The sequence below is a fragment of the Sciurus vulgaris genome (assembly GCF_902686455.1).
Source record: "Sciurus vulgaris genome assembly, chromosome: 3".
Lineage (NCBI taxonomy): Eukaryota > Metazoa > Chordata > Mammalia > Rodentia > Sciuridae > Sciurus > Sciurus vulgaris.
Window position 1 is genome coordinate 11,171,019 of NC_136463.1, and position 121,381 is coordinate 11,292,399.

The 121,381-nt window shown below is 37.5% G+C and overlaps 1 protein-coding gene across 2 annotated transcripts; it reads left to right on the forward strand.

Moving 5' to 3' along the window:
• The first annotated feature begins 7,854 nt into the window (after window positions 1–7,854).
• On the forward strand, window positions 7,855–68,708 carry ABCA9 (ATP binding cassette subfamily A member 9). 2 transcript variants are annotated; one of them, XM_079130245.1, is made up of 39 exons: window positions 7,855–8,183; window positions 10,224–10,325; window positions 12,244–12,457; window positions 16,471–16,635; window positions 17,197–17,300; window positions 18,028–18,254; window positions 20,636–20,777; window positions 21,590–21,775; window positions 22,614–22,761; window positions 25,962–26,130; window positions 28,654–28,712; window positions 29,444–29,554; window positions 29,968–30,143; window positions 30,739–30,858; window positions 31,065–31,203; window positions 31,698–31,788; window positions 34,020–34,159; window positions 36,140–36,259; window positions 37,918–38,107; window positions 40,763–40,929; window positions 41,652–41,785; window positions 42,992–43,129; window positions 44,357–44,464; window positions 47,959–48,132; window positions 48,307–48,420; window positions 53,441–53,560; window positions 55,708–55,776; window positions 56,179–56,270; window positions 56,958–57,078; window positions 57,863–57,980; window positions 58,882–58,973; window positions 61,868–62,028; window positions 62,802–62,877; window positions 62,949–63,043; window positions 63,795–63,914; window positions 64,103–64,243; window positions 65,154–65,233; window positions 67,227–67,282; window positions 67,412–68,708. In XM_079130245.1, the coding sequence occupies exons 2-39, from the start codon at window positions 10,230–10,232 to the stop codon at window positions 67,508–67,510; spliced, it is 4,872 nt and encodes a 1,623-aa protein (XP_078986371.1). In that variant the 5' UTR covers window positions 7,855–8,183; window positions 10,224–10,229; the 3' UTR covers window positions 67,511–68,708. The 2 variants fall into 2 exon arrangements, with proteins under 2 accessions (XP_078986371.1, XP_078986372.1); XM_079130246.1 differs by lacking the exon at window positions 10,224–10,325 and having other exon boundaries at window positions 7,856–8,183.
• Window positions 68,709–121,381: the final 52,673 nt, after the last annotated feature.

Sequence of the window (121,381 nt, forward strand, 5' to 3'; positions counted from 1 at the left end):
ACTGGGGATTGAACCCAGGGGTGCTCTTCCACTGAGTTACATCCTAACCCTTTTATTTTATTTTGAGACAGGGTTTCCCTCAGTTGCCCAGGTTGGCCTTGAGCTTGCGAACCTCCTGCCTCAGCCACCTGAGTAGCTGGGAATACATGTGTGCACCGTCACACTCAGTTAACTGTGTTTTCTTGTTTTGTTTCTGGCATCTGCTCTATTTACTTTTTCCTTGAATTCAATTTCTGTTTTCATTATATCTTATCCATTTTATTCATATCTTTATGTTGATGTGAATGCTTTCTTCATAATCTGACAATTCATAGAAATTTTTTCTATTCTAAAATCTACATGCAAATAACAGATTTAAGGTAACTGGCACTATATCTTCTTCAACTTTCTAAGTTTTATACCAAGAACACTAGTAAACTTGCAAAAGGTGCTCATCAGTTGGGTTCACAAGATTAATGATTGTGTATTGTAAACAATTCATTTATTTTTATTTATTTTTTTATGGAGTGAGTTTTTTTAAATTTGTTCTAATTAGTTATACATGACAGTAGAATGCATTTTGACACATCATTCATAAATGGAGTACAGCTTCTCATTTGCCTGGTTGTACATGTTGTAGAGTTACAAAGGTCATGAAATCATATGTGCACATAGGGTAATAATGTCTGATTCATTCTACTATCATTCCTACCCTTATGCCCCTGCCCTTCCCTTTATTCCCCCCTGTCAAGTCCAAAATACCTCTATTATTACCCCCCCTCTTACTGTGAATTAGCATCTGCAGATCAGAGAAAACATTCAGCCTTTGGTTCTTTGGAATTGGCTTATCTTGCTTAGCATGATATTCTCTAGTTCCATCCATTTACCAGTAAATGCCATAATTTCATTCTTTTTTAAGGCTTAAGAATTTCATTCTTTTAAAAATATTCCACTGTGTATATATACCACAGTTTCTTTATCTATTCATCTGTTGAAGAGCACCTAGGTTGGTTCCATAATTTAGCTATTGTGAATTGAGCTGCTATAAACATTGATGTGACTGTGTCACTGTAGTATGCTGATTTTAAGTTCTTTAGGTATAATCTAGGAGTGGGATCACTGAGTCAAAAGGTGGTTCCATTCCAAGTTTTCTAAGGAATCTCCATACTGCTTTCCAGAGTGTTTGCACCAATTTGCAGTCCTACCAGCAATGTATGAGTGAACCTTTTCCCCCACATCCTCACCAATTTTATTGTTACTTATATTCTTGATGATTTGCCCCTCTGGAGTGAGATGGAATCTCAGTGTAAACAATTCTTTTAGGTGACTAAATACATTTTAGTTTGCAGTTCCCATTGAATGTTTAAAAAATGATTGAGCACCTGAGCTGCTTATGTTAATAATCAGTAAATGATTTCTCTGAAGGATAAGAAAAATCACAATATTTAACATACATTAACTCGAACATCTGAAAAAAATATGTAATAGAAAGGATTAAAGATTGGAAGTATTGCAGAGCAAGGCTTGGATTTCCTGGTCTCGAAGAGGGAAGAGCTGAGATTTCCCAGGGTTTCCATTTAGGCTTTCTGCTCAGGGAATAGCATCACTATCACATATCAACTCCAGCAAAAGATGAGAAGAAATTCAATGGCAGGAAAATTGAGTTCTTTTAAACACAATGAGCCATGTGTGGCTTTGAGAACCCTCACCTATATCCTGTGATGACATGTAATTATGATTGATGGTGATGTTCAGGGAGCTAGGCTTATATAAGGCCAAAGTAAGAGATTATCATATGCCTACATAATGGCTTTTATAAATTCAAACTTTGTGAATATTAATAATAATAAATCATATTTGTGCACTGAGCAGATTACCATTAGTAGAAAGAATGAAATAAATATCAAAGATATGAAATTTAACAATGGGTGTGTCAGTTTATATGCTATTTTGCATTACCATTTGTGGGTGGGTTGAATTTAAGTAACTCAGCTTGTTTGATAACTATGTTTTCTTTCCTTACTCATTTCAAGCCTTTTTTGGTTAAGTCTTTACATCTCATTATTTATCAGTTTCATTGCCGTTAATACCTTTATTGATTCATCAATGATTTCAATTAATGATTGAAATTTTTTGAAATGTAGTTTTGAGTTATCAATTCAGAGACAAATTTCACGAATATTCCTAGTTTTACGTAGCACTACCTACATCAGCAGGACTTTGAGCAGGCCCCACACACAGTTCCTAACATGACTAAGGTGATCTTCCATTCTCTTTGATACCTATTTCTAGAATCCAAACGCTATCTTCAAATTGCTCAGCACACCTGTTGGTCTATTCTTAACATTTGCTCCCTTCTTCACAGAAAAATATTTTGACTCTCAAGGTTGAAATCTTTGCTTCATATCGTCGTATTTAAACATTCTCTCAGCTTTCCCTACTTCCTTGTGACTGATAACAAAGTAGCCCTTCTCCTTTTTCAATGTTATGCTCTCATCTTGCTTCTGACCCAATCCCTTCTTATCCACACCCTGTTCAAAAAAGAAGTTCTCCATCTGTTACTTGATTTCGCCTTTGTTTTCAGTATTTCCCTTTCACTTCCCCTTCTAAATTTCATTTAAAAAAGAACAAAAACCTTCCCTTGACCAAAGCAACTAATTTTGGCTACCATCCAAACTTTCTTTCATAATCAAGATTCTAGAGGAAAATAAATGACATATATATATATATATATATATATATATATACACATTTTTTTTTTTCTTCCTTATTTCACATCCAATATTGCACATCTTAAACTCAGGACCTACGTATTGAGCAACTTTCACGTTCCAGCTCTGTGAGGAGTAGAGCAGAGGGGATTCTTCATTATTCATTATTTGCAGTATGCAGTGGGAGAGAGAGAATATCGTTAGTTTAAAACAAAGTGAGGTGCATTCTATAAAAGCGCAGCCATAGAATGCGTGGAAGCACCGGGCGCCAGTGTGTGACCCATGTGGAATGAAGACAGGCAAGGAGATTTCCGAGCTAAAGTGTGAAGCACGCGTAGGAACTAGGCAGAGGGATGTCTTCATCAGGGAAAGGACAGTGGGGAGTGGGGGCTTGTTCTAGGAGAGCAAAGAGATGTAAGAACTTGGTTCCTTCACTGAAAGTAATCATGTTGGATCTGGAGAAGGGGACTTGACCAGGAGGGCGGAGAGAGGAGCAAGGACAAGCTGCTAAAAAGTTCTGGTATTTTCAAGATAAGCAGGACACTGTCAAGGCAGCAATGAAAGTGATTTAGTAGAAATTTACGTCAGGGTGACTATATCTTGGTGTGAAAAAGGATCGCTTTCTCGTTTCAAATGACAGATAGGCCAACGGTGGAGATTTGGCATATTTCAAATATATAGTGCACTTCCAGGAACAAAAGAAAGTAGAAGGGAGCAATCTTTGACAAAAGTATTGACGGAAAATCCCAAAACTTTAAAAAGACCCAAATTCTTGATTGTAAATGATTATAATGTACGATGCAAGACACACACACACCAAAAAAAGAAGAAACACACACACACAAAATCTAAGCACACTATTGTGAAATTTCATACACTTGTGGTGAATATTCTGGTGAGAAAAATAAAATGTCTTGGATTAATGAATGCCAAAGTTATATAAGCATTGCTATCTGTAGAAGTCGGTGTGAGACAAGGCAATAACATTATTTTTAAAGTGAATACTACAAGTCAGGATCAAACATTTAAAAAATAAAACAATGCTGGAATACTGAATAGCAAAATATATATATAGGTGGAGAAAAAGGACAGATGTATTCCAGGCAAAGAGTGAAATGAACATTATTACCTAGTGTACATTTATGACTGCGTGACTGATGTGATCCTACAATATGTATAAACAGAAAAATGAGAAATTACATTTCATTTATGTATGATCTATTGAAATGTATAAATGCATTCAACTGCTGTCATGTACAACTCATTAGAACAAATACAAAAATTAATAAAATTAAAAAAAAAAAAACATGTTGGTGGAAAGCTGGGTGCAAACCTGTTGTCCAGCTACTTGAGAGGCTGAGTCCAGAGATCACTTTAGTTCAAGAATTCAGGGCCAGCCTAGGCAGCATGGTGAAACCCCATCTCAAGTATATACACATTCATACTTGAGATTGGGTTTCACCATGCTGCCCACATATATATTCTCCATATATATGTGTATATATATATATATATGGAGAAAATAAATTTATTACAGTCCAAAAATTTACAAATGATAAAAAATTATATTAAAATATGCTTGATATAACAAGAAATCTAAAAATGTATGTTGTCAAGATGATATATTTTTAACAATCACATTATTGAAATTTAAAAATACCTACAATGTCCAGCTAGCATTTGTTGCATAAGCCCTCACAGCTAGGTACTGTACCTTTTTTATTGCTGTTATTCCCCCATCCCTCAAATCCTAAATTTTTAGATTCTAAAATGACTGTTGTTTGGATACCAGACACTTGTTGGATGCCATCGTATGCTCTGGGTCTCACAGATGAGGAAACTAAGGGTCCCAGGGTAGCCCCTTGCCCGGCATCGCACAGTTATCAAGCTAAGGTTTCAAGTTCAGTTCTGCTAAACACTTATCTCTGGGGGACTGAAAGGCTGAAGAGAAAGTTTCCTGGTTCAGACTGATTTCCTACATTGATAGAGTAATATAGATTCAAATATGCTTGTTAACAGTTAAGGGTGATCACTAATAGACTAAAATACAGGTCCCGAACTTTCTAGACAAGAGGTGGGATAAAGAGGAACCTGAAATAAGGAACAGAGAAAACATGCTCAGTGGAGAAATGGAGAAATGGAAAACCACAGAAAAGTTTAAAGAGCTTATAAGATGTCAGGAGGAAATGAATTAATCATCTTAAGGACTTACCTTCCCGCTGTGGAAAGTAAAACAATTGCAGACTGAATCAAAAGAAAAATACAGTACAGTGTTTTGAAACACATCTTGTCGGCATCTAACAGAGATTGGTCAAAAGGTACCTGGGAAATGCAAACATAGAAGTGAAGGATCAGAATAAAAAATGTTTCAAGGCATAAATGCATAAAACAGGACCAAATAGAATTTATTTATTTATATATTATTATGAAAAAAGAGAAATTTTGGGAGGGTACCTGACTAAACTCATGGGCAGGGAGTATAGCCAGGTCTGAGAAAGAATGAAAAAAAAAAAAGAAAAAAGAATATAAAAGCCCCTGGGAAACAAACAGATGTTCTCAGCATCTATGAGGCAGCTGGACCGCTTCACTCTTCTTTCTTGGCAAATGTGTTTCAGCTCTCGTAGGACAGTGTCAAGAAGAGCAGCGCACAGATCCCAGGGAGACGAGTACTCTGCATCTACAGTGAGTGTGTATACAGCTGGGATCCTCAAGGGAAGGCAGTCCTACCTGGAGTGCATGCTTATTTAAGGATCCCGAAAGAAGAGTTTCAGCACGCTACCAAGAACATCACATGAAATTTATGACATCTGGCATGGGAAAATATTTCTGCAAAGTGCCATGAAAACTATAAAGTGTGTGCACCTAAGTGAGGATAAGCCAGTGAACAGAGACCTATGCAAATGAGACAGGAAGCATAGCATTCATGACAAGCTCATAGATTCTGGAAATGGTCTGGCTTTCAACGCAGGTTCTGACACTCATTAAGCATGTGAATTGCCGTGTTGTTTGAACTCTAAGGCCTCACTCTTTTCATTTACAAAGCAGGGTACATTATAATAGTGCCTACCTCATGGGACTACCATTGGATCAAATGTGTTAATATTTAAGTGCGAGGGTGGGGGTTTAACTCACTGGTAGAACATGTGCGTAGCATGTGTGGGGCTCTGGGTTTGCTCCACAGCACTGAAAAAAATTGTGTGTGTGTGTGTGTGTGTGTGTGTGTGTGTAGTATATACATATGTATAGTGCACATATATTTAAGTTTTTCTTATACATAATGGATGTTAGAAATAATTGTGAAATAAATACATTATGTGATTAAAATCAGTGGTGTCCAATTTTTGAAATCCTGTGAGTTTATTGTTTGGTTTTGGTACTCCGGTTTGAATCCAGGAGCACTTCATTGAGCCACATTCCCCTTTTAGTCCTTTTTATTTAGAAATAGGACCTCCCTACATTGATTAGGTCCTTTCTAAGTTGCTAAGGCTGATCTTGAACTTGTGATCCTCTTGCCTCAGATGCCCATCACTGAGTCACGGGGATTACAGACCCACGGCCAACTTGCCTTTCTCTTCTTCTTCGTCCTCCTCCTTCTCCTCCTCCTCCTCCTCCTCCTCCTCTTCTCCTTCACTCTTTCCCACTCACCCCCTCTTCCTCCTCTTCCTCCCTTGCACAGTGCTGGCAGTGGAATCCAGAACTTTGCACATGCTAAGCAAGTGCTATGCCACTAAAGCTGTATCTCCAGCCCTAAGATTTGTTTTAATTAGTTAGTCAATTCTAAAGCTCAGGAATTACATGTGATTGAAACAAGCAAATGTTGAAAAGAAGATTATCAAAGGTGAGTTCCATGAAGATCACACAATAAGGTGCTTATGAAGAAAGAAGCCAACACATTGAAGAAACAGAAAAGAACTCAGAACAGAAAATAGACAAGGACCAGAACTTATAACCTTTAACTTAGACACAAAGTTCTTCTAGGAAACATAAAATTGCCTAAATTACATTCTCTGTGCACAAAATGTTAGCAATGTTAATGTATGTGATAGTTTTGTACCTCTACAGATGACAGTTGACATACTGAAACAATCAAAGGTTGTTTATTAGTGTATCATGAATTGATGAGTTCAGTATGCTTCTACAGATTTGATTGCTGAGAAATTTCTCATAATTAACAGAAGAGTAAATATAATTGAACAAACATTGAAAGAATGGCGAATAGGTAATGGGGCACAGATGAGGGTCTGTTTTAAGAATTGTGTGCATTTACTGTCCCCCTTCAGTTGTGTGCTTAGGAAGTACACAAGAATTTAACAGACACTGGCTGTAGGCAAAAAGATAACGGACCCTTTTCATCTTTCTTTTCAGCCAGACAAACTCCATGAATTTCAAGAAATTTCAGGATAATCTTGTCTTCTGCTCTCATGAGAAGCTCAAAAAAGATTGACAGCCATCAACTGTTTAAATGTTTTCCTAACCAGACTGGAAATAGGACATACTAAAAACCATTAGTGAGACAGGGACTTGTTTCCTGAGAACTATCACAGAAGTAACAGGTCTGTAGCTTTGGGATGCAGGAATTTTTTTCATATGACATTGCTCCCAAAGATGCTCCAATTTTTTACCCCAAGGAAGATACAATGAGACTGAGATAGGATGAAAATTCGGAGTTTACTTTGCTGCCTGAAAAAAATAGTTTCATTGCCATGCTCCTAGATTCATTTTTCAAGAATCTGTGGGAGGTTTTGAGGTATTTCTGACCCAATTTGTGTATTTATACTTGTCATTAAAAATAATTCCTTTCCAGTTTGCTATGCTCTTGCCTTCTCTGAACTTTTTATTTATCATTGTTCTAAAGATTGTGTTGGAGGTTAACTCTCCCATTAGGACCCAATATGAAGAGAGAGAGAGAGAGGAAGGTGGGGGGGAGGGGGGGAGAGAGAGAAAGAGAGGGAGAGAGAGGGAAAGAGGGAGAGAGAGAGAGAGGGAGAGAGAGAGAAAGAGGGAGAGAGAGAGAAAGAGAGAGAGGGAGAGAAAGAGGGAGAGAGAGAGAGAGAGGGAGAGAGAGAGAGAGAGAGAGGAGAGAGGGAGAGAGAGAGAGAGAGAGAGGGAGAGAGAGAGAGAGAGGGGGAGAGAGAGAGAGAAGGGGGGGGGGGGAGAGGGAGAGAAAGGCTGGATTCTCCTTTGCTGATAGTTTCTAATGTTTGGAAATGCAGCCAACCATCTGCAACTGTGAACTCCCTGCAGAGGAACTGGCAGGAGACAAAGAAATGAAAAACAGCACAGGAGTCACTATGTGAGCATAGAGTTTTTGGCAGTCTGGTTGCATTGAGACCATAATCCTCTTCGGAACTCAGTCTAAAACGGAACAATTTACAATTAAACATGAAATTAAAACCACGATGTAGTAGTGACCCAAAGGAATGTGAATTCTCCAGGACACAGAGACCCGGGGATGAACTGTGTTTCTAGATTTTTGCTTCGGCTTTCCTAAGAGTAAGTTAATGCTAAATTGTGCTTATTTTGCATTTAGAAATAGAAAGTAAGACTAGAAAGAGAGATGCCAAGCATTTGGGAGGGAATCATTAAAAGCAGTAAATTATTTTTCAAATCATCTGAGTATTTTATACTGTGTGGCTAAATAATCAGTTATTTAAACTAAGATTTTCCATTTTGCCCTATGATGAAAACACATTTGGACAAGCAGCACATATAATAGAATCTTCTGTTGGCTAAATTGAAAGAAATATTACTTTATGTTGCCTCTTTGCAAGTCTGAGCTATTTCCAAAGGTATTTGAATTACTCTCTTTTTGTTGATTTTCAGTTTCACTGCCAGAGGAACGTTAAATGCTGGAGGATAGGAGATTTTCTGAGTTTTGCACTGTTTTTAACTAACTCGAGAATATTTTCATCAAGAAAACTTAGGGAAATACTTTTGTTGACCTTGTTTATCAGGCTACATGTAAAAGAATTTTTATGACTTTTGCTGTGCAAATGTGAATAACAAGAATTCTGACTGGGAGATTACTGGCTTGTTAGAACCAATTTATTATTTGTGTATTATGCAATTTCCTATTCAGAGCAATTTAGGTTAACTTGATGTTCTGTGCATGATGGTGAGTGGTATTTTTATTTCTGATATTCCCATCAAGATGTGCAGTGGAAAAAATAAATCTTAATCAGAAACAACCACACTTGCAACAATTAGATGATGCAATTGTTATTCATAAATATTTCCTTGCACATGTATTAACTTGTAGGAAGAAAGAAGAGCAGTCGCTTGGGCAATATGTTTAATACTGTCAGACACCAAGGCTTGCCAAAGGATCACTTTCTTAACTGGAAATGCTGCAGTTTGGTACTAGTGGAGGTTTCCAGCTATTGCAGTGTCTGGATGGCATCATTAGTGGGAGCTCATCTACCTACCTGGCAAATCCAGTTCTCATTCTCTAAAACTTCCACCACATTTTCTATCAACTTGCCTTTGATTTTGATGCTGTTGGACTTGTGTTTTCCTGGTGGTTGTCTTGGGACTTCTTCGGATTTTAATTATCAAGGGTCAAGGAAAGCTTGAGTTCATCTTGCTCTTGAGGACGGTGATACACAAAGAGCTTGTCTTGTCTGGGTGATTTATTTCCTTTCAGTTCTATCTCATATCTGAGCTCCATTCTTACTTCCCACCACCCAAAGAAACCTACCTATTATATTCTATGATGATCCATAAGTTCCTGGATATTTTTGGAAAATGTGTATTGCATATAGTATGAATTCATACAAACAATATTGTGATGTAACAATCATTTCTTTTCTCTTATTTTTGGGTTGGCACCATGTTTTAAAGATTTCTTGGGCTGGGGAGATAGCTCAGTCAATAGAGTGCTTGCCTTGCAAGCACAAGGCCCTGGGTTCGATCCCCAGCACTGCAAAAAAAGAAAAAAAAAAAAAAAGATTTCTTCATGTTGACGGGTAGATACCAATTCGTTATTCCCCATTTCTACATAGGAATTTTTGGATAGTATCCATCAGCCTTTGTTTTATATTACTATGCCACAATAATCTACTTTATGATGAGAATCTATGTACAGGTCTCCTCACAAACCCATAAGAGAATTTCCTTGAGATAAATGCATAGGAGCAGAATTTGTTAGTGGTAGGATACAGCTAAGTAGTAATGAATTTGTAATGAATCACCTAACTGACCAGTTAAATCTACCCCATTAGCAGTACATAAAGTTCCTTTATCCCCATTAAACAGTTTATCAGATAAGTATTGTGGGGACAACAGCACTTGACACTATCAGCTCTGTGATTTCTGATTTCTACTGAAGAGTAAATGTTATCTCATAATTGTTTCCATTTTTATTCTTCTAATATGGAGTTTGAGCATCTCTTTAAAAAAAATCTTGGAACACTTCTTTAGGCATGCAATTGGAAACAGCTGTTATACTCTTTCTTTTTTTGTTTGATTGCACAATGTTTTCTATTTCAGACCTTCACATTTACTTCCTTTACTTCCTCTTTTTAAAATAAACAGGTCAAAATGAGCAAGAGACGTATAAGTGTGGGTCAGCAGATTTGGGCTCTTCTCTGCAAAAACTGTCTTAAAAAGTGGAGGATGAAAAGAGAGACCTCACTGGTATGATTCAGTCTACGTGTTCTCATATTTAAAAGAGGAAAAATATTTTCTCAAGCAACACACACACACATCTTCATTATTTAATATTCTATTTATATTCTAGCAGTCTAGAATTATTTTCCAAATACTGGACTTTGCTATTTTTTTTCAAATAAAATTTAAAATACAGTTATTATATGTCTTACTACAGGTATTTTTAAAAGAACTCAAACTTCACGAAAAATGAAGCCATATCTTTATAACCCAAAGATAATTCTTAACATCTGAATTCATTTGAATCTCATTAAGGCATCGGCACAGAAGTTCAGGGTCAAACTCAGAGAGAAATAATTTAATCCAGAATTAACCCAAAGTTTAAAAAACAGTAAAAAGAATGGATTTACCATAAAGAAAAGATAGAAGTGTAACAGACATGCTAATTATCCTGAGTTGATCACTGCCCAATATATACAAAAATGAAAACATCATGTTAGCTCATAAATATGTGCAAATATTACGTGTTAATCAAATAAAAGAAAAAGGTAAACTGTAGTTCTTCTAAACTGTTGCACTATGGATGCAATGTCAATTTGAAATAATAGGACTATAGAAAAATGGCAAAAGAAAATGACATGTTTATCTTTTACTTCTATTAAAATAATACTTTTTATTATAATTAGATATGTGTTGAAAATTTTATAAATTCAGAAAAACATAAAGAATAAGATAAAATCACTTATAAAATATCCATATTCAAGACAGTATATTAACGATCTTATGGACATTGTGTGTGTGTGTGTGTGTGTGTGTGTGTGTGTTTATTCAGAAAATAGGTATTGAATGCCTGGATTCTCAGTGAAGAAAACATAAAAAAATTTCTACATAGGACAGGCATGGTGGCACACTCCTATAATCCCAGTGACTTGGTGGCACACTCCTGTAATCCCAGTGACTAGGGAGGCTGAGGCAAGAAGATTGCAAGTTTGAGACCAGCCTTAGCAACTTAGGAAGACCCTGTCTCACTAATAAAAATTAATTAATAAAATAAAAAATAAAAAGGCCTGGAGATATAGTCAGCAGTGAGTGTCCCTAGATTTAATCCCTGGAACTGAAAAAAAAATCCACATGGAGCAAAAACTATATCGATATGAATATACAATTTGGGCTCTCACTCTAAACAGATGTTTTATTCCAATTTTTTTTTTTTTTTTTTTTTTTTTGGCGGTGATGGGGATTGAACATAAGGCCTTGTGCTTGACAGGCAAGCACTCTACCAACTGAGCTATATCCCCAGCCCCTTAACTGTTTTTACAATAAGCATTATATCTCTCTTTTCATTTATGTAGATAGATAATAGACATAGACATAGATCACACATAGCTAATATAAGGTGTGATGAATGTGGCATATACCTCTTTGACAAGGCCTTGTGTTTAGAATTATAACTAAAAGCATAAAGTGAGTTCTTATTACTGGGTTTTGAATGCATTCCCTTACAATTCCAATTTCAGAAAATGATCAGAATGATGAAAGAATTTTAAAATTCTTTTTAGGAGTAATATTTCCACCTTGTTCCAAGTGCAGGCAGCAGAAGGTCAAAATAGTATCTTCCTCCTGTTGAAGGAAATTGCATATCCATTCCAAGCCACCTGCCTTTTTCAACATGACTAAGCCACTGGGCTTTCATGAAGCAATCCAACCTTACATTGGGGAATGATAAACTGAGATTCTCAATCATAACTGGAATCTCTGTCTTGGTGAACAATGTGCATATTTCAAAATGTGTAGCTTAAACAAAGGAAATCAAGACATTTAAAATGTCAGAGACAGGGACAGAGAACAAATGCAATGCAAACTGCAAAACAGAAATAAGGGTTTTCTGTGGTTTGTGGTAGGACACCTATTGATTTGCCTCTTTTTTTCTCCCCTTGTTACATAGGAATGGTTTTTCTCATTTCTTCTACTACTGTTTGCATACCTCCTTTCTTCCAATTTACACCAAATTAATGACTCTCCCCAAAAGTCTGCAGTGGATCTGGATCTGGGACGTGTAGATAATTTTAATGACTCTAATTATGTTATTGCATTTGCACCAGAATCCAAAACTACCCAAGAGATAATGAACAAGGTGGCTTCAGCTCCATTCATGAAAGGTATGTTCTTTTGCAATTCATGATAATTTTCTTATTTGCAAAGTACACAAATTTGTTTTGTTGTTTTCTCGATAGACTGTTCAATGTTGAAATTTTTGGTGTTAATTAAAAACATTAATGTATATTCCTTTCCAATAACAAGGAGGTTTACTTACTCTGTTAACTGGTGTCCTATTTAGGAAATTCTATGTTAAAAGGCTTATTACCCTTTACAGTACATATCAAAATGAGATAGTCCAGGGTTATTTAAATGTATGTTTTTTTTTTTTTTTAAGAAGATTCTGGAAAGATTGGATGAGAGTGGCAACATGACTTTTTGATCTATTCAAATACATAAAAATTGAGAAACTGTATCATAATGCCAAAACCGCATGGGCAATATTTAGGACAAAACTAGGTAACTAAGTATTTCCTTGTTCCTCAAAATATAAGTGACAGAGGAAAAAGTTCTGACAGCTACAAGTTTGGCATGGTATCTCTCTCTGGGAGTAGCTGGAGAGCAAGGGAAGCCATGGAAGAGGAGGCCCCCTTAAGAGTTACCAGGATATACTTGGAGAGAAGAGAAGGCCAATTTGAGAACAGCAACTAAAACTACCTGGGTATTTAGCACTGTTAGTGCAGTGTTGGAATGCTATTCTGAGGCTAATTTACATGCAAAGTGGGACAGACTAACTAGGCAGTTATGGAATAGTTTAACTCACCTTGAGTCCTTGAAACCCAGGATATCAGTATGGGAGAAAAGGGATACAGAGTTCTGGGACAGAAAATTTCCAGTGTAAGGAATCTTGTTATTCCAGATAGCTAGGAAGTCCCTCAAAACTAGCAGGTTACATCAAAAAGACTCAGTGGCCAACTCAGGGCAAGTTGTATTTCAAAAAGTGCAATGATTCAAAACTCATCAAATAGTTAAATTCATGCTTTCAGAATGATATGAAAAGAAAATCCACCTGCTTAACATTATAGGATGATAATGAATGAGTTCTTGTGAAGATTTATAAATAAAAAGAAATACCATATTGTATTCTGGGTGAATAATACTATTATACAAACCAAATAGATAAAGAAAAGGTACTCATTTAAAAATGTTTTCTAATATTTGAATAAAAGAAGTGGTAGATAGAAAACATCACCAATCTGAAACCCTCATTGAATTAATGTATCTAGACAGCTGCCAATATCTCAAAAGGGAGACAATCAGAAATTATGAGCTTCTGATAAGATGACATGCCACCCCCAAGGTGTAGTAAACAGGGTGAGATCTGAGTTTGATTAGGCCTCTGGATCCAGCTGCTGGATTGTAGGAAATACAGAGAAAGGAAGCATGTTAAATTTTTTTAAGAGTATACATCTCACAAAATTATGTGGGTTAAATGACTTGGGTTTCCAACATCATTTTAGGTAGAGAAAAATTGAAAGTATTCCCTCTAAAAACTGGAACAAAAGAGGGATGCCCTCTTTTACCCCTTCTATTCAACATAGTCCTTGAAACTCTAGCCAGAGCAATTAGACAGAAGAAATTAAACAGGATACAAACAGGAAAAGAACTCATATTATTCCTATTTGCTCATGACATGATTCTGTATTTAGAAGACCCAAAAAACTCCACCAGAAAATTTCTAGAACTCATAATTGAATTCAGCAAAGTAGCAGGATATAAAATTAACATCCTTAAATCAATTGCATTTCTATACATCAATGATGAATCAACTGGAAGAGAATTAGGGAAATTATCCCATTCATAGTAGCCTCAAAGAAAATAAAATATTTGGGAATCAATCTAATAAAAGAGGTGAAAGACCTCTACAATGAAAACTACAGAACACTAAAGAAATAAATTGAAAAGACCTTAGGAGATGGAAAGATCACCCATGTTCTTGGATAGGCAGAATTAATATTGTCAAAATGGCCATACTACCAAAAATGCTATACAGATTCAATGCAATTTCCATTGAAATTCCAATGACATCCTTCACAGAAATAGAAAAAGCAGTCTTGAAATGCATTTGGAAGAATAAGAGACCAAGAATAGCCAATGTAATCCTCAGCAAGAAAAGTGAAGCAGAAGGCATGACAATAGCAGACCTTAAATTATACTTTAGAGCTATAATAACAAAACAGCATGGTATTGGCACCAAAACAGGCATGAAGACCAATGGAACAGAAGACAGACAAACCCACATAAATACAGTTACCTCATACTAGACAAAGGCACCAGAAACATACATTGTAGAAAAGATAGCCTCTTCAACAAATGGTGCTGGGAAAACTGGAAATTCTTGTGTAACAAAATGAAATTAGACCACTATCTCTACCCTGCACAAAACTCAAAGTGGATCAAGGACGTAGGACTTAGATCAGAGACTCCATGCCTACTAGAAGAAAATGTTGGCCCCAATCTGCATCATGTTGGCTTAGGACACAAATTCCTCTACAAGACTCCTAAAGTGCAAGAAGTAAAATCAAGAATCAATAAATGGGACAGCATCAAACTAAGAAGCTTCTTCACAGAATAGGAAACAATCAAGAATGTGAAGAGAGAGCCTATAGAATGGGAGAAAATTTTGCCACCTGCACCTCAGATAGAGCATTAATCTCTGGGATATATAAAGAGCTCAAAAAACATAACACAAAAGAAAACACAAATAATCCAATTAATAAATGAGCAAAGGAACTGAATGGGTACTTCACAGAAGAAGAAATATGAATGCTCAACAAATATATGAAAAAATGTTCAACATCACTAGCAATTAGAGAAATGCAAATTAAAACTACCCTGAGATTTCATCTCACTCTAGTCAGAATGGCAATTATCAAGAATATAAATAACAATAAATGTTGATGAGGATGTGGGGAAAAAGGTTCACTCATACATTGCTGGCAGAACTGAAAATTGGTGCAACCATTATGGAAAACAGTATGGAGAATCCTCAGAATACTTGGAATGGAACCACCATTTGACCTAGTTATCCCACTTCTTGGCATATCCCCAAAGGCCTTAAAATCAGAATATACTACAGTGATGCAGCCACATCAATGTTCACAGCAGCTCAATTCACAATAGCTAAACTATGGAACCAACACAAGTGCCCTTCAATAGATGAATGGATAAAGAAAATGTGGTACATATACACAGTGGAATATTACTCAGCCACAAAAAAGAATGAAATTGTGGCATTTGCCAGTAAATGAATGGAACTGGAGTCTGTCATGCTAAGTGAAATAAGCCAATCCCAAAAAACCAAAGGCTGAATGTTTTCTCTGATATGCAGATGCATATACTGACTCACAAGAGGCTGGGGTTAGGGAGGAGTGGAGGTTCACTAGATCGGGAAAACGGGAAATGGTGGGGAATGCAGGGGGGAATGGAAATGGAAAAGACAATGGAATGAATTGGATATAACTCTCCTATGTTCATATATGAATACATGACCAGTTCACATACAACCACAAGAAGGGGAGTTATACTCCATGCATGAATGATATGTCAAAATTCTACTGTCATGTATAACTAAAAAGAACAAATTAAAAAAGATATTAGGAAAAAAATAAAAAATAAATGGCCTGAATTTGATTAGTAATAGCCTTTTACCTTATGTATTTTAGAATTAACAGTCTAGAGAAACACTGTTAAATTTTAACAACTTCATGCTGTCTTTGGAAATTTGGCCCCAATGACACCACTGTGAAATGGAAATAGTATATACTTTGCTGTTAGGTCTGGCAGGCATAAATTTAAATGGAAGCTTTGGTATGCTATTATTTAAATACATTATGCATTAAATTATTGACTAGTTTGTTTGGAAAGGCAAATATATTTGCCATATGATTCTTCTGATTTTATCTAAGGCATTAGGGGCCCCCCACTTTCCCTTGAAGTGTGTCTCTTACTGAGGCTGAGCACTGTCTTTAAAGAAGGAACAGCTCTAACATAACTTAAATACAATCGAAACAGGCACGTTGTTTTGGGGCCACGTAGAAATCTTACTTCATTATTCCCTTTTGTCGCACGACAGGAAGAACCATCACTGGATGGCCTGATGAAAACAGCATGAACGAACTGGATTTAAATTATTCAGTCGATGCAGTAAGAGTCATCTTTAATGATATGTTCTCCTACCATTTGAAATTTTCTTGGGGACTTAGAATCCCTAAGATGAGAGAACACAAAGACCATACAGGTAACCTTTCCGGTAGAAAAAAACATTTTTGCTCTTATGTCACTGGCCACAAGGGGGCGTGAGTGATAGCAGAAGTGAAATGAACTACCCAAACCCACAGCTTGAATCTTGATTCTGTCAACCTAGAAGAGATTCGCTAATGAAATCAAGCCTATATTCTTAATGACATTATTTCATTAAGAATTTATATTTTCTATTACTTCAGTGTTACTTCTAGATAAAACCTCAAGAAAAGGCTCTTGTTCAATAAGTCCCATTTTTAAAAAAGCTAGTGGTTGTTCGTTTGCTTTTTGGCCACAAACAAGAGAAGAGCAATGTTGAACAAAAACAGTCTGAAATATTGAATGAGAAGTCACTGAGAGCTGGTCTTCAAAGCCATAATAAGGCAGCTCTGGCGTGTCCTCCTGGAGCGTGCTCCATCACCCTCAGCTGAGAGGTCTTTCCACACCGTGTGTGATTGTGGTTTCTGAATGCATTTTTGGAATATTGGAAATTTTGATTTTTCCTATAACCAAGACTGTCCTATCCCATAATAACAAGTGTGTTCTGCTTTTCTTAAAGCTCACTGTCAAGGATTGGACAAAAAACTCACCTGTGAAAGTTCAATGTTCTGGGAGAAAGGCTTTGTGGCTTTCCAGGCTGCCATTAATGCTGCGATCATAGAAGTGAGTTCTAAGTCAAAGCAAACTGGATGCTTTATGAACTAAATTCTGACGAGTGGAGATATAGCTTGTCTTATCATTTATTCAATTTGTTAATTAAGCATAATATAGCAAACAGCTTCTATATTCAAGCCTTTGTGCAGCTACTAGGGATTGGAAAAGATATTATAGGGCACTTCTTCCAGAGATCCTGGTAACGAGGGACATGGAAATATGGATGCATAGGCATAATAAAGGTTTACATTTTATTATGGCATTTTTTTTTATCTTGTAATTTCTTTTTTAACTTTTCCCCTCAGTTTTTTATTGGTACATTAGAGTTGTATGTAATAGTGGGATTCATTATTACATATACAGATATGCTCATAATACTATTTGTGCAGTACCATTCACCAGTATTTCCTCTATCATGAGATTTTAAATATTGTGTTAGGCAAACAATGAAGTAGGAGCTGCTCTTAGAAACCATCAGGGAAGATTTTCTATGGAAGCATCCTTTTAGCTAGTATTAAAACATAAGTAGAATTTCATCCAGTGAGAATGGTAAATAGAGATGTCCTAAGGAATCAAGATGAAACCCACATACTCCAGGAGCTACAAGGGACCAATTATGAAGGGCATCTATAGTCTAAATATTTAAACGTGAAATGTCCGTGATTCCTTGTGATCCAGAGCGTGAGGCTCTAGTTAGATTAATGGTAATGGTTTGTCCATTGATACCTTGCTTTAGGTTGCAGTGAATCATTCAGTGATGGACGAGCTGATGTCAGTTACTGGATTAAACATGGAGATACTACCTTTTATTGCTCAAGGAGGAGTTGCAACCGATTTTTTCATTTTCTTCTGCATCATTTCTTTTTCTCCATTTATATATTACATCTCAGTCAACGTTGCCCAGGAGAGACAAAACATAAAGTCACTGATGACAATGATGGGACTTCGAGAGCCGGCATTCTGGTAAAGTGCATAACCACAGTCCACCATGCAGCATAGGTAGAAGAGCCCAGCTGGCTGGACTCTCTAGACGCTTAGGTCGGACGTTTTCATGAAGTAGCATGTGATTACACTTGAATGGGCGTGAATGAAGGAGATGGACCTATTGGCTTGGTAGCCGAAACTTCTTTTTGATTTAAGGAAAGCCTGGTCCTGTAGATAATCTGCTGAGACTCAGGGCACTGACCATATAGAGGATGACCCTCTGTCTCTAGTTACCACATCTGGATGAACTAGAAGTTGAGGTTTCCGAGGCACAGTGAATTCTGCTTTCCAGAAACTTTGTCGGTAGTGGTGAGCCCTTCTCATCCCACAATGAGTACCTGTCACTGAGAAAAGAGAGCCAATTTGCTTTTTGGACACTGTGCGTTCCTTAGTGGAGGCAGTAGGGCAGAGTGGGAAGAACACAGGCCTGGTAGGTGAAATCATGGGTCATCTCCATCTCATCATCTGGTAGCTGCAGCTTGGACTAGCTACTTAAACTCTTTAAAACTCTGTTTTCTGTAGAACACTGATGATAATATCTACTCCCACGACTCCTGACGATTAAAGAAAGAACTGTATTTTTAGTGCTTAAGAAGACAGACACTGAGTTAGATAGCACCTGGTAGAATTCTGGGAAAGAGCATGTCCTGACCGTAGCTGCAAGTCAGGGCATTAAGCTCTGAATAGGGAGTCGGCAGTGAGACTTTTTAATGAGTTTAGAAAGCTGATGTATTAGACAGTAGGGGACATAGCGGGTCAGGGGAATCAGAAAGAATGGTGGGAGTCTTCAATTTCCCCTTTCCACGTTCTGGTATGATTCTCAATGTCAAACAAAACATACAATTCATGACTAGTTCAACCCAATCTTTAGAGGAGAGACACTATTGAGTAGGAATACTGCACATTTTTAATATTGCTGATATTTACCAAGTTTATTTTTTTCCTAATGAAGTGTTCAGTATACTAAACTTAGAAGTAGAAAAGATGGATTGTTGGTTTGATCTACAATGGGAGTTTTTCTTGTTTTTTGTGTGTGTGTGTGTGTGTGTGTGTTAAAATGATATATCATGATATCAGAGGAGATTTGGTCACTGTATTTTAAAAGATGATGAAAATCTACCCAGAGAAAAGTAACCTATGAGATTGAAAAAAAAAAAAAAAATCAAATGAAGAAGGATTAAAAAGTCAAGTCTTTTTTTCCTCTCATGAAAAAAAGTGTGACATTTTATTCATACCACATTTGGGTGAAATTGAAGAGAGGTTTAGAGAATGCAGGTACATGAAAATTTCAGAAGAATAGAATGTAAGATGAAAAGGGAATTGTTAAAATTGGGCATTAGAAACCAGACTTCCCAAAATATGACAGCATTTTCCACTTTGAAAGGACAACTGTTGGCCCAGTAATCACATTAAATCCATAAAACACCTGATTTTATTTAATTCTCTTACTGTTTTCCAGTAGAGGAAGCTTAAATTTAAAGAGATTAAAGAACTATTTCTCAGGATTATCTAGTTACAGTACAGCAGAGAAAATTTGAATCCAGGTCTGTGTGATTAGCACACTTATTCTTTCCCACTCTACAGAATTTTCTTCCTGTTTCTCTGGCATTGATAATAAGGAACAACACATCTCCATGTCCATCTGTTTATTGTACCTATCTACATTTTCTGTCTACGTGTATATCTGCATCTGTATCTAATCATCTATACCAGGCTTGGTCAATGATGGCCTGTTTCTGTATCACCTGCAACTAGAAATGGCTTTTCCATTTTAAATGCTGAGAAAAAAATTTAAAACATAATAACCGTGTGATACATGAAAATTTATAGGAAATTCAAATTTCACTTTCTGCAGGTTCATTTTTCCTGGAACAAAGCCACACATCTCCCACATATTTTTCTAGGATTACTTTTGTGCTACCAAGGCAGGATTGAGCAGTTGCCACATAGACTCATTTGGCCTACGAAGCCTTAAATATGTATTATCTGGTTCTTTGGAGGAAACGTTTGCTCACCCCTGCTTCACTGTCCGTTTTTTTGTCCGTGTTGTTTGTGAGTGACTTCAAGAAGGTGCCCAGAACTGACAGATCATCGCAGTTGCCTTCCCTGAAAGCTTTTCCCGTCTTGTTACCCACTTTCTGTCTGAATTTGCAACTGGCCATCTATTTTGCCCGTTTGCTTGCTTATTGCCTATGTTTCCCTGTAGAATATGAACTTCCCAGCAAGGAAGTTTTCTGATGTGTCAGCTATCGTCTCTTTTTTATCCTTGATCAACGGTGAGCTTCACAAACCATTTGCTGAATAAATGAATGAATGGCGAGGTGACAGCACGCTGAATCCATGCTGTGTTTCTCTGGCAGGCTTTCCTGGGGCTTGATGTATGCCGGCTACATCCTTATCGTGGCCACTTTGATGGCTCTTATCATAAAATCTGCCCAAGTTGTCATCCTAACTGATTTCCTGGTAGTCTTTACTCTGTTTCTCTTCTACGGCCTATCCTTGGTAAGTTGGTGAATTCTCATTCTCTCTCTCTCTCTCATGCCAATCATGTGTCACGTACTGTTTTCACCTCTTCTGTTCTGCTTGCTGTCTTTGCATGAGACAGTTTCTGGATGCTAATAAAAAAAAAATTGGTGAAATTTTGTAATTTTTTATTAGCTTTCCATCACTCTAACAAATGTCTGAGATAATCAAAAGAAGGAAAGGTTTATTTTGACATTTTTGTTGTTGTTGTTGCTGTTGTTGTTTTGTTTTGTTGTACAGGGGAGTAAAGCCAGAGGTGTTTAATCACTAAGGCACATCCCCAGCCTATTTTATATTTTATTTAGAGACAGAGTTCTATTAAGATGCTTAGAGCCTTGCAAAGTTGCTGAGGCTGGTTTGAACTCATGATCCTCCTGCCTCAGCCTCCCAATCACTGGGATTACAGGTGTGCACCACAATGGCTGGCATGGCTCACAGTGACCATGGGTCAGTTGACCCTGTTGCTCTGGGGCCTGTGGTTGGAGAGCACATCATGGCAGTAGTGCCTGGTGGATCAAAGCTGCTCACCTCATGGTGAGCAAAAAAGATGCAAAAAAGAGAGGAAGAGGAAGGAGTTAGGGCTCCTCCATCCTCTTCCAGGGCACACCTGCAGTGACCAGAAGATTTCCCACTAGAATCTACTTCTTAAAGGTTCTGTCACCTAGCAATGGCACCATGGGCCTGGGACCAAGCCTTTAACACAAGGGCCTTGGGGTCCCCCATCCAAATCGTAGCAAACATGAAGTTCTTTTTACTCAGCATGATCCCACCTGAAGTTTTTCTTTTCTCAGATAACTCTGGCTTTCCTGATCAGTGTGTTGATAAAGAGACCTTTCCTGACTGGCTTGGTGATCTTTCTCCTTATCGTCTTTTGGGGGAGCCTAGGATTCACAGCATTGTACAGACATCTTCCTGTATTTTTAGAATGGACCTTCTGTCTTCTAAGTCCCTTTGCCTTCACTGCTGGAATGGCCCAGGTAAGAGTTAAGGTCACTCTTCTACTTCTTAGAGAACATTCTAAACAGATTCGAGCCACATGTACCAAACATTGAAAGTTACATTCAGCTTTGTCAGGATAAACACTTCAGGGACAGGAGTTTTTATTTTCATCTCTCAGCGTAATTGTTTATTTCCTAAGTCACTAAATATAGGATTGTGCTCTGTGGTTGCTGTGGTTCAGCATCTGCTTGTAACCAATTGTCCCAGTGAACATTTGTCTGGTTTAAATTCAGGAAACATGACCCTCAATGCTATTGAAGTATCTGAAAACCAAAAATTTGGAATAAATCTCTTTTTATTTTTAACTGGTCATTTCATTATGGAACTGAACTTCTTCAGAAAAGTTAATTCTGGTTATAACATTATAACTATAAAATGCTAACTGGAAGGTTACATCCTATGTTAATTGAGTGCACCTCACTATGGTACAATTGCTCTCCTGTTCAAACCTAGTATGCACCATTCCCCCATGCTTTTGCTCTGGATTGGAGACTCCTCTCCAGCACACCCTCCTTATCTCCATCCTAAGCCTAATGAAGTCCTGCATTGGGTCCTGCTGGAACATCACTTTCCTTGAGTGTGCAACTTCTAGGAGACCTCTGTGCTATCACCTGTGGTTTGCAGATAGATAGGTAGATTGCTTTGCATGCCAGTAGGTCTGAGCTCTGTAAAGATTCAGATTGTGTTTGATTCCTCTTTGCAATCCCAGTGTCTGACAGAAAAGAGAAAATAATAACTTTAATGATATATTAATCATGTTTTTAAAAAATGTAATGCTATGCTAATCATTTTAAAATTCTACCTATCTTTTCCCAGCTTATACATTTGGACTATGATGTGAATTCTAATGTCCATTTGGATTCTTCAAACTACTCAAACCTAATAATAGCTACTCTCTTCATGTTGGTCTTTGATGCTCTTCTCTATTTGGTATTGACATTATATTTGGACAAAATTTTGCCCAGTAAGTAAAAGCATGATTTTAATTCAACACAATGTCATTAATCACATTTATTTAAAATAACTGTCTACAATGTACTATACATAAATTATCTAACATTTTTTTCCCCCAAAAGTTCTAAAATAAGATAATATTCTATACTATGTATGTAGAATTACTATCTAAGTCTTGGCTCTTCTTTAACACGGTAGGCTGTTCCTTTTTTCAGAGGCATTTGCAAGAGATTATGGATACTTATACTGTTAATGCAAAAATAGTTAAAAAAAAAGAAATGTGTAGATCTCAGATTTGTACTTGGTTGTGAAATCACAATGAACAGAAACAAATATACTTCAAAAATGATTTATGTGCTTACTGTATAATAAGCAAGTGGAATTTATTTCAGCAATAGAATTTTTCTTAACAAATTAAAGAAAATGTCATTATCTTAATCCATCCAAACTAAAATTTGATTAACATCCAATATTGATATATGCTAATAAAAAGATTTTTTCACCCTAAAAGATAGAAGAGAACATATTTAGCCTGACCAAAATCAACAAAAATTTGAAATATATAAAGCAATAATAAGTAGAAATTTAGAAATGAATGCAAAATATTTTAATAAAACAGGATAAAAAGTTTTAAAAGACAAAGTGAAAACAGGATAATAATACATATAATTCTGGCATATGAAAAAAATTCTGCAAGTGAAATAATTTGGAAAATAAAAATTCAAAGACACTATAATTGCCCCATTAACTTTTGAAACATTGCTAACTTTAATAGTGCATTGTAGATAACAGAGTATGATAGAACACTGTAAGGATAAACTTTAGATAATTTGTGTAGGAAGGGAATACCCAGATGTTCAGTTACCCTAAATGAGGTTATTTTGCATTGACACATCTTAAGTTTTTTTTTTTTTTTTCATTGTTGCATTATAATTATACACAATAGTGTAAGTCGCTGTTACATAATTGTATATGTCCATTACAGGAATGTAATTTGGTCAGTTTTGTTTCACAGTACCTTCCCTTCCCCTTCCTCTCTTCTACTGATCTCCCTTCTATTTCCATGAGATCCACTCCCTCTCCACCTTTTGTCTCTTGCTTCCCCTTATGAAGTAAAATACACAATCCTTGATTTTCTGAGTTTGGCTTATTTCGCTTAACATAACGCTTTCAAGTTCTATCTATTTTCCTGCTTTCTTCTTTATGGCTGAATAAAACTCCATCGACATTGACAGATCTTTAAAATTCAGGTTACTGTAAGTAACTGAAGGAGAGATTGCCAAACCACTTCCAGTAATTCTGAAGAAAACATGGTTATCAAAAGAGGTATTGTGAGAGCCCATGGATGCCCTTCTTTTCCAAAGAGAAGGAAAGTGTATTTTGCTAGCTATGACTTAATGAGTTTGGAAATCGTCTTGGGGAATATTTTTGTAGAAAGTAGAGATAGTTTGTAAACTCTATTGAGAGGGAAGTTTCAAGAAGTGGCATCTAACTTGAATTCATTGGGATAAAATTATTCCAGAAAACCTCATGTGGATTTCGACAAGGTTACTGAATTAAGTGATCAGAAAAAATAGAAGATGTGTTGCATCTGGACTTCATGAACGCACGTGACAATAAAAGTCCTTTCTTTATCCTTAAAGTAAGAAGGTGGTGTTTAAGTAGCTTTATATTTTTAAAATAAAATTTAATATACCATCCTAGATGATAACTTTCAAAGGAAATGGCAGAACCATTAGGTTGGCTATCATGTTTTTAACAATAACTCCAAGAGTCAAATTGGAAACAATGGCTGTCATTTTACAACAGCTGTACTCTGTCTAAAGGAGAATTTAAGAACACCAAAAGACTGGGGAAATAAGGAGTTAATTCCAACTCAGTTTGAAGTGGTTGTTTCTTACCCTTGAGGCCTCCATACCTTAAATCTCTGGCTTTTGGGGATGGTATATTTTCCATCCCTTGAGGCTATGGCTCTCCTGTTGGAAATTCATTCTGCACACACTGTTTCGTTCAGATTAATTCTGAATTCTCTTTCGGGTTGGAATTTCTAAAACTTTATAATAGACTGTGAAAATGAAGAAGGCTTGATATTGACGATTTCTTGAAAGATTTTATTTCTCTGAAAAATATTTCGTAAGTAGTCAGTGGGTAAATAAATCAGGGTGACTGGTAATTTCACCATCACGACACTTAATCTGGATTCATACTTTATTGGTATGGAAAAAACGTATTTCAAAACCAGTCAGTATATTCTACCTCCTCCCCTTTGAAAGCAATGAAGCCAGCAAAATACAGGTGGTAGAATCAATTTGCAAAGTACATAAAAGTCAATTCGCAAGTGTGCTTAACCAAATCATCCCTCTTGTCTGTGAATACTTCCAGAGCTCATTAAGTTCTTCTCTGTCCTTTGTTAGCATTTCTTAGTTCTTTTCCTACTCTATTCCTGCCAAGACTAATAATGAGCAAAAGCTACTCTTGTCTTGATGAGAATCACTACAAGGAAGCTTTTCGTTTTTTTCATTCTTAATATACATTTGCTCCATTTGTTTTTTAAATAGTTGCACCTACTTCTTGTTGTTTCCTCTAGGTTCTCTGAGATAGCTTATCTTGTAGATGTCACTGACTTGACAAAATACCACTGGCATAATGACACAAGGTCTATATCTCTCTCCATAGCCAGGGACTCTGGCAAACACATTCTGTGTCTGCTAAATCCAAAGGGAAGTTGTTCTTTTTTTGCGGGGTGCAAGGAGTACTGGGGATTGAACTCAGGGGCACTTGACCACTGAGTCACATCCCCAGCCATATTTTGTATTTTATTTAGAGACAGAGTCTCTAAATAAAAGTTGCTCAGCACCTCCCTTTTGCTGAGGCTAGTTTCGAACTCTGAATCCTCCTGCCTTAGCCTCCAGAGGAAGTTGTTCTTAACATCAGATTTAAATTTCTGGAAACATCTCACTCTACTATGAGGATCTTTGCTACATTCTTCTCATATTTCAAACATTGTATCAGATAGTAACATTCCATTTAACTTTTCTTCATTGTTCTATATATGTCAGAAAGCAAATTTGCAACCATAATAGCCTAAGGTGATAATGTGGGTTTAGGTTTACTGTCAAAGGGGCCCAAGCACTGAGGTTCTTCCCCAGGGGGACCGTGTTCTTTGATACAGTAACTAACCTGATATTAAATTGCATCCTGCCAATATAGACAGATATGGACATCGTCATTCTCCCTGGTTTTTCCTGAAGTCTTCATTTTGGTTTCGACACCAAAGATCTGATCACACGATCCTTGAGAATGAAACACCTTCTGACCCTTCATGGGATGACGCTTTCGAACCCGTGTCTCCAGAATTTCATGGGAAAGAAGCCATCAGGTAACAAATAAATCACATGTTGGAGCAACGGAGAACAGGTCAGAGACCAGGAATCTACCCGGCAACACAATGCCCCTTGTCCCGATCTGCTCCAGCCGGCTGCGCTCCTGAAAGGCTGCTCTCACCCTTAAGAGCACTTTATTTCCTTGCATTCTCAGTCTTCATATTTACTAATATCTTGTGGTATAGCAACAACTGCCACTGTCTCCTAGTCATGTTTCTTCTGTCCTCTCGGCTGCTCTCTTTGTGACAGACAATGCCACCATCCCCCTAGTTAATCTCACTTCCTCTTATCCGTGATTCACTTTGTCTTTTTCTTCTTCCCTTCCTAGCTGATAAGATGAAGGAAAGCAAAAAAGAAAAAAAAAAAAAAAAGGACAGGTCATACAGAAAAGGGGAGAGAGATTCCGACTCCTGAGGGGTAGGGAGGGAATGTGAGAAGGGAGAAGGGAGGTGACTAGCCCCAGGCACCCCTTGCCTTGGAGGTGATGCTCATGCTTCGATGCTGGTTGCTTTGACTTCCAAACAGCTAGAAATCCTTAAGATCTGTACTCAAATTTTGTCCATCATTCAATGTTGCTTTCATCTCCTCAATAAAGCTTTTTTGATCTACGTCATCCACTAATCTATTTAAACTCCAAACCCTTATGAAACTTACAGTCCCTAAGTGTTTATTTTTTAAAACGGCAGGTCCAATATGAACAGACAGGAGAGGAGTGTCCCTTCACGCCTCAGGAGGCGCTGCTCTGTTCTCAAGGGGACCTCCCTCTAAGCTGGAACGCTGGTACCCACGTTCTTTCAGTCCTATCACAGCACTAATGGAAACCCTTGATTACGGGAAAAAGGTGTTTTGATGTACTCAGTAGGCAAGAAAAAGGATAGTAAAGGCTTGTGAATTTTAGGTTTTCATGTTTGCCCTCTGCTCTAAAAAACTCATCTTTAGCAATGGGTGGAGATATGGGAAGCAGAATCTCACATGGCTCGCTGATTGGATGGTCCAGGGGGCCTTGTCCATGGCAGGGGAACCCAAGGCTGCCTGTCCTGCTTTATTCCTGCGGTCTGCACTGCATCCAACAGATCAGTTCACAGCTCTCTGAACCTCCAGGTCATTCTACCTCAGAGTCCAAGCCAGCAGGGCTCACAATCAACTCTCAGAAGAGAAGGCAGATTAAAATGACAATGAAAATACATTATTATACCAACCACAGAGGAGCTTCTCTACCTAATCTAGAATCTACTACCTAAACACCAAGGTAAAATCCCATTAAAACTTATGGAAAGAGCCCAGCATTTGTATTGCTTAGATGAAACGAAGGAATAAACACAACTGATACTTAGGATTCCCTAAAGAAAAGAAAAGATGGGGAAAGAAAGCCTAGAAAAAAAAAAAAAAAAAAACCAAGCAACTTGCCTAAGACGTCACAGTTTGAATAAACCCTGTGTGCCCAACTCAGAGTTATGGCAGCCACTGATCACCCTCTCCAGTCACCTCTGCATGGGACTGGATGTGGGTTGAATTGCAGATGTTGGAAGCCCTAACCCCTGAAGTAGTGGTATTTGGAGATGGAAGCCTTCAGAACTAATCAGGTGTAGATGAGACCTCGAGGGAGGGGGCCTTCATTAAGGGATCAGCATATTTGCAAGAAAGAAACACAGAGAGGCACACACCCACCATGTGAGGTCACAACAAGAAAGCAGACTCCCGCAAAGAGTCCACCAGGAACCAAGTCAATGGGTATGTCAGTCTCGGGCTTTCCAGACTCCAGAGCTGTGAGAAGTGAATGTCTCATCTTTAAAGCACTCGCCTGTGGGGTTCTGTTACAGCAGACTGAGCAGACGAATACAACCCACCTGCTGGTTCACCGCGATGATGTAGGGCAATTGGGGGCTAGCTTATGGTACCCCTTCGACTCATTCCACAAATTTTCTATGTACTCTTTTAAAAAATCTGTCTTTGCTTTAAACTTTATTTCCTTGCCTTCTTCCTCCCTTCTCATGGAGGTGTACTCTGTCCCCAGCCTTGTGCATTCTGCATGTCCTGTCTCATTTGTCCTACAAATCAGCCCTGTGTGATAGTTAACATTGTCATCCCATCCTGCTGCTGCTGAATCACGGAAGTATGGGTGCACAGTGTCTGAAACGGAGCTAGTAAGTGACACAACAGGAACCTCACCCAGGATGTTTTGACCATAAAGCCCGGATCTTTCTGTTATCATGCACTGCTCTTTTCTTTTTCTGGGTGATAGTATCTCCTAAATATTGATTTCACATCCAGCTCTCCTCAGCTCCAGTCTGTCACAACCCTCATGGGGTCATATTTCCTTGTGATAACGACCCCTCCTGTAGCCTGTCCAAGTTATGGTGATCGGGCTGCTGCTTCTAACAAGATGCTTTGGGTGTTTCTGGCAGTACTCTGTGAAAGAAAACCACCCCACATTTTCTCACACACTCAAAGACTTGGTTTATCCAACCTCTGTCCATCTACATAACTTCCTCAAAACATTTCCTTTTTTTTTTTTACAGAATCAAAAATCTTAAAAAAGAATATACAGGAAAACATGAAAAAGTAGAAGCCTTAAGAGGTAACAAAATAACATGTTCAATGTGGCTGTTGGATGCAGGGACTGTGCCTCACTGCTGTAGCACCTTGGTAGAAATTAAGGACAGATAATGGAGATATTATGATTCTCCTTTATTCCAACACATTATATTTCCTTTCAAGTGAATGAAAACCCTATAACAATTTTAAAAAGGAAGATCATATGGGAGTGAAATATATATGATATCATCAAAAAATTCTTTATTTTCAACTCTTTAAATGCTCTAGTCCTAAAGCTATCTTTTAAATTTTAAAATTTATTTATATTTCTGTCTCAGAGATTGAACCTAGGGATGCTTAACTACTGAGCCACATCCCCAGACCTTTTTATATTTTATTTACAGATAGGGTCTCACTAAGTTGCTTAGGGCCTTACTTGCTGAGCCTGACTTTGAACTCGGGATCCTCCTGCCTCAGCCTCCTGAGCCACTGGGATGGCTAAAGCTCTATTTAAATAGTTGGCTTCTCTTTAAGGATAAAAATGATTTTATGCAAAAAATTGTCAAGTTCATAATGACTTATGATTGATGATGCTATGGTTGTGAAATGTTTATTATAGGAGACATAATTTTTAAAAGAAGAACTTTAAGATTGATTTACTTTTGAATATTGGTAGTTGAATACATTTACGTTGAGAGAAAATGATATACAAATTTCAGGGGCTGCAAAGGTACTATGCAGGCTTGGAGTGTAATGTTTCTGAAATCATGCCAGGTCTGGGATTGGACATATACGAAGGACAGATCACTGCCCTCCTTGGTCACAGTGGAGCTGGGAAAACCACACTGTTGAACATACTGAGTGGACTGTCAGCCCCAACGTCAGGTGAGAGGACAGTCATCCGAGGACAAGCTCAGGGGCAAGTGAACTACCTGAGCCTTTCACTAGCTAGCATCAATAGTTTTATTAACTATGTGTCACATCAGGTGTTTAAGAGAAAACTTTTAGAAGTTTCCTGAAACATTCCACAATGTATACATAAATCCAAACACTATACGATAACCTACTAATATGTGCATTTTTAATTAAGTAACTCTATGGTTATTCAATTAGTCATTTCTGCTAGATCATATGTTATTCAGAACATTACCTTTCAATCAGACAACTGTGTAGCACTTATACATAGAATTAAGTTTCACTGAATCTAGTAATTTGCATTCATTCTTTTCCATGGTAAAGTATTTTAAATGCAACATGACACCTTGTCCTGATGGCAACTCTCTATCTTCTGCTTACAGGTTCTGTCACCATCTATAATCACACACTTTTAGAAATGGCTGATTTTGAAACTGTCAGCAAACTCACTGGAGTTTGTCCACAATCCAATGTACAATTTGGCTTCCTCACTGTGAGAGAAAACCTCAGGCTGTTTGCTAAAATAAAAGGGATTCTGCCACATGAAGTGGAGCAAGAGGTATCTGAATATGTTGTCTGTCACACAACCACCATGGAAACGAAATTGCTAGCCTAGTTTGTGTTATTTGTATTTTGCCTAAAGGTTAGGCAAAAGCGTTCTTTATAAAGACCAAAAAAGCTGGACTTGGTGGTGCATGCCTATAATTCCAGTGGCTCAGGAGACAGGTAGGAGTTCAAAGCCAGCCTCAGCAACTTAGCAGGGCCCTCAGCAACTTAGTGTCTCTAAATAAATAAATAAATAAAAATAAAAGAATAATAATAAAAGGCCAGGGGTGTGGTTCAGTGGCAATGCATGCTTAGGTTCATTCCAAGAAAGAAAGAAAGAAAGAAAGAGAGAGAGAGAGAGAGAGAGAGAGAGAGAGAGAGAGAGAGAGAGAGAGAGAGAGAAAGAAAGAAAGAAAGAAAGAAAGAAAGAAAGAAAGAAAGAAAGAAAGAAAGAAAGAAAGAAAGAAAGAAAAAAAGAAAGAGAGAAGAGAGAGAGAGAGGGAGGGAGGGAGGGAGGGAGGGAAGGAAGGAAGAAGGAAAGGATGGATGGATAAGGTCTTAAAAATAAGCAGTTTGGATTTTGGACTAAATATTCTTTATGTAATTAGGTACAACGAGTTTTACAGTCCTTAGAGATGGAAAATATTCAAGACATTCTTGCTCAAAATATAAGTGGTGGACAAAAAAGGAAACTGACTTTTGGAATTGCCATTTTAGGAGATCCACAGGTAAGTTGCTGGTGATGAGATTGAAGACTATGAAGTTATTGTCTTAGATCAAATGATTTGCAAATGACAAATGTAAGAGAATTTTTACAATGAAATATTAAACACACTAATGCATATTTTCCCAATACTTTTGCAAGTATACAGTACTTTTTAGAAGATTCTTTTTCCTAAAAGGAAAAATTATTGTAGTTTTGTTTATTGTCCAGGTTTTGCTATTGGATGAACCAACTGCTGGACTGGATCCTCTTTCAAGGCACCGCATGTGGACTCTCTTGAAAGAGAGGAAATCAGACAGAGTCATTGTCTTCAGCACCCAGTTCATGGATGAGGCTGATATTCTGGCTGGTAATTTTAACTTTTCTTTCATTCATCTTAGTGAGAATTTAGGGACATATGTGGAATATGAATAGATGCTCCCTGGCTGTGTCTCACTGACCTGGGCCAAGACAGGGGAATTTGGCTGTCACTCATTTAATGTCTGTGTCCCAAAGTACTTTGTCCCATGGAGGTATACTGATCCTATTGCAGAGCAATGGGACTTATAAAATATATGGTATATTCTCTAAGGTATCTTATGTTTTATTCAGTAAAATGCCAGTTGACTTGAAATTGTTTAAACACATAGTAGTAACTTTTTAACTATGCTAAAGAATAACTTACCATAATTTATCATTGCAGTTCTTGGATGATGACGTGGTTTACCTATGGCAGAATTAGAATATATCTATTTTAGTGTGCTATACTTCTAAAATGCATTACTTGTTAATGGATTTACTCTTTTATGAAGTGTGAGGAAACAATGCCTTGATAAGATTTATGTTTTGGTTCTTTCTAACTAGACAGGAAGGTCTTTATATCCAATGGGAGGCTGAAGTGTGCGGGCTCTTCTCTCTTTCTGAAGAAGAGATGGGGCATTGGCTACCAGTTAAGGTACTGCTCTTAATGGCGGGGACACATGGAAAATGCTGGGGGCAGGTGCACTCAATATCACCATGTCAAAATAGGCTGCGCAAGCCCTCTTCAGGAGAGGTCAGTTAGAACCAGGTCATGCTGCCCTCTTAGTTAGAATATAGGATATGTGCAGTTGTAGATACTAAGAATATAAGGATGGTTATTAGGTTTAAATAAAACACTTGAAAAATATTTTCATAACCTGTCACTTGCTAAGAGTAACTTACTGGTGTTTCAACCCTTGATCTTATCATATATCAGAAGTTGTTTTTATCTTGACAGTTTCAGTACCTTCTCTCAATTCTCCCTGACTTCATTTTCTGCACCATTCTTTTCTGTCTGTCATGATTAAGTAATTCCTACCACTTATTAAGCATTGGCTACATTTTAGGGATTGCTAAGAAACCTAAATAAAATATACTTCTATTATCATATTTAACCTTCCAAATAACTCTAAAAAGTGCTATGCTACTGCCATCCTTCTTTGATAAGTAAGAATGTCACACACTGAGAATTTTAATAACTCACCTGGCTTGCATGTTTGTAAGGGTGGAGTCTTGGATCAAGATTATAAGTGTGTGTGATTCATGTACTCTACTTCCCACTAAAGTATCAATATTTCTTTAAAAATCATTTCAAGCACTTCATCTCCCAGGGTTAAACTGCTCCCACCATTACTTACTCTAAGTGCTTACTTGATCAAAACTACCATTTCATTGTTATCATTTGTCACAACTGAGTTGACTCAGTACCTCCACCTGAAGGGGTCCACTCTCTCTCCTCCAGATATGTGCACAGTTGTCTTGCTTCTGCTTGAGGGAGGACATCTTGGATAGATGTCCACCAACCCCTTTAACTATGTCCAAATCTTGTCCATTTCTGAAGGCTATTTCCGAATGTTTTCTCCTTCTTGAGTATTCTCTTTTCTGAAAACGTGAAAGCCCTGCTTTGAATTGTTGCATTGGGTGACTTTTTAACTTCCTTGATCCTCAGTAGCTTCATTTATAAAATAGTAGTACCAACACCTACTTTACAGTTAAGGCTAAGTGAGCACTTGACAAGGTGTGAAGTACTTACCTGTTCTCTCTTTCCTGTCTATAACACACTGATTCATATTACTGATCCATTCCAAGCTCCCTTAAGGAAGGTATTGTTCTTCTGACTTGGTATCCCTCATAATGCTAAGCACAGAATAGTGTTTTTTAATTGATATTTTGGATTTATGTAATCGAGCTATTGCAATGTTCGCATCGCTCTATCTCCTCAGTACATTTCAGTGGATATGACTAAGGGGATTTCTAAAATTCAAAAATATAATAAGAAGTTTAATATGGTCTTATCAAAGGATATACCAGCTTTCAATTTAGTCAATTTTGCACAAAATGATGAAATAGCATGTATTGAGGGTTTACCAAGAAAGGCCCCGTGCTATCTCAAATGCAGTGTTTTCTTTTGTTTTTAGAAGTTCTTTTAGAAACTGAATGTTATTTCATTTCACAGATGAGAACTCTGATTCTGAGAGATGTTAAACACTTTCCTGGATGCAGGTCTGGAACTGCATTAGTATGACATTAGACCCATGCTCTTTTTATTGTACCAGAGATTGAACTTAGGGTTGCTTAACTACTGAGTCACATCCCCAGCCTCTTTTATTTTTTTTATTTTGAGACATTTGAAACAGGGTCTTGCTAAGTTGCTGAGGCTGACTTTGAACTTGTTATCCTCCTACCTGAGGCTCCTGAGCCACTGGGATTACAGGTGTGCCCCATGGTGCCCAGCTAGACCCATGTTCTTAGTGACTTTACAAATTACCTCCATTCTTTTTTTTTACTGTGTCCAAGTCCAGGTGTCTGAAGAACTCATACCTTACTGTGAAGGCAATGTTGGATTTTTGAGTAGATGGAGACAAAATCAAACCTCCCCACGGCCCACCCCAGCCCAGGCAGGATTTAGCTGAATCTCTTCCTCCAATGGACAGTCTTTGAGATATCTTATCTAACCCATCTTCCCCTTTCACTAGTTCCTCTGCCATGTTGTGTAGATTAAACAGTTTGGAATATGTCAGTATTATTATGTTTTTCCTCTTCTAGGAAATTTTACATTTTTGTCTCATAAATATTAATGAAGTAACAAGCACAAACTACATAGGAAGTGTTTTTTGAGATAGTGTTTGATAAAAATAACTCTAGCCCACTCTTTTTAAATATTAGTTTGCATCTCAATGAAATGTGTGATCCAGAGAGCATAACATCACTCGTTAAACAGCACATCCCTGATGCCAAATTAACAACACAAAGTGAGGAAAGACTTACCTATATTTTGCCTTTGGAAAGGACCAGCAAATTCCCAGGTAATAAAATGTAGAGACCACAGAATGATTTGGGAATGGTGTTACTGATAATCACTGGGCTGATAAAGAATGATGACTAGTTTTAAAGCTTGCTAAATATCTGTCACTATGCATTAACTCATTTAATATTTCCAGTCCCAAGTTCACTTCTGTGAGCCAATGAAATTATCCTTGTGTCATTTATGAGTAAACCAAGGCACATAGATAAATATGCTTCAAGTTGCACCGTGTGCAATTAAGAGGAAAGCATCAAGCTAAAATTAGGATTTGGGGGGAAATTTGTTTCAGGAATGAATGAGAGAGGTCAGGGCAGGAAGGGGGTCTGTGAAAACTGCAGTGGATTATTGAAGGTGCTAAAGGAATTTATACACAATGTTTAGCGTGTATGAACTCCACATCACAATGCTGTCCAAGGTATTGAATGAGTATGGTCCACCTGCATGCTACTGATCATTCCAAAATTCACAACTTGGCTTCAAGTATAAAAGCCTGGATGACTATGCAGTTACCACTCTTTTATTGGCTGTCCCAATAAGCCGTTTTATTTCCCAAGAGTTCAAGGTAGATGACTTGCTTTTTTTTTTTTTTTTTAAGTGTAGCCTATAAATATTTGTTTACCTTATTGAGTTCAGGGAATTTGCCAACACTGAAAAGGAAGATCCAGGGGCGATAGCTGTATGCTCGAACAACTAAGCTTGCCGTCATCACGACCAATAAAGAAACACAGCACCAGACAGTGGTCTTAATGACAGAGTTATAATCATCAACTGATTTAATAAACATATTGTTAAAATATAAAATTTAAGTAAAGCACCTGGATTGACATGCAGTGCCTCTGGCATTTCATTAGGTCTAAGATATACTTAACTAGGATTCACCTCTAAGAAAGAAACAAATTAACAATGCTGTCAATTAAAATAATTTATGATCCATCCTCATTTCACTTATGTTGGAAGGTCATGAAATATATTCATCTTAGAATCAGTGAGATAATGGTAGTCTCAGATGTACATAGCAATGTCTTTGAGATACTGGTCATTATGAAAACAGAAATCTTCATGACCACATAGCGCAGTTTTATCTGATTGCTTATTAAATGTATTCCAAACATGATAAACAATTAGAGACAGACTAAAAAAGAAACTAAACTTAGGTACGTTTAAAAACTCATTAGAAATCATAAATACATCTCTATTTTTCTTTATGCAACACACAAGATAGAAGCTTTTTTTTTCCAACATTTTTTTTTTTTTTGCAATCTTTCAAAAGGACCTGCTAATCCCTCATGAAGAATTACCCTATTTCAAGACTCCTGTGTAATTTTCATATCATGGTCAGAAGCTGAGAGAGAGAGAGAGAGAGAGAGAGAGAGAATGAATCTGGGAGTGGATTCTTTGAATTACATAGTACATACTTTGTCCTTTCCTTTAACTTATGCATTTTTAAAGTAGGAAAGATTCTGTGACAATTACTTGTTTCCATAAACATTAGTTCTTTTGCATTTGTTTTTAGTTGTAGAGGGATACAATACCTTTATTTTGTTTGTTTATTTGTTTATTTATTTTTTAATGTGGGGCCAGGATTGAACTCAGTGCCTCATGCATGCTAGATGAGCACTCTACCACTAAGCCACAACCCCAGCCCCTGGAAAATATTCTTTAGTTAATAGGAGCCTAGAATTAAGCATTACCTATAAGATAACAGAAATAAAGCTTTAAAAAGTACACTAAATAGAATATATTTATTTTTAAAAAATGTAGTTTTCAAAGAATAGAAAAACACATTTAGATTTGACTTTAGAACTCAAGAAGACATGCACTACGTAGATATGTTTTTGAAATAAGGAACTTCTAAGTCAATTTTGTTTCTGGTGGAAATGTATTTGGTCTATCATCAGTGCTTTTTCTTTTGGATAAATATAATTATCATCAATGTCATTATAAATTAGAATATTCTGATCTATTTTTGGTCTATTTTTAGACCTTTACAGGGATCTTGATAGATGTTCCAATGAAGGCATTGAGAATTATGGTGTTTCCATGACAACTTTGAATGAGGTGTTTCTGAAATTAGAAGGAAAATCAACTATTGATGAATCAGGTAAAAAAGGAAGAAAGAAAGGGGTGGGGGAAAAAGTGGAGAAGAGGAGGAGGAAGAAAGGAAAGAAAGTTTAATTTTATTTTTCTGTGTGATATTTTATCTTGTAAATATGCTTTGAATGGAGAGATTATATGCATCTATTGGTACTGGTTAGGAAAGCTTAAAGCAGAGAAGAAATGTACCTTTGTGGAATACAGCGATGTACCACACTAAGTCCTCGGGAGATAAACAATAATATGCTGTATCATGTTACCTGAATGTAAGTACTATAGAGAAAAGAAAATTCAAATTTACATTGATACCTGCTTATCTTGAGCTTTTTAAATATATCATTCCAGTGTTGCAGGATTCAGTTGTTTCATTAAAAGATCTGCTTTCAGTCTAATTGCCATTGCTTGTAAAGTATTGTCCTGTCTGATGACTTCTAAGACATTTTCTTGATTTTGGTTTACTGTCATGTCACCTTGTTTATTCTTTCTGTGCATTTTAATATTTTAAAAAGTTGATCTGCCATGACCTGTGCAGCATCAACAAAGGATTCTCAAGTAGGGGTGACTGAAGATAGAGAAAAACATAGAGACCAAAAAAACACAGAGACATTATCAAGTAACCCTGGAGTCACGTGGGACACTTCACTCTGATGGAGGAACGGTGACCCAGAGCTAGCTCCACAGGTTTATTATATAGGGCTTCATAATCAGGAAGTTAAACTACAGGGGCATTGTAATTGTTTAAGGCTTGTGAGTTGTCAGAGTCTTCTTTGTGCAATTAAAAAGTTATAGAGCTAGAAACATTTTTTGCAGCTATCCTACTGTTGCGGTACTAGGAACATTCTGCCGCACCCAGGAAACCATTATCCTGGGACGTCTGATAAGCGTTAGCATCATAGCTAAGAGTCAAAGCTGATAACAACTTCACCTTTGGCAAGGAATATATCTCAGGCTTGGCTTTTGCTGATGCCACAGGATCAGTCAATGAGTGGGGGCTCATCTGCTCTTCACATTGACCAAGTATATTTTTAGTTCCCCCTTTTCTCTTTTTATTTCTTTTTGAAGTTACATGCTTGGTACTTGTTTTTAGCAGGTATAGGTAACATTTTTATGTGCTGAGAACCAAACCATGGCCTCATGTGTATGAGGCAAGTTCCCTGCCCTTGCAACGAACTGTTAATGTACATATTTTATAGCTTTCTAGAAGTCTATCAGTTCTCTCTAGGTTTCTCCTCAAAATAAGTGAACGGTTATTTAGTTCTTAACCATGGCTATATTAAAAATACTCTTAGCATTGTCTTTATGTTCTTGGAGGCAAGAGCAGAAGCTCCTGTAGGTACTTTTTTGCTTTGATTGGAAGTGACAAGATAGTTTACCTCTTGCAATGCAAATATTTACTTATGAGTTTATTTCAATTGATTTCCCTAGAAGAAGTCCTGCAAAGGATTTTTTTTTTCAGAAGACACAAGATTTCCTTTTATTATGTCAATATTTTTTGCTTCTCTCTCATTTCCTCAACTGTTGCTCTAATAATACCATGAATTAGATGACTTTTCCCTTAGCTCGGGAGTCTAAATCTGGCACCTTTGGTTGAAAAGATGATCATAGGAAAAGCTAAAAATTTACAATTAATATGGCATCTTATACATAATTTATCTTACATTTTAGATATTGAAACATTGCAAGGTGATGGGGCAAAAGATATGGGAAACCTTGTTGAGCTGGAACAAGTTTTGTCTTCCCTCCATGCGACAAAGACGACAGCAAGTGGCATGGCACTCTGGAGGCAGCAGCTCTGTGCAATAGCCAAAGTTCGCTTCCTCAAGTTAAAGAAAGAAAGAAAAAGCCTATTAACCACGTGAGTATCCGAATATTTCAGATTTGTTTGAACTGTGCACTCAAAAAATATATATATATAAGAAAGCAAAACAAAAAGAAAAAAAAAAGCGCTCAAATAAAATAAATCCCAGTAACTGCAGAAGGTCTTTTAAACAACGACAACAAAAATGCATTCTTAATTGCTTATGTGGATGTATAATCAAAACATACGAAGGTTGGGATTCTTGCAATTTCATAAATTTTGCTCATAAAAATGGGCTGAAGTAGTTGTTTGCAATCATGTGGATGTTAGGACTTTGGTCCTGTCCTAAAGATGACAAAATTTTCATTTCTTAGCTGCTCCACAGAAATGGAATCAATAGAGTGCATGTGCATTTATATGTATGTGTGTGTGCATGTGTGTGTACATATGTATATGTATATAAACATGTATATGCATGCATATATTTTAAGGAATTGTCCCCACTGCCAAAGGACTGGCAAGAGTAAATCCACAGGGCAGGCCAGCAGGCTGGAAATTCAGTTTGAATTAACGTTGCTGGACAGACCACACACTGTGTCAGAACTTCAATGTTACAGTTTTGGCGCACTGTGCATTGCAAGTTTAGTGTCACAGCTGCATCTAAAGCCCACAGTAAGGTTTACACAACATCCCTTTGGCTTCAGTCTCATCACTGAATACCACTTCCTTGCATAAGCCCAGCTCTATACTGAGATTTATAAATCCAAAATATTTATAAACACTCTCACGCACTACTCTTATTAAATATTTGCACATACATTAAAATAAATAGGTCGTGAAAGTTGTATTAGACAGCTTTCCATCACTATAATGAAATACCAGACAATTTACAAAGAGGAAAATTTACTTTAGCTCACAGTTTTGGAGATATCAGTCCAAAATCAGGTGGTCCCATGCTTTGGGACTCTGGGGAGGGTGCCATGTCATGGTGGGAGGGAGGGTCTGGTGGAGCAAACCACCTCCATCTTGAGTCAGTAAGTGGAGAGGAAAAGGAAGAGACCGAGGTCCCACAATTCCCTTCAAGGTCCTCTGTGGACCTAAGGATAGAGTATGAGGCCCCACCTCCTAAAGGTTCCTGCCTCCCAAGAGTGCTACCCTGGGTACCAAGCCTTTTCACACATGGACCTTTGGGAGACATTTAGCTTCCAAACTGTTGTAATGACTTGCCATAGGGGTGGTTAGATAAACATTAAATATGAATAAATTAGACAAATCTGTGAACAATGCATTTAGTAGGAAATAGGTTATGTTAAACTGGAGGCATCAAAGAAGGAGTTCAGGGAGAATTTAAACTTGGTGTGAGAGAATGGAACTTATTAAGTGAAGGGGAGAACAAAGGTTAGAAATTCAGGCAGGGAAAATGTACAGAGTATGAAAACGCATGCAGAATCTAAAGAAACTCTTAATTGTAAGTTCACTGAAACATGGGATGTCTCAAAAATAAAAATAAGTTTTAGAATATATAGAACTAAAAAGTTTGGACTCTTCTGAAGCTATTAAAGATTTATTCATTTTTTTATTGAATTTGATTGACAGAACAGAATGCCAAGAAGCTGAATTGGGCAATGATGCAAAATTGTTTGGAAATAGTTGACACTGGACAAAATGAAAACAGTGGTTTAGGGTAACACTGATAGAAGTCAGAACAGACAGATAATAAAGGCCCATCTTGAAAAGTTGAGGAGAGAAGGTGGTTCTGGAGGCAAGAAATAATGATGATACGACAGGCAGGAATCTTCAACCATTTGAAAAAGAGATTTCGAGAAAAGAATGAGTGGGAAATGATTCAGCTTTGGAGCCCAGGAGAACGAGAAAATGTTGTAGCTCTCAGAAATTGGAAATGGGATGAGAAAAGTTTCGCAGTGTAGAAGGTCTGATATGCCAAGTTGCTGGGCTGCAGATAAAGAAAGAAAAGCAAGACTGAAATGCAGCAAAGAGGTGGGCACTGGAGAGAGCATTTAAACAATACCCAGAAGATTTCCTAGGCCTGAATGCAATGTCCAAGACATGACTAGGCAGAAAAGACCAAAGATAAGTACATAGGAACCATCTCACTTTAGAAGAAAAAAGAGGAAAGAGCGTGGTTCAAAGTTTATTCGTGCTTATAATTTATTTCTACTATTATAACCATGACCATCTCGAACCTGTTATGGTTTGGATATGAGGTGTCCCCCTCAAAGCTCCTGTGCCAATGCAGAAATGTTCAGAGGTGAAATGATCAGATTATGAGAGCCATAACCCAATCAGAGGATTAATCCAGCTCATAGATTGATAATTTGAAAGGACTACTGCACTGAGTGCTAACTGTAGGAAGGTTGGTCATAACTGGAGGAGGTGGGTCAGTGGGAGCATACCTGGAAGGTTCATCTGCCCTGGAACCCCTCCCCCTTTTCCCCTCTGTTTCCCAGTCCCCCTGAGCTAAGTAGCCTTCTTCCATCAACCCTTTCCACCATGATTTTCTGCCTCTTCTTGGGTCCAGAGCAATTAACTACCTACCATGGACTAAATCTCTGAAACCATGAATTAAAATAAACTTTTCCTCCTCTAAGTTGTTCATGTCAGGCATTTTGGTCACAGTGACAAAAAAGCTAACACATCTAATAACCTACAGAAATTGCTATTGATTATTCTTCTATGTTTTCCTTCATGTAGGTTATTCCTTTTTGGGATTAGCTTTATCCCTCAACTTTTGGAACATCTATTTTATGAGTTATATGATAAAAATTACTCCTGGGGACTGTCTCCAAATATGTACTTCCTTTCACCAGGACAACCACCACAAGATCCTCTGACTCTTTTGCTGGTCATCAATAAAACAGGTAAACACAGGGCTAACATGCAACTCTTATTAAGAGCTTCCCCAGGGAAAAAAAAATTTTTTTAAACATGAAGAAAAAAAACTGTATGTTTTAGAAAACACTTGTAAAACCAAGTAGAAAATTAATTGAAAAATGAAAGGTACAAGATTGGAGACTTTGTTTCAAAAACATATTTTGAACTTAAATTCTAATGGCCATTTCATAGAGGAATCCAAGGGGATTTAGGAAGGTAAATCACTGGCTGAACTTTGAAATATTTCTGTATCATTTTGTAAATCTTTGCATTGCTGGACTTTGGGGGAAAAGATCTGTTTCAAATTTGTAAGATGATAGAAGATTCATTGCTTCAAGGATTTTGGTGTTAGTAATTAGTATTTTGTGTGTGTGTGTGTGTGGTGCTTGAGATCAATCCCTGGGTCATACACATGCTAAGCAAGGATTTTACCACTGAGCCAGCTTCCCAGCCTAGTACTTAGTTTTTTTTCCCTAATATAAATTATAAGTAGCATTCTTAGGCATTAGGCAAAGAAACTTTCTTAGATCCATGATAGCAGAGTGGGTTTTAGTACAGTAGCCCCAATTCTGCTTTTAAGAAATTCATAGACCGTCTCCGTTGTGGTATGTTTTGAGTGGTAACATTTGGTTTCGTGTTTTCTTCTTTGTAGTGCTGAATTGTTGTTTTGTTTCATTTTTGTTTCTTTTGCTCTTTCCCTTCATGGTAGGGTCAAACATTGATAAATTCATACATTCACTGAGACGACAGGACATAGCTTTGGAGGTGGATGCCCTCGGAATTAGAAATGGCACAGATGAGCCATCCTACAATGGTGTTATCATTGTGTCAGGTGATGAAAAGGTGAGTCGGAATCTGATTGCCTATTTTCACCAAAGATGGATTATGAGAATACAATGTGACTGATTCAAATGAACTTACTTGGAAGGTTAATTTGACATAAGTGTAATGTATCCCATTTTCATACAAGTTGGGTGACAATTATCTGCTTGCAGCCTCCAATTAACAATATTGTAATTAACTGTTAAAATAGTGATTTATCTAAATTTTACCAATAGAATTCCTTTCCAATCATTAATTTACATCTTATTCTCAGTTGGAAAACAACTCCCCAATTTATACTTGGCTTTTATTCTGCAGTCTGCAAAACATCTGTATCTCTTTACTCATTATTTATCACTTGCCTGGGCCCTGCAAGAGTTTGAGTTAGAGGTCCCAGTCAAGTCAAATGGGTGAATCACCTGCTATCAGGTGTCACAAAATTTGACCATTTGTAACTTGTCATATTTAATTTTCAGAAGTAATTTTCGTGCCAAGAATGAACTAAGTCACCTTCAATCAAACTAGTCCTTGATTGTTCTTAAGTTAGTTTCTAAGAATCTCAGAAAATCAGTTTTTTAAAAATGGCACTTACAATATCATAAACATTGCTTTAGGCAATTAAGGTTAGATACAATATATTTTATTTAATTTTCATTGTAAAAACACATTATTAATGCTTGCCTGTATTTTGGGCAAATAAGTAATTAATTAATTAATCATTTTCTTCGAAGAAGACATAATCACATCATCATATATACATACACGTATGTGTAAATGTTATGGCATTTTAACAGAGATTTTACATGCAAGTTCAGTATTCATGAAGACTTATGCTTTTAATGCAACTATCTGCCTGCCTCCTGTTTCCCAAGTATCCACATATTTATGACTTGTAAAAACAATAAATTGCATTTGAATACAAAGTCTCTGACCACTTTCAAGTGATGTTGCATTTTGGAGCTTTATAGTGTTGCTAAAACCCATTTGAGATATTTTTGTTTTGTGCAATTTTAGGCATAAATTGCCATATGGTTGATGTTACCCTGGGTAGAAACCAAAGTCACAGTTTCCTTTAACTGTACGGGGAACTAGTCAATAACATAGGTGATGATGATATTAATCACAATCATGCTGTGACCTTACAACATTATCAATAATTCCACCATATTAATTCATTAAATTTTGTATTTACACTTTAAGGACTTAGAAATATTCATTATATTTTAGGATCACAGATTTTCAATAGCTTGTAATACCAAAAGGCTGAATTGCTTTCCTGTCCTCATGGATATTATTAGCAATGGGCTACTAGGAATCTTTAATTCTTCAGAACGAATTCAGACTGACAGAAGCACATTTTATGAAGTAAGTATAATATTATCTCACTGATACTGAACCATGAAAAGTTTTAGGAAAGTCCTTGAAATGCAGGAATAACATCATGTTAATTTTATGAACCTATTCTTATATAAGTTTGTTTTATATATAAATCATTGTGTGTATATATTATGTGTGTGTGTGTGTGTGTGTGTGTGTGTGTGTGTATCAACACACTATTTGGTATTGATTATGAAACATTAAAATCTTATTCAGATGAGTTTGGATAAACGGAGCAATGAAAGTATGGCTAATTGGAGAAAATGTATGATTTTGGGTCTTAGATCTTGTCACTATTTAGTTGGACATAGTTGACACAACTAATGTCTTAAACAACTTGACGCAAGTTATTTTAAGACCAATTGATAAAACATAAATGTATAAAACTATAGGTGCTTAATAAATTATTCTCATTCTTGCTATTAACATTATTTTCCTTTGGAAAGAAGTTTCTGGTAAAAAAACATACAGCTTTGACTAGATTAGGGGATGAGCTGAATTAGGGCAAGGTGCATAGAAACAGTTCTTGTTTCTTTTTTGTATTTTATAGAAACTTTTTATTATGTCAAGTTTCAAAAATACACATAATAGAGTGCATGATAATGTAAACCAACCTCAATCATTTAAACATGGGTGCTGACTACTTTTCTCCAAAGTCCATTACTCTTCTAACATTCAAGTCCTTGTTTATTGCTGCCAGATCCCCAGAGGCATTTGAATTTATTATTTCTGCATTATGCTGAACCAGGGGAATATCTTATTATAAATGTAATGTCTCACCGTAAATGTTGAACTGAGCTGATTGAACACCAATTTATGAAAGTAGGAAAAATATCCCCTTCGTTGATGATCTCCAATCTCTGTTTTCTGTTGAAACATGAACCTTCATGTTTCAGTGTTTGTAATGCTGTAATCATGCGTCAGTGAGCAGAAGTTTCATGACTGTTTCAGAAGTTACTATCTGTGGGACCTTATCCAATTCATATCATCTGGTTGAGCTTGCTTCTTCATAAGTACCTCAAGATACATGTTCAAAATGTCCAAGTTACTGCACCACAGGACTGAAAATGAATGTGAATGAGAAGTTGCAAAGAGGACCTGGGGAAGTGTTTCAAGCAGTTAGCCCAATTCGGTTATTTGACTGATGGAGTTAAGACTGCACAAATGAACCTGATGCCCACTTACTATTGCTCACCACGATCTGCATGATTTCAGGAGCAGATGCCTTCTGAGTACCAGTACCTGAGTGGCGCCTTCTTCTGGTTACCAATGGTTGCGTGTTTCACTCCTTACATCGCGATGAGCAGCATCGGAGACTACAAAGTAAGAAGAGTTGACAAGCCTTGCGATGTCTAGGGAATCCTCTTAGACCTTTATGAGATACACAGATATACATAGAAGTGGTGCATCTAATTTATGTGCCGGATACAATGAACACTCGAGCATTTCAATAATAGGTTGTCAAAGTATGAAGAAAATTTTACTTTACTTATTAAACATGAGACCTCACAAAGAGCAGCTTAGGAAATATCACCAGCCTGCAGGGAATGACACCTTTTAACTGTGTGTCACTTATGGTTTCATTGGTAGACACTGCCTCCTGACGTAATCATTTCCCTCTCTCTGTGGTGGCTTCCACTTTCCACTTGGTGGTAAAGTTACTGGGTTAAACAGCCCTGCCTGGCTCACCACAACACTTTGACATTGTTGGAAAAAGATTGTGCTTTTCAAGTTTCATTTTTCTATGTTGCTTTTCTATAAAATTCAAGACGCCTATGATGATCTTTCTATCTCTCTTCTGAAAGAGCCATTTCCCTCCACCAGGCTCTTGGCCCCGTCGCCTGGTGCTTGGCACTGAGCCTTGTTACTGTTCCGGAGATGTCTTTGATGGGTCTGCATTTATTTTCATTTGTTCTGCTCCTAAATTCTCCCTGTCTTTAGCATCTTGACTCTTGAGCAACACAAAATACTGTCCCATCTTCTCTTCTTTCACCATTTTCTTCTACTGCTCTGGTCAATCTTTCTCACCCCCTAGCCCCCCTTTTTATTTCTTGAGTCTGCATTCAGATCCTGATTCTTCCATTATTAAACAGTGTGGATTTTGAAAGTTCCTTAGTCACTCTCTGCCTTGGTTTATCGCTTATAAAATGCATAATTGTGACATCTATTTGAAATAGGTTTTGTTACGTGGTGAAATAATTCCTATGTGTCATTCAGAAGAATACCTAGCACAGAGTAGCTTTCCCATAAGTGTTAATGCTTGATGTTCAAATGCTTAGGGTTTAGTTCTGGGGCTCTTTCTAGTTATTTCCAGAATTCTCAACTTCTATATATAAAATAGCCTACTTGATATTTTCACATAGATAAATAATTGATATTTCAAGTATGGGTAAAAGAAAATTTTCATTTTCTTCACCAGATCTGTCCATCGCCTTGTCTATAATGATACTCTTGTCTATAATTGCTCTGGCATGAAATTTTGGAGTGATCTTTGTTTCTCTTTGTCTTTTAGCTCCTGATCCAATCCATCAGTGAATGCTTTAAGTACTTCTTAAGATGTGTTAAATCCACCATTTCTTTCTGTCTCCGTGATTCAGCCTAGTTTAATTCATCATCATTCCCCTCTGGACCACTGCAGTAGCTACCCATGTACAGTCAATTAATTTCACAGAGCGAGAGTGAGCATTCATGGGTTTAAACAAGATCACCTCGTTATTTTGTTTTACAGCCTCCCATAGTTTCTCTTTGAAGCAAGAATCAAGCTCTAATTATTTACATTGTCTGGCAGAGCCCTGCATGGTCTCTCTCTTATCTGTTTCTCCACCTTCCTCACTGCAGTCTCCTCTTCTGCCAACTCCACCCTTTCTTCTGGTTCTCAGACATTCTTTCTAGCTCCATTCTTTCCCCCTTGTTGTTGTTCTATAGGGGACTTCTTGTCACCCAGATCTCAACACAAACATTACTTTGGCTCAGACCCTTTCCCTCCTTAGTCCAAAATGGATACCCCATCACTTCCATATGAGCTCATTCTGAAAATCTGTGCATGGCATGCGTTGGTATCTGAATCTTTTCTCATTTGCTTGACATCCTCCCCACTAGGAATACACATCGTCAAAGCAGAAATAGTTTCCTCTAAATTCCACATCCTCCATGGTTACTTATCTCCATAATTAATGGATCGCCTTCCATTCTTTCACTCTTGCCTGAAATCTAGGAGCTATTACTGCTAGGGTTGCCAGATTCAGCAAACAAAATTATAGTTATCCAGTTGAATTTCCAAAATCAGATAAATGAGGGATAATTTCTTGCCGTACATATGTTCCCAATATTGCGTGGGACATACTTATACTCAAAATGTCATTTATTTGAAATTTAGTTAACAACCCCATGATATTGACACCTCTCCCCCCACAACCCCTATCTGTCTCTCTCCTTCATAGCCAGTCTATGATATTTACTTTCAGAAACTTATGTATAACCTAGAAGCACAACCTGGTTTAAGTTAATTTCCTGCCTGGGATCCCATCACTGTACTAAGGAGCAACAACAAAATCCCCGCCCCCTGTCCAGCCATGGTGATCTGGACCCAAGTACATCTTTCTACTCCAACCTGATTCCACTGTCACTTTGATAACTGTGCTCCAGCCACGTTGGCTTCTTTCTAGTTTTCTCCAAGGTCAGCCTTTGCCCACTGCAGGGCCTTTTCTCTGTCTGAAGTTCTTCCAACCTGTTACCAGGTAACCCTAGGTTACCCCGACAGCACTCATGTATCATTTCACAAGGAAACCCTCTCTGACTTCACCCCATATTTTTTCTGAACACCTACACATTTTTAGCATGTAGCTGTTGCTATACCAATTTGCTTATTGCCTTTATTCCCTTCTCCTCTGTAACTTACACTCCATAAGAGCCCTGTGACCGAGACAAAGCCAGCCACATGGTGCAAACCCTATAAATGTATATTAAGCAAATTAATGAATAGGAAACATCAGCTTTCTAACAACGTGCCCTCCCCATCATTTGATTTCCTGTCTCCTCCTTTCAGATGAACTGTCCTTCCCAGAATATTTACTTGTATTCCATGTTTTCCCAATAAATTTTATTATACAGACTCAATTTTAGATCTAAAATTTCAATGGTCTTTATGCTTTACTTTTTAAATAGTCCAAGTTACATTTTTTAAGACTTGTATTTTGGACAATCACTGTAACCATGTGACTGGCAGTGGATCATGATATCAAAGTCCACTCACTAATTTTCACAATGTAATAATGAAAAATATGGTTTTCTTAAAGACCATGAGGGCATTGTTTTAAAAGCAGTCTTGATCATTGCCAACCCAAGGAGTCTTTTTTTAAGTGAAATTAACTACTTAGATGGCCATTTCTTAGACTGCAAATAAAGTACCAATTATAAATGCATTGTTTATATTCCAAATAAATTTTAAGAATCTTATAGGCAGTTGTAAACACACTTCTGTTGAACTTTGCAATTTGCAAGTCTTCGTGTCTAAGGAAAGAGTAGCTTTGGAAAGAAAGGAAGAGGTATCTTCTCGCTGAGGCAAGGACTGCTTCTTGATGGAGGGTCAGCCGCTTGAGCTGGTGCCTGTTTCCTCCAGACTCTGAATCATAATGCAGTTGGCAGTACTATTCATACCTCCGAAGTCGGAGTGTGGTAAGTGGCAGTGCCATTTGCCAACCGGGATAATAGTTACCAAGACAATACAGCAAAATGAATTATTTCATGACTATACGTTTACCATTTCCCTAGGCTCAGATTTTCTGTACCTGTTGATGATTCTTCTGTTTCTTTACCAGAAAAAAGTTCATTCCCAGCTATGGATTTCAGGCCTCTACCCTTCTGCTTACTGGTTTGGACAGGCACTAGTGGATATTCCCCTGTACTTCCTGATTCTCCTTATAATGCAAATCATGGATTATGTGTTGAGCCCAGAAGAGATTATAATTATAATTCAAAACCTATTGATTCAGGTAAGTGGCAAAAGAAATAGTTTTATTAGATTATTTTTTATGAAAGTAGTAATGTTATTGATTTTAAACCAATGAACTTCAAATTATTTTTGCTATAGTTTTGAAAAGTTGAGGGATACCCATATTTTCCTACATCGTATTTACCCTGCCCAACTTAAATATTTCTACTTTTAGATCCTGTGCAGTATTGGATATGTCTCATCTCTTGTTTTCTTGATATATGTGATCTCATTCATCTTTCGCAATGGCAGAAAAAATAGTGGCCTTTGGTCATTTTTCTTCTTAATTGTAAGTATGCTAATAGTTACAATTGCTTGATTTTTGAACGTTTTTAAATAACTCTAGCAGTATATATTTTAGTCTTTGTACTAACCACAATGGTAAAGTAATATTGCTCTCTACAAAATTCTAACTGCTTTAAGATAATCACAGACATATATAGAATGTGTTGTATGTATGGATATAGACCATCTGCGAACAATGACCCCCCCAAACTTGTTTCCAGAGCTAGAGACTCCCCTGAGCGAGACTTCTTAGCCCTAACAGTTCACTTAATGTCACTTGAATATTTGCAAGGGAATTCAATGATCCTGTATCTGAAACATAATCATCTCCTCAATCCTATTTTTCCTTGCCTCCAATAGGTCACATTATTGCTGAAAAATCCACCCAGCAAATTGCTCATATTGAAAATCTGGAATCATCCTTATTTCCTGTCTGTCTCATCCCACATTCCATCCATATGCATGTATCCCAGTCTGTTCAGTGGGTCCCATCCTTCCCGCTGCATCCATTGTCCAAGCTTTCCTCATGTCTCACCTGGAGTATTGCAACAGGCTTGTAACTGGTCTGTTTCTACTCTTGCTTCCTGTAAATCATTCTCCACATATTAACCAAAGCGATCTTTCAAAAATAATTTTTAATTGAAAAGTACATCTTACATTCAGAAAAGCACACATATTTTAAGCACACGAAAATATTTAAAGTAAGCACTTCCATAAAACTACCAGACACATCAAGAAATAAAACATAACTAGGACCCTGGAAGCACCCAACCCCCATTCCAACTTTACTCTCTCTTTATTAAAAACTCATTATTCATAGTTTTAATTCTATAGGTTAACCAGTTGCTTAACTTAATAAAAAAGGAATCATATAGAATGCATTAAGCATCTGCTCTTAATCCACAATATCTTATAAAGTTGACCTGCTGATAATTACCATAATAGTTCATTACTTTCCATGCTGCTGTATTCATGATGTGTATGCTTCGACTTGTTTATTCATTATTGATGTATATTCAAGTTGTACCTTATTTAGACTGTTAGAACTAACACTGCTATGAACTTTCTTATGTGTGTTTTTGTTCCCAGGCATACTTGTATATTTATTTTGAGATATAAGCCTACTAGTAGAATTATTAGGTCTGCATTCATATATTCAATTTTAGTAGATCTGGGCAAATAGCTTTTTAAAGTGTTTGTATTACCAGAAGGGTATGGAAAATCCCATGGATGATATGCAGGATACTTCATGTTTGCCAATAACTGGAAGGAACCAAAAATAAAATACAATGTACAAATACAAATTTTAGAATACAAAAAAAGACAGTGATTTCTGGATTGAGTTAAAAAATAGAACACCACTATTTATTGCCTACAAAATTTCCAAGTCATGGGCAATGACTTAACGGGCATTTATTTTTAATAGAGGAAATTAGAGATTGCTATGCAAATAACAGATACAGTAGAATTCAATATCAAAAGAATTAAATAAGAAAAAAATGAATATATTGACAGAATGGTAAAATTCATGAAGAAGATGCAAGACTCATATTTTGTTTAGCAAATACAGAATGGCAAAACACCTAACCATCATCTCTAAAGATAGAAGTAGAATTTAGACCACTCGTTTCAGAACTGAAAGATCTGGGGACAAAAGGAAAAAAAAAATGAGCCATTAGAGACGTTCACACTATACAAGTTGAAATTGATCAGAAATGTAGACCAAGAATATCTCTGATAGAAGAGTAGGGACAAATAAGACAAACTGGTGGAAATGTGATGACCAACGAAAGAAACCACTGGCTGAGTGACTAACTCCACCCCAACCTCTACAAGCAATAATGATGAGGGCAAGTTAGCTGATAAAATACTGATAGGTGTCTCTAGGTAAGAGGCTGAACTCAGAGCCCAAGCAGAGGTAAATAAAACCCTTAGGAGAAGAACTCCTTACCTGGAGAGGGTAGATGTTGGGGCTTGCTAATTTATAGGACTCTGACGTGAATTTGGATATGTCCCAAGGTTAACGGCGTGCTCACTCCCTGACAGTGAGATGCACTACCTACTGGTAAGTGAAAACTGATGCAAAACATGGACATGGCTCACAGAAGAAAGTACAAAGGCTGTGCAAGTCCCCTCCTGAGCACACTGCATCCATCCATGCCACCAGGCTTCAAAGATGTTGAGGGAAAGCAACACTCTGCATCATATTATTGCTCAGAGGGAAAGATCAGCAGATGTTGACTGAGAAAGAAAAGTGTTCAGGAGAAATCATACTCTATGATGACCTGGATAGAGATGTATGCCCAAGCTAAAAAGAAGAAATTTCTAAGCTATATAAACATACCAACCATCTGTACAATTACAGAACTAAGTAAGAGTGCATGCTGAAAAAAGGCTGACATCTAATTACAGATGTGGATTGAAATAATCACCATGATACAACAAAACAACAAGCCAGGCACCGTGGCACACACCTATAATCCCTGTGGCTTGGCAGGCTGAGGCAGGAGGATCTCGAGTTCAAAGCCAGTGTCGGCAACTTAGCAAGGTACTTAGCAACTTGGAGAGACTCTGTCTCTAATAAAGTAGTTTTTAAAAAGTGCTGGGGATGTGGCTCAGTGGTTAAGCACTCATGGGTTCAACCCCCAGTACCCCTGCCCCCAAAAAAGATCACAACAAATAGAAGGAAAATACTGAAAAGTAGACACAAAGAAAAACCTAATCCAATAAAAGAATAATTTGGTTTTCGTGTCATGAATTCATTAGGTACATGTATGTATCATTTTTAATGATGTAATTATATCTACGTGAAGTTATAATAGTAGGAAATGTCCTCTAAACTAAGAAAAAACTGACATGATTGATCAAATACTTATTAATATATGAACCTTCAAAGTAAAGGCATCCACAATATAAAGGGAAGTTAACTAGAAAAAAAGAAAAAAATTCAAGCTACCCCCCGATTTTCCTCCCACAATTCTGTAGGTCAGTTTTCATGTATTTGAGGGGAAGTAAAGGATGTTCTTCTTCTCCAAATCAGATCCACCCAATTTGTAGTTCCAGGAAACATTTGACTGACACATTCAAATATGAACTCAAGGATTGAAGCTATTGAAGCTCCTAATAAGCTATTCTTTTAAAAAGAAGACCACACAAAAATCTGCACATAGATGTTTATAGAAGCACTATTCACGGTTGCCAAGATACGGAAGCAATCAAGGCATCCAAGATGGTGAATGCATAAACTATGGTCCATCCAGAAAACTCTAAAACATGTGGACTATCAAGCTATGAAAAGACTTGGGGAAACTAAAATGCATATCACTAGGTGAAAGAAGCCAATCTGAAAAAACTACATACTGTATGATTCCAAGTGCATGATATTCTGGAAAAGACAAAACCCTGGAGACAATGAAAAGATCACTGTTTGCCAAGAGTTAGAGGGGGAGGTAGGAACCAATTAGCAAAGCATGGGGGATTTTTAGGGCAGTGAAATTTTTGAATGATACTATAGTGGTGGATATGTGTTATTATAAGTTTATCCAAACCCACAAAATGTACAAGAGTAAATTACAGTGTAGAGTATGGACTCTGGGTTATAATGATGTGTCACTATAGATTCATCAGTCCTAACAAATACACCATTCTGGTGGGAGATGTTGGTAATGGAGGAGACATATGTGGGGGTGCAGAGCATTTGGGAAATCTCTGTACCCCTCTCAATTCTTCTGTGAAGCTAAAACAGAATAAAAATAGCCTATTTTAAAAAGGGGAGAGAAAGAACCACACAGGAATAAATAGCAATATAAAAGATATACCTAACTGAGGTTAAAGTGAACCCAACCAAGGTAAGTCAAAATACAAAATTCAGGAAAAAAAAAAAAAAATTGTGTTAACAACACTGACAAGGACCAATGACTAATTTAAACATGCACATGATTAAATAACTTTGGGAAGGATCATTAAAGCATATTTAAATATTTAAGTAGAAAAATCTATTAGATTAAACAGTTAAAGCATAACTTTAATAAACCTAAGAAAGATAATGTCAAAAAGAAAATGTTGATAAATTCACCGGGAAAAATAAAGGACAACTCTTTAAGTAAAAAGATAACAAAACTAGAAGTAAATCTAAAAGAATAATAGTAAAAAATATAGTCAAGTATGTCAGGTGCAGTGGTGCACGCCTGTAATCCCAGTGGCTCAGGAGGCTGAGGCAGAAGGATTGTGAGTTCAAAGCCAGCCTCAGCAAAAGTGAGGCATGAAGCAACTCAGTGAGACCCTGTCTCTAAATAAAACACAAAATAGTACTGATGATGTGGCTTGGTAGTCAAGTGCCTCTAAGTTCAACCCCTAGGATCAAAAAAAAAAAAAAAAAAAGATTGATTCCAGAATGCAATGATGGTTCAGTACCAGTAACCATCAAAATAAAGGAGGAAAACATGAGTTTAGTAAACATCACACGATTTCTAAAGATGCCAAGTAAAAAGAAAATGTAAACACAAGAGGGGCCGATTAACAAATCCAGGGTTAATATCATATCAAATGGTAAAATTATAAATTATTCACCTTATATCATCAGTAGGACAAGGACGCTTACAATAATTAACTGTAGCATCCTATGTGAGTGAGGTGTGACATAATATATACTCTGGAATCATAGGTATGTTTAAACCTAAAAAGACATCTATGACTTATTTTGAAATGAAAAGTAAGTAAAAATGCAGATGATATAGAATATAAAACTCCTTTATCAAAATCTGAATCTTAGCAAGAACCTCAGTTGACTTGTATGCCCATTGAATTTGAGAAGCACTGTTTTAGCTACTAACAATTTCACACTCTACCTCATAGATTTGTAACCTAATCTTATGTCACAAAGAAAATAGGATGATAGAAAATACTGGTTGGGGAGTGAAATGAACACAGAAAATCATAATGAGATAAGTTTCTACCCTTTTTGAAAATACCCTATAATTTAGATAGCTGTGTTTTAGTGATGCTGCCTTGTGCTTTTATTTTAGGTCACCATCTTCTCCATCGTTGCTAATGATCTCAATGAATACAAATTCCTAGGACTACTTTTCTCCACCATATTACTCCCACCCTTCACAATGATTGGTTCTCTTTTAATTTATTCTGAGGTAAGTACTTCCGGTCATGTTCTAGGATCATGAAATATATGTCCATTGGAGAAACCCTTGAATATTGCAAAAATGCTGGCAGACTCCTCAGCAGTGCACTTTAAAGTCTCTGTCTTGAGAGTGAATTCTCTTCCCACAGGCAAGGGGCATGTTCTTGTTCAGCAGGAAGCTCTGCCTTCCTTCCTGGAGCTCAAAGACATCTTGTCATTCTCATGATAGCTCTTGCTTCCAGAAACCCTACTGGGAGACCAAAGAGATGCCTATCTTTCAGTTAAGTTTTGGACATGTTAGATTTCAGGTGCCTAATAGACAGCGGGCTATAGCAATACGGACTTCAGTGTGTCAAGGTGTGGGGAGATGGCGACTACAGCGAACACTTGAGAACCATCAGTTTGTAGATGGCGTTCAGATCCAAGGGACTGGATAATATAACCTACACGGTATAGTTAGAAATGAAAAGAGGGCCAAGGTCTTGATCTTGAACAAGGTTAGTTTCAAGGAAGTATCAACAGAAGCCAAATAAGAGTGAGCTTAGATGAGAATTTGAGATGAGGTGATCACACAGGCAAGTGTTTCTGGGGGTTTTGCTACAAAGACATAGGAGAGTGGAGGAGTGGGAAGGTAGCTGGTTCTTGTTTTACAACGCTGTTATGAGATGTGAGAGACACTCATGAGAGGAAAGAGAGACAAGGGCTCGCGAAGGAGTCTGGTCCCTGAATAGCAGAGAAGGAACAGCGACGTGCAGCTCTGCACAAGTGTGGAGGCCGTTGTCCAGACGCCAGGAGCATCCCGTTGACTTGGCCAGGTCAGAGCCAGAGCACGTGCGCATAGAGGCAGGGAGTCCCGGGGTCTGCTGGCAGAAAGACCGGGTGTCCTCTTCTGAAGGACTCTGCTTTCTCCGGGAAATGAGAGGTGAGGTCCTCAACTGAGAGTTAAGGGAGGTTAAGGGAGGGCTGTGATTTAGAAAATAGAAGAAAATGTATGAAAAAATATTTCAGAGAGTGGGTCAATAGGATTGAGATTCTGCTGAAAGGCACCCTTCTCTACTTTCCAAGTGAAGTCAGTGAAATTGAGTTCTCACATAGTCTCTCCTTCTCGGGTACATTTTATGGCAAGGAGACAGATGAGTTCAATCAGGGGTGAAAACTTGCTCCCTGAGTCTGTCAGAGACAAGGATAGGGGAGCAGTAGCTCAATCTGTGGAGGCCTCGAGCAGTGGGCCCTGGATCCTAAACTAGGAAACGAAAGGGCCTGGAAGGGGATCATGCACGGTGGGAAAGTGGTTGGTGGGTTGGAGGTTCATCAACTCTGACCTACATAATAAGGACCCTAGAGTGAGGAGGCTGGAAACAGGAAATCCGGTGGTAGAGAGCCCGAAACTCACTTTGGATGGGTGCCATTATTGGAAGTGGGCAGCTGAGGCACTTAGGTACAGCAAGGTCACTTGAGATGATTAACGTCACTGTGGTGGCAAGTTAGACGTGAAGGAAAAATAACTTTCTCCAGAGGGAGGATGGCTGTGACAGTTAGAAATTTAATGCAAAGAGCTCAAAAATACTCAGAACAAAAGTCTTGGTAAATATAGCTCAAAAAACAATATTGACCCCTTAGTTTTTTTTTTTTTGTTTTGTTTTTTTTTTTAAACTCACTAAAGAGTTGGGGATGTTGGGAAAATGCACTTTTGTGTGCCTGTGGAGCTCCAGGTGAAGAATTTTGTCTTCAGTTTTAAGGGATTGCCATGATTGCTCTCAAAATTGAATGTAGGAGGACAAGAGCAATATCGGGATTCCAGAGTCCCTGGGGAAAGAGTGGAAGGAAGGACAAATGACAAGAGAAAGTCAGATAAAGTTAGCGGGGGAGTTTGTCTTAAGGCAGCCATGCTGGTGGTTTCAGTGGGTCCCACAGCACCTCCCAGAGTTCCATGTAAAAGCACCTCAGCCTACAGGCAGCACAGGCCGACGGCCCCTGAGACACCCTGGGAGAAGGAGAACCTCTGCAGAGTCAGAAAACGACTTTTCCTTGATACACGGGGAGAATCGGGTGGGATGGTGGCAAGGTCACTTAAGAGACATTGATTTATCTTAAGAGGAAAGGAAATTCGTGAACAATGGAAGGTTCATTTAAATATGCTCTCTCTTCATTTTACAGATTTCCTATGATTCTGTGGATTCCTCAGAAGCTTCAGATTCTCCCGTGCTATTTCTGGCCTTGTTAATAGTAAGAAGATATTTCCTTCTCAACTTTCTAACACAGGGGACACAACCTTTGTGTGGTTTGAGATTCTGAATTGAATCAAGTTAAAAAGGTTTGGACATTTTAGGTAGTGGAAGCAACACACACACACACACACACACACACAGGTTTTCCACGCTGAACCACCATCATTACAATGAGCATCTCATGCCAAGTGTAAAGCCCAAACTCTTAAGTGGTACCAGTATCACCTGTATCAACTTCCTTTTCCTATATTTGTGTTATGCTTTCTCTGAGTAACAGATTGTCTTTTGACCTTGTGGAAATGTTAAGTTTATATCTGATCAAATTCCTTCAGTCAATTCCAATAATTAAATCATTGTTTTTATGACAATGTTAATTTTGATTGTCTTTCTCTTTCCCTAGCCTTACCTCCATTTTTTCATTTTCCTTTTTGTTCTTCGATGTCTGGAAAGGAATTTCAGGAAGAAATCCATGAGAAAGGACCCAGTGTTCAGGTGGAGAAAATTCAAATAGAATGTCATGTTTTTTAAAATCATTCATTGTTCAAAGACATTTTGATACGTCTAAACTAAGTACAAAGAAATGTCCAGGATTGTTTTTAAGGCACTATGTTCCATACAGAATCATCATAGTTCATAGTATGTCACTGAGGTTGAGGAGACAGTTGGAACAAACTTGATGCTTGTGTTGGAGGATACTTGAAAATGAAGTGGAAGCTAGTCATTGGAGGACCTTCAAATAGGGACCTATAGGGAAGGTCTCACCAAGACTCAGGTGTGTCTCCAACACCTGCAAACTGAGCTCCCATCTAACATGGGTGGTAGGACGGAGGAGTGACAAGATGACACTACAGCTTCTAGGTTCCTTTTCTCCTGCAGCCCTGCCTCAGGACCCTTAGTCGGAGGATGCACACTGCTTTATCATTTGAGGAAAAGTTATTGCCAACCTGGAGAATCAAACTTGGGTAAAAAGCAAAGACAGGGTAAGAGTGTCACCACTTGATTCATTGATGGCCCCTGGGCTGCTTAAAAGGCAAGTGGCAGTGGGTGGAAAACAGAGATTGTGCTGTGCTCCTCATTAATCTAGTCACATCATTGATAGCAGGATACAGGGGATTAGGTACTTTTGCCACATGTAGTCTCAACTGGGAAACCCATTGTTATCACGCTGTTTGAGTTTAGGATTTCTCCAAGAAGTGATGATGTTTCACCAAACCCAGAAGATCCTGAAGGAGAAGACGAAGATGTTAAGGTGGAAAGAATGAGAACAGCAAATGCCCTGACCGTCCTGGACCTGGACGAGGTAGACCCTCCACACCTGTTCTTCACCAGATGATTTTGCCAGTCAGATAAAGAGAGCAACTGTCTAATCCTCATTTTTGAAAACTCTTGAGAGTCTTTCACCCTTACTTGTGTCCTTTGTGACTTGACTTTAACAGGTACGCAGTGCCCACAAAGCTAGGAGAACAGTGGAAACACAGACACATAGACACATACAGATGCACGAGAGGGGGGGGGGGGGGGGGGGAGAAAGAGAGAGAGAGAGAGAGAGAGAGAGAGAGAGAAAGAGAAATGAACTTTATACTTTATATTTTTAGGATGATATAGTTTTTAGGATGATAGTCTTTTGATTTTGTTTTTAGTACCAGGGATTGAACAACCCCAGGGTGCTTCAGCACTGAGACTCATCCCCAGCCCTTTTTTACATTTTATGTTGAGACAGGGTCTGGCTAAGTTGCTCAGGGCCTCACTGAATTGCTGAGGCTGGCTTTGAACTTGCCATCCTCCTGCCTCGACCTCCCCAGCTGCTGGGATTACAGGTGCACATTACCGAACCTGCCTAGGGTGATAGTTTTGATAAGCACAGCATTATAAACATTGCAAAGCCTAAGTAAGATTTTGTGACTCGCAAAAGGCCTTCCCCGGCAGGAAGTCAGCCTTGGGAGAGTTTGCTTGAAATGGCTGTTTGTAGTGGGAGGACTGGTTTGATTCATGGTCTTGTATAGAGGAAGGCTTGGTGGGAAGGCACAGGGAGTGCTCTCTTGATTGAAGGTGAGGATAATGTCCTCACTGGCCTGTCTTTGCAGAAACCGGTCATCATTGCCAGCTGCCTGCGGAAGGAATATTCAGGCAAAAAGAACAACTGTTTTTCCAGACGGAAGAAAAAAATTGCCACAAGAAACATCTCTTTCTGCGTTAAAAAAGGTTGGAAGCTACACTTGGGGGAGCGATCCAGACCTGTGAAGGAGGGATGGGTGTTGAATCTGGGGGCAGCTCTCGAAGATCAGGAAAGGCAGCCAAGGCGGCCACCAGCTAAGGCTGCTCCTTCCTGCCTCAAGCCTTCCTTAGAGTTAGGACGTGGTTTCTCCTTGACTAGGAAGACGGTTGTGTATGCTCTGTTAAAACAGAGACAAAGGGCTGGAGTTGTGGCTTAATGGTAGAGAACTTGCCTAGCATGTGAGAGGCACTGGGTTCAATCCTTAGCGCTGCATGCAAATAAATAAAAATAAAGGTCCATGGACAACTAAAAAATATTTTTAAAAAACCAGGCAGAATAAGAGACAGTGTTTCTGTTAAAATGGATAGTTAGATTTTATTCTTATTTATTTTCAAATATTTATTTATTCATTTACTTATTTATTTATTTTTGTGGTACTGGAGATGGAACCCAGGGCTTTGCATGTGCCAGGAGGGTACTCTACCACTGAGTTACACCCCCAGCCTCCATATAGATTTTAAAATAAAATAATTGCACAATGAAAGGAACTGGCTGAAGCATAGTAGTATGTTCTTCTTTTCTAACAAATAGCATGCCATGGAAATGTTTATTAAATGCAACCAACTTAAATAAAAATGTGTTTCAAATTCCAGCTCAGCCTCTTACAAACTATGTGACCTTTATGCAAGATATTTATGCTCGTTAAGCCCTCACTTCTGCCCCTGTAAAATGAGGGTCGTAATAACATCAGGGGTATGTGTTTGTGAAGAATAAATAAAATAATGTACATAGCGCATTTCACATTATGCTTGACACATAGTATGCCGCTGGTGTTTGCTTTTATTCTTGTAATGATTGCATATTTCTAAGCACACCTATTTCTTCCAGGTGAAGTTATAGGGCTGCTTGGACACAATGGAGCCGGGAAAAGTACTACTATTAAGATGATAACTGGAGACACAAGACCAACCGCAGGGCAGGTCAGTAAAACACGGAGAGATATGGTAACTAATGCTGGCTGGATCAGCACTTTACAGTGAATATGATCACAGTCTTAAAAATGAATAGATGACCCTTAATCAGTTAGTGTGATTTATGCAGCAGATGAAAAGGATTAATTTAAAAATTGACTCTGTAATTCCAAGAATAGTAGTCAAGAATGGCTAATGTTATCTATACTGTGCCCTTTATTGAGTCGAACATAGAGACATTAATGGAAATGCATCTATATCTTGAAATCAGAGATCTTGCTCTGTTGATCTGTCCATCCTAAGAACTTGTTTGCTTGAATTGTCTCATTCAGCATCACACCAGAAACCACAGTCAGAGTAATGACAAGTCTCGCTAATGTGACTACAGACACACATCTTCATAGTTAGTCATTCGTCTCTAGTTATATGCTGTAATCATGGATGTGTGTGACTGGTGTAATACTCGGAGTCCATTAGCAAGGAAGACATCATAGGACTTTACAGAGGGCCTCTGTGACAGAAGCTTTCTCATACTTACCGGGACATATCCTGACCCAACACATAAAATGATGCGGGAAGCTGAGCCACAGAATGGATACTGTAGGTACACCGAAGTTCTTAAAGACGATGGTGATGCTGGGTTAGTGACAAAAGACCTAGGATTTATTAAGACAGTGATGAGAGGTAAAAAAAAAACAATTGTCTAAACTCCAAGGCAAAAATCAGAATAATACATGAATTCCACTTGTCAAGGTCAAATGATGGACAGAGACCAAAGGACTACCACTTTGGAGGGAAGATGCTGTTGACATTTGACATGAGGTGAAAGTCAGAGGGAGTGTTGACAAAGGAAGGTTACCTGGGGTGGTGACAGATGTTTCCTAAATCATCTTTCTATTTCCACTCTTGCCTCTAGAGCAGTCCTTTAAAATGCAAATGAGGTCATGCCACTCTCTCCATCACAATCTCACTTGGAATCCACCCCACATCTTTGCCTTGATTGCGAGAGGCTCCCGTGATGTGGACTCCATTGTCACTGTCCTTTACCCCTAGCTAGATGGACCCTTGGTCACCTTCCCATTGTAGGATCTTTGTGTTACCAAACTGTTTTTGCCCTGATGCCAACCCAATGAGGACAAGGTTTCGAGAAAAAGGAAAAAGGGGTTTTATTGCTCTGCTAGCAAAGGAGAAACACAGGGAACTCCTGTCCAAGAGGCTGTGATTCTAGCCATGGGGAACAGAGGTGATTCAGAGTCTACACTCCAGCTGCACCCTGTCGGGGGTCAGAATCTTCTTGTTTCTTGAGGGCTGGCTGTTTCTTAGATCCCTGGGTGCCATCCTGAGTCTGGATTCCTTCATTCCTGTGCCCAAGGACAGGTAACCTGGCCGAGGTTGGGAAGAAGGTTCATCTTGCTCTCCCCATGGTTAGGGAGGGAGAGGGCGAGAAGAGAAAGGAACGAAAAACAAAACCGAAAACACATCAGCTTTAAAATAAACTTGAGTGGTGGAGCAGAAAAGGTCACGTTCAAAGCGTGAAGTGGGCCCCTGCTGCATTTGGGTCCAATCTCCTTGGGGCCAGGCTGCCCTGCTCTGGGCTCTTCATACGCTTACTTATCTTTATCTTCTTTCAGGGACTTTAACAGCTACCTCCCCAGAAGCCTTTTTCCTGACTACACTATTTGCAAAATTAACACCTCTATGTTCTTTTTAGACACAGTTATTTCCTTGAAATTATGAAGCAGAACCTTTAACGTGTTCACTTACATGTTTATGTCTTTATTTTTTACTTTCTTTCTCTAGAACAAAAGCTCTCTGGGGGGAAGTTACTTTATTTTCTCCTCTTTTGTACTGGTGATAGACAATATAGCAACAAGGTCAAGGACTTGAATTCTGAAGATAGATCTAAGGTCCCAGGTTTACCTTCTGTGACCTGGTGCAAATCCATAGACATGTTGGTTTTTTCATATGTAGAGCAGCAATGATAAGACCAACACATATTTAGAGTTTCTGTAAGGATAACATAGTTCAAAATATTCATCTAAATGCTTAGATTTGGCCCATAGCAAGCACATTAGCTGTTACTGCACAGCACAGGGCCTGGCTCAGAAAAATAATAAAAGTTATCATGCATTTATTGGTTCCTATGTATCAGACAGTGTAGTTTTTTCACTTATTACTTAGCTCAGGATTTCTCAAACTTGAAACAAGTGATGTTTCAGACTGGATAATTTTTGTGTGTAGTAGGATGCTTAGCAGCATCCCTGGTCTCTACCCACTAGATGCCAGTATAACACCCTTCCACCTCTAGACACATAAACTATAGCCATCAAATACGTCTCCAGACATTGCTAAATGGACCCTGACTACTTGAGAGTCTGAGGAGGAGGTCCACAAATTTGAGGACAGCCTGGGAAGCTTAGCAAAATCCTATCACAAAATAAAAAAATAAGCAGGGCTGGGGATGTAGCTCAGTGGAGAGTGTCCCCGGGTCGGGCCCCAGAACCAAAACAGAAAAGTACCCTGGGAAGAGGTTTTTTCCTGAATGAGAACCACTGCCTTATTGTGAAATTGATCCTATAACTATTTGTTGCTGAGGAAACAGAATACTTAACAATTATCTATTCTCTGGAGTGTTTTGGGTCAACAAAGTCAAGCAATGAACAACCAAATAAGCAACCTTGAATTCAACCCTGGCATTGGAATTGGTAACATAGTCTATAACAATGTGGAATATTTGCCCTTTAAATTATTGAGTATTTTATCACCTTTTTATTCTCTGAAGTTAAGCGATTACATATTTATTGTTACACTCTCAGAGCCCAGGTGTGTGAAGAGGAGGCCACACACTCATGTGACAAGCACACAATTTGGAATAGTATCTAAGAATGAACTTTTTTGTGTAGGTGATTTTGAAAGGAAGCAGCGGAGGGGACACACCTGGGTTCCTGGGGTACTGTCCTCAGGAGAATGTGCTGTGGCCCAGCCTGACAGTGAGGGAACACCTGGAGGTGTATGCTGCCGTGAAGGGGCTGAAGAAAAGGGATGCCTCGGCCATCATTACGCAGTATGCGGGGAGCCACACCCATTGTCTATGGTGGGGGGTTATAATGATGTTCAAACAAACTTAGAGAAGGGGGTTTCTAACTACTGATCCCTTGTTTGTGGGAGAAGTCTTGGGCATCTAGAACCCAGTTCACTGTCATTTCTTCTCCCTATAAGCCTGGAGAGATGAAGTTTACTAATTCTTGCCAATATGGAAAGAAGTCATTGAAAATATGAGGGTGCTGACCATGAATGGTTCATGAAGTATTCGTTAGTTTTGTGCTACTAGCACGAAATACCTGAGGTCAACCTCTTTTGAAAAAAGTAGCTCGTATTTTGGAAGCCTGGAAGTCCAACACTGAGCAGCCCCATTGGTTTAGCCTCTGGTGAGGACCTAACAGCAGATGACATGACAGGAATGTGCATAAGAGGGAGAGGGTCAGATGGCCAGACAGGAAACCAGAGGGAGCTGGGGATCCCACAATTCCTTCTGAGGCCATGTCCCCAAATGACCTAAGGACCTTCCACTAAGACACACCTTTTAAAAGTACACACTGCCTCTTAACATCACCACATTAGAAACCAAACTTCCAACACATGAACCATTTGGGGACAAACTGTATCTATGCCATAGCAGTATCTCAGGAGATTCCAAAGCTATTCCCACTCTGATGACTATAGTAGGAAAATTTTCTTGACTACGAATTTCTCTACTGCAGCATTTGTTCTGATTTTCTTGTTCTCGTTTCCCATTGTCCATGGGTAATAAAGATTGACTCACTGTGTTTCCTTCAGGTTGGTGGATGCCCTCAAGCTGCAGGACCAGCTAAAGTCTCCTGTGAATACTTTATCAGAGGGAATAAAGAGAAAGGTATGGAAAGTGGCTTGGGGTAGCTCTGTGCACCCTGCAGGCCAGTGGCAGATGGGCTGTCCTTGTTCCAGCTGTGTTTCTTGCTGAGCATCCTGGGGAGCCCATCGGTGGTGCTTCTGGATGAGCCGTCCACCGGAATGGACCCCGAGGGGCAGCAGCAGATGTGGTAAGACATTCTCATGAGCAACTCCAAGGGGATTTGTGGATCCCGTAACAACTGACCTTTGAAGTTGTTTACTTAGAAAGTGAAAGGCACTCATCTATTATCAGGAGAAGCCAAATGAAAGGGAAAAATATCTGATTTCATATTGCAATTAGCAGTTTTATAAAGGAGAAGAAGATACATTCTTTTAACCTAATGGCCATTCTAAGAATTTTGTTTTTTTCTTAAGTCTTCTGGGTATGCACGGTGCATACTTAAATCAAATTGATCTATTACTAACCCTTCAATAAATCTTTCTTCAATATAACCAAAATATAATTCATAAAGGAGGATAAAAGAAACACTCCAAGTTCTCAATACATTCTGTAATTATTTTTGGAAATTTCTGAAATCTGGCATTTTGTACCTTTACAGCATATATTTTGATTATTACATATTTTATATAAGTTCTCCCTTTTTGTCTTTCTTTCCTCCACCTTCTCATAAATACTCCCAAAACTCAGCATTTTCCCAACCTTTTACCCAATATCCTCTACGTTTAGTCCAAACCACATTCTAAATTATAAGCTCTAATCAATAGATCGGTTACTTCCATGCCTTTCATCCTAACGAGAATCCTGGTTTTGGTCTAGGCTGCGTTCTGGACCAAATTCAATGTCTCAATGTTCACTACATGCATCAATGGAAATTTCTAAAAATTCCACAATGCCTTGAGCATTTGCTTTAGATATCACTTCCCTTGACCTAATTTTAGGCAGGCGATCCGGGCCACCTTTAGGAACTCGGAGAGGGGTGCCCTCCTGACCACCCATTACATGGCAGAGGCGGAGGCCGTGTGTGACCGCGTGGCCATCATGGTGTCCGGACGGCTGAAGTGAGTACCTGTCTAGGCCACGCTCGGCCCCCAGGTAACACACTCTGGTAGAAGGACATCGTCCACTGTGAGGAGCTGGTGCATCCTGGTTCTGTGTGGGCCCCCCACCCTGGGTCCTCCAGAGGCCGAAGAGCATCGGCAGTAGATTTTCCCCTTACCTCGCTGACGTCCTCCTCCCCGGCCTCCAGGTGTATCGGTTCCATCCAACACCTGAAAAGCAAATTCGGCAAAGATTACCTGCTGGAGATGAAGGTGAAGACCCCGGAGGACGTGGAATCACTCCACGCGGAGATCTTGAGGCTCTTCCCCCAGGCTGCAAGGCAGGAAAGGTAGACACAGGTGTTGTTTGTTTTATCTCAGCCCCTCTGTTAAAAGTGTGAGAAATAGAAGCTTTATTGCTTCATTCTTTTTTTTTTTTTTTTTTTTTTTTTGGTACAAGGGATTGAACCCAGAGGCGCTTAACCACTGAGCCACGTCACCAGCCCGTATTTATTTTGTATTTTGAGACGGGGTCTCACTAAGTTGCTCAGGTCCTTGCTAAGTCATTCTTTTTCCTTTTTTTTTTTTAAACTCTACAATAATTGTGACTGTGTTAATTACAGAAAGCCTTCTGTTCCAAGGGCTGCTACAGGAGAAAAAGAAGACAATGAAGTGCTGAGTTAGAGGCAGAATCTTGTAAAGGAAGTAGCATTTGTGGGACCTCTATACTGTGCCTGCTACTGATGTATACATGTGCTTGGGTCCTCTCCATGGCTCTTGCTGGAGGCTAAAATATCCTCTCTTAAAGGAGATGCCCTGCATAAAGCCCATGGTCCAGTTCTAGGTCTCATTGGAAGCTCAGTGAATGGTGTCTCTTAGCTTCTGGGTTGTTATTAGTAATGGCATTTGAGGCTCAGGTAGGTTAGGTAATAATAATAGCTAGTGGTGGACACTGTGGCTGAACCTGGTGCTTTTTGTTTAAATACTCTTCTCTTTACACTAAGAAGCAGCAGAAGTAATCTTGTTTCTCCCCGCTTGAGGCATAGATACTATGGATCTCTCCCCTGCCTCCCAATTTCTTCGTAGTGGATTGTCTTTTCATTAGTCAAAGAGAATTTATTCTTGGGTTGTCTCCAAAGCCCTGCACTGCGTGTATTTAAACAAAATGTTGACAAGACTGTTGCTCCTTTCCAGACATGTGCCCATCGAAGGTCCTGATCTGGAAACCTGGAGCTCAACCTCCCGCTCTTCCCTTTGCAGGTTCTCCTCCCTCTTGGTCTATAAGTTGCCTGTTGAGGATGTGCGACCTTTGTCCCAGGCTTTCTTCAAACTGGAGATAGGCAAGTGGCTGTTTAGAGGGGAGATGCTGAGAAGCAGAAGAAAGCCAAACCAGCAATAAAAAAAACATTAAGAATTGTGATATTACCTCATAAATGAACCACTGAGACTTCTAATCTAGTGGTTCTCAGCAGGGGCGGGGGGATCTGACAACATCTGGGGGTGCTTTTGGTTTTCCTGAGTAGCCATAAGGTGGCAGGGTACAACTGGGGGGTCAACACCAGGGAGACTGCTGAGCATCCACAAGGCCTAGGTCAGTCCCTACGAGAAAGAATGATCTGACAGAAATGTCATCAGGGCTCAGGTCTAGAAACCCTGCCCTCGCTGAATAAGGCACTGGAGGAAACAGACCATCTACAGTCAGAGCTGGCGCATCCTTGATTCATACAAACAGAAGAATATTGATTTGTTTTTTATCTTGAGGTATTCTTAGATAGCATCAGATAGTGATGAAAGTTTCCTTTCTCTGCTCACGTGGGCTAATCCATGACTCGTTCTTGGGCCCTTGGATTTTGGTCTTGGCATACACATTGATCTAAGCTGGCTTGTTTTCTGTCATGTTAGTGCAAGAAACCAGATGAGCTGCAGACTCCCTGTGCCTCCTCTTGGGCTGTGCTTTCTGGCTTGCTACCTGCCTTCATTAGAGGTCTCAGACTTTCCAGCTCTTAAAGAGACTTCTTGAGACAGCATTAGAATTACCTAATCAGGTTTTCTCTTTCTCATCCTTTTGGTTACCCCAACTCTATGCTCTATATTTTATACCATCACTTTGGCTCACTGATCAGTTTTGCATCATTCTGATGGGCAGGATTCCCACAGCGGGCTCTGATCAACAGGAAATGTTTATAATGGATTAGTAGCAGAAAGATTGATGTTCCAGGAAAGCTGTCTCCCAAGAATACAACACAGCCTCTTCTTTAAAAGCCTTCTAAATTTTTTTCTTTCAAAAAAATCTCCTCTCCTATCCCAAATTCCTTCCACTGTGCTTAATTTGCTGAAACTTAAGGTTCTCATCTAGGGGAAAACACGCATTATTTAAAAAAAATCACAGTCCTATCCTACTGTGTGAAGATGACACAAAGTGCAAATTGTGGAGACATGAGCCAGCATTTTTTTTTTTTTATCCAGATGTCATTAGACACCATTACATTCTCAGATGCAATATATTTATTGAGCAAGCTAGTCTGGGTAACATGCAAGGAAAATGCATGCCCCATGACAGTCCTTCCTAGATTCTTCCTCACCATCAGATCACATTTGGGTAATGGAAACTCCAGCCAAACTTTAGGGTCATGTGCCTCGCCCACGTCAGACTTGCCTCCAATGCGGAGATTTGTAGCTAGGAATATGGAGAGTCAGTGTTCTCTCTCTTCTTACTCTGTTCTCTCCTTGACTCATAAGCTGATGTGTGGGGCCTCAGGGGGGTGGGGAGAGCAAGAGCAAGAGCGAGAGTAGGGAGAGAGAGAGAGAGAGAGAGAGAGAGAGAGAGAGAGAGAGAGAGAGAGAGAGAGAGAATTGACCTTGGGAGTAGATTTGTGTGGAAATTACCACCTTCAATCAAGGGACACACTTAGTGCCATGACCTCCCTTCTCTGTCCCTCTGGCTGGTGTTTCCTCTGCTAGAACCCACTGGGAGACAGCTCTTGATGTCAGTCTGTGGGGCAGAGAAGAGTGAGGGAAGATTTCGAGGGGCCCATGGTAGTTTTTCAGCACAGAGGGAACCCGTCTCTTAGCTAGCACAGGTGTCCTGGAACTCTTGATAGTGTCTTCCATTCTTGAGGTACCTCTGCCCAAAACCTCTACCAAAATGGGGCGGTATTTCCCTCCTATTAGATAAGCATATGGTACATATGCTTTTTCACACTTTGTCTAAGAATATTTATTACCTTTTATTTTGTATTTAAAATCTTCTCGTATGTGCTTTTGGGATATGACTCAAGAAAATTCCCCGAATAAAAAGTATACAAACCCATATGTATTTTCACCCTTCCGCAGTCAAGCAGAGCTTCCACCTGGAGGAGTACAGCCTCTCGCAGTCCACCCTGGAGCAGGTGGGTTGGCTGGGTGCTTTCATATCATCCATGGAGCTGAGTGTCAGGGATGTGCATGCCCTTTGCGCTTGAAGCTGTAGAAGGCAGGTGACAGCCCTCCCCTGTATTTATTTGTTTCCTCCCTTGCAGGTTTTCCTGGAGCTCTCCAAGGAGCAGGAGCTGGATGACTTTGATAATGAACTTGATCCTTCAGTGCGGTGGAAGCTTCTCCCGCAGGAAGAGTCTTAGAGCTGCAAATAATCTGCTTCTCTTTTAGCCTGTGGCTCATTTTTAAGATGGTGTTTTATAGCATTAATATACCTTACCTCTGAATAGCACAAAATACTTTTCAAACTCATGTCATAACTTTTCTCAATAATGTTTCTCTTTCATGGAACTCGGGGGTAGATTCAGTAAGAGCAACAATAGAGCTGAGATTAACCAGACCACACAGCCATGGGACCAGCAAACGAGTTCCAGTCTACACAGTATTAGGCTTAAAACTCATTTATGATAGAATTGTTGACATTTCTGAGGATGATATGGAGATTGTTTAACTTCTCCTGAACTTCAAAATATGGAATATTTTCTCGTCTTTTTGATGAGGTGAAGTAGAAATTAAGACATATTATTGATTTTAGAGGAAGAGGAATCAACTGATTACCCAGCAGCACACAAAGTGTTTGCTTTGTTTTAATTCATTTTTTAACCTTTTTAAATTCAGTGAGTCTCTTTTTTCTGTCATTTTTCATACTTTAGATTATAGCCTGTGACGACTATAAAGGAAATTTGAAACCTGTCAAGACAAATGCTTGCAATAAGAATTTGATCAACTCGATGAACATTTTAAAATACACATTTCACATATTAATTTGAAACATATTTCTAATTTTGTATTTTTCTAATGATACAAGGATGTACTCTTAGCAAAGTACTGAAGAGTCATAGGTCTTATTTACCCTATCTTTATATGTTATGACTTATGTGGTGACCCTAAAGCACCTTAAAATCAACAGAATAAACTTGTACAGCCTTGTTTAGGTGATTTTTCATTGTTGTTCCTACTTTACTGCTATTATTGCTGCTATCTAATTGAACCTTTGAAGGAGACTATGTGAAAGATCTTTTCTTTGATTCTGGTATTTCTTGTATCTTTTTGGTTTATGGTAATTACTATGATGCCATCGACCTGTGAGATTAGTCCTATAAGATCCTGATCAAAGGGCCTCAGATTTCTTATTTTAAAAAGGAGACATACATCTTGTTTGTAAATCAAAAAAAAAAAAAAAAAAAAAGAAGAAAGAAAGAAAAAAAGGAGACATTTACACTAGCTTTAGTGACCCACTTGACTTTTATGAGTTACAAATGGGTTAATACAAGCCAACACATTGAAAACTACAGGCCACTTTTATTAGTACTAGAGTAAGTGTCCCTTGCAATGAAACAAGTGCTCTAAACTACATAATGCATCACTTTCTAAGACTTGGCTCAGTCTTACTAATAACATTCTATTAGACTCAGGAAACGTTTAAGTGAAGCATTTTTTAATGAGAAAAATGTTGATGTGCTCTATATTATGGGAAGTGGCCAAGAGATGCAGATACCATTTTAGCAGTCTGAGAATACATTCTCAAAGTTAAAGAAGTGAAGATAAACAATGCTAATAATCTGTCAAAGAATGTTTCAAGGAGAGAAGTTGTATCTAGCAGTCCTGTAAAAGAAACTGAAACCAAACTTGAGCCACATAGAATTTCAGAACTATGATCATTTTGGAAGCATCATGTGATAATGGCAACATTATCAATTATAAGAAGACTAAGAATACACATCATCTGCTAGACTCTCTATCTACATTGATCACTTTATGCTTGCCTCATAATAACATTGCAAATATTTATTTGTATTTATTTTGTCACTGTAGGAGGCAGAATTTCCAATATGTCCCACTAAAGACGTCCCCCCAACTTCTGGGCCCTTTGACTATGATGTGCTGTTGGTCCATGGTATCTATTATGTTGCATAGCACCCTGGACTTTCAGATAGGAAGATCCTCTGGGTGGGCACAGATAGATGATCTTTACAGATTGCCTGCCCCTTAAATGTAGAGTGCTTCCTCTGGGTGGAGCAGAAGGGAAAGTCAAGAAGATTCGAAGCCTGAGGAAACTTGATGCTCTGTGTTTGTCTTTGAAGAGAGAAGGACAACCTGAAGGGACTGTGGGCGTCCTGCATACAAGAGCAGGGAGGGGACAAGCAGAAGAAACACTGGACACGAACCTGGTGGTGTTAGCTGCTGAGATTGCTGAGATGTGGGGCTGCTTGTTACAGCAGTGGGTTAGCACTCATTGACGAATACAGTAGTTCAGGCCAAGGAAGGGCGAGAGCAAAACCTGGAATAAGTGATGCAACTGTGGCCACACAATCACTGAGGCAATTGCCAAAGAACTTTGAATGGAGCCGAGCTGTCTGTCCGCAGCCCTCACGTGGAGCAGGCCCTGCACTTGCCACTGTCTTCTTACATGTTTACAGGGTTGATGCTCTGGCACGCTGAGACTTCCTCCATTCCCAGTCTACCTGGACCACATCATGCCAAAAATCTCTAGATAATAACTTGCCTATTACTGGAGTCAATACAGCTTTTTTGTTTTGTTTTGTTTTGATTTATTGAGTTATAGCCATGGTGATTTCAAAGCAAAAGAGTTAAAATTGCTCTCTCTAAGTAAGGGGAAGACTCTTCTAACTTAGATACACAAAAACTTTTTATTTTTTATTTATTTTTTGTACAGGAGATTGAACCCAGGGATGCTTTAATACTGAGTTACATCCCCAGCCCTTTTTATTTATTTATTTTGGATCAGGGTCTTGCTAAATTGTTGAGGGTCTCTCTAAGTTGCTGAAGCTAATCTTGAGCTTGCAATCCTCCTACTTTGGTCTCCCAAGTTGCTGGGATTACAGCTCTGTGCCATTATGCCTGACTGGATATGCAAAGTTTTATTGACCGAATGGAGTATTTGAAGTAGGTGGTAAGAATAATTTTTTCTGATGGCTTAATAAATGAAAATATTATAATGATCATAAGTAAATTATTTTAGTGATACTGGGTTTAATTATTATTATATGAGATATGAATTTCTCAACACTGGGCAGCCTATAAAAACCATTCTTTGAGAACAATTCTGATAAATTAACAATGAAAGTGGTCAAAAATCAATAAGAAATATGTGTAGACTTGTGATAACTTTTGTTTGCAGTTCATGATTATTGAGAGAGCCCCAGTAATGGTTGCACAACAATCTGTCATTTATTTCCGTGAGTGAAAGTAAAAATTCAGTGAACCACAGTATGTACTGAATCAGTAAAGCCTCTGCAAACCAAGTTTGTCAAGGACTACCTAAAACAAAGTCTGCCATTTAGGGGTGGCCGTCCACCAGCTACAGAAGGCAAAGCCTTTTTGAGGGTGTATGATAGAACAGGTTCCTGCTGAGTAGATAAAGCAATTCATATGTAAATAAGTCTTACACCTTCCTGAAGCCTCACCTGGAGTTTGGGTGTGTGTTTAACCAGCAATATCAGAAATTCTCAGAAATTCTGAGCAGGACAGGACCTCAGAAATTCTGTAATTCGCTTATTATACAAGTTAGAACCTGACAGATTCCATGACTTGGTCATAGAGAATCAAGAGAACTTCATCTCAGGTCATGAATAATTTTTGGAGACTTATTTTTTGGAAATGTGTTGGTGGATACAAACTAATTTTTAATATTTCTAGCTACATAAATTGAAATATAAGATTCTAACAATTCTCACTAATGGACATACATTAAACGATAACTTATTTGACTAAGAGCAAAGTCTCTTTTATGATTCTCTTTGTTTGGATTTTCACTCTTCTCTGTAATGTTTCATGCTCTTCTTGAATCACATTGCCCAGCCCTTCCCTTAGGACTCTCAGTGTGGAGTGCATTTTAGGGTGGAGCCCACTGACAGATGGTATGGAGTTCAGGAAGTACTCATCTGGAGATGATGAAAAAACTGTCCTTAGAAACAAAAAAAGGAATGTACCAGTTAAAAAATACACAGTGGCACATGCCTATATGCCCAGTGACTTAGGAGACTGAGGTAGGAGGATCACTAATTCAAGGCCAGGGTCAGCAACTTAGCAAGGCCTTAAGCAACTTAGTGGCACCCTTTCTTAAAATAAAAAGGTCAGGGGATGTGGCTCAGTGGTTAAGCACCCCTGATACCAAAAAAAAAAAAAAAAAAAGAAAGATTAAAAATAAGAAAATAAATAGAAATCTTTAAAAAAAGATATAAAACTTGGTCAAAAGTGTTTTTATCAGATAACATATTTTTATCAATTGTAGATTGTTCTTTCAGCACTCATCTTCAGCTAAACTTATGTTATTCTCACTTTAAGTAGCTCAGGTTGCTCTGTATTTGAACGTGTTTTTACTCTCTTCAAATTCTGTGCTAGCAATGCTTCAGGTCATCTATTTAGAACGTAGTCTCAAAGCCTGTGCATACTTTGATGGACCTCTAAGCCTAGCCAATTTCACACCCCTCCCCTTTTTTAATTCACTTAAATTCTACTTATTAGCCATATTTTACCATCCAACATACCCATCCTATACTCCCAAAGCAGGATCTTGCAGTTCTCTACTGTTCCATTTTGGAGACTGAGCATTGCCAGAGAAAATCATTTATCATGCTTGACAAATGAGTAAAACTATATGTACGTGTATTTAACTGACATTGCTTGAACGACTGTAGAATTACTATCCTTGGGGACCCAGGATAAATACCAAGATCACAACATCTCTACACCATTACGCCTGGTGTTTTCAGATGCCTTAACACCTGCCTAGATGATCTCATGACCTTGGCTTTCTCATGCTCCATAATCTTTCACTCTCGCTGCCAACACACACACCAGAGAATTACAGAGCCCAACCTACCAACAGTGTTGAGGCTGAGGAACCCTGATAGAGGTAAATACTGTGCCAAAAATAATCAAATGATGTGATCAGGTAACAAAAAAAGCCAAAGGCCACTTTAAGAAGATTAATCAAAAAGATCTCTTTGGGGGATAACAATTAAACTGAGGATTCAGTGACAATAAAGCAGTGGTCTGAAATGGGAGAGAGCTGGACAGGTCATGAGAAGAACATGTGGGATGGTCCAAGTTAGAAACCAAGTTTGAGTGTTTAGAGATGGCCGATAACAGGGAAGGAAGGGCCTAGTAAGATGGGGCAGTGGATACCATGAATTTTAAACTAAGTGCAGCAGAAAGCCCTTGAAGGCTGCTCAGAGGGAAATTTATCTTATCAGATACATATTTAAGAAAACAATAACACTTGCCTCTGAATGGAGAAAAGACTGTAGGGCATCAACAGTGGATGTGGGAGAATGCAGTAGGAGGCCATTGCAATGATGCTGATGGGGAGATAATGGAGCCACGGGGTAGGAGGAAGACAGTGGATGTGGCCACCCTGGGTGCATTGGGGTACACTTTGGAACTAAAGTTGACAAGACTTGCTGATGGATTCTCTGTGAGGTTCGGGCAGGAATGGGGTGAAGGATAGTCAAGATTTCCTTCTCTTGAAAGGGTGGAGGCATTTTCTGAAATAAAGGGTGGGTGCCAGGAGGGAAATGGTCAGGGGAGATGCGATCAAGATTTTGGTTGTGAAAATGTTCACCAACTGATTAGGTTAGCCACCAACATGTCACATCAGAAGATCCAGAACTCCTGGGTAGAGATCAAAGACTTCTCTCTAAGCTATTAACGTTTTACTGTTTATTTCAAGAGAGTGCTTTATGTTTTGAAATGTCACTTTATTCTGGGGCATAGACAGGAAAAGTTTAAAATATTGGAGTTCCTCTGCCAAATGGCTCTTTAGGATTCTAGAAAAGTCACACCACCATGTTACTCAGGTGGTTCTCTGTTGCAGGAACTGGCTGGAAGTTAATATAAAAAAAATTTGTTGGATGGTGATCACGTGAATTCAATGTTCAGCAGGTCAGGGAACTACAGCCATGATCTGCCTCTGAAAACAGCTCGGGAAGTTTCAAAGTAGTCAAAACAGCTCAAGCATAATGAAGATGTTATCCAGACTAAGAGGAAACACCAACCATTTTCCTGGAAACAGTGAGACCCAGGGATTAACTGAGTTCCTGGGTTACTTTCTTCAGATATCCCAAAAGTAAGTTCATGGTTTTTTTTTTTTTTTTTTCTGTTTCGTTTGTATTATGACATCATATATGTGAAATCTCAAATCTTTGTGGCAATCCATGGTCTCCTGAACACCCTCCCACTCTTATCTGTAGGCTTTCTGACCTCTTTTCTCCATCTGCTTGGACTTAGACTTGCTCCCAACCTCAGTGAACAGCCCATATAGTTTCTCTCCGGCAAGACCCTCTGAGCCTCCCATTGGTACTGGCCCCTGGACACCTCGCCCCAGCTTCCACTCTAGGAGACCACACCATCCTGTGTGTAATCCTGTTCCACGACTTCGAAGGCTTCAGGCAGGGACACACACATGCCCCTTGCCTCCATGGTAGTATTCCACGGCAGTGTAGACCATTCATGGACAAAATGACATTAAAAATAAGGTCACTTCCAACAAATATCAATCCAAAAAAACCAATTGGTTTGAACCAGAATGAAGCCTCTGGCTGTGTGCCCAAGGTCCTGATGCAGTTATGCAAGTTGTGGCCCTCTAAAATATTATTTTTATAATTCATACAAAGCAATCTATTTTCATAGGCAATTAAGACCTTTTATACACATTTAACAAATAGGTTTTTTTTTTTTTTTTTTTTTTTTGATGAATATAGTTTCCAGGGATGGTTCAGCAAGTTATATTTTTATGGGATTTATTGATTGGAGCTATGGAAAAGACATAATATTCAATGAGGCATTGAAACCCACATTAAAATATATTTATGGAATATCATTTAAGAAAATACAGTTGAAAGCATCTGGATGTGAGAGTAGGGGAGACGGAGGCAGCAGGACAGCACCTAAGGGCTAAGTTTAGAATTAACAGACTCTAAGCAGTTCTCTGGAAATGTGAGGTCATCAAGTTAGGACTTGTTTGCAGAAAATTTCTTTGTATTAAAACCTTAACATTTATTTCCTCTTCTTTATTTATCAAACAGAGAAAGTAGTTGACAGAGAGAGAGAGAGGAGTGAGAGGTATGTGTCAACAAACATGGGCCTTATTATGCAAGAACTTTCTTACAAAAAAGAGGATGAAAAGGGACTCGAGAGACACTCCCTGGGTCTGACTAGGTACCTCTGTTGCCTTGTACACATGATGGAAAAATGCATTTCCCCTGCTGGCAAGCATCCTTCAAAGATGGTCCTGTAAAGTAAACCACATCTTTATACAACACAGGCAGGAGGCCATATGTTAAAGGCTAAATATGATAAAGCAGGACAGCAATTGAGAATTCAATAACTACTTAAATCTTACAAAGGCAATTTTAAAAACTAATGTCTGTGCTCATTCATACTAAGATTAAGATGATGGTGATTTTAAGATATGGTGACTGTATTAACTAAAAGAGACAGGGAACAGAGATTTTTCTTTTTGGATTTCTTCCCTTTTGAAACAGCATTTGGTTTCTTAAGAAAACAGAAACTTTGTGACATGATAAGAGGCTGTGAAGAGAAATCTCCATTAGTTCTTACAATCTTGCCATTTTGGTATCAGATAGGTATAATTAGGTGGCATTTGTAAACTAAGATGTGTGTCGTCCCACCCTCTGTTTCACAGATGTCCTCTTAAGGTCCACATATCTTAATGTGTGCTTCTCAATTGCACCTTCGTTCAAAGGCATATGCAATAATGAAAATAAATATTCATCACATGATTACTAGGTGTCAAATCTTTACATAGAATTTATCCTCACAGTGGACATGTCATCTTTATAAGATAATCGAGGAACAAATGCTTGGTGATTTGTTAATAATTCGGAAGATTTAGGTTATGGACAAAAGATTAAAAGCCATTTCTATTAGAGTTTTAATATCTGCTCTCCCCCTTTTATGCACAATACCCTCATGGCAATGCAGAGAAAAAAGTCCACTTCACTCTTTCTGTCTTCTTAACATATATATTTATATTTCTATATAATCTAGAGTTGACTACAATGTCCCTGGAGAATGGATTATGTTCGTAATACCCACTTTGCTTCTCTACCCATTTAAGAACTTTGTATTGTTTGGGAGCATATCAATCATGCATGACATATTTTATGAAGGGAAATAGACTTATATAGAGACTTTTACTAAAGGAAACCAGTGCCTAGTTGAGCTATATACACATTCACTATTCTACATTAGTTGGGGAATATTTTGCACCTATACTTTTTCTATAAATAACATAATTGGAATGGACTGATATCTTTGTATCAGTGGAATATGCTCATTAATCAGAGTATGTGAGACAACATACCTAATTTTCATATATTCCTTCTGATTTTATTTAGAACATTGGAAATGCTTATTTCTCATCTTTAGCATAAGTGGTTGATTCAAGGTCACTGTATGATTTGGGTTCATTTTCTTTTTTTTAATTACTTTTTTATTTTTACAGACTACACTTTGATTCATTGTATACAAATGAAGTACATCTTTTTGTTTCTTTGGGTTCACTTTCATAGAAAATTCTGTATAAGAATGAATGAAAGATGGTTTCTTAAAGTTGTTTCTGATAACTTACCTACAAAAATATTTTTTTGTCTTAAAATGGCCATGAGAAATATTAGATAAAATATTTATTTTTAAAAGCCTTCCTAAACTCATCTCTCTATGATGTTAGGAAAATCCAGTAGCCAACAAGGGAAGGGACCCCTAAAACTAGTGTTATGCTTATGTTAACTGATGTTTGTGAGTTTACCAATTTTTCAAACAGGAGCCTCCATAGCAACTTCAGGACAAGTTGCATGGTTTGGAGCTTACATCAGTTCCAGACTATTGCATTAGGTTGGAATTTTCAAAACAGATACACCTGTAATGCAAGGGAGGGGTGGGAAGGAATCACCCTGTGACAAAGATATAGAACAAGGAAACTATGTTCTGTTTTACCCTGGGCTCTGGGTAGAGTAAAAACGACCCCTTTAGGTAACTTCTAGCATCTTCCTATCTTTATGTATTTTTGGAGTTTCTTTTTATACCATCTACTTGGTAGTGAAACCTCAAGCACAGATATATTTAAATAATGGTAGTGGATTGGTTGCATACTGAGTGCCTGGTTGAAGTGATTATAAGACTTCTCTGGAGTGCTGCCGCCCCAAATAGGGACACAAAAACAAATCCTCAGTCAGGTTGTAGTCCATGATGATTGACAAGACACTATGTGTAAAGAGTTGGTAGGAAAAACACTGGAGAATCAGACTTCAAGAAAAGGTACTTATTGAACATAGACTACAAAACAATTTGGACTTAGAGAAAGGAAAAAGTACACTATCAGAAAGACCAAGAAGCTCTCATAGCAATTGGTTAGAAAAGGAAATTTTTCAAAAGATAGAAATAATAGCAATACAGTATGATCTGGAAAGGGAAAATTAGCTAAGCAAATATTTGAAAAACTTTTTTGAGAAGAATTGTATAATAGCATTACAAAAATTCTGTTTATTTAAAGGAATCGTGGAAGGGGTCATGTGTTGTGATACTTGTATCACAAAAGACAAAAGATTAATATTCTGAATATATGAAAGATCTTATTAGTGAGTTACAAAAAGACATAGAGAGGACTTTCATAAAGTATTAAACTACTTAGTCAATATGGTTGAGTAATACAAACATCTTGAAGAAAATGCGTGAAATTGACCACCTAAATCAGAAAAGTAATTATCACAGGAGGATGATGGTAGCAAGAAAATAGGCTTGTAGAGGAGACCTTGGGAGATTCCAACCTCCTAATGCTTTTATTTCTTAAAATGCGCAGTCAATATGCAGATGTTTCTTCCACTTGTCTGCATGTCCTGGTAAGTCTGAATATGTTTTCATAATTTAAAAATGTTTAAAAGTTACTTTAGTGCATAAGTAATTTCCTAACCTAATACTGATTCATCTTTCATAAGCAGCAGTTGAACTTTCAATGAATGGATATTTTTAACCTTTTCATCCTTTAGAATAATGTTTGCTCAAAGACTTTCTGAGCATTACCTCATTAGAAGTTCCACCTGACCATCAGTGTTTTAAATGCAGTGTTTTCTTATTAGAAAATGCTTTATTTTGGTATTTTTTTTACTTGTTTTAGACTACTATCTTTTGATATTCCTGAAAACTTATTTTAAAGCCAGTACAGAAGCAGAAGAAAAAAGCTCAGGAAATATCATGAAAGACAGATGCACAGAAGAAAATATGAGAAAGCTACAGAGTAAATCTTGAGTAAACACAGGAATAAAGAACATTTTCTAAGAGGGAGTGCTCTGCTCTCTCCATGTGAAGACACGTTACTACATTTGTGCTCTCTGGGTTTTGAGTCAGCATACAGCAAGCATTAGGGATTTGAGGGCATTGCAAAATAGTTCCCTATAATCAAGATTAACCTGATTATCCCATAATGAGAATTAGGTTCTCCTTTTTTCCTCAAAGCTCATGGCTATGAAATCAGAAATAGTATTGACTGTGGCATTTCAAAATTGGGCCCCCAGGATTTGTGGTTTTTCAAGTTGTCATTAACGCTGCTATTATAGAGGTAAGCACAAAATATTCAATGCAAATTAGCGCTCAATTAAATATTGATACCATTAGAAGCATTCAAAGTTTTGCAAGAGAAAGCAGAGGTAGACTTTTTCTCTCATCTTCTCACTTTTCCAGTTATTCATTCATTCATTCATTCATTCATTTACTCATTTCTTTCTTACAAATGCTATGAAAGTCCCTATATGCCAAGTACAGTATCACAGTTTCAGCAATACCAATAGAACAGTAATACCAATAGAATCCTCAAGGGATTCAGTAGTGGCAGGAAGTCAGGTAGGCAATCAGATGATTATTAAAATGGAAGCAAGTGTGTTGTCATAGAGTTATAAATAAAATTTTTGTGAGTAAATTGACATCATATTCTCATTCTGGAATGCCATGGAAGAATTCCAAATGAAATGATATATTTCTTCTTGAATGATCAGGTGGGAAGTATGTCTAATTAATGTGGTAGGAAAGAAAATTCCAAGAAAAATGAGCAGGCACAGAGGTGATAAAACACATCATCAATTCTGAGAAGTATGGATAGATCGGAATTAACAACTAGACTCCAGAATCCAAATTCTTGCAGTGGCAGAAGATGTAAGTGGAAATTTAGGTTATCATCAAGCCCATTCTACATTCTGTATTCCACTGATGCACAGATTTTGTTTATTGATGTCTTTGTGTAGACCACAACAAATAATTCAGCGGTAGAAGAATCTCTGTAAGTTACTGGAAAATATATGAAGACGGATCCTTTCATTGGTTGAGGAAGAATTGTGACTGATTTCTTCGTTTTTACCTGCATTACTTGTTTTGCCCAATTCACTATTATAACTGGATCAGTGTTATGAGGGAAAGGAAAGAGATATGGGCTCGATGACAATGACAGGTCTTGAGACTCAGCATTCTGGCGAGTCAAACACAGCCCAAATAGGTAAATGGAGGAACTCAGAAAAAGTGGGTTTCTAGATACAAAGCATCATCATTAAACCTACAACTTTCCTCACATTTCCCCCCTCGAACTGAAATTAACTGCCCCTGGTGTTGCTTGTTTGGTGAAGGCTGCACTTGGCCACATTCAGCCCTGAGTTGAAGGATGAATCGCATGCTTGTCACTAAGGGCATCATTTCAGATGGTGAATGACCAACATTTCTTGCTTTCAGATTCATAAGAATTAGGAGTTTTGACATTTAGCAAAACATTTGCTTTAGGGTTTTGGCTGTACAAGGAGGTCATTTATTGGATCACTTCGATGAGACATCATTCTGAAAGAATTAAGGAAAAAGCCACCAGAGTGCTGAATCCATTGAGACCCAAGGATTCAGAGACACATGGATTCTGCACCTGAAGAGTAGCCTTTAGTCAGGAGAAGCAGAAGAGCAGAGTGAATAAAACTAACAGGTAGGTATATATTCAAATGTCACATTCACCACACCAGTTGTGTAAATGTGGGCAAATTGCCTAAAAGAGCAAGCCTAGATTTCCTCCTCTGCGAACACTAGAATAACACCCAATCACACCAGCCTCTAATGGTTATCGACATGATGGATCAGGGCCTTTCCTTCAAAATCCCAGCCTACACTTTGAGAAGTATTGAAGGATCTGTAAATATCATTCCTATGAACATTTGTTCTAGTAGTTTGGATAATGATCTGTATATGAAAGAGCAGGAAACTTTAAGATGAGAGCCCAGCTTTCTGGTCTTCAGTGATCACAAAGTCATATAATCTGTGTCAGTCATGTGACATCAGGATCAGGTTTAAGAACGTTTCTAATTTATATATTTTAGTAATAGAATTTATTTCTTCAGCAGAAAGTAGAGATAATTCTCCCCGCCCACTACATTTCCCTTATTATTAATACCTTGTCTTAATGTTGTATGTACACAGTTATCACAATTAAAAAGCCTACAGGATTCATTATTATTATTAACTGAATACCATAGTTTAAATCACAAAGCACTCTATGTTGAACAGTCCAATAGGCTTAGCCGATGTCCACCATTACATTCTCATGTGGTATAGTGTCACTCATTCCATCTGTTCTACCCTACTCTCTCCCTGAACTCCTAGAAATCATTAGGTCTTTTATTCTGTTTATAGTTTTGTCTCTCCCCAAGTGTTATATAGTTTATAATATATAGCATATAATATATAACTTTTATATTAGATAGCACATAATATATAGCATTTTCAGACTGACTTGAAAGATGATAGAATCAGTTGAAATGGGGATTTGACTTACAGAGATTTATATTCTTCATGTGGCAAAGTTAATTTGCATTGGATGAACAGGAACTATATGTGTAATATGGACAGGAAGCATTTGTCTTACTATTGATTTTCTGCAAATTAATTTCTGACTCTGAGACCAGAGAAAATGAATTAGCATCTTAGTTTTTTAGATCATTCTTCTGTAAAATTAGAGAAACAATAATACCTTTTCCACGGGCAAGTTGTGAGTTATAATTAGCAAATGATAGTGTATGAAAAGTTAGAAATGCTATGTGAGTTATTTATCAATAAAAATAAAACTATTATTTACTACTACTAAAATAGTAGATTAGTAGTGGAAGCAGTAATATGGGACATCAATATTACCAAGCAATAATGAGTCTCCACTGGGTTCAACAATATGGAACAAACTGTAGTTTGTCCGTGAAAAGTATTAATGAGGAATGCAAAGTAACTTTCCTCAAAGGACAAAGGGAAAGACATTATATGTTTGGTAATAATAAGAGACTGAGGGTCATTGTACTTCCACAGAAAATGACTGGAATTAAAGGAAAGAGAATATTTTGTGTCCATATAAGAAAGCATGGTGACCTGGATTCTGGGTAATTTAGGAGAAAAAGGAGAAAAATTAGAAAATGGGCTTCAGGAAGAATTTCCTGTTTCCATACAAATTCATGAAAATTTTTATACTGAGAACCTTTACAGAGGGTGAAAAGAATCAAGGATTGCTCAAGGATTGGCACACCTGGGACAAGACTGTGTGCATACATCATCACATCAAATGCACACTTGTGTTATTTTCATTTCCAGAGAAAGAACAGTGTTTTAATTTTTGCATCCAGCGACTTTACTGAATTCATTTACCAGTTCTAACAGTTGTTTACTGTTGTTTTTCTCCCCTTCCTATTTTTATTGGTGCATTACAGTTATACATAATGTAGAATTCATTGTTATATGTTCAGACATGCACACAATAGAACAATATAATTTGGCCTCCTCCTAATCTTTTCCCTCTACTCTACTGATCTCTCTTTGATTTCATAAAATCACCCCCCTAACTTTAATTTCCTTTTTCCCTCCAGCTTCCATATCTGAGAAAACATATGACCCTTGACTTTTTGAGTTTGGTTTATTTCACTTAACATAATGTTCTGAAGTTCCATCGGTTTTACTGCAAATGGCATAATTTCATTCTTCTTTATGACTGAATAAAAATCTGTTAGGTATATACACATTTTCTTTATCCATTCATTCATGGATGGAATGGTTCCATAATTTGGCTATTCCTTTTTCTCCACATTTTCTTCAACATTCATTATTGTTGTATTCTTGATGACTTACATTCTGACTGGAGTGAGATGAAATCTCGGTGTAGCGTGACTTTCATTTCCCTAATTGCTAATGGTGTTGAACGTTTAAGAAAAGCAGTTTAAGCAGTTCATAGATTGCCTGAGACCACAGAGATAGAATGCAGCGGAGACTCACTCTGAATCTAAACCCGTTGGGTCAGAAAGATTCCTTTCCTGCAAATGTTCATGAAATTGTTCTTGTGTTTTTCTTTGTATTAATTTTAAGAGAAAGAACATCTTCTGTTCCAAATAGTCCTGTTCTATTTGCATAGCCTAGAAGACTATGACTAACTGGTGAATGAAGGAATGAATAATGTCAGCATCCATTCTAGCTCCTCTTTTTCAATTTAGCATGAATACCTTCCTTTCCACACTGGGCTCTCCTGGGGTTTGCTCTACATGGGTATCATCTTCATTATGTCCTTTTTCTTGGCCTTTATTATAAAATCAATTCAGTTTGTCATCCTGACTGGCTCTGTGGTGGTCCTCAGCCTCTTCTTCCTCTATGGCCTGTCTTTGGTGAGCTGGTGAGTCAAATCTCTCTGTGTCCAGCTTTTACTCTAAGGAACAAAGTCGGTGACTGATACGGTTATAATACTCTACCTCTTCCTCTTCCATTTGCATGAGACAATCTACAGACTAGTGTAATTTGATTTGGAGTGCTTCTAGAACAAATTTACAGTGTAATTTATAAAATAAACTTAATTCTGTATGTTAGATCTTTTGTTTTAGTATGCTACTAATGATTCTTAGAAAAACCTAAACTGACTAGATCTTTTGTCAAGTAGATAGCTCTTTCTTTTTTTAAAATTTTTAAAAATTTGTTTAAATTAGTTACACATGATAAATCATATATAATGGACTATAATTTCTGATTCTTCTGGTTATACATGATGTAGAATCCTAACCACTGTATAGTTACATATGTACAAAGGGTAATAATGTCTGTTTCCTTCTACTATCCCTTCCTATTCCTGTAACCCCTCCCCTCCCTTCAATCCCCTCTACTTAATCTAAAGTAACTCTGTTCTTCCCTAGTGCTCCCCATTGTGAATTAGCATCCACATATCAGAGAAAACATTCGACTTCTAGTTTTGAGGGATTGGCTTATTTCGCTTAGCATGATATTCTCCATTTCTACCCATTTATCAGCAAATGCCATAATTTCATTCTTCTTTAAGGCTGAGAACTCAAAAAACTTAACACCAAAAACCAAATAACTCAATCAATAAATGGGCTGAGGAACTGAACAGACACTTCACAGAAGAAATACAACTGATCAACAAATATAAGAAAAAATGTTCAACATCTTTAGCAATTAGAGAAATACAAATCAAAACTACTCGAAGATTTCATCTCGCTCCAGTCCAAATGGCAATTATCAAGGATACAAACAACAATAAATGTTGGCAAGGATGTGGGGAAAAAGGTACACTCATACATTGCTGGTGGAACTGCAAATTGGTGCAACTATTATGTAAAACAGTATGGAGATTCCTCAGAAAACTTGGAATGCAACTACCATTTGACCCAGTTATCCCACTCCTTGGTTTATACCCAAAGAACTTAAAATCAGCATATTATAGTGATGCAGCCACATCAATGTTTATAGAAGCTCAATTCACAATAGCCAAACTATGGAACCAACCTAGGGTGCCCTTCAACTGAAGAATGGATAAGAAAAAAATGTGGTTTGTATATATGCTATAGAATATTACTCAGCCTTAAAGAAGAATGAAATTATGACCCTAACTTTCTTAATGAGCATCTTGGTAAAGTCTGTCCTCAGTCACCTGGCTGTTTCTTCTCACTGTCTTCTTGGGGAGCCTGGGGTTCAGAACATTGCATGGATAACTTCCTGTGTCCTTGAAGTGAATTTAATTTTTTTAACCCCTTTGCCTTCCTGCTTTGTAATGGCCCAGGTGAGAAGCCATCTATTTGTTTATTAATGACATTACCACAGTATTTTTCCTCTGGAATTCAGTAGTCTGTACTTATTTCAATGTTTAGCCAGATAAGCTGTATAGCTCTATCGAACACTTTTGTGAGGTTGCAAAGATGAATTTTTTAAAAGCTGAGAGACACTTTCTAAGCAAATAATTCTTTTATAAGTTTAAAAAAAATGAAGACTCCTAAATATTTTATAAAGTATTTCGGTAGCCTCCAAAATGAAGTTAATGTTATAAATTGAACTCTAGCATGTACAAATATATGACATGAGTTCCACTCATATATAATTATAATGCACCAGTAAAAATTTGGGAAGAAATAAGTTGAATTCTAACTAACTTATTTCTATTAGCCATTTCACCTCAATAATTTTAAAAGGACATGTGATTCAATTCTGAAAACTATAAAGCAAAGCAAAACAAAATAAAGAAAATATTTTGCTCACCAAGGTTCGATTAGGAAAACTATCTTCACTCCTAAATCATCTTCTCTTGTCCTTCCTTATTTGGTTCTTACACTGGGTAGACCAGCTCTTCCCTTCACCTGTGGAGTAAGCCCAATCATCAAATCTCCACCATGATGGGCTTATATAAGATTAACTATATAAAATTCCTTCTCTTGAGAATTATGGATCAGCCCATTTTTCCTATTGGTCTTTCCTTAAGTATAAAATGTACTTTATAACATATTTAACTCTCATTGCAGTTGTCTCCCAAAATATCCTACCATCTCTCCATTCCCAAACTCAGAACTGGGTCAAACGTTGCATCTGGTCTGAGTTCCCTATCTTATTAAGGGCTCCCTTTTCATTTGGGAGCAGGCCTCTATCCCACCCACTAATAAATCACAGGTAGTTTTCACAAGTCTCTGTTTTCCAAAAGAGAACTGTCAAGTACATATCCAGACAAATTAACTTTCTACTTCCTAGGTCTGGCAGAGAGTACAATTACAGTCTACATCAGAGCTAAATTAAAACAAATTTAGAATAATTCCTTTCCTTTTACCTACTGGTTTATTTTTAAATTTTCAAGTTCTTGCATTTGGATTATGATGTGAATTCTATGCAAACTAAAGGTTGACTTGGATCTAACCATAGCTGCAATTTTCATGTTGTTCTTTGATGATTTCCTCTATCTGACATAGTACTCTGAAAAAATTTTGCCAAGTAAGTAGTAGCATGATACAACTTGACATCATGTCTGCAATTGCATTTCTTTAACAATACCTCCTACAAATGTGTTATCTATAGTTCAAGAATTTGTGACTAACGGGAAAGAGACCAGCACAGCCATTAGTATAGAAAGAATTATTTCTTTATTTTTCCCTTGCAACTTAACTGCTCAGGATTGAATTCTGAATTGTGTACAGAATCAATCGTTCTTTAGATTACTTAAATATATGGCTAGCTTGTCCTCCATCTTTTTATCCTTCTTACATTTAGGACATGTAGTTCCTAACTGCTTTATGGCTTTGTACTCAAACCTAGGAATTTATTAAAGCTGAGCAGTTCTGAATGTTGCCTCCATATGAGAACAACTAGCTTTGCTTCCTGTTTATTTAACTGAGAATTAAACTATAATATTTATCCACTCTATCATGATGCTTTGAAATATGCATACGTTTGGAATGGCCCAAACTAATCAGCATTTATATTACTGTGTGTGTGTGGCAAAAAGAATTAAAATCTACCTCTCAGCAATTTTCAAGAGTACAGTACATTGTTACTAACTTCAGTCACCACGTGGTAAGATCTCTTGAATTACTGGAAATTTGTCTTGGCTTACTGAAATTTTGTATTCTTTGGCCAACATCTCCCAAGTCCCTACCCTCTCTCCTCTCAGCACCTGGTAACTACCATTCTATACTCTAAGCTTCTATGAATTCAACTTTTTTGGATTCCACATATAGATCAGGTCCTGTGGGCTTTTTCTGACTGTGCTTGACTTATTCCACTTAACATAATCTCCTCCAATTTCACCCATTTGTTGTAGGAAGTTTAAGGAAGACCAAACCCCAGTTCAATCCAAGACAGTTCTTCTTTTTTTTTTGCCTTTTTTCCAATTTTTAAATTTTTGTCATGTTACAACTAATTGGAACAAAAAAATTTAAAAAGAAAATTTTAAAAATAGTTTATGTTTTACTGTCGTTTTTGCGTTCATTGCTTAATTGCAAAGATGTTTGGTTTCATGTTCACATTTAGTTTTTATTCCTAGTGTACTCTTATTTCAAGCAACTCAAAACTACTAATTCCTCATTTGTTTTTTTTCTTGAAAACTGTTACTTGCCTCCAGCTCAGTTTTGCTCAAACTCTTTTGATGTTTTTCCCCAGTGCTCTAGCAGACAAGATCCCCTACTTTCCCTTGGCCCATTTGCTCAATAGTGTCATCTTAGGCAAGTGACTTCTCTACAAATCAAACACAGATTTGAATGCTCTTCCTTTGACTTTTGACCAGAACCTTGTGCAATATTGAGATATGGTTGATCTTTTCTCAAGTCTCAGTTCAAAACAATTTTTTAATCTAACTTAAAATGTTAGTTTTTCTATTAACATCATTTTTATTGTTGAGGGTTGATAGATTTCTACCTTTAGATCTTTATTTTTACCCTGCTTGTTTATTTTGTCTTCATTTTTCTTGGTTTATGCAACTTTAATGAAGAGAAATAAGTCAACAAGCAGAGCTGTTAGTTGATCGCTCATCCATTGACAACTTGCATCATCTCTTCAGTGCTAAAGCAAAACAGTGTGTTGAAAGATAGGTTAACTAATAGCTCCAAGCCTTCTAGCAATTTAAATATGAAATTACAAAGTGTTTTGAGACTCTTTTTGGAATGCAAAAGGTGTTTGACTTCCAATTTCCATGCTGTAGAACAAGAACAGTTCATTCCTTTATTACATGCATAAAATACATCACAATTTCTGTTTTGCCGATACTACAAATTCAATACCAATTCTCCAGTCACATCCGTTATAAGCATAAAGTATATCCTCAGCTTTTTTTCATAAAGTATAATCTCAAGTTTCTGATGTGGAAGGTTTAAACCGAACAAATGCTGCTAGAATAATGCTGTTCCCTTTGATGTGCACAACTGAGCATCTATCTCTCCTCCCCCTCAGATGACTTTTCAGCATGGTTAGAACAGTGACCAAGGTTTAGTCTCATAACCAAGTTAGTGTGAAGATATGGCCACATAAAGCACATGCTCATTTAAAAAATTCTGAATCTTAGGCAACTCTTCTCTTATAACTTCTTTACAGTTTCTAAAAGCATTTATTGTCCAAAGCTGGAAGGACTTAAGTCTTCTTAGATAGCATGTAAATGAATGCAGGGAGGTAAGCAAAAAATAAATAAATAAAAATTTTAAAAGATGAGATCTGAGAAGGGGAGCATCCAGATAAGAAAATAAAAAACAACAGTAATTTAAAGTTTATTCCAGTTCAGATGCAGGTTATTCTGACTTTGAAATAGCATCACATGACGTACTTCTGAGTCCATTCCAAGATATTTGGTTGTACGAATCTCTGTTTGTCTTACAGATTCCTACAACCTCTGGCACCAAAGCATCATCTGGGTTTGGATCACCATATCTATGAACGAATGGAAAAAAGAACTTTAGAAATAGTTTAAAACAGGGAGACCATTGTGATCTTAGAATATTGAGAGATGCTGCATTACTGTTAACATTTGGATGATAAATTCTTATTGTAAAAGCAGCTTTAGGTGGTTGGAAGGGATAGTTTGTAGGAAAAGGAATTGTCCAAAAAGAATGCACCACATTGATGTGAACATTTAGGTCCCATGATTGTGGTTTGGCAATGAAACATATCATCCCCAACTGGACCTGGAGAATGTTTTACTAGAAGGTCTTGGGCCAATCCCTAAATTCCTTATTAATGCATTTCAGCACCATAGTCTGTGTTTTGCGTTCTGACTCCTCACTACCTTTGTGTGCTCTTTGGGTCTGTTCAACAAACCCTCAGACCAAGAGTGTTGGTCCAGCCAACCACTTGATTATCTGAGCCAGGAAGGATGGTCTCTTCATTTCACACAAACTGTGCCAGACACAGGTGCACAGGGGCTGTGGTGTCCCTCAAGCTGCGGCCTGGGCCTCCTTTCTGTGCAGCAGCTGGTGACTCCATAGCCTTATGGGGGCACATGTCTTGTCTTCATTCTTAAAAGATATATTTTCACTGTGTATAGAGGTCTAAGTTGTCAGGGTTTTTTTTTTTTTTTTTTCTTTCTTTCTTTCGCTAATTTAAAGATGATGCAGGCCACCATCTTCTGGCTTGCATTGTCTCCAACAAGAAGTTTCTTGTCTTTCTCTGTTTCTCTCTGTATAATGTCTGCTTCCTCTGGCATCTTTAAGACTTTGTCCTTTTGTCGACTTTTTTAAAACCATTTGCTTTTGAAATGAATTGGTATGGTTTGCTTCATGTTTTTTTGCACTTGGAATTCCTTGAGTTCTTTTGGATTCAAGAGTCGGTAGCTTTGAGCATCTTTGGAAAATTTTCAGCTATTATATATGAATTTTTTCTCCTTCCTTTCTCAGTGTCTTCAGGGACCCCCCAATTATATGTATGTCAGGTCACTTGATATTATCTCACAGCCTCAAGGGTGCTTTTTTTATTTTATTTTTTAAAATTTTTCCTACCCATATAATCAAGAGTTTTGGCCATGAGGACATCATAAGAGGAACTAGTGTAAGTCAAATTCATTCTGACGGCAAATGGAGGGGGCACCATTGTGTCCATGATACAGTTTTAACTAATCCTGTGTGTCATTCCCTCCTTTTCTAATGGCCAATCATTTAATTGTGCTAAGATATGCTCTGTCTTCCTAATAATATTCATTATGTGTTCAATAGTCTTTCCCAACTTTCTCTTTTAATGGACTAAGAACATACAGCATGTTTTGGGTCTGCGTTTTTGGCCTGCCCAAGGTTAAGAAAATTGTTAATGTTGCATTAAAATTCCCTCCGCATTTTTTTAAATGAAATGTCTATCTTAGTAGAAATTTCTTAGCAATTTTTCTGATACTCTCCATGTCAGAACATTTTTAGACAGTGATCACTTGGTGTTGCCAAGGTGTTCATGTTTAGTGGTGAAGGGTGACCCTCAAAGCAGATGCAATTGTAATTTTGTCCTGGTCACAAAGACCAATACGGACTCAACATTCACCCTTATTTCATAACAAATAACAGCTGATAGTGTGGCCCCTGAGAATAAATGGAATCTGCATTTTCTGATGACTCTTTTGAATCAGTGTCTATATAGATACGTGGGAAAGAAGCCATGGGGGGTAATAGATACGAGGGTGGGTCAGAGGTGAAGATGGTATCCTCAGCCTAAAGCCTGCGACCGACAAGCTCCAAGGCCATAGGAACCCTCCTTGGGGAACTCCCACAAGGCTCAGCTTCCTTTGTCTGTAACTGTCACTGTCCTCTATCCCCCAGCTCCCCCACTTCCTTTAAAAATATAAGACATCGTCCTGAGAGTTGACTTATACATTAACTGAAGTATTAGGCACCAGCAGGTCACAATTCAAGAAAAATCCCTTCACTCTCTCTACTATCTGTTGTTTCTATTTCCTCCCCCTTGGGTTCTCATTTTCTGTTGCTTCAATGATTCACACGTTCCCTCAGCTCACTTATGGGAATACCTATTTTCCTATTTCTAATCTTTTTCTCTCTCTGTCTCCTCATCTCTTCATTCCTTCTACAAAGATGCAGGAAGAAAGAGGAAAGGAAGAAAGGTTTAGAGATGGAAATAAGGAATGTGGGACAATGTGCCTTTCAGAATCCTGCATCTCTTCTTTCTGTGGGACAATAAACTATCCATTCTGTTTGGTGGCAGTTGCATTTATTTCCAAATAAGGAAGAAAACCCTAAAGTTCTTCATGTTCAGCTGTCACCCATCCATCAATGACCAGCTCCTGAGCACGCCTCTGTGAACTCTCATAGTCTATACTGGCTACTTCTAGGGTCCACTTAATTTTTAATTTTTAACCTATTCTACAATTACCACCACACTTCGCTTTGACTTAAATCAGTCCTAACCTCAGGCAGAAAAAAGCCATTTAGAGCAATGACTTTGACTGTTTTTTGTGTGTGTGTGTTTCTCACATTCTCTCCAGTGCCTCACCTAACCAGAAATGCCCAGGCAGAATGAAAAGATAGAACTGAAAAGAAGTGAGAAATTGTAATTTAATCAATAGAAATGAAGACTGAATTCTGTGATAAAAAGTAGTAGGTGACAAATAACTATAATTGGATCAGTTTATGAATATATACTTGCCTGATAGACTAAAACCAGTACATAAATTCCCTAAGATTCCAGAGCTATAATAACACCCATAGTTAATTAGCTTCCCTTCTGTGAACATAATCCTCATCACCTAATCAGTGATATCCAATACTTTTTAAGTGTTTATCATGTATCACCCATTGGATTTGCAACACAAAACATAGTGTTTAGTCTTCAGAATAGCTCTGTTATGTAGGTACTATTATTATTTCCATTTACAAAGTAAGAAAACTGAGGCTTCCGGGGAGAATTACATTTGTCAGCTATTAGGTGTGTAAAGGGGATGACACTCAGTAGCCTATGATGGGTTCTTCTTATCTCCATCATACATGTAAAATAAATACCCAAAGCCATGCCCTTATACCCACCTCCTCCAGCCACAACCCTACCACTTTGGTTACCACTCAGTGAATCCCTATTAGGGGGTTAAATCCCTGATTGGGTTACAATCCAATCAATTTCTCCTCTGAACCTTCTTGCACTGTCTTACACATGAGTTTTTTGGGGGCATCTCACATCCAAACCATAACACTTTGCATTGGATTTGTTAATGCTCTATTACATTTATCTTTCTTTTGGATGATATTGGACAAACATTTCAAATGACATACGACCTTTTTTTGAATACCAGTTTGCTACTGAATGAAATGTGTGTTCATGAAAGGAATAACATCACTTGTTAAGCAGCACATCCCTGATGCCAAATTATAGGCAGAAAATGAAAACAAAAACAAACAAACAAAAAAACCTGTCCATACATTGCCTTTGGAAAGAACACAAGTAAATTTCCAGGTAATTCTCTATACAGAAACCATACAATGAAATCTGCAACAAGAATAACTTGTAGCATCAGAGTAACATGACCAAGTGTCATACTAAGCTTTTGAGATGAACTGTGGTACTGAACTCTTATAATAGCAGTAAGAGCTGATACAATTCCTATGCCACTTTAGACAGGAGGAAGCTGAGGCACAGGGACTGATATTACCTGCTAAAATCACACTGTGGCACTGGTGGCCCTGTGCCCCAATCATCCTCTAGAAGAGAGAACCTGTTCTATCCTGTGGTAATTGGCACAATTGCTTCAGCTTTTTCCATGTTCTGTGAACGTCTAGTGAGTGTGATGTCTAATCTTGTTCCATATGTAGGAGTACCTTAAATGCTGAGAAAACTTACTCTTATTATATCCCTCTTTTGAAAACTGAGATGAGTATTTATTTCCAGGTAATAGAGAGCAGAGTATGATGTACCTCAAGTGAGAAGAACACACATAACCAAACAACAACAACAACAAAAAAAGCAAAACAGGAACAATGAAAAATTATGGGTTTAGCAAAACATTCAAGGAATCTGTCATTAAAAGAACCATCAAAACAGTAAATAGTGACATGTGGACAGCCACAGAGAGAGGTTAAAGTAGTGGTTTCTTTTGCCATTGCTTTTCCAAAATTCGCAATGGAAAAGGAAATATCACAATGGACACCACTGGAATTCAGACAATAATCAGAACCTATTTTGAAAATTTATACTCTAATAAAATAGAAAAGCTTGAAGACATTGACAAATTTCTAGAGACATATAACTTACACAAATTGAATCAGGAGAACATAGAAAATTTAAGCAGATCAATTTCAAGCAATGAAATTGAAGACACCATCAGAAGACTACCAAGAAGGAAAAGCCCCGGACCAGATTCTCAACCAAGTTCTACCAGACCTTCAGAGAAGAACTAACACCAATCCTCCCCAAATTATTCCATGAAAGAAAAGGAGGGAACCTTCCAAACTAGTACCACCCTGCTACCAAAACCAAAGACACATCAAGGAAAGAAAACCTCAGACCAATATCCTTGATGAACAGAGATGCCAAAATTCTTAATAAAACACTGGCAAATTGCATACAAAACACACTAAAAAGAGTGCACCACGATCAAGTGGGTTTCATTCCAGAGTTGCCATCTCTTTAGAAATAACTTCGGTTGTCAGGTCAATGCCTAAAAACAAACTAACAGGGCTTATCCCTCCCAGCACCTGCCCCTCATCATTAGGGACTATGAGAGCCCAGGTTATAAAAACTTTGTCATATCTATGGTTAACACAGGCAGATAAATTATCAAGCAAGGAAGTTCAAGTATGTATTTTATAATGAAAACACAAATGTTCCTTAGAACCACCAGGCAATGGAGCTGTAAAAGAAACATGTGATCAGAAAGATTGACTCCATCTCAGGTAGAATGAAGAATGGCCACCAGCTCTAATGAGCAGTTTAATCACCCCTACTTTTCCATACTCGGTACTCCAGTAGAGAAACGATTCTTTTTGCTCTTACATTTCAGGAGTCAAAGCTGTAGGACTCGAAGAAAATCACCAGGATCTAGAGTTAGGATTTTCTGTAAATTTCAATTATTCCCTGTCGTTCAAGCCCGTGGGGATAGAAACCCTTCTAATTCACACATAATAGGTGCATCCCACATTGAGGAATGAATGAATGAGTCCAGAATTGCTGGAAAGAGCAACTATTAACTGTTTCCCACTTTGCCCAGAGCAGGGTTACTACTCTAAGTGAAAGAAAGTGTCTCTTGTTCTTCAGCTTCCCATTCTTGTGATTCAGCTGAACCGTTCTATGTCTCAAAAGATTTTCTTTATTAGGGAAGTTATAGTCCACAATTATTTTCTCTTCTGGAGGCATGCTTTGAAGCTTTTAATTTCAAGGTTGTTCTGAATAAGGTTGTTAGTGAACATCTTTATCCAAGGTTATACGGACAGTTTTTCCTTTTTCTTGAAATTTCTCCTCCTTCTATAAGTGAAGATTATTGAATTTCTGGATCAAAGAATACTCTTAGAGGAGGTTCAATCAAAAGCATGTGAGATGGCACTTAGAAGATACTGCTTAGTTTTTGTTTTACAGATATTGGTATTTTGGAAGAAACATAAGCTGAAGGGACAAGAAATCCAGGGAGGCTTGTTGACATGAGACAAGTTTTCTCTTCCCTTAATGGAATGAGTAAGAGAAAAGGTTGGCGTGGCTGTCTGGTGGCAGCAAATCTGGGCAGTTGCCAGGATTCACTTCTTGAAATTAAAACCTAAGAGGAAAGCTCTCTTCACACAGTGAGTATTTAAGTGCTGTGGTGTCTTGCAATTATTGTATTAAAAAATATATATATACATGGAAAAGCAGGAAAAAAATGTTAAAATACAGTACCTAAAATTCTTTGATCTCACTTGTTGACAGTCACGATATTTATGTTATTGTACTGACACATCGAATTTGTCATTTGTCAGCGATAGGCAAAAAGCTTGATTATGTAAGGCTCCCTTTCTTCCTGTTGTTCCCTCCTTCAAAGTTTTCACACTGGAGGAGGTGGTTGTGCTGGAACACAGTTTTCATTTCATTTCACTTACGGCTCTGAATCTAGTTAAGAGAATGCAAGGACTGCTATTTTCACAGATTATGTGAATTGTATTCCTGGGTATAATCATAATGGACTCGAATGACTCAGCTCTTCACCTAAGCAATGTTTACCAGTCAAATGCATATCATCCAAAACACGTTGCAAAGAACAGAACCGAACCTTCGGAATTCATCTATCCTTACTGGAATTTTGTAGAATGCACACTCTAAAATTTTTATTTTATTGAATTATAAAAACTCTATTCCTGGCTCTGCAAAGCCTTAGGCCAGAGGGCATCAGAGATGATTCCCAAATCAGACACAGCCAGTCTCATTGTTAGTTTGGCCCAATATGGGTTTGGTTTTAATTTTAATTATGTGCCAATATTTAAACATTAGGTCATTATTAAATTGCAAGGTTGATTTGTGCTTCTTCGAGGAAAAAAAATTGAAAATCTAGTAATGTACGTGGGCCACTTTTCAGCATTTACTACATTATTAGTATTTGAAAAGACTACACATTTTACTAACTAATCTTATATTTTCTCTTTCAGGATACAGAGCCTTTTTTGTTCTATTTCAGAATTACCCCTTTTCTCTAGCCTGTGATACCAAGAGACTGAGTCGCTTCCTAGTTCTGGTGATGTATTGGTAACGGGTTACTCAGAATGTTTACCCCATCAGCATTCAAACGACCCAGCACATTTCCTGAGCTGGGCGTATGACCTTGTGGACTCTGCTCTGTCAGGAGTTTCCCAGGCTATTCCATTTGGAATGATCTTAATGGATCTTAATGTTCTTGAGTAGAGCCCCAGATAATGGATTAGCATTCTGCTGCTTCCTGGCGCCCTGGTTTTGAAAGATCAGGACGCTGTTCAGAGCGTTAATTTTCTAAATGCAAAGGGGAGCTGACTCCTCAAACACTTTTTTCTGAGGACTCTGGGCTAGTGAAATCACTGAGCTCTTCAAGATGGGAAAACAGAGGGAACAGCAAAGCAAAACAAAAACATCCTCCTAATAGCTGAGCGCTGAGCCACTGGGCGTTGCTGCCGTCTTCCTAGTATTATCATCAATATTCAGAATATGGCAGGAGGGATTTGCTGGAGATCATCTTTCATTTACATCATCATTACTCCAGATTCTATCAAATAGCACAAATTCTCAGTGTCCAACCCGTCCCACCGAAAGCAGCATTTCCATATGTAGGCAAGAAAAAAATGTTTTTTTCTTCACAAAATTTGATCTCATATGATCTGAGATAATCTGATCTTGTGATTCTGGAAAACCAAAATACTTATCATCATTTGTAATTATTTGTATTAGTCTCTGATAATTACATTTCTCTCCATTAGCTAGATGTTTGAGCAAAGAATGATGCCTTTTTTAATGATATTTTATGACCTCTAACTTGGCATCAGGCCAGAACATGGTAAACATTAAATACATATCTGCTAAATTAACATATAAAAGAGGTTATTAATGTATGTCATGCCTTCTTCAAGTCTAGATTTCATACAGGAGAACAAATACCATTAACCCACCTGTATGCAGAATAACCATGCATTCAACATGATTTTCATATGCTCCAGTACAGTCTCAAATTACTTTCTCATATCCTATCTCATTGTGTGCCCAAGAAATATAAAAAAATCCCACAGTAAGAAAGTATTAGAAATTTGGGGGTGATCCAAGATGGGGGACTAGAGGGTGACTGCATCTCCAGTCGCTCCAGATTCCAGGAATCAAGAAGGGGAGGCATTGAGAGACTCGGACTAAAATAGAGCAAGGGGGTGAGTCTCCCCCACCAGGTGAAGCTCGGCCTGGGTGGCAGGCCCAGATAAGGGTGGCTTATCAGAGCAGGGCAGGGCAGCTAGAGTCTTCCCCAGGCAGCCCTGCACAATCTGGCAGTGGGCTCCTCCCACATGGCCAGCTTCTCCAGCTTCTTGGAGCAGGCCCCCCAGTGAGAGCCTTTCCACACAGAGCCAGCTCCAAGTCCTGGAAGCAGTAGTGGGCTAGGGGCAGCTTTCTTTGGAAGCACTGCATTATTAAGTTACTCCAAGACTTCAGGCTACTGAAGGCTGGGAGGTGATACACTGGAAATCTACAGGGACACTATAAGCCAATGGAGGAAATCTGCAATATCTCAGAGTCCCACTGACATCTGACCAATATGAGAAAACAAGGGAAGAAAATGTCCCAAACAAACCTAATACTATATCAGTAAAACCCAATGACAGCACAGCAGAAGAAATGTCAGAAAGGGAGTTCAGAATGTACATAATTAAAACAATCAGGGAAGCAAACGAGGAGATGAAAGAGCAAATGCAGGCATTGAAGGAGGAGATGAAAGAGCAAATGCAGGCATTAAATGATCACACCACAACAGTTAAAAGAGCAAATACGGGAAGCAAGAGATCATTTCAATAAAGAGTTAGAGATACTGAAAAAAAGCAAACAGAAATCCTTGAAATGAAGGAAACAATAAACCAAGTTAAAAACTCCATAGAAAGCATAACCAATAGTATAGAACACCTGGAAGACAGAACCTCAGACATTGAGGACAAAATATTTAATCTTGAAAACAAAGTTGACCAAACAGAGAAGATAGTAAGAAATCATGAACAGAATCTACAAGAATTGTGGGATATCATGAAAAGGCCAAATTTAAGAATTATTAGGATTGAGGAAGGCTTAGAGAAACAAACCAAAGGAATGAACAATTTATTCAATGAAATAATATCAGAAAATTTCCCAAATCTGAAGAATGAAATGGAAAACCAAGTACAAGAGGCTTATAGGACTCCAATATACAAAATTACAACAGACCCACACCAAGGCACATTATTATGAAAATACCTAACATACAAAATAAAGACAGACTTTTGAAGGCCGTGAGAGAAAAGAATCAAATTACATACAGGGAGAAACCAATAAGAATATCAACAGATTTTTCAATCCAGACCCTAAAAGCTAGAAGGGCCTGGAACAACATTTATGAAGCCCTGAAAGAAAACGGATGCCAACCAAGAATCTTATACCCAGCAAAACTTACTTTCAGATTTGATGACGAAATAAGAACCTTCCATGATAAACAAAAGTTAAAGGAATTTACAAAAAAAAGCCAGCATTAAAGAACATGCTCAGCAAAATATTCCATGAGGAAGAGATGAAAAACAACGATGCAAATCAGCAATGGGAGGAATTAGCCTAAAGAATAGCCAAATAAAGGAGAAACCAAATCATGTCCAAAAACAAAAATGAGCCAAATGACTGGGACTACAAATCATATCACAATAATAACCCTGAATGTTAATGGCCTGAACTCATCAATCAAAAGACATAGACTGGCAGATTGGATTAAAAAGAAAAATCCAACAATTTGCTGCCTGCAAGAGACTCATCTCATAGAAAGAGATACCCATAGACTAAAGGTGAAAGGATGGGAAAAAACATACCATGCACACGGACACAGCAAAAAAGCTGGAGTATCCATCCTCATTTCAGATAATGTGGACTTCAAGCCAAAACTAGTCAGAAGGGATAAAGAAGGACATTACATACTGCTTAAGGGAAGCATAAATCTGCAAGACATAACAATCATAAATATCTATGCCCCAAACATTGGCTCATCCATGCACGTCAAACAAATCCTTCTCAATTCCAGAAATCAAATAGATCACACTACAATAATACTAGGTGATTTTAACACACCTCCCTCACCACTGGATAGATCTTCCAAACAAAAATTGAATAAAGAAACCATAGATCTCAATAACACAATCAACAATTTACACTTAACTGACATATATAGAATATACCATCCAACAAAGAATGAATACACTTTCTTCTCAGCAGCACATGGATCCTTCTCTAAAATAGACCATGTTTTATGTCATAGCTACTGTTAGCAAATACAAGGAGATAGAGATACTACCTTGTACTCTATCAGATCATAATGCACTGAAATTAGAAATAAATGACAGAATAAAAATCAGAAACTTCTCCAATACCTGGAGATTAAATTACACTATTATATGATGAATAGATAACAAAAGACATCAGGAGGGAAATAAAAAAATTCCTAGACGTAAACGAGAACAAAGACACATCATATCAAAATCTCTGGGACACTATGAAAGCAGTACTTAGAGGAAGATTTATTTCATGGGGCACATTCAAAAAAGAAGTAGAAATCAACAAATAAACAACTTAACACTACAGCTCAAAGCCCTAGAAAAAGTAGAGCAGATCAACACCTAAAGTAGTAGAAGACAGGAAATAATTAAAATCAGAGCTGAAATCAACGAAATTGAAACAAAGAAACAATCGGAAAAATTAACAAAATAAATAGTTGGTTCTTTGAAAAAATAAACAAAATTGATAAACCCTTAGCCACACTAACAAAGAGAAAGAGGGAGAAAACTCAAATTACTAAAATTCAGAATGAACAAGGAAATATCACAACAGACACGATTAAAACATAATTAGAAGCTATTTTGAAAATCTATACTCCAACAAAACAGAAAACCTCGAAGACATCAACAAGTTTCTAGAGACATATGAATTACCTAAACTGAATAAGGAGGATATACACAACTTAAATAAATCAATTTCAAGCAATGAAATAGCAGAGTTTATCAAAAGCCTACCAACAAAGAAAAGTCCGGGACCAGATGGGTTCTCAGCCGAGTTCTACAAAACCTTTAAAGAAGAGCTCATTCCAATACTCCTCAAAGTATTCCATGAAATAGAAGAGGAGGGAAGCCTAGCAAACTCATTCTGTGAAGCCAATATCACCCTGATACCTAAGACAGAGACACATCGAGGAAAGAAAATTTCCGACCAATATCCTTAATGAACATCAACGCAAAAATTCTCAACAAAATTTTAGCAAATCGCATAAAAACTATATTAAAAAGATAGTGCATCATGATCAAGTGGGTTTTATCCCAGGGATGCGAGGTTGCTTCAACATCCGGAAATCAATAAATGGCATTCACCATATCAACAGACTTAAAGTTAAGAATCACATGATTATTTCAATATATGCAGAAAAGCATTTGATAAAATACAGCATCGCTTCATGCTCAAAACACTAGAAAAAATTGTGGTAGGGAAGAACATTCCTTAACATTGTAAAGGCCATCTACGTTAAGCCCATGGCCAATATCATTCTAAATGGTGAAAAACTGAAAGCATTCCCCCTAAAAACTGGAACAAGGCAGGGATGCCCTCTTTCACCACTTCTATTCAACATCGTCCTTGAGACTCTAGCCAGAGCAATTAGACAAACCAAAGAAATTAAAGGGATATGAATTGGAAAAGAAGAACTCAAACTATCCCTGTTTGCTGATGACATGATTATATATTTAGAGGAACCTGGAAATTCCACCAGAAAACTCTTAGAACTCATAAGTGAATTCAGTAAAGTAGCAGGTTACAAGATCAATGCTCATAAATCCAATGCATTTTTATACATAAGTGATGAATCTTCAGAAAGAGAAATTAGGAAAACTACCCCATTCACAAGAGCATCGAAAAAATAAAATACTTGGGAATCAATCTCACAAGAGGTGAAAGACCTCCACAATGAGAACTACAGAACACTAAAGAAAGAAATTAAAGAGAACCTTAGAAGATGGAAAGATCTCCCATGTTCTTGGATAGGCAGAATTAATATTGTCAAAATGGCCATACTACCTAAAGTGCTATACAGATTCAGTGCAATTCCAAGTAAAATCCCAATGATGTACCTTACAGAAATAGAGCAAGAAATTATGAAATGCATCTGGAAGAATAAAAAACCCAGAATAGCTAAAGCAATCCTCAGTAGAAAAGCGAAGCAGGGGGTATCGCAATACCAGATCTTCAACTCTATTAGAAAGCAATTGTAAGGAAAACGGCATGGTATTGGTACCAAAATAGACAGGTAGATCAATGGTACAGAATAGAGGACATGGACACAAATCCAAATAAATACAATTTTCTCATACTAGACAAAGGGGCCAAAAATATGCAATGGAGAAAAGATAGCCTCTTCAAACATGGTGCTGGGAAAACTGGAAAACCATATGCAACAGAATGAAATTAAACCCCTACCTCTCAGCCTGCACAAACTCAACTCAAAATGGATCAAGGACCTCGGAATCAGACCAGAGACCCTGCATCTTGTAGAAGAAAAAGTAGGTCCAAACCTTCAACTTGTTGGCTTAGGATCAGACTTCCTTAACAGGACTCCCATAGCACTAGAAATAAAAGCAAGAATCAACAACTGGGATAGATTCAAACTCAAAAGCTTTCTCTCAGCAAAGGAAACTATCAGTAATGTGAAGAGAGAGCCTGCAGAGTGGGAGAATATCTGCCATTCATACTTCAGATAGAGTGCTAATTTCCAGAATCTTTAAAGAACTCAAAAAACTCTACACCAAGAATACAAATAGTCCAATCAACAAATGGGCTAAGGAAATGAACAGACCCTTCACAGAAGAAGATGTACAAGCAATCAACAGATATATGAAAAAAAGTTCACATCTTTAGTAATAAGAGAAATGCAAATCAAACTACCCTAAGATTTCATCTCACCCCAATTAGAATGGCGATTATCAAGAACACAAGCAACAATAGGTGTTGGCGAGGATATGGGGAAAAAGGTACACTCATACATTGCAGGTGTGGTTGCAAATTAGTGCAGCCACTCTGAAAACAGTATGGAGATTCCTCAGAAAGCTTGGAACGGAACCACCATTTGACTCAGCTATCCCACTCCTTGGCCTATACCCAAAGGACTTAAAATCAGCATACTGCAGAGGTACAGCCACATCAATGTTCATAGCTGCTCAATTCACCATAGCCAGATTGTGGAACCAACCTAGATGCCCTTCAGTTGATGAATGGATAAAGAAACTGTGGCATATATACACAATGGAATATTACTTCATCATGAAGAATGATAAAATTATGGCATTTGCAGGCAAATGGATGAAATTGGAGAATATCATGCTAAGTGAGATAAGCCAATCTCAAAAAACTAAAGGACAAATGATCTCGCTGATAAGTGGATGAGGACATATAATGGGGTTGGGAAGGGTTAGCGTTAGGGTTAGGGTTAGGTTTAGGATTATGGGTAAGGAGGGTGGTAAGAATGGAGGAAGGAAGGACTATATAGAGGGAAAAGAGGGGTGGGAGGGGTGGGGGGGAAGGGAAAAAAATAACAGAATGAATCAAACAACATTGCCCTATGTAACTTTATGATTACACAAATGGTATGCCTTTACTCCATGTACAAATAGAGAAACAACATGTATCCCATTTGTTTAAATAATAATAGAAAAAAAAGAAAAAAGAAAAAGTATTTCAGATATAATTAAAAAAAAAAGAAAGTATTAGAAATTTAATTTCAGGGACAGGGCACAGTTGTGCACACCTGTAATGCCAATGGCTCGGGAGGCTGAGGTAGGAGGATCAAGAGTTCAAAGCCTTAGCGGGGTGCTAAGCAGCTCAGTGAGACCCTGTCTCTAAATAAAATACAAAATAGGGCTGGGGATGTGGCTTAGTGTTTGAGTGCCTCTGAGTTCAATCCCTGGTACTCTACCCCACTGCAAAAAAAAAAAAAAGGAAATTTAATTTCAGGACAAACTTTGGTAAGTCTATCAAATATTAATTTTCTAATACATGATGTACAATATTTCATTAGTTAACTATGATGTTGGTTTGATTTCCTTGTTTCTGAAGCCACCAAGCAAAATGGAGCCTTCATTTACAATGTGATACTGTATTAGCTATGTGAGTCTGATACCAACTGGCACAGTTGACCTTAGACAATAGGCCCTCCTATCTTTAGGTTCTGCCTTCTCAGATTCAACCAACGGTGCATGGAGATATTTGAAAAAAAATGTCAGTACTGAATACATACAGAATTATGTTGTCAGTATTATTCCTTGAGCAATTCAGTACAACTATTTATTTAACATTGATACTGTATTAGATATCATGAGTAAGCCAGAGATGATTTAAAGCACACATCAGGATAAGTGCAGATTATATGAAAATACTACACAATTTTATTTAAAGACTTGAGCATCTGCAGATTTTGGTTTCCACAGGAAGCCTGGAAGTAGTTGCCCCCAGATACCAAGGGATGATTGTGTTCATTTATCCATAAATTTAACTTTGATTAATGACTCTGTTAATCTATCTATTTCATTAGTCAAAATGCATCTGTTTATTGTCCCAGGTAACTCCAAGCATTGAGCACCAAAAGCAGGATTTTTCTAAACATCTAGACTTTGTGGTGTTGCCCAAGTCAGTAGTTTTGCTGTGATCGACAGATTTGCCCCTGAACTTTCCCAGCTCGCAGAGAACTCTGGAAAGTTCTCTGACAATGTTGCTGCATGTCCTCATGGGAGTGAACCAGACTGTGCTCAGCAGGTGCTTTCTGATTGCCTGGCTGACCCCCAACTCTGATTTGAGTCTCCTCAGTAGGATGTTTAATCCACAGGACACTAGCATTTGTGAACAATGAGAGCAACATGAGAATTGATGTTCAAAACAGTTGATGAATCTTACATCTTGAAGCCTGTTAGGAACCGTATTAGCTATACATTAAGTGTGAGGTTTTCTTTGAAGACTTCCATTTTCCTTTGCTTTTCATGTCTCTCTACTCTGCCTTCTTCAACCTATATTTATTTGGAGCTCAGGAAAAATATAAAAATATAATTCATAATCATTTGGCCCAGAGAAGTCTAGTAAAAAATATATACAATATATATGATAATTTATACTTCTATGTTTTTATGTATGAAACATATACATCATTACATATATTACTACATTTCCATATATGATTAGTTGAGTAGTTGTGTATAAACAATAAAGGATAAATTAGGAGTTGAAATCTGTGAGCCATGGCTTTTGAATATTGAGTTGATTGCAATAACTTCAACTGTGAAGATATCTTGATAATTATTAAGGGCATAAAAATGTTAATCAGGGGCTGGGGCCGTAGCTCAGTGGCAGAGCACTTGCCTAGCACACGTAAGGCACTGGGTTCGATCCTCAGCACTGCATAAACGTAAATAAAGGCATTGTGTCTATGTACAATAAAAAAATTTTTAAATGCTAATCAGCATTAAATGCCAGTGGATTTAGAATTTTACACTCATGAAGAAAGAATTGTTGCTATTTTTCATTCAACTTCTTTCAATTACCTTCTTAACTTATAAAATTGAATATATAAGGAAAATCCTATATTGATAACTGAATTATAATGAATGGAGATGGCAGTCTCAAATGTGAAGCATGATTTCAAGTAATGAGGTTAATGGTTTTTGAGAGGAACATTCCAGAAAATTAATTTCAGCTCTGTGCCTTGAGTTTACTGCATTGCTCACATTTTCAGGAGAATAGCTACAAGCAGATTGTGGATATAGCCTGTCTCCTTTTATGGCTTATTTTGAGCTCCTCTTTTTCTTCTTATATTTCCATAAGGAACATCAATACATAAGGTAATAGAAAAGAATGGAAATTTTTGTTAATTTAAATATTTAGAAATTGATAATAATGTGATTATAAGATTTTTGTTTAAAATGTTATGCAAGTTTACAAACTGAGCAGTCAATTCAGTATACTTACAGCATATAGCAATAAAAAAAAGAAAAGAAAGAAATAGAAAAAGAAAGAAAGAAAGAAAGAAAGAAAGAAAGAAGAAAGAAGAAAGAAAGAAAAAAGCTTGAGTTACTTCATTCATTTTGGACTAAAGGTAAAACTGGGATGAGATTTGACCTCCTACCATGAACATTTTATTAAAAAATAGAATATCTGTTTTTAACATGGAGAAAACAGACAGCAGAGGACTGGAATTCCTAAGAGAAGGAAACAGTCAATTTGAGTTCTACATTTATCACAAATTTCTTCCTGGAATATTTCATAGAACAGAGAAAGGAAGATCCCAAGAAAATAGTCAGAGGTCTTATTACACTGAAGAGATAGAAATTTGGAGTTCAAAGGGATGGAGGCTCCTAGAATCTGCGTGGCAGTGAATTGAAAAAGAAGGAGCTATGTTGAGAAAGAGCTACAGAACAGCGTGGGAGAGTTGCTTAACATTGGTTCTTAACACTAGGCCACGCATGTGTAGAGTGAAGCTCTACAAAGTCAAGAATGGACAGATAGCTCGAAGATGAGCAGAGCCAGGAGCCCACACAGGTCTGTAAAATATGAGTTCCAATCAGTTGTCGAAGGGGTTCACCAAGGGATTCAACCCATAGGGGTATTCCTTAAGAGTAGAGCTAAATTAACCCTAGAGTAAAGCTTCCTATAAGCATGGTAAACATATATCCTTCAAAGGGAAGAAGAACAAGAAGTCACAAAAGCAGAAGCAAAAGCTGAAGTAGCAGAAGCAGGTGCTGCTTAAAGATAAGACTTATTGAAGAGCAAGTGGATCTATACATAACCACTTCCCAGGACTTTATTAAATCTTCTTAGAGTAAGAAAACAAAATCCAACACCCCAAAATGTCAAATTCACAATGTCCAACATCCAAAATAAGTTTTTGACATTAAAAGAAGCAGAAAACTATGAGCTGAAACCAGGAGAAACTCAGTTGAGAACAGACACGGAAATGACAAAGAAGTTAACCGAAATAATATTGAAAAAGAAGATATTAATCTGCTTAAGAATTTAACCAAAGATGAATATGGCGAGAACAGAAGAAAATTATAAAAACAAATCAAGTGCGACTTCTATAAAGAATATATCTGTCTGAAAATTAAATGAAAGTAATCTATGGAGTACAAGACACAGAGGAATAGAAAACTCTGAAAAAAAATAAATGGTGCTTTAATGATTCATAAGACAATATTAACCAGGCTACCATGCATTTAATTGAATTACCTAAGGGAAAGAGACAGACATGACAGAAAATAAATTTGAAAGCAATTCAAAATATGATGAAAACTACAAATTCCCAGATACAAGAAATTCATTGAATTCCCCGTGAAATAACACACAGAAAAAAAACCCACAAAATGGTTTAATGGCTTGGGTATGAGGTGTCCTACAGGGCCTCCTGTGTCAACCCAGGAATGTGTGGTAAAGCACATGGATTGTGACCTAATCAGTCCATCCTAGTTTGCACAGGTTGGGTGGTAACTTAGGACATGACTGGAGGAGGTGGGTCGCTGGGGTCGTGCCTGGAAGGGTTCGTCTTCCCTACGGCCCCTTCCCCCTGTCTCCCCCCTCTGCTTCCTGGCTGTCATGAACTGAGCAGCTTTCCTCTGCCATGAGCAATGCAGTTGGTTAGGTATAGACTGAGATTTCTGAAACCATGTGCTCCAAAGTATGTGAGACAACATACCTAATTTTCATATATTCCTTCTGATTTTATTTAGAACATTGGAAATGCTTATTTCTCATCTTTAGCATAGTGGTTGATTCAAGGTCACTGTATGATTTGGGTTCATTTTCTTTTTTTTAATTACTTTTTTATTTTACAGACTACACTTTGATTCATTGTATACAAATGAAGTACATCTTTTGTTTTTCTTTGGGTTCACTTTCATAGAAAATTCTGTATAAGAATGAATGAAAGATGGTTTCTTAAAGTTGTTTCTGAACTTACCTACAAAAATATTTTTTTGTCTTAAAATGGCCATGAGAAATATTAGATAAAATATTTATTTTAAAAGCCTTCCTAAACTCATCTCTCTATGATGTTAGGAAAATCCAGTAGCCAACAAGGGAAGGGACCCCTAAAACTAGTGTTATGCTTATGTTAACTGATGTTTATGAGTTTACCAATTTTTCAAACAGGAGCCTCCATAGCAACTTCAGGACAAGTTGCATGGTTTGGAGCTTGCATCAGTTCCAGACTATTGCATTAGGTTGGAATTTTCAAAACAGATACACCTGTAATGCAAGGGAGGGGTGGGAAGGAATCACCCTGTGACAAAGATATAGAACAAGGAAACTATGTTCTGTTTTACCCTGGGCTCTGGGTAGAGTAAAAACTACCCCTTTAGGTAACTTCTAGCATCTTCCTATCTTTATGTATTTTTGGAGTTTCTTTTTATACCATCTACTTGGTAGTGAAACCTCAAGCACAGATATATTTAAATAATGGTAGTTTATTGGTTGCATACTGAGTGCCTGGTTGAAGTGATTATAAGACTTCTCTGGAGTGCTGCCGCCCCAAATAGGGACACAAAAACAAATCCTCAGTCAGGTTGTAGTCCATGATGATTGACAAGACACTATGTGTAAAGAGTTGGTAGGAAAACAGGAGAATCAGACTTCAAGAAAAGTACTTATTGAACATAGACTACAAAATAATTCAAACTTAGAGAAAGGAAAAAGTACACTATCAGAAAGACCAAGAAGCTCTCATAGCAATTGGTTAGAAAAGGAAATTTTTCAAAAGATAGAAATAATAGCAATACAGTATGATCTGGAAAGGAAAATTAGCTAAGCAAATATTTGAAAAACTTTTTTGAGAAGAATTGTATAATAGCATTACAAAATTCTGTTTATTTAAAGGAATCGTGGAAGGGGTCATGTGTTGTGATACTTGTATCACAAAAGACAAAAGATTAATATCTGAATATATGAAAGATCTTATTAGTGAGTTACAAAAAGACATAGAGAGGACTTTCATAAAGTATTAAACTACTTAGTCAATATGGTTGAGTAATACAAACATCTTGAAGAAAATGCGTGAAATTGACCACCTAAATCAGAAAAGTAATTATCACAGGAGGATGATGGTAGCAAGAAAATAGGCTTGTAGAGGAGACCTTGGGAGATTCCAACCTCCTAATGCTTTTATTTCTTAAATGCGCAGTCAATATGCAGATGTTTCTTCCACTTGTCTGCATGTCCTGGTAAGTCTGAATATGTTTTCATAATTTAAAAATGTTAAAAGTTACTTTAGTGCATAAGTAATTTCCTAACCTAATACTGATTCATCTTTCATAAGCAGCAGTTGAACTTTCAATGAATGGATATTTTTAACCTTTTCATCCTTTAGAATAATGTTTGCTCAAAGACTTTCTGAGCATTACCTCATTAGAAGTTCCACCTGACCATCAGTGTTTTAAATGCAGTGTTTTCTTATTAGAAAATGCTTTATTTTGGTATTTTTTTTACTTGTTTTAGACTACTATCTTTTGATATTCCTGAAAACTTATTTTAAAGCCAGTACAGAAGCAGAAGAAAAAGCTCAGGAAATATCATGAAAGACAGATGCACAGAAGAAAATATGAGAAAGCCTACAGAGTAAATCTTGAGTAAACACAGGAATAAAGAACATTTCTAAGAGGGAGTGCTCTGCTCTCTCCATGTGAAGACACGTTACTACATTTGTGCTCTCTGGGTTTTGAGTCAGCATACAGCAAGCATTAGGGATTTGAGGGCATTGCAAATAGTTCCCTATAATCAAGATTAACCTGATTATCCCATAATGAGAATTAGGTTCTCCTTTTTTCCTCAAAGCTCATGGCTATGAAATCAGAAATAGTATTGACTGTGGCATTTCAAAATTGGGCCCCCAGGATTTGTGGTTTTCAAGTTGTCATTAACGCTGCTATTATAGAGGTAAGCACAAAATATTCAATGCAAATTAGCGCTCAATTAAATATTGATACCATTAGAAGCATTCAAAGTTTTGCAAGAGAAAGCAGAGGTAGACTTTTTCTCTCATCTTCTCACTTTTCCAGTTATTCATTCATTCATTCATTCATTCATTTACTCATTTCTTTCTTACAAATGCTATGAAAGTCCCTATATGCCAAGTACAGTATCACAGTTTCAGCAATACCAATAGAACAGTAATACCAATAGAATCCTCAAGGGATTCAGTAGTGGCAGGAAGTCAGGTAGGCAATCAGATGATTATTAAAATGGAAGCAAGTGTGTTGTCATAGAGTTATAAATAAAATTTTTGTGAGTAAATTGACATCATATTCTCATTCTGGAATGCCATGGAAGAATTCCAAATGAAATGATATATTTCTTCTTGAATGATCAGGTGGGAAGTATGTCTAATTAATGTGGTAGGAAAGAAAATTCAAGAAAAATGAGCAGGCACAGAGGGTGATAAAACACATCATCAATTCTGAGAAGTATGGATAGATCGGAATTAACAACTAGGACTCCAGAAATCCAAATTCTTGCAGTGGCAGAAGATGTAAGTGGAAATTTAGGTTTATCATCAAGCCCATTCTACATTCTGTATTCCACTGATGCACAGATTTTGTTTATTGATGTCTTTGTGTAGACCACAACAAATAATTCAGCGGTAGAAGAATCTCTGTAAGTTTACTGGAAAATATATGAAGACGGATCCTTTCATTGGTTGAGGAAGAATTGTGACTGATTTCTTCGTTTTTACCTGCATTACTTGTTTTGGCCCAATTCACTATTATAACTGGATCAGTGTTATGAGGGAAAGGAAAAGAGATATGGGCTCGATGACAATTGACAGGTCTTGAAGACCTCAAGCATTCTGGCGAGTCAAACACAGCCCAAATAGGTAAATGGAGGAACTCAGAAAAAAGTGGGTTTCTAGATACAAAGCATCATCATTAAAACCTACAACTTTCCTCACATTTCCCCCCTCGAACTGAAATTAACTGCCCCTGGTGTTGCTTGTTTGGTGAAGGCTGCACTTGGCCAACATTCAGCCCCTGAGTTGAAGGATGAATCGCATGCTTGTCACTAAGGGCATCATTTCAGATGGTGAATGACCAACATTTCTTGCTTTCAGATTCATAAGAATTAGGAGTTTTGACATTTAGCAAAACATTTGCTTTAGGGTTTTGGCTGTACAAGGAGGTCATTTATTGGATCACTTCGATGAGACATCATTCTGAAAGAATTAAGGAAAAAGCCACCAGAGTGCTGAATCCATTGAGACCCAAGGATTCAGAGACACATGGATTCTGCACCTGAAGAGTAGCCTTTAGTCAGGAGAAGCAGAAGAGCAGAGTGAATAAAAACTAACAGGTAGGTATATATTCAAATGTCACATTCACCACACCAGTTGTGTAAATGTGGGCAAATTGCCTAAAAGAGCAAGCCTAGATTTCCTCCTCTGCGAACACTAGAATAACACCCAATCACACCAGCCTCTAATGGTTATCGACATGATGGATCAGGGCCTTTCCTTCAAAATCCCAGCCTACACTTTGAGAAGTATTGAAGGATCTGTAAATATCATTCCTATGAACATTTGTTCTAGTAGTTTGGATAATGATCTGTATATGAAAGAGCAGGAAACTTTAAGATGAGAGCCCAGCTTTCTGGTCTTCAGTGATCACAAAGTCATATAATCTGTGTCAGTCATGTGACATCAGGATCAGGTTTAAGAACGTTTCTAATTTATATATTTTAGTAATAGAATTTATTTCTTCAGCAGAAAGTAGAGATAATTCTCCCCGCCCCACTACATTTCCCTTATTATTAATACCTTGTCTTAATGTTGTATGTACACAGTTATCACAATTAAAAAGCCTACAGGATTCATTATTATTATTAACTGAATACCATAGTTTAAATCACAAAGCACTCTATGTTGAACAGTCCAATAGGCTTAAGCCGATGTCCACCATTACATTCTCATGTGGTATAGTGTCACTCATTCCATCTGTTCTACCCTACTCTCTCCCTGAACTCCTAGAAATCATTAGGTCTTTTATTCTGTTTATAGTTTTGTCTCTCCCCAAGTGTTATATAGTTTATAATATATAGCATATAATATATAACTTTTTATATTAGATAGCACATAATATATAGCATTTTTCAGACTGACTTGAAAGATGATAGAATCAGTTGAAATGGGGATTTGACTTACAGAGATTTATATTCTTCATGTGGCAAAGTTAATTTGCATTGGATGAACAGGAACTATATGTGTAATATGGACAGGAAGCATTTGTCTTACTATTGATTTTCTGCAAATTAATTTCTGACTCTGAGACCAGAGAAAATGAATTAGCATCTTAGTTTTTTAGATCATTCTTCTGTAAAATTAGAGAAACAATAATACCTTTTCCACGGGCAAGTTGTGAGTTATAAATTAGCAAATGATAGTGTATGAAAAGTTAGAAATGCTATGTGAGTTATTTATCAATAAAAATAAAACTATTATTTACTACTACTAAAATAGTAGATTAGTAGTGGAAGCAGTAATATGGGACATCAATATTACCAAGCAATAATGAGTCTCCACTGGGTTCAACAATATGGAACAAACTGTAGTTTGTCCGTGAAAGTATTAATGAGGAATGCAAAGTAACTTTCCTCAAAGGACAAAGGGAAAGACATTATATGTTTGGTAATAATAAGAGACTGAGGGTCATTGTACTTCCACAGAAAATGACTGGAATTAAAGGAAAGAGAATATTTTGTGTCCATATAAGAAAGCATGGTGACCTGGATTCTGGGTAATTTAGGAGAAAAAGGAGAAAAATTAGAAATGGGCTTCAGGAAGAATTTCCTGTTTCCATACAAATTCATGAAATTTTTTATACTGAGAACCTTTACAGAGGGTGAAAAGAATCAAGGATTGCTCAAGGATTGGCACACCTGGGACAAGACTGTGTGCATACATCATCACATCAAATGCACACTTGTGTTATTTTCATTTCCAGAGAAAGAACAGTGTTTTAATTTTTGCATCCAGCGACTTTACTGAATTCATTTACCAGTTCTAACAGTTGTTTACTGTTGTTTTTCTCCCCTTCCTATTTTTATTGGTGCATTACAGTTATACATAATGTAGAATTCATTGTTATATGTTCAGACATGCACACAATAGAACAATATAATTTGGCCTCCTCCTAATCTTTTCCCTCTACTCTACTGATCTCTCTTTGATTTTCATAAAATCACCCCCCTAACTTTAATTTCCTTTTTCCCCTCCAGCTTCCATATCTGAGAAAACATATGACCCTTGACTTTTTGAGTTTGGTTTATTTCACTTAACATAATGTTCTGAAGTTCCATCGGTTTTACTGCAAATGGCATAATTTCATTCTTCTTTATGACTGAATAAAAATCTGTTAGGTATATACACATTTTCTTTATCCATTCATTCATGGATGGAATGGTTCCATAATTTGGCTATTCCTTTTTCTCCACATTTTCTTCAACATTCATTATTGTTGTATTCTTGATGACTTACATTCTGACTGGAGTGAGATGAAATCTCGGTGTAGCGTGACTTTCATTTCCCTAATTGCTAATGGTGTTGAACGTTTTAAGAAAAGCAGTTTAAGCAGTTCATAGATTGCCTGAGACCACAGAGATAGAATGCAGCGGAGACTCACTCTGAATCTAAACCCGTTGGGTCAGAAAGATTCCTTTCCTGCAAATGTTCATGAAATTGTTCTTGTGTTTTTCTTTGTATTAATTTTAAGAGAAAGAACATCTTCTGTTCCAAATAGTCCTGTTCTATTTGCATAGCCTAGAAGACTATGACTAACTGGTGAATGAAGGAATGAATAATGTCAGCATCCATTCTAGCTCCTCTTTTTCAATTTAGCATGAAATACCTTCCTTTCCACACTGGGCTCTCCTGGGGTTTGCTCTACATGGGTATCATCTTCATTATGTCCTTTTTCTTGGCCTTTATTATAAAATCAATTCAGTTTGTCATCCTGACTGGCTCTGTGGTGGTCCTCAGCCTCTTCTTCCTCTATGGCCTGTCTTTGGTGAGCTGGTGAGTCAAATCTCTCTGTGTCCAGCTTTTACTCTAAGGAACAAAGTCGGTGACTGATACGGTTATAATACTCTACCTCTTCCTCTTCCATTTGCATGAGACAATCTACAGACTAGTGTAATTTGATTTGGAGTGCTTCTAGAACAAATTTACAGTGTAATTTATAAAATAAACTTAATTCTGTATGTTAGATCTTTTGTTTAGTATGCTACTAATGATTCTTAGAAAAACCTAAACTGACTAGATCTTTTGTCAAGTAGATAGCTCTTTCTTTTTTTAAAATTTTTAAAAATTTGTTTAAATTAGTTACACATGATAAATCATATATAATGGACTATAATTTCTGATTCTTCTGGTTATACATGATGTAGAATCCTAACCACTGTATAGTTACATATGTACAAAGGGTAATAATGTCTGTTTCCTTCTACTATCCCTTCCTATTCCTGTAACCCCTCCCCTCCCTTCAATCCCCTCTACTTAATCTAAAGTAACTCTGTTCTTCCCTAGTGCTCCCCCATTGTGAATTAGCATCCACATATCAGAGAAAACATTCGACTTCTAGTTTTGAGGGATTGGCTTATTTCGCTTAGCATGATATTCTCCATTTCTACCCATTTATCAGCAAATGCCATAATTTCATTCTTCTTTAAGGCTGAGAACTCAAAAAACTTAACACCAAAAACCAAATAACTCAATCAATAAATGGGCTGAGGAACTGAACAGACACTTCACAGAAGAAATACAACTGATCAACAAATATAAGAAAAAATGTTCAACATCTTTAGCAATTAGAGAAATACAAATCAAAACTACTCGAAGATTTCATCTCGCTCCAGTCCAAATGGCAATTATCAAGGATACAAACAACAATAAATGTTGGCAAGGATGTGGGGAAAAAGGTACACTCATACATTGCTGGTGGAACTGCAAATTGGTGCAACTATTATGTAAAACAGTATGGAGATTCCTCAGAAAACTTGGAATGCAACTACCATTTGACCCAGTTATCCCACTCCTTGGTTTATACCCAAAGAACTTAAAATCAGCATATTATAGTGATGCAGCCACATCAATGTTTATAGAAGCTCAATTCACAATAGCCAAACTATGGAACCAACCTAGGTGCCCTTCAACTGAAGAATGGATAAGAAAAAAATGTGGTTTGTATATATGCTATAGAATATTACTCAGCCTTAAAGAAGAATGAAATTATGACCCTAACTTTCTTAATGAGCATCTTGGTAAAGTCTGTCCTCAGTCACCTGGCTGTTTCTTCTCACTGTCTTCTTGGGGAGCCTGGGGTTCAGAACATTGCATGGATAACTTCCTGTGTCCTTGAAGTGAATTTAATTTTTTTAACCCCTTTGCCTTCCTGCTTTGTAATGGCCCAGGTGAGAAGCCATCTATTTGTTTATTAATGACATTACCACAGTATTTTTCCTCTGGAATTCAGTAGTCTGTACTTATTTCAATGTTTAGCCAGATAAGCTGTATAGCTCTATCGAACACTTTTGTGAGGTTGCAAAGATGAATTTTTTAAAAGCTGAGAGACACTTTCTAAGCAAATAAATTCTTTTATAAGTTTAAAAAAAAATGAAGACTCCTAAATATTTTTATAAAGTATTTCGGTAGCCTCCAAAATGAAGTTAATGTTATAAATTGAACTCTAGCATGTACAAATATATGACAATGAGTTCCACTCATATATAATTATAATGCACCAGTAAAAATTTGGGAAGAAATAAGTTGAATTCTAACTAACTTATTTCTATTAGCCATTTCACTCAATAATTTTAAAAGGACATGTGATTCAATTCTGAAAACTATAAAGCAAAGCAAAACAAAATAAAGAAAATATTTTGCTCACCAAGGTTCGATTAGGAAAACTATCTTCACTCCTAAATCATCTTCTCTTGTCCTTCCTTATTTGGTTCTTACACTGGGTAGACCAGCTCTTCCCTTCACCTGTGGAGTAAGCCCAATCATCAAATCTCCACCATGATGGGCTTATATAAGATTAACTATATAAAATTCCTTCTCTTGAGAATTATGGATCAGCCCATTTTTCCTATTGGTCTTTCCTTAAGTATAAAATGTACTTTTATAACATATTTAACTCTCATGCAGTTGTCTCCCAAAATATCCTACCATCTCTCCATTCCCAAACTCAGAACTGGGTCAAACGTTGCATCTGGTCTGAGTTCCCTATCTTATTAAGGGCTCCCTTTTCATTTGGAGCAGGCCTCTATCCCACCCACTAATAAATCACAGGTAGTTTTCACAAGTCTCTGTTTTCCAAAAGAGAACTGTCAAGTACATATCCAGACAAATTAACTTTCTACTTCCTAGGTCTGGCAGAGAGTAACAATTACAGTCTACATCAGAGCTAAATTAAAACAAATTTAGAATAATTCCTTTCCTTTTACCTACTGGTTTATTTTTAAATTTTCAGTTCTTGCATTTGGATTATGATGTGAATTCTAATGCAAACTAAAGGTTGACTTGGATCTAACCATAGCTGCAATTTTCATGTTGTTCTTTGATGATTTCCTCTATCTGACATAGTACTCTGAAAAAATTTTGCCAAGTAAGTAGTAGCATGATACAACTTGACATCATGTCTGCAATTGCATTTCTTTAACAATACCTCCTACAAATGTGTTATCTATAGTTCAAGAATTTGTGACTAACGGGAAAGAGACCAGCACAGCCATTAGTATAGAAAGAATTATTTCTTTATTTTTCCCTTGCAACTTAACTGCTCAGGATTGAATTCTGAATTGTGTACAGAATCAATCGTTCTTTAGATTACTTAAATATATGGCTAGCTTGTCCTCCATCTTTTTATCCTTCTTACATTTAGGACATGTAGTTCCTAAATGCTTTATGGCTTTGTACTCAAACCTAGGAATTATTAAAGCTGAGCAGTTCTGAATGTTGCCTCCATATGAGAACAACTAGCTTTGCTTCCTGTTTTATTTAACTGAGAAATTAAAACTATATATATTTATCCACTCTATCATGATGCTTTGAAATATGCATACGTTTGGAATGGCCCAAACTAATCAGCATTTATATTACTGTGTGTGTGTGGCAAAAAGAATTAAAATCTACTCTCAGCAATTTTCAAGAGTACAGTACATTGTTACTAACTTCAGTCACCACGTGGTAAGATCTCTTGAATTACTGAAATTTGTCTTGGCTTACTGAAATTTTGTATTCTTTGGCCAACATCTCCCAAGTCCTACCCTCTCCTCTCAGCACCTGGTAACTACCATTCTATACTCTAAGCTTCTATGAATTCAACTTTTTTGGATTCCACATATAGATCAGGTCCTGTGGGCTTTTTTCTGACTGTGCTTGACTTATTCCACTTAACATAATCTCCTCCAATTTCACCCATTTGTTGTAGGAAGTTTAAGGAAAGACCAAACCCAGTTCAATCCAAGACAGTTCTTCTTTTTTTTTTGCCTTTTTCCAATTTTTAAATTTTTGTCATGTACAACTAATTGGAACAAAAAAATTTAAAAAGAAAATTTTAAAAATAGTTTATGTTTTACTGTCGTTTTTGCGTTCATTGCTTAATTGCAAAGATGTTTGGTTTCATGTTCACATTTAGTTTTTATTCCTAGTGTACTCTTATTTCAAGCAACTCAAAACTACTAATTCCTCATTTGTTTTTTTTCTTGAAAACTGTTACTTGCCTCCAGCTCAGTTTGCTCAAACTCTTTTGATGTTTTTCCCCAGTGCTCTAGCAGACAAGATCCCCTACTTTCCCTTGGCCCATTTGCTCAATAGTGTCATCTTAGGCAAGTGACTTCTCTACAAATCAAACACAGATTTGAATGCTCTTCCTTTGACTTTTGACCAGAACCTTGTGCAATATTGAGATATGGTTGATCTTTTCTCAAGTCTCAGTTCAAAACAATTTTTTAATCTAACTTAAAATGTTATTTTTCTATTAACATCATTTTTATTGTTGAGGGTTGATAGATTTCTACCTTTAGATCTTTATTTTTACCCTGCTTGTTTATTTTGTCTTCATTTTTCTTGGTTTATGCAACTTTAATGAAGAGAAATAAGTCAACAAGCAGAGCTGTTAGTTGATCGCTCATCCATTGACAACTTGCATCATCTCTTCAGTGCTAAAGCAAACAGTGTGTTGAAAGATAGGTTAACTAATAGCTCCAAGCCTTCTAGCAATTTAAATGAAAATTACAAAGTGTTTTGAGACTCTTTTTGGAATGCAAAAGGTGTTTGACTTCCAATTTCCATTCTGTAGAACAAGAACAGTTCATTCCTTTATTACATGCATAAAATACATCACAATTTCTGTTTTGCCGATACTACAAATTCAATACCAATTCTCCAGTCACATCCGTTATAAGCATAAAGTATATCCTCAGCTTTTTTTTCATAAAGTATAATCTCAAGTTTCTGATGTGGAAGGTTTAAACCGAACAAATGCTGCTAGAATAATGCTGTTCCCTTTGATGTGACAACTGAGCATCTATCTCTCCTCCCCCTCAGATGACTTTTCAGCATGTTAGAACAGTGACAAAGGTTTAGTCTCATAACCAAGTTAGTGTGAAGATATTGGCCACATAAAGCACATGCTCATTTAAAAAATTCTGAATCTTAGGCAACTCTTCTCTTATAACTTCTTTACAGTTTCTAAAAGCATTTATTGTCCAAAGCTGGAAGGACTTAAGTCTTCTTAGATAGCATGTAAATGAATGCAGGGAGGTAAGCAAAAAATAAATAAATAAAAATTTTAAAAGATGAGATCTGAGAAGGGGAGCATCCAGATAAGAAAATAAAAAACAACAGTAATTTAAAGTTTATTCCAGTTCAGATGCAGGTTATTCTGACTTTGAAATAGCATCACATGACGTACTTCTGAGTCCATTCCAAGATATTTGGTTGTACGAATCTCTGTTTGTCTTACAGATTCCTACAACCTCTGGCACCAAAGCATCATCTGGGTTTGGATCACATATCTATGAACGAATGGAAAAAAGAACTTTAGAAATAGTTAAAACAGGAGACCATTGTGATCTTAGAATATTGAGAGATGCTGCCATTACTGTTAACATTTGGATGATAAATTCTTATTGTAAAAGCAGCTTTAGGTGGTTGGAAGGGATAGTTTGTAGGAAAAGGAATTGTCAAAAAGAATGCACCACCTTGATGTGAACATTTAGGTCCCATGATTGTGGTTTGGCAATGAAACATATCATCCCCAACTGGACCTGGAGAATGTTTTACTAGAAGGTCTTGGGCCAAATCCCTAAATTCCTTATTAATGCATTTCAGCACCATAGTCTGTGTTTTGCGTCTGACTCCTCACTACCTTTGTGTGCTCTTTGGGTCTGTTCAACAAACCCTCAGACCAAGAGTGTTGGTCCAGCCAACACTTGATTATCTGAGCCAGGAAGGATGGTCTCTTCATTTCACACAAACTGTGCCAGACACAGGTGCACAGGGGCTGTGGTGTCCCTCAAGCTGCGGCCTGGGCCTCCTTTCTGTGCAGCAGCTGGTGACTCCATAGCCTTATGGGGCACATGTCTTGTCTTCATTCTTAAAAGATATATTTTCACTGTGTATAGAGGTCTAAGTTGTCAGGGTTTTTTTTTTTTTTTCTTTCTTTCTTTCGCTAATTTAAAGATGATGCAGGCCACCATCTTCTGGCTTGCATTGTCTCCAACAAGAAGTTTCTTGTCTTTCTCTGTTTCTCTCTGTATAATGTCTGCTTCCTCTGGCATCTTTTAAGACTTTGTCCTTTTGTCGACTTTTTAAAACCATTTGCTTTTGAAATGAATTGGTATGGTTTGCTTCATGTTTTTTGCACTTGGAATTCCTTGAGTTCTTTGGATTCAAGAGTCGGTAGCTTTGAGCATCTTTGGAAAATTTTCAGCTATTATATATTGAATTTTTTCTCCTTCCTTTCTCAGTGTCTTCAGGGACCCCCCAATTATATGTATGTCAGGTCACTTGATATTATCTCACAGCTCAAGGGTGCTTTTTTTATTTTATTTTTAAAATTTTTCCTACCCATATAATCAAGAGTTTTGGCCAGAGGACATCATAAGAGGAACTATGTGTAAGTCAAATTCATTCTGACGGCAAATGGAGGGGGCACCATTGTGTCCATGATACAGTTTTAACTAATCCTGTGTGTCATTCCCTCCTTTTCTAATGGCCAATCATTTAATTGTGCTAAGATATGCTCTGTCTTTCCTAATAATATTCATTATGTGTTCAATAGTCTTTCCCAACTTTCTCTTTTAATGGACTAAGAACATACAGCATGTTTTGGGTCTGCGTTTTGGCCTGCCCAAGGTTAAGAAAATTGTTAATGTTGCATTAAAATTCCCTCCGCATTTTTTAAATGAAATGTCTATCTTAGTAGAAATTTCTTAGCAATTTTTCTGATACTCTCCATGTCAGAACATTTTTAGACAGTGATCACTTGGTGTTGCCAAGGTGTTCATGTTTAGTGGTGAAGGGTGACCCTCAAAGCAGATGCAATTGTAATTTTGTCCTGGTCACAAAGACCAATACGGACATCAACATTCACCCTTATTTCATAACAAATAACAGCTGATAGTGTGGCCCCTGAGAATAAAATGGAATCTGAATTTTCTGATGACTCTTTTGAATCAGTGTCTATATAGATACGTGGGAAAGAAGCCATGGGGTAATAGATACGAGGGCTGGGTCAGAGGTGAAGATGGTATCCTCAGCCTAAAGCCTGCGACCGACAAGCTCCAAGGCCATAGGAACCCTCCTTGGGGAACTCCCACAAGGCTCAGCTTCCTTTGTCTGTAACTGTCACTGTCCTCTATCCCCCAGCTCCCCCACTTCCTTTAAAAATATAAGACATCGTCCTGAGAGTTGACTTATACATTAACTGAAGTATTAGGCACCAGCAGTCACAATTCAAGAAAAATCCCTTCACTCTCTCTACTATCTGTTGTTTCTATTTCCTCCCCTTGGTTCTCATTTTCTGTTGCTTCAATGATTCACACGTTCCCTCAGCTCACTTATGGGAATACCTATTTTCCTTTTCTAATCTTTTTCTCTCTCTGTCTCCTCATCTCTTCATTCCTTCTACAAAGATGCAGGAGAAAGAGGAAGAAAAGGTTTAGAGATGGAAATAAGGAATGTGGGACAATGTGCCTTTCAGAATCCTGCATCTCTTCTTTCTGTGGGACAATAAACTATCCATTCTGTTTGGTGGCAGTTGCATTTATTTCCAAATAAGGAAGAAAACCCTCAAGTTCTTCATGTTCAGCTGTCACCCATCCATCAATGACCAGCTCCTGAGCACGCCTCTGTGAACTCTCATAGTCTATACCTGGCTACTTCTAGGGTCCACTTAATTTTTAATTTTTAACCTATTCTACAATTACCACCACACTTCGCTTTGACTTAAATCAGTCCTAACCTCAGGCAGAAAAAGCCATTTAGAGCAATGACTTTGACTTGTTTTTTGTGTGTGTGTTTCTCACATTCTCTCCAGTGCCTCACCTAACCAGAAATGCCCAGGCAGAATGAAAAGATAGAACTGAAAAAGAAGTGAGAAATGTAATTTAATCAATAGAAATGAAGACTGAATTCTGTGATAAAAAGTAGTAGGTGACAAATAACTATAAATTGGATCAGTTTATGAATTATATACTTGCCTGATAGACTAAAACCAGTACATAAATTCCCTAAGATTCCAGAGCTATAATAACACCCATAGTTAATTAGCTTCCCTTCTGTGAACATAATCCTCATCACCTAATCAGTGATATCCAATACTTTTTAAGTGTTTATCATGTATCACCCATTGGATTTGCAACACAAAACATAGTGTTTAGTCTTCAGAATAGCTCTGTTATGTAGGTACTATTATTATTTCCATTTACAAAGTAAGAAAACTGAGGCTTCCGGGGAGAATTACATTTGTCAGCTATTAGGTGTGTAAATGGGATGACACTCAGTAGCCTATGATGGGTTCTTCTTATCTCCATCATACATGTAAAATAAATACCCAAAGCCATGCCCTTATACCCACCTCCTCCAGCCACACCCTACCACTTTGGTTACCACTCAGTGAATCCCTATTAGGGGGTTAAATCCCTGATTGGGTTACAATCCAATCATTTCTCCTCTGAACCTTCTTGCACTGTCTTACACATGAGTTTTTTGGGGGCATCTCACATCCAAACCATAACACTTGCATTGGATTTGTTAATGCTCTATTACATTTATCTTTCTTTGGATGATATTGGAAAACATTTCAAATGACATACGACCTTTTTTTGAATACCAGTTTGCTACTGAATGAAATGTGTGTTCATGAAAGAATAACATCACTTGTTAAGCAGCACATCCCTGATGCCAAATTATAGGCAGAAAATGAAAACAAAAACAAACAAACAAAAAACCTGTCCATACATTGCCTTTGGAAAGAACAAGTAAATTTCCAGGTAATTCTCTATACAGAAACCATACAATGAAATCTGCAACAAGAAGTAACTTGTAGCATCAGAGTAACATGAACCAAGTGTCATACTAAGCTTTTGAGATGAACTGTGGTACTGAACTCTTATAATAGCAGTAAGAGATGATACAATTCCTATGCCACTTTAGACAGGAGGAAGCTGAGGCACAGGGACTGATATTACCTGCTAAAATCACACTGTGGCACTGGTGGCCCTGTGCCCCAATCATCCTCTTAGAAGAGAGAACCTGTTCTATCCTGTGGTAATTGGCACAATTGCTTCAGCTTTTTCCATGTTCTGTGAACGTCTAGTGAGTGTGATGTCTAATCTTGTTCCATATGTAGGAGTACCTTAAATGCTGAGAAAACTTACTCTTATTATATCCCTCTTTTTGAAAACTGAGATGAGTATTTATTTCCAGGTAATAGAGAGCAGAGTATGATGTACCTCAAGTGAGAAGAACACACATAACCAAACAACAACAACAACAAAAAAAGCAAAACAGGAACAATGAAAAATTATGGGTTTAGCAAAACATTCAAGGAATCTGTCATTAAAAGAACCATCAAAACAGTAAATAGTGACATGTGGACAGCCACAGAGAGAGGTTAAAGTAGTGGTTTCTTTTGCCATTGCTTTTCCAAAATTCGCAATGGAAAAGGAAATATCACAATGGACACCACTGGAATTCAGACAATAATCAGAACCTATTTTGAAAATTTATACTCTAATAAAATAGAAAAGCTTGAAGACATTGACAAATTTCTAGAGACATATAACTTACACAAATTGAATCAGGAGAACATAGAAAATTTAAGCAGATCAATTTCAAGCAATGAAATTGAAGACACCATCAGAAGACTACCAAGAAGGAAAAGCCCCGGACCAGATTCTCAACCAAGTTCTACCAGACCTTCAGAGAAGAACTAACACCAATCCTCCCCAAATTATTCCATGAAATAGAAAAGGAGGGAACCTTTCCAAACTAGTACCACCCTGCTACCAAAACCAAAGACACATCAAGGAAAGAAAACCTCAGACCAATATCCTTGATGAACAGAGATGCCAAAATTCTTAATAAAACACTGGCAAATTGCATACAAAAACACACTAAAAAGAGTGCACCACGATCAAGTGGGTTTCATTCCAGAGTTGCCATCTCTTTAGAAATAACTTCGGTTGTCAGGTCAATGCCTAAAAACAAACTAACAGGGCTTATCCCTCCCAGCACCTGCCCCTCATCATTAGGGACTATGAGAGCCCAGGTTATAAAAACTTTGTCATATCTATGGTTAACACAGGCAGATAAATTATCAAGCAAGGAAGTTCAAGTATGTATTTTATAATGAAAACACAAATGTTCCTTAGAACCACCAGGCAATGGAGCTGTAAAAGAAACATGTGATCAGAAAGATTGACTCCATCTCAGGTAGAATGAAGAATGGCCACCAGCTCTAATGAGCAGTTTAATCACCCCTACTTTTCCATACTCGGTACTCCAGTAGAGAAACGATTCTTTTTGCTCTTACATTTCAGGAGTCAAAGCTGTAGGACTCGGAAGAAAATCACCAGGATCTAGAGTTAGGATTTTCTGTAAATTTCAATTATTCCCTGTCGTTCAAGCCCGTGGGGATAGAAACCCTTCTAATTCACACATAATAGGTGCATCCCACATTGAGGAATGAATGAATGAGTCCAGAATTGCTGGAAAGAGCAACTATTAACTGTTTCCCACTTTGCCCAGAGCAGGGGTTACTACTCTAAGTGAAAGAAAGTGTCTCTTGTTCTTCAGCTTCCCATTCTTGTGATTCAGCTGAACCGTTCTATGTCTCAAAAGATTTTCTTTATTAGGGAAGTTATAGTCCACAATTATTTTCTCTTCTGGAGGCATGCTTTGAAGCTGTTTTAATTTCAAGGTGTTCTGAATAAGGTTGTTAGTGAACATCTTTATCCAAGGTTATACGGACAGTTTTTCCTTTTTCTTGAAA

Bases quoted from the DNA above. Each gene is read 5' to 3' on its own strand.
- ABCA9 (XM_079130245.1), top strand. From the start codon at position 10,230: ATGAGCAAGAGACGTATAAGTGTGGGTCAGCAGATTTGGGCTCTTCTC. The intron at 29,555-29,967 runs GTGAGAGGACAG...TTCTGCTTACAG, and splicing joins ACTGTCAGCCCCAACGTCAG to GTTCTGTCACCATCTATAAT. The intron at 31,789-34,019 runs GTACTGCTCTTA...TTTAAATATTAG, and splicing joins GGCATTGGCTACCAGTTAAG to TTTGCATCTCAATGAAATGT.